The sequence below is a fragment of the Ursus arctos genome, unplaced genomic scaffold (genome assembly GCF_023065955.2).
Source record: "Ursus arctos isolate Adak ecotype North America unplaced genomic scaffold, UrsArc2.0 scaffold_5, whole genome shotgun sequence".
Lineage (NCBI taxonomy): Eukaryota > Metazoa > Chordata > Mammalia > Carnivora > Ursidae > Ursus > Ursus arctos.
The window spans coordinates 3,192,154-3,336,332 of NW_026623067.1; the positions used below are offsets into that span (position 1 = coordinate 3,192,154).

General features: G+C 42.6%; 2 protein-coding genes and 1 non-coding gene across 5 annotated transcripts; 2 read left to right on the forward strand and 1 right to left on the reverse strand.

Moving 5' to 3' along the window:
* Window positions 1-16,617: 16,617 nt before the first annotated feature.
* LOC113247513 (U6 spliceosomal RNA) lies at window positions 16,618-16,724 on the forward strand. The gene has a single exon (XR_003313275.1). It is a non-coding gene; the product is annotated as a U6 spliceosomal RNA (small nuclear RNA).
* Window positions 16,725-47,208: 30,484 nt separating this feature from the next.
* NLRP3 (NLR family pyrin domain containing 3) lies at window positions 47,209-94,997 on the forward strand. 3 transcript variants are annotated; one of them, XM_026488555.4, is made up of 11 exons: window positions 47,209-48,794; window positions 48,887-48,948; window positions 49,112-49,440; window positions 52,435-52,533; window positions 53,026-54,793; window positions 56,981-57,154; window positions 59,308-59,478; window positions 60,842-61,012; window positions 90,282-90,452; window positions 90,917-91,087; window positions 94,304-94,997. In XM_026488555.4, the coding sequence occupies exons 3-11, from the start codon at window positions 49,158-49,160 to the stop codon at window positions 94,401-94,403; spliced, it is 3,108 nt and encodes a 1,035-aa protein (XP_026344340.3). In that variant the 5' UTR covers window positions 47,209-48,794; window positions 48,887-48,948; window positions 49,112-49,157; the 3' UTR covers window positions 94,404-94,997. The 3 variants fall into 3 exon arrangements, with proteins under 3 accessions (XP_026344340.3, XP_048077147.2, XP_057163281.1); XM_048221190.2 differs by having other exon boundaries at window positions 49,112-49,344; XM_057307298.1 differs by having other exon boundaries at window positions 48,792-48,948; window positions 49,112-49,344.
* A 32,131-nt stretch (window positions 94,998-127,128) lies between these two features.
* LOC123000457 (olfactory receptor 2H2-like) lies at window positions 127,129-128,058 on the reverse strand. Its single transcript, XM_044380141.3, has one exon. The coding sequence runs from the start codon at window positions 127,999-128,001 to the stop codon at window positions 127,129-127,131; it is 873 nt and encodes a 290-aa protein (XP_044236076.2). The 5' UTR covers window positions 128,002-128,058.
* Window positions 128,059-144,179: the final 16,121 nt, after the last annotated feature.

Below are 144,179 nucleotides of genomic sequence, written 5' to 3' on the forward strand. Positions count from 1 at the left end.
CGCGAGTCTTTCCCGGGAAGCCGATGGTCGGGGAGGTGGGCGCATTCCTGTAAGGTCTGCATCTCTGCCAGGCTCTCTGGGGTGACTCGGCAGCTGGCTGGACCCACCATCAGTCACGGACTTTGGTGTCGTAACTCGGCAGTAAGGGCTTGCTCGGGCTCTAGCACCGTGCGAGGGGTGGAATGGGAGTCTCGGGTAGCTCCTGCCCTCCCCCAGAAATGAGTGGCAGAGGCTTCAGGGGCGTGTGCTTACATCCAAATTGTCATGCAGATGTCTGAAATTCGAATTAACCCGAACGTCGGTCTTTGAATTGCTAGGGCGGAGGGTGGTTTAAATAAATTTCACAAGCAAATCGTGTTCCTAGGGAATCTCCTTGGGAAGAGAAGCTAGAAGGTCCCCCGCGCTCGGTTGTTCGACGCATTGTTAGCGACCGATTAAAGTTATAAGGGGCGCGGAAGGCGTGGAGCTGCGCGGGCTTCCTGCTCCCGGCAGGTGCGCGCAGAGATTCCGCACGTTGGCCAATGCAAACTCTGCTCCGGAGTTGAGAGCCCCCGCCGGAGGGGAATCGCCTGCAGCTGCGTATTTACACCCTTTTTAATTAACTACAGCTGCACCCCGGGTTCTGCTAACTGGGGGCAGTGCTGTTTCCCGCTCCTCCCTCTTCCAGAAACGTCGCCCAACGCCAAAAAGCGATCCAAATCTACATTTCAAAGAGGAGTGAGAGGAGTCTGGGCTGCTTTCAGAACAAAGAGAATGTAAGGAATTTTGTTGTGGCTTTTCAACTTTTAGATAACAAGTGACATAGTTCTGATGATAGAGGGGCTGCTTTTTCTCCTCGCTCTGTCACGGTATTGTTCCCGGAAATCTGTTCTCATTTTCTTCTTACACGCATTTTGCACACACATAAATACAGTTAAGTGAGTTTCTTTGGCTTTCAATTTAAGAAGGTGTGAAAGACAGTAGCCATATTAAACCCTGAGTTCCTAAAGAGCAGTCTGTGGGGTACCTGTATTGTACCCGAATCGTGTGTCAGGAAAATGCTGATTCCTGGCCGCCCCCTCAAACCTTCCCAGGAGGAAACACTGGGAGAGAGCATGTCAATCTCCATTTCTCGAAATGCAGTGTGCATGTACTCCCAGGACTTTCTTGGTAGCTGGAAGTTCGCACCTTTTGGCCACCTTCAACCATTTCACCCCCCCCCCCCGTATTTTAATGTGGAACAGAAGACGAGTTCCCCAGGCAGGGAGGGGCTGTAAAGCCCGAAGCGTCATTCTGTGCCCAAACTCCCTCCTTGGACTTGAGGCGCGGTGGGAGGAATACAGAGGCAAACGTGCGCGCGGTTACCCGCGGGAGTGGAGTGGGGCGTGTGGTTTATGAGCTCCCTGCACAGTGCCTGCTCTGCTTATCAGCTATCGTGCACGCTTCTAAAAATAAAGTGGCTTGCTGGAAGACTGAAAAACATTCTTAAAAAAAAAAAAAAATAGTGTATTGAGCGCCCCGCCTCCCCCGGGAGATTCCCTGGAGCCGCCTCTCAGTGCCTCCCCGACCTGTGGCCGCAGAGTGACTTCCCTGCGGTCTTGGCCAAAGGTTATCCTGAGGCGTTCAGGGCATCAGGGTGCCCCCTGCCGGGAATGCGCACTACAGGTCCTACAAGACTGGACGAAACGCGGTGTGACAAGGGCGCGATCCTCCGTGCCGCGTGGGTTCATGCTGCAGAGGGGCTCCAGGCGCGCAGGACCCGGCCTGCACAGCTGGTCAGCTGGGGCGCACGCGTGCAGTGGAATGGTGACCCGTGTAGAGCCACAGGCCCGGGACCTTCTTATTTTATTTCTTACACAAATTGCAAGGTCAACCGTTTCCCACGGGACTCCTCTGCAGTCAAACATAAATCCACCCGGTGCACCCCCAACGATAGCGGAGGTAAATTGCCCACCAGTTTTACTTGGCTGTCACCGCCAGAGGGCGGAGAAGGTGCCGGAGGGGCGTTTGGCGTTCGGGTTCAAAATTGTCCTTTCACCAGTCGGCCTGCTAGAAGGTGATTGGAGAAGTGTCACACTGGGAACCTCCGGGGCTCACTCCCTTCACAGTGCTGACACGATTCCTCACATCTGAATGGCCAGGGCGACTGTCTGGGAGACGCGCCCCAGGGTCACAGTGCCCCGGACGCACAGGCGCTCCACCGCCCACAAGCACTGGGGCCCACCCAGCTCTGAGCCCTCGATCACCTGTCCGGAGCAGCCAGCGCCCCGGCAGCGCTGGGGTGGGGCTTCTCTGTTGTCCTCGCCTCCCTCCTCCTCTTCCTCTTCCCTTCCTCCTCCCCTCTTCTCTTCCTCCCTTCTCCTCCTCCACCCTCCCTCTTCTCCCCTCCTCCTCCCTCCCCTCCTCCTTCTCCCTCTCTTCCTCTTTCTCGCTTCCTTCTCCTCCTCCCTCCTCCTCCTTCCTCCTCTTTTCCTCATCCTCCTCCCCCTCGTCCTGCCAAACACCCTGCAAATTGTCCTTTCAATGTATGCTTCCCAGACAAGGTGTAAAGCATGCCATTTGCCTACATTGTGGTCAATGGCAGAAAATACCAAACTTTTAAAGTTTTAGCAACTGGGACAGGTGAGGAGTAGGTTCTTTTTGTTATCATTTGAATTTCCTGATCTCTCTGTGGATCACCGTGTTCATGTGGATGACAGCCCACACGAAGGAAGGTGGCCCCTGTTCCGTGTCCTGCTGCTCACACCCTTTGGTCCATCCCGATGCAGCAGGGTGTGTCTGTGTGACCGTCTGCAGCACCTGGCAGAGGGGATGGTGTGTCTCCTCCAAGACGAGGTGACAGAAGGCTGTGTGTGGCTCCCTTCCTGTAGCTCTCCTGCCCACTTGCGCTCTCTCCCTCCGTCTCCCTCATCCTTGCTCGGGGGGAGGCCAGCTATATAGGCGCCGTCTTAGGGGGACGGCCTTATGGCCTGGAACCGCAGCCTCCTGCCAGCGCCGGAGAGTGGGCGTGGAAGTGGATCCTCAGACCCAGAGCCAGAACCGGTCATTCCCACATCCCACATCCCGGGCGCACAGACGCCATCTAGCCCGGTTTCCGCTTGGAAGCCGCTTGTTATACACATGGCAGCAGGCAGCTAATACGGCTTATTTGCTCGCTTATGTTTAGTAGGTTTTTACACATTTTGGATATCAATAATCTGTTGTGTAAAATGAGAATATTTTCACCAAGAATAGCCTTCATTGTTGATGTTTTAACTTTATGGCATCTTTTGTCAAATACAGGGTTTATCTAGGAACTGCGAAGCCGAGTGGGGATAGCCATTTCCAGTTGAAGTAGGGAGAGAGTACTGGAGGACCGAGTAGATTCTTGGAGGTGTGGTGAGAGCTCTGAGACCAGTTCCGTGCGGCGTCTCCCTGAGGCGGGTGTAGGGGAGTGCTGACAGCAAGTGCAGGTGAGCAGCTGGTGTGGGCTCGGTGTGGGCTCCGGCGCGTCGTTGACCTTCTCTGCGCCCAGTTTGCTCCCTTGTCAAGTGGCAGTACCACATAGGGTTCCCGTAGGAGTGCCACATCGCATCGGCGTGCTATAGGGTGCCTACGGAAACTGACGACATGCTCGAGACTGCGGCATGGTGCCTCATGCACCGGGCACAGAGGAATGTGGTCGACCGCGCGCGCGCCGGGGACCACTGCTTACACAGCACGCCGTGGTCATTCCCAGGCTTCAGCGTCCTCGTTGACAGAATGGAGGTGTTGATCTTTCATAGTTTGAGCTGCACAGGATAGCCGTGAGCGTGTGATAGTAAATTTGTTCTTTGTCCCCTTTACGGAGTTGATGGGTCAGCAGCATCTCTGTTATTCCCAACAAGCCCCTTTGAAACATAGCTGAGTTTAAGCTAATGAGGGGACTCTAGGTGGGGCCCCTGCATTGCCCTGGGTTGGGGCTGGTTAGTGGACAAACCCATCCTGTCATTAGAGTTTTGGAACCTTCAGCTGCACCCTCAGACCTCCCAGGAGGAGAGAGGGCTGGAGATTGAGTCCAATCACCAATGCCCAATGACTTAATCGTTCATGTATGTGTAATGGCACCTCCCTAAATACCCCCAAGTGAGGGGTTCGGAGAGCTTTCAGAAGGGTGAACATGGAGCCCTGGCAGGAGGGTGCCCCAACCCTCACACCTTGTCTGTGTGCGGCTTCCATTGCGCTGTTACTGTGTTGTAGCCTTTAGAAGCAACTAGCAAAGTGCTTTTCTGGGTTCTGTGAGTCATTCCAGAAGGGTTTTGAACTTGAGGTGGGGAGTGGACGCGGAAACCCTTGAATCTAGGAGCTGTCATGAGATGTCCCGGTTACAGTCTGGTGGGATTGGCGTCTGCCGTGGGGGCCGGGCCGTCTTGTGGGACGGAGCCCTGAGTCGGTGAGACTTGACACCGACTCCAGGTACTGTCAGAATCGAGTTATAGGCCCCCAGTCGAGGGTCCAGAGAATTGGGGGAATTTGTGAGTGAAAGTAAAGGGTTAAATAGGGTGATGTTAGCAAAGTGTTTTCATAGTCCTGGCACACAGTCTTCCATGATGGTCCTGAAATTACTGAGAAAGAAGAAACTGAGTCCTTTTTTTGTTTGTTTGTTTAAATCTTCTGTCTTGATTCATACCAAACCCCCTTTTTAGTTTTATGTTTTTCCCTGTCTTTTTAATTTAATTTTATTATTTATTTATTTATTTATTTATTTATTTTAAAGATTTTATTTATTTATTTGAGAGAGAGAGAGAGCGCGCACAAGCAGGGGGAGCAGCAGAGGGAGAGGGAGAAGCAGGCTCCCGCCCAGCAGGGAGCCCGATGCGGACTCGATCCCAGGACCTTGGGACTGTGACCTGAGCCAAAGGCAGAGGCTTCACTGGCTGAGCCACACAGATACCCCTCATTTTTTATTTTTTTGAAAGTTTACTCCTTTCTTTATTTTTTAGTAATCTCTACATCCAACATGGGGCTTACTCACGATTCTGAGATCAAGAGTGGCCTGCTCTTCCGAGGGAGCCACCCAGGCGCCCCAAACTTGCGTCCTTTTAAACTAATGCATGTACCTCAGTGCATGCTGACCCCGCACTTGTGTTTGCAGACCTCGGTGCTGCGTTCTGGAAGAGGCAGAGACGGCAGCAGTCGTGTGCGATGTGGATGCAGATGTGCTCTAACGGATGGGAGTAAAGGAAAGTGGAGAAACTGGGGAGACAAGACCGTCTGACCTGCTGAGATGGCAGGCTCTTCCGCGCCTGGCTGCCTCTGGGTCATTCCAGAAGAGTGGGCGGCCAGCCGCCGTGAGTGTGTTTGTGATGGAGGTGAAAGCTCTAGCGCTGCGGGGTGGGGGTGGGGGGCTTGCAGGGCTGTGGTTCCACCAGGCTGGCCGGAGCCACAGGTGAGCTTGAATCGGTGACCTTGGGCTGCTGTAGGGGCCACAGCCCTGGCAGGTTCCACAGCAGAGATTAGACGTCGTGGTTCTGGGTCTGTGATCAGGGGGCCATCGAGGTTGTTTGGTTCTGATGTCTGCCGGAGTGGGCTGTGATCCTGCGGCATGCTCCCACGGCCTCCTCTGTGCTCACGAAGACACCGGGAAAGATCTGTCTTCCTGTTCCTCTGAGGACGCTGACTCCGGCGTGAGGCTCCATGTTGTGACCTCATCTAACATGGATCATGTCCCAGAGGCACAGCTCCTAATACCCTCACACCAGATTAGAGCTCCAGCCTGTGAATTCAGTCCGTAGCAGGCTTGCACACAGCTCCTCCGAGTCTTGACCAGAAACCTTGTGATCGCCACCACACTGAGCCTGTGACACGTTCCTGGTGAGCCTCTGACATGCTGCCGGTGAGACCAGGGTGAGCCTGTGACATGCTGTCTGTGAGGCCACGCTGAGCCTGTGACACGCTTCCGTGAGGCCACGGTGAACCTGTGACACGCTGTCCATGAGGCCACGCTGAGCCTGTGACACGCTTCCGTGAGGCCACGGTGGGCCTGTGACACGCTTCCGTGAGGCCACGGTGAACCTGTGACACGCTGTCCATGAGGCCACGCTGAGCCTGTGACACGCTTCCGTGAGGCCACGCTGAGCCTGTGACACGCTTCCGTGAGGCCACGCTGAGCCTGTGACACGCTTCCGTGAGGCCACGCTGAGCCTGTGACACGCTTCTGTGAGGCCACGCTGATCCTGTGACACGCTTCCGTGAGAGCATGCTGAGCCAGTCACACGCTTCCGTGAGGCCACGCTGAGCCAGTCACACGCTGCCGGTGAGGCCACGCTGAGCCTGTGACACGCTATCCGTGAGGCCACGCTGAGCCTGTGACACGCTGTCCGTGAGGCCACGCTGAGCCTGTGACACGCTGTCCGTGAGGCCACGCTGAGCCTGTGACACGCTGTCCGTGAGGCCACGCTGAGCCTGTGACACGCTGTCCGTGAGGCCACGCTGAGCCTGTGACACGCTTCCGTGAGGCCACGCTGAGCCTGTGACACGCTTCCGTGAGGCCACGCTGAGCCTGTGACACGCTTCCGTGAGGCCACTGTGAGCCTGTGACACGCTTCCTTGAGGCCACGGTGAGCCTGTGACACGCTTCCGTGAGGCCACGCTGAGGCTGTGACACGCTTCCGTGAGGCCACAGTGAGCCTGTCACACGCTTCCGTGAGGCCACGCTGAGCCTGTGACACGCTTCCGTGAGGCCACGCTGAGCCTGTGACATGCTTCCGTGAGGCCATGCTGAGCCAGTCACACGCTGCCGGTGAGGCCACGCTGAGCCAGTCACACGCTGCCGGTGAGGCCACGGTGAGCCTGTGACATGCTATCCGTGAGGCCACGGTGAGGTCTGTCTGTGCAAGGAGGCTGTGGTGAGGCCGTGTCAGCACTTCCTGGGTTGTGCAGTGTGGGGCCTTCCGCTGGGAGTGGAGCACAACACAGGGACCTGCTTAGCTGCAGGGTAGGTCGGGCTCTCTGTTGTGAGGCACCCCACACCTTGCTCTCTGGTCAGGATATTTGGGGTGTGGGATGAGGGCCATGGGGAACTGGCGGGGCTATGATCGCATATGGGACCATCAGCGTGGCTCCTCTGTGAGCTCACCAGCCAGATCGTCAAGCCTGGCCTTGTCCTGCGTGTGCGTCCCACACGTCCACATGGGCACCCAGCATGCGTGCTAGGTGGTGGGGTGAGTGTTGCCAGCTTCCCGAGGGCTGGGCAGGGTCACCTGAGGAGCCAGGTTCTGCCTCAAGATACACATTCCTCCTGAAATGCCAGTACTATCCGCTCCTAGTGCCCTGCACCCCCATTGTGGTCACGTGGGTGGTGTGGGAAGAAGGCACAGGGGGTGGTGTGTATGAATTTGCTGGGGTGGCCGTAACATAATGATAGAAGTTTGTGTTTTCACTGTTGTGGAGGCTGAAGTCTGAGATCAGAGTCTGGGCAGGGCTTCTCCTGAGGCCTCTCTCCTTGGCTTGCTGATAACCATTTTGGGCTCACACGGCCGTCCCTCTGTATGTGTGGGTACCCTAATCTCTTCATATAAGGACGTCAATCATATTGGATCAGGGCCAATTCAAATAACCTAATTTAACTGTAATTACCTCTCCAAACACCCTATCGCCAAGGGGAACCTTCTTACACTGTTGGTCGGACTGCAAGCTGATATAGCCACTCTGGAAAACATTATGGAGGTTCCTCAAGACGTTAAAAATAGAGCTACCCTATGACCCAGCAATTGCACTACTGGGTATTTACCACAAAGATACAGATGTAGTAAAAAGAAGGGGCACACGCACCCCAATGTTCATAGCAGCTGTGTCCACAATAGCCACACTGTGGAAGGAGCCGAGATGCCCTTCAACAGATGAGTGGATGAAGATGTGGTCTATATATACAATGGAATATTACTCAGCCATCAGAAAGGATGAATACCCACCATTTGCATCGACATGGACGGGACTGGAGGATATTAGGTTAAGTGAAATAAGTCAAGCAGAGAAAGACAATTATCATATGGTTTCACTCATATTTGGAATATAAGGAATAGTGCGGAGGACCACAGGGGAAGGGAGGGAAAACCGAATGGGGTAAATCAGAGGGAGACAAACCATGAGAGACTCTGGACCCTGGGAAACAAACTGAGGATCACAGGTGGGAGGTGGGTGGGGGGACGGGTTAACCAGCTGATGGGTATTGATGAGGGCACCTGTGGTGACGAGCACTGGGTGTTATATGTAACTAATGAATCATTGAGTAGTACATCAGAAACCAATGATGTACTATATGCTAGCTAACTGAACATAATAAAAAACAATTATGATATTCCCCACACCAAAAAAACCTAAAAAACAAAAAATCAAAGACCCTATCTCCAAGTATGGTCACATTCGGAGGTCCTGGGGATTGGGACTTCAACATAGGAATTGGGAGGAAAGCGGTGGGTCCATAACACAGAGGAGGCGGTGTGAAAGCTTGTATGTTCAGACAGCTGGGGGACATCACGAAGTCTAGACCGTCTTCCGTTCCACACAGGAAGGCAGGAAATCCCAGAGAGCGGGAGTGCCTCCGCCGGGCTGGTGAAGCCGCGTACTGTGTGTGAGTGAGTTCCCACCCGAGCGCAAGCGCAGGGGTACGCACTGCCCTGACTCCTCGCCGTGGGTCCCGTTGATTTCAGGAGCTGCTAAGGCGCTCCGAGTAAGCTGTTCGTGGTCGGTAATCTCTTGACCTTCCAGGGCCTTGAGCCTTTTCTCAGGCACACACGGGCGTGTGGAGCCTTGGAGACCCCGCAGCAGATTGGTGGGTGGCCGGGATGTTCAGCACATGGAGGTGGGGGGTGCTCAGCTGGGAGGGACGTCGGTGGGCTCGGCCTTTGCAAGGCTGCAAGGGAGCTACCTGGGAGCGCAGCTTGGAGAGAGAGGGCTGTCTTCCTGTGGTCGCACAGTTATATCAGATACCGCCCTCTGGCCTCGCCGCCCGTGCCCACCCTCCCCTCGCCCGCGGAGCGCTACACGGGGGAGGAAGCGTGTGTGAGAAGAAGTGTGAGCGCTCCTTGCTCTGAAGCACCTCTGGGCACTAATAGCTAGAGATGACCACGCTGGAACCAAGGACATCGACCTCTCGCAGGAACGCCGGACACAAACAGAAGCCACATGGGGCACCCCGGCCTACGTGTGCACAAAACGCCGGGCCTGCCGAGGACAGAGACGTGCTCCTCCCACCTCCACGCCAGCTCTGCTTTGTAGAACATTGTAGCATCCAGACAGGTTAATCTTTCCTCTTGATTCTTTCTTTGCAGCGTTTTCTCGTTGCTCGTAATAACCTGTGTGGCCCCCACCTCTCCCCGCACACAACCTATTGAGTATTGACTCTGTAGACGGACTTGGGAGGAGCGGCAGCTGGAGGCTGCGGAGCCCTGCTCCCGGAGGCGCGGCTCACCTGTTCTGATGCGCCCTAGACCCCATAGCGTCTCTTCATATAGTCCTTGCGCGTTTCTTTCCTTTTTTTTCCTCTTAGCGTTATATTTAAAAAATAACATATGCTCATTTTAGACAAGTTGGAAAGTATAGAAAAGGACAAAAGAACAGAAGAAATTCGTTATTAAAAATGTATTCCCCAGAGGTCATTTTTATACAATATTGGCAAACATTCCTCTAATGTCTTGTATAGCTTTTCAAGTAGTTGAGTTTATGCTAGTTAATATAAATGCTTTCCTTAATGGTACAAAATAAGCATTTCCCTGTACACTTAGTCTGAGTTTTAAGAGCTACAAACGTTTTATAACTTAGATGTGCCATAAATTTTAGCCATTCACCTTTTATTGGAATTTTAGGGTGTGTCCAGTTCTTTTTCACCATCATAAGTAAAACTGAAATGAACATACACATGAAGATACAAAATGCTTGCACATTTCTTTTTAAAGTTTTTATTTATTTTAATCAATTTTTATTTTAATACATTTATTTATTTTAGAGAGACAGAGAGCATGCACAAGAGGAGGGGGAGGGGCAGAGGGAGAGGGAGAAGCTCAAGCGGACTCCTGGCTGACCGCGGAGACCAGAGAGGATGGGGGCTCGATCTCACCTCGCGTGAGACCACGACCTGAGCCCAAACCAGAAGTTGGCCACCTAACCGACTGAGCCACCCGGGTGCCCTGTGCACACATCTTAAGTACAATTCACTTATCTGGTATTTGTTCTTTTTGTTTGCTGTTATAAATATAATTTCTTCCTTTTTACCTTTAATTTGTTTTTATACATGAAATGTACTGATTTCTGCAGTTCTGTGTTCAGCGGCAAGTTTTAACTTTCCTAGTGTTTAACAATTTCTGAGTTAATTCTCTGGCAAGGAAGTTCGATTTCCTCAGGAAACCATCACATGGTCTGGAAAGAAGGACAGCTCGCTGTTCCTGTTTAGTCTTTATACTGCTCATTTTCTCTCTCTCTTTTTAAAAATATTTTTTATTATGTTAGTCACCATACAGTACATCCCTGGTTTTTGATGTAAAGTTCGATGATTCATTAGTTGCATATAACACCCAGTCCATCATGCAATACGTGCCCTCCTTACTACCCATCACCAGCCTATCCCATTCCCACACACCCCTCCCCTGCTCATTTTTCTCTTACCTGACTGTGCAGGTTGCTACCTCTGGAATAGGGTTAAAAATAATCACAGGTAGACTTGTCCTGCTCCCACGTGACATGAGGACCGTACTTGGGTTTTTACACTCTGCATGAGGCTGACTGTTGGGGGTAGCATTGGTTGGCTAGGACCCCCATGACAGAGCGCCACAAGCTACACGACTGAACAGCAATGTACTGTCTGTCTGTTGCGGAGGCCAGACATCGGAAATCAAGGCGTGGACACCCCGGACAGAGCCCTTCTTTGCTTCTTCTAGAGTCCGGTGCTGGCCGGCAACCCCTGGTGCCCGTGGGCCTGCAGGGGCGTCCCTCCGCTCTCTGGCTGCGTGGTCGCTTACCTCTCCACGTGTCTGGGCCCTCATGTGGTCCTCCCCCTTAGTCTAAGGACTAAGGGTCCACCCTACTCAAGTACAGCTCGTCTTAACTCACTACCTCGGCAGCCAGCGTTGTTTCTGAACAAGGTGACCTTGGCGCACGTCAGGACCGGATTGGATCAACCCCATCCATAGCAGTGGTGATAGCGAGGCTTGTCATACGGTGTGTGCTCGGTCCTGCGGCTGCTACTTTAAGGAGTGTTTAAAAATCAGCAATAGGGGCGCCTGGGTGGCTCAGTCATTAAGCATCTGCGTTCGGCTCAGGGCGTGATCCCAGCATTCTGGGATCGATCCCTAGATCAGGCTCCTCCACTGGAAGCCTGTTTCTTCCTCTCCCACTCCCCCTGCTTGTGTTCCCTCTCGCTGGCTGTCTCTCTCTGTGTCAAATAAATAAATAAAATCTTAAAAAAAAAATCAGGAATAGATCAATAAAACAGTCAAGATGCTGAATTTTGTTCAGTGTATCATGAGCGTTCACAGGCCCATGTGGTTATTTTTGTGCTTTTGTCCCATTACTGTAGTGAGCGGCAGTGACCAGTTCCTGTCCTTTCCACGGTTGCTGAGGCGTCGCTGACACACAGCCCTGTGTGAGTGTAGGGCGTGCAGCGTCATGGCTTGCAGAGCCCAAGGGACTGCCAAGATGAGGTCACTGACCATTCGTCATCGCACAGAAGTACAAAACAGAAAACACAAGGTTTTTTGTCTTTGTGATGAGAACTTTTACAATTTACTCTGTTAGCAACCACGAGCATACCATCCAGCTGTGTTAACTCTAGTCATCAGATGTACGTCCCATCACTCATACTTATTTATTGTGTAATGGGGAGCTGGACATTCGTACCTTGGCCCACCTTCTTCTGGTTCTCCCGCACCCCCAGCCCCTGCCTCTGGTAGGTACAGCTCGGATCTCCTTCTGCACGTTTTTTTTTTTAAATTTTTTTTTATTGCCCATAAAAGTGAGATTGTACAGTACTAATCTTTTTCTGCCTGACTTATTTCACTTAGTATAATGCCCTCAAGGTCCACGTTGTTGCAAATGACAGCATTTCCCTTTTTTATAATGCCTAAACATCTGTCTATCTATCTATCTATCTATCTATCTATCATCTATCTCTATAAGAGAGAGAGAAAGAGAGAGATACCACTTTATCCACTCGTCTGTTGATGGACACGTAGGTTGTTTCCACGCCCTGGCTGCCGTGAATAATGCTGCACTGAACATGGTGATACAGACATCTTCAGCATGAATTTCATTTCCTTTTGATATATACTCAGCAGTGGAATTTCTAGCTCATATGGTAGCTCTATTTTTAATTTTTTGAGGAACTTCCCTCCTGTTTTCCCTAGTGGGTGTACTAACTTACAATTCCACCAACACTGCACAAGGTTCACCAGTTTCTTAACACTGGAAAGTCTCTCTCCACTCCCCCTGCCCTTTTTTTTTTTTTTTGACTTTTGATATGCTACCAGATCCAGGGCTTTGTGGGTGCTTAGCAATTTTGTGTCTATATTCCTCATATGGGATTAAAACTGGAAGAAAAGAGCACCCTCCTCGAGTCCCGGAGCAGAGAGCTCAGGCAGGAGAATGGAGCAACGCAGAGCTGATGGAGCTGAGTCAGGGAGGGGCAGAGGGGCACAAGCAGCACCCGGACTTGCAGCGCCCCCTCTTCATTCTGTGGGTCCCCAGACGGAGGCTCTCCTCCCTGCAGCAACTTTTGTGGGCTCCCGACTAATGGAGTGAACACAAAACATCCTCCACTCCCTGGTTGGCCCCAGCTGCACGACCTGGACCACTAAGCACCGCTGAATTCGAAAGGAAGACAGCAGGAGTGTTTCTGCCCGTGGAGTGCATCACCACGGAGTTTCCGTGGGAAAGACGGTTCAGTGCCCAGAGAGCAGCTCCCACGTGCAGAGCCAAGCAGTGGGAATGTGCTCGCACTGACCATTTGTGTTCACACCACAGCAACGCTGGAGCCCGTCTTCCTAATTCTCCTTCAGTTTCTGTGAAGAGAAAGCCAGCCATCTTTTTGAGGTGACTCATGCAACTTCTCTTTTCAGTCCAGTCATCCTTAACAGATTCTCCAGATTTTTCTATAAAGCTCTAACAAAAATATTGATTTTTTTTTTAATAGGTAAGAGGTGATGTAATGCATGATAGCATCAGAGGATGTCAAGGCAGCAGACAGAGATTCAGGAGACACTCCAGATGTCTACCTGCAGTTCTTAAAATGTAGTTGGGGAACCCTGCGGAGCCCTGGCAGCCTGTCAGGGGATCGGCGAGGTTCACACTGTTTTCATCATAGTATTGAGACATCTCTTTCTCCCTCTCACAAGGCTGCAATGGAATTTCAGCAGGCTTCACGATGAGATTGCAACGGACAGAATGCAGAAGCAGTTGTGAGAATTCACTGTGTTCCACTCAGTCAGTCGTTCAGGAGATGTGCCAAACATAAGACAATCTTACTCCTCTTAGGAGACTTCTGTTTGTTTTGGGAAACAGTTATTTTTATGAAAACTGTGTTACTTAGGTTCATGTGTTTATCATTATTTAAAAACAAAACCAAATTAATAATTACTTAACATTTTTCTCCCTTTTATGACACCATAAGTATTGATAGATGTGAAGGCCCCCTGGGGTTCCCATTTTGGGGAGTCTAAAGGGTCCTTGAGACCAGATATGTGCAGAACTGGTGGTCTAGACTTTTAAACACTGAGCAAGCCAACCTCTCCAACCTTGCCGATCTCAGTTAAAGGGAGAGCATTAGATGGGATGTTTCCAATGTCTCTTCATTTCTGAACAGTTGGAGGCTTGCAGGAGCCTTTCTTGTGTCAGTGTGTCGATGATGTGGGAAGAGGAGGTGAGGGGAGGCGAGGGTGCAAGGATGGGTGGGCCCCACCCGGTTGGGGACTCTGCAGTGCGTGGCTCAGGGGTTCAGAGCCAGGAATTTGATTTGAACAGGACTCCAGATCTGGGAGCATAGAGGAGCCCAGGAAAGGGCACAAGGGGATGGTCACAGCCTGGAGAGGGTGTGGAGACGTCAGGAGCTCTGCAGGTGCTCAGGAGGGCACACACAGAGACTTTGGTCCAAGTTCCCAGCAAAGGAGGCTCTGGGCGCAGGCAGGCTCAGGGAAGGGAGCTGGGTCCAGCAGGGTCACTGGACTGGCTGCCTGGAGGAGTAGTCACATCCCTTCCCTTCTGGAAACAGGGGCGCTCTCGGGGAAGGTAGCTGGGTGGGAGACTTGGATTCAGATTTCAGGACTGGCTGCTTTTGCAACCACAGGGCGGTTTTCTCACAAAACTTCCAATAATCACTGTATGCTAGACTCACTCCCCCTTCTGTCCTCGCCCACCCCTGCAAACAGCGACGTGCACGTTCATCCAGACAAACAGTATTTTCCACTGTCACGCCGTCCTTTCTCCGTGCTGACTGCTCCAAGGCCTCGTGCGCTCTTTCCTCCATGAGGAACCTTCTCCTTTTCCAGGCCTGTGCATGCTCCCCGTCCTTGTTTTTCTTCATCTCCATTTCGGGGTGAGGGTGGGAGGACTGCCACTGACAGACGTGAGCAGTAGAGGGCAGCAGAGAGCAGCAGGCGAAGCTAGGGGGCACCCCCCCACCCCCCTAATTAAACTGGAGCAGCTGTCGGGGCTGCAGGTGGGCCACCAGCTGGGTTTGCTTAGAGTCCTGGGAGGGAGAGACAGAGGGATTCAGAGACAGATGGAAGCCAGGCCAGGCCTGCTGAGATTCCCCCAGCTAGGATGCGTCTGCGCTCAGAGTCTGGAAAGGAGAAGTGCCCGGAATGTGGGCAGGAGAAGTATTGCGACAGCAGAGTCAGGCCACTTCCACTTTTTTTTCTTTCCCCTCTTTTTGTGATTTGGGAATCCCAGTGCATTTAAAAAAGGAGAAGAAGGAGAAGAAATGACAAAGCAGAGTTACAAAAACGGGTGTGTTTTCACTGTAATGTTACCTGGAATAAACGCATTCACACTTAGTCAAGGTCCAGCGCCATGCTATTTTCTTCCTAGGCACACAAAAAGACAGTGATGGGGCTCTCCGCCCAGCACAGAATTTAAAGTCCTGTTTCTGAGCACAGTAATCTCACTCTGGGACTCTAGCTGAACTGGGGCGTTTTATACAAGTAGGAACTTGAGCAACAGTTGTTGTAAAGAAAAAAAGAATCATTCTGACACTTGTTAGAGTGGAAAGTCTTCATAGGACTATTGTTAGCAGAGGTCTTGCAGGAACACAGAGATCCCGCTCCACCTGAAATACAGTAGACACAGCTGGGGATTCACAGCCCCCATAACGGGGAGGGTGTCAGTGGCTGAGAGGTCTCCTGAAACCCACCTAACAGGATTCTTGCTAAAGGCCCAGGGGGGCTGAGCCTTCCAGGCTGGGGGCGAGAAACCTGACGGATGTCCAGGGGCTGCGGAGGCCTTGGCAGGATTCTCCCTGAAGCTGGTGAGGCCGGTGGAAGGCAGGATAAAGGCCAGTTTCGGGGTCTCCTCAAGAACGGGCTCAAAGGAACCTGAGTGAATTCTGGTCAAGGTGAGATTTCTGTCACCGTTCAACATTACCCGAAAGGCTGGTCTTTTTTTTTTTTTTTTAATCTCTTACCATACTTAGAAATACTTTCAATAATACTGTGCTTTGCACAAAGACTTGCAGAAATATGAAAAAAAATTATGAGAATGCTGTGCTGCCAGGAGTAATGATATAGAAAAGACGTTAGGGTGTGAAGCCGATGGCTGAGAAAGAATTCTTGAGGCATCTTTGGTGAAAAAGGTGATTTTATTAAAGCACTGGACTGGACCGTAGGCAGAAAGAGCTGCGCGGGGGTCATGAGGAGTGGCCCATTATGTACTTTCAAGCTGGGAGGGGGTTAGGGATAGCATCAGTCTGTAAGGAATTTTGGAAGCAAGGTTTCCAGGACCTTGAGGGGGCTAATTGTTGTTGGGAAAGGGTCATTTATTACCTTCTAATAAACCCTCAGTCACGAGACCTTTCGATGTGTATCAGTGGGCCATACGCCGGGAGATGATTGCCAACATGTATCTTGGGGGTTAGAGATAAAGGCAGTTTCCAAAGGAATCTTTATATGTTAAACTAGACTTACAGGATCCTGGGGGGTCGGGCTAAGATTGCCTTTTGCCCTCAGCAAAATATTAACACGGAGGCAGGTCAGTCCCTAGAGCAATGTCACTCTGCCTGTTTCAAGGACTTGTCAGTGGGCTGTAGGCTGTTAGGAAATTTAATAATTATTCTCCTGCCTTTGTTTCCCACATCAGTTTGGGCCTGTGCTTAAACAATTGTGTGTGTGTGTGGAGAATTATATATGTTTATATCTCCATACTTACGTGTAACACTGTGTAAGTTTAAGGAGTACCAGTGGTTGATTGGATACATTTATATGTTGCAGAATGGTGACTGCCATAGCCTTAGCTAACGCCTCCATCAGAGCACATAATTACCATCTTTTCTGGTGAGAATATTTAAGATCTGCTTTCAAATATGTAATACAGTACTGTTGACCATAATCCTTGGGTGCTGTTGGTGGAAATGTAAATTATTTCAATGACTTTGGAAAATAGAATGAAGGTTCCTCAAAAACTTAAAAATAGTATGGCCATGTGCTCGCTTCAGCAGCACATATCCTAAAATTGGAACAACGCAGAGAAGATTAGCATGGCTCCCATGCAAGGATGACACGCAAATCTGTGAAGCCGTCCATATTTTTAGAGAAATTTTCATTCCAATGAATTCATGTATTACTGGACATTTACATAATTCAGGGTTGGAATAAACTGAAGTCTGTTGGTCCATGTGGCTTAGTGTCCCAGCTCCACATTAAACATCATGGCCATCTTTTAAGCATGAAAGAAAAGAACAGAGTTACCATATCATCCTGCTATCCCACTTCTGGGTATATATCCAAAGGAAATGAAAACAGGATATCAAAGAGATATCTTAACTTCCATGCAGCATTCCTCACTTCAGCCAAGACTGGAAACAGCCCAAGTGTCCACCAACGGAGGGAGAGTGAGCTCTGGTCTAGTCTGAGGCTTCTGATGTCCTGCATCATGGAGGTGAGAATGCTTGCTTGCATCCTGCACTGGGAACAGACAGGCACCTTTCTTTCCCTCCCCATCTCTTCCATGATTATTCGCTGTGCATCCTCCTGCAGCCCTGAGGCCTCCCCTTCCCTCTCATAAAGGCTGACCATAGGCCACATGATGTTGGGGCCTTCAAGCTACTCCCTCCATCCACCCTGATTCTTTTTCTAAATACAAAACTCTGTGCTTCTTTTTACCAGCACCTGTTTATGTTATGTGCATTTGAGCCTTTGCATTTTTCACCTGGGACAAAAGGATCTGCTATCTGAAAAGACAATCCTAGACGTATGTGAGCTGACAAGCTTGGGGAAGTATAGTTTAAGGCAGGAGTCCCTCGTTAGTACCCCTGCTGTTGGAAGCAGGCCAGTTGCCCCAAAGCCAGTTCACCTAACACCAGTTTGCCCAATGCTCAATCGCATTTGTCCTAAAATTGTACAACTCAGACTTTACTTTCATGTATTTTAATAGTTTCAGCACCTTTTGTGATTTTTGTCTATTAGATGGCATTTCCTATTTGTCTGCAATTTATCATTAAAAAAAAAAAAGACCTATTCAATACCTAACCTGCTTTATTCTCAGGTTACCAATAAGAAACTCACTTTTCAATAGTTAATGTGTGGCTTACTATATTTTCCTATTTGACCCTTCTTCTTGGGGTTTTGCTCTGTTCAAAGGGCATTTATCAGTGTTCCCGGCTTACCTATTAGCATGGATTGTGGGTGCCCAGAGCTTGCCTGCATGCGGCCATGATTTTTCTCATCTAGTGGTGCTTGTCTACACCTGGGTTCATGAAACACCGGGAAAGGGCTCGGAGATTTCGCTGTTGTCCTGCTGTTACTGATTTCTAGTGTTAACCCATTATTGTAAGGGAATTTGCTCTGTGTGATTTAAATTCTTTTAAATTTACTGAGATTTTTTTTAATGGTCCAAGACAAAGTCTACTTTGATAAATGTTCCAATGTTCCATGACCCCTTGAAAAAAAATATGTGTTTTGCTGTTTTTGGGTGGAGTGTTCTATATATGTCAGTCCGAGACAGTTGGTTAATTCGGTGCTCAGTTCTTTTATGACCTTGCTGAATTGCTATCTATTCTTTGGATTACTAAGATTTGAAGTCCCAACTGCAATTGTACATCTCCATATTTCTTCTTTCAGCTTTACCCATTTTTGCATTTTCTTGTTTGGGATTTTTTAAAAAAAGTATTAATTTTTGTATACTGTATCTTCCCCCCCCCCCACTTTAGCTTTTCAACCTACCTCTCTCATTGTGTTTGGAATGACTGTAGATAGCTGTGGAATCTGAGTAGGATGGGGTGGTAGGTCGGGTGAAAGACCGACCCCCTTTTGGCCCTACTGGAACCTTGGAGTGCGGAGGGATAGGGGTGAGTGTGTTTTCTAGTGCTATTTGAGTGGGTATTGCTCTCCCAAATTTCTGTTTTTCAGTCACCCTTTTCCTGTGCTTTGACTAAGGGCAGTTTTTATTTATTTATTTATTTATTTATTTATTTATTTATTTATTCATTCATTCATTTGATAGAGAGACAGATTGAGCAGGAGCTGGGGGAATGAGTGAGAGAGAGGGGGAGAGAGAGAGAGAGAGAGAGAGAGAGAGAGAGAGAGAGAAAAGCAGGCTCCCTGCTTGGCAGGGAGCCTGATGCGGGGCTCGATCTTAGGACCCTGAGATCATGACCTAAGCCAAAGGCAGCCTCTTAACCAACTGAGTCACCCAGGTGCCCCAGGGCACAACACTGTTCTTGCAATTTTTTTTTTTTGCTTGGCTGTTGGTGGTTCTGGGTCAGAGATGTGGGGGAATCCTTTTCTCTACCCTTTTATGTTCTCAGTTGGAACCCCAGTAACAAAAGACATTAACAAGAGAAAAGCTTACAGATTTATTTAATATTAGTTTTATATGACATGGGAACCTTCATGAGGGAATAAAGATATGAAGAAGCAGTTAAGTCTGAATATTTTTATAATAGGTTTGATGAAGAGTGGGAAGTCATGGAAAGATATGATAGGACAAAAAAAGGGTATAAGATAAAACTGCCAGTTATTTTACCAGCAAAATGGATTTATTCAGGAATAGCAGAGAATTGAGGGTTTTATACATGCTTCAGGGGAAGGTCAGAAAGTCTTTCCTACACCTGCCATTTCTTAATTCCTTCATCCTGAAATATTCCATTATACCAATGTACCATATTTGGGGACAGAGCGTCCTGAACTCCATCAGAGGATTCTTTACTGCTCTATCCAGGATGTAAGGGAGGCAATAAAGAAACCCAGGGGCTTTACCGTCCCATGGTCATGATATCCCAAGGCAGTCCACCTTCTTCTTTAGAACTTTCAGAGACTTCCTATGCTTTTTTGTTATGTTGTATACAGGATTCTTCAGTTGTGCAAAGGAGGACTTGGGATGGAGTTACTTCATTTTGGTGGATCCATAGGACCCTACCTCAGATTTTAAAATAACCTGTTTATTAGAGTATAAACTACTTCATTCTTTTTAGCAGCTGTGGAGAATTCCATGGTTTGGGTATATCATGTTTTATTTAAACTGTAGAATAACATTTATTGCAAATAAACTCTATAACCCCCGTTGGGATTTCCATCACTCACTTTCCTTTAGGAATACCAACCCAAAGCAATTTACACATTCAATGCAATCCTTATCAAAATACCACCATTTTTCACAGACCTAGAACAATCCTAAAAGCAATCTTGAAAAAGAAAAGCAAAGCTGGAGGCATCACAATTCTGGACTTCAAGCTGTATTACAAAGCTGTAGTGATAAATACAGCATGGTACTGGGACAAAACCAGACACACAGATCAATGGAACAGAATAGAGAACCCAGAAAAGGACCCTCAACTCTACAGTCAACTAATCTTCAACAAATCAAAAAAGAATATCCATCCAATGGAAAAAGACAGTTTCTTTAACAAATGGTGTTGGGAAAATTGGACAGACACATGCAGAAGAATGAAACTGGACCATTTCCTCACACCATTCACAAAAATAGACTTAAAATGGATGGAAGACCTCAGTGTGAAACAGGAATCCATCAATATCCATCAAAGTAACCTCTTTGACCTTGGCCATAGCCACTTCTTGCTAGACATGTCTCCAAAGGCAAGAGAAGCAAAAGCAAAAATGAACTATTGGGACTTCATCAAGATACAAAGCTTCTGCATGGCAAAGGAAGCAGTCAACAAAACTAAAAGGAAGCCTGTGGAATGGGAGAGGATATTTGCAAAGGACTTATCAGATAAAGGGCTAGTGTCCAAAACCTATGAAGAACTTACCAAACTCAACATCATAAAACAAATAATCCAGTTAAAAAATGGACAGAAGACATGAACAGGCATTTTTCCAAAGAAGACATCCAGATGGCCAACAGACACATGAAAAGATGCTCAGCATCACCATCAGGGAAACACAAATCAAAACTACAATGAGATACAACCTCACAGCAATCAGAATGGCTAAAATCAACAAGTCAGGAAACAGCAGCTGTTGGCAAGGGGAACCTCCTCCACTGTTGGGTTTGAATGCAAACTGGTGCTGCCACTCTGGAAAACAGTGTGGGGGTTCCTCAAAAAGTTGAAAGTAGAGCTACCCTATAACCTAGCAATTGCACTATTGGGTATTTATCCTTAGGATATAAAAATACAGAATTGAAAGGGCACAAGCATCCCGAGGTTCATAACAGCATGATCAACCATATCCCAACTTTGGAGAGAGCCCAGATGTCCATCGACAGATGAAAGGATAAAGAAGATGTGGTGTACATATAATGGAATATTACTCAGCCATCAGAAAGAATGAAATCTTGCCATTTGCAAAGACTTGAATGGAACTAGAGTATTATGCTAAGTGGAGTAAGTCAGTGAGAAAAAAACAAATACCATATGATTTCAATCATATGTGGAATTTAAGAAACAAAACAGGTGAACATAGGGGAAGGGGGAAAGAAAAGAAAAAGAGAGAGGAAGGAAACCATAAGAGAGACTCTTGACTATAGAGAACAAACTGAGGGTTGATGGAGGGAGGTGGGTGGGAGGACGGGTTAGATGGGCGTTGGGGATCAAAGAGGGCACTTGTGATGAGCACCAGGTGTGGCAACTGAATTCTACTCCTGAAACTACTATTATACTATATGTTAACAACAACAACAAAACCCAAAAACAAACAAACAAAACAAACCAAAACCCAACAGATGTGCATCCATGAATTTTCAAGCTTCCCCATCCATTTTGGGGGTAACATTATTATAAAGCTTCTGATTCATATAACTGAATTTCTTTCAAAAATTTTGTTTGCCTTACACATACATTTTTTTGCAGACATTTACTGGCAAAAGATGGGTTTCTTTGGTAGTAAAAGAGAATTGCAGTCTGGGCCAAACCAGCTTCAGCAAAACTGTAGACAAGTCCAGGGAGCAAAGGAGAGGCAGGCTTTTTTAGGGAGTGAAGGGGTGCATTGGGAGGGCTGTTTGAACTAAAAGTGCACTGGAGGAAACCGTGAGTTTGATGTTTCTCATTGGCTGGGCTGCTGCCTGGTAGCGGGGGCGGTGGTTGGGGAACACACTCTCCGTCCCTCAGGGTGGTATCCATCCTTCCTCCTGTGTTATCCAGACATTTAAAATGTGTAATTTTTTTAAGCCAATTCATTGTTTCCTGTGTGTCTTCTATTACTGCTAAACTTATCCATTTTCCTCTAGAGGTAGAATGACTAATTTTTTCTTTTAGTGTTTTTCTTAAATTTTTTATTATGTTATGTTAGTCGCCATACAGTACATCATTAGTTTTTGATGTAATGTTTCATGATTCCTTGTTTGCATATAACACCCAGTGCTCCATGCAATACCCATCACCAGCCTATCTGAGTCCCCCACCCCCTCCCCTGCTGTTTCCCAGAGTCCATAGTCTCTTATGGTTCATCCCCACTTCTGTTTACCCCCCTTCATTCTTCCCTTCCTTCTCCTACCGATCTCTTTTAGTGTTTCTAATGTTTACTGTATGTAAATATTAGAAAGTTCTGCTTTTATGTGTGCATGCCTGCCCATGGTTAAATAATTAAGATGCTACAAAAGGAATACAGTGGGAAGCATTCAGATTTCTCATTTCCAAATTTCCCCTGGTTTTCTGTCCAGAGGCAAACACTGTTGACCAGTTCTTATAGCTCTTTCCAGAAATGTGTGTGATTGAATATGCCTTTCCCGAGAACAGTAATGGAAATCGACAGTCTCAAACATCCACTGGCGGTGATTTCCCCATATTCTCACCAGCACCATGTTTTACCAAATATTGTAGTCTTTTCTGAAATATAAAGAGATAATTTCTTTTTTTAATTTCTAATTCTTTGAGCATATTTAAAAATACTTTTATAAGGCATTTGTGTATTTGTCTTTCCTGTGAACTGCATGTTTAAAAACTCTTTGTTTTATTTCCTATGGGAATGTTAATTCTTATTGGGTTGATCTGAAAGAACATTTTATATATTTAAAAAGTGATTCTTGGGGCATCTGCTGGCTTAGTTGATAGAGTGATCTACTCTTGATTTCAGGGTTATAAATTCAGGCCCCACACTGGGTGTAGAGCCTTCTTAGAAAAAAAAAAGGAAAAAGTGACTGTTGCTGATAGTATTTTCTACTTTTGTCTTTTTTATTGACATGAAAACATGGTTACCAGTATTGTATGAATTTTGGGTTTGTGTTGTAATTTAAAAGTATTTACCAATCCAAGATTATGAAAATAATCCTCTTTTGTACATTCCCAGTATTTCTATTTGTTTGTTTATTTATTTATTTTAAAGATTTTATTTATTTGGCAGAGAGAGAAAGGCAGTGAGAGAGGGAACACAAGCAGGGGGAGTGGGAGAGGGAGAAGCAGCCTTCCCTGCTGAGCAGGGAGCCCAACGTGGGGCTCGATCCCAGGACCGTGGGATCATGACCTGACCCAAAGGCAGATGCTTCACTGACTAAGCCACCCAGGTGCCCCTATTTCTGTATATTTAAATTTTCACTCTGTATAACAATGTTATGGGGCAGAAGAAGCTACTACCTAGTGTGCGGAGGACACGTGTATGTGAGAAGATGGCTTCAGGAGTGTCTTGAGATAAAAGCCAAGTTGCTTATGGACTTTTATGATTCACTGGATCCAGAAAGAAGACTTCACCATCACTGTTGATCGTAAGTGGTTTGACTGCTGGCGTGCTTCTGGCCACGGCGGGAAGGAAACTCTGTAAGAACGTGGGCTTATGGAAGCATCACTGGCGGCTTGTGGGTTGGTATAAAAGGCTGCACGGGTCCTGTCTGCCGGCAGTGGGATGCAAGACATGGTTTATTACTGGCAGCCCCACCTCACATCAAATTGTTTCCTGAATTTCATGAGGAGAGTAAATAAAGCTTTGTTGACTGAACATGGGATGAAATAGAATTTCTGACTAAAGCTGACATGCACTTGGTCTTGGGCAGACATCCAGGGTTTGACAGCTGAAGAACAGTGGCTGCTGGGAAGGGAGAAACTGTTGGCATGTCCTGTGAGCGCATGTCAGCTGCAGAAGGTTATTAGGCTTGTATACTTTGTTATTGTTTGTAATTCAGATAGCTACATTCATGAAGGTCAATTTGCAGTGTATTTCCACTCCTAATTTCAATTTTTTGCAACTTGACTCATCTAAACTCTTACCACGAAAGTACTTAGTATCTTGCAGCTATGTAATAATTTGCTTTTTCCATAATTTCGCCAGTGGAATGAAAAATTATATTTAAGTATCAAGAAGGTTACAAGAAAAAGGGCAAGAAATATTCATGGGGAAGAAGTTCTGGTTAGTGCATGTTTTTACTGTATTGCATTATTAGCTAATTTTACTTTATATTTGCAGTCTTTTTAAGACTGGTATCCAAGATCTACAAAGAACTTCTGAAATTCAATACACAAGAAACAAATAAACAAATAAAAAAATGGACAGAAGATATGAACAGACACTTTTCCAATGAAGACATACAAATGGCTAACAGACACATGAAAAAATGTTCAAAATCATTAGCCATCAGGGAAATTCAAATCAAAACCACACTGGGATACCACCTTACGCCAGTTAGAATGGCAAAAATAGAGAAGGCAAGAAACAACAATTGTTGGAGAGGATGTGGAGAAAGGGGATCCCTCCTACATTGTTGGTGGGAATGCAAGTTGGTACAGCCACTCTGGAAAACAGTGTGGAGGTCCCTTAAAAAGTTAAAAATTGAGCTACACTATGATCCAGCCATTGCACTACTGGGTATTTACCCCAAAGATACAGATGTAGTGAAAAGAAGGGCCTTATGCATCCCAATGTTCATAGCAGCAATGTCCACAATAGCTAAATCGTGGAAGGAGCCGAGATGCCCTTCAACAATGACTGGATTAAGAAGTTGTGGTCCATATATACAATGGAATATTACTCAGCCATCAAAAAGAACGATTTCTCAACTTTTGCTGCAACATGGATGGGACTGGAAGAGATAATGCTAAGCGAAATAAGTCAAGCAGAGAAAGACAATTATCATATGATTTCTCTCATCTCTGGAACATAAGAACTAGGAAGATCAGTAGGAGAAGAAAGGGAAGAAGAAAGGGGGGTAATCAGAAGGGGGAATGAAGCATGAGAGACTATGGACTATGAGAAACAAACTGAGGGCTTCAGAGGGGAGGGGGTGGGGGAATGGGATAGACCGGTGATGGATATTAAGGAGGGCACATATTGCATGGTGCACTGGGTGTTACATGCAAGTAATGAATCATGGAACTTTACATCAAAAACTAGGGATGTACTGTATGGTGACTAATATAATAAAAATATTAAAAAAAATAAAATGTAAGTACAAAAAAATTTCTTTTTAAAAAGTTTGTTTGTTTATTTATTTATTTATTTACATCATCTCCACGCAGTGTGGGGTTTGAACTCAGGACCCTGAAATGAAGAATCACATGCTTTTCCGACTGAGCCAGCCAGAAGCCCCAATAATTAACATTTCTAATATTTACTGAAATAGCTTAATTTGCACACCCTGCATTGCATGCGAAAGAATAATATATAAAACATGAGGATTAAATTTAAGTTAGAATTGTGACCCTGATTCATTATAGTAGAACTTTACATTGCCGGCTTTTAAAAACAATTTCTTTTTTAAATTTAAATTCAATTAATCAACATAAAATGTATTATTTGTTTCAGGGGTACAGGTCTGTGATTCATCAGTCTTATATAACACCTAGTGCTCATAATGTCATGTGCTGTCCTTAATGCCTGTCACCCAGTTACCCTGTCCCCTCACCCCCTCCCCTCCAGCAACCCTGTTTGTTTCCTATGATTAAGAGTGTCTTATAGTTTGTCTCTTTCTGGTTTCATCTTGTTTCATTTTTCCTCTCTCCTATGATCCTCTGTTTTGTTTCTTAAATTCCACATATGAATGAGATCATATGATAATTATATTTCTTTGATTGACTTATTCACTTAGCATAAAACCTTCTAGTTCCTTCCACGTCATTGCAAATGTTAAGATTTCATTTTTGATGGTGCATAATATTCCACATATGTATATGTTCTATATATATATATTCCATATATATTCTATACACACACACACACACACACACACCACCTCTTCTTTGTCCATTCATCTGTTGATGGACATCTGGGCTCTTTCCATAGTTTGGCTATTGTGTGGACACATTGCCCAGCTTTTGGAAGACTTAAGCTCTGAGTACTTCCCAATGCCTGTGGCATCACTGTTATTTTTTATATTTAAACAATCAGTGTGAATCTGTGTATCCACAGATATTTGAGAGGATGGGAGCCTTCAAACGTCTGACTAGATTTTCTACCCTGTGCCTTTTGCCAGTTACTCTTGGGTTTAGTAAAACATTTAATTCAAAAGTCATTTTTTTATGTCATGGTGGGTGATTTCCACTGTGTTTGGATTCTTCTCCCTTAGATTACTGCCGTGTGCTGCACTCAGGGAAGATGTGTGGCCAGCAAGCGTCTGTCCTGCTGCAGAGCTTAACTCTTTCACCCGAACTCTTGTCAGCCAGCCTTGATGGCTGTGACAAAGGAATTTTGCATTTGTCTCATGTCAAGAAATTCACCTTCCTTGATTGGATTATTTGTTCCTTGGGTTTTGAGTTTGATAAGCTCTTTATAGATTTGGGCAGAAGACATGAACAGACATTTCTGCAAAGAAGACATCCAAATGGACAACAGACACATGAAAAAGAGCTCAACATCCCTTGGCATCAGGGAAATACAGATCAAAATCACAATGAGATACCACCTCACACCAGCCAGAATGGCTAAAATTAACAAGTCAGGAAACAAACTGAGATGTTGGGGAGGATGTGGAGAAAGGGGAACCCTCCTACACTGTTGATGGTAATGCAAGCTGGTGCAGCCACCCTGAAAAACAGTATGGAAGTTCCTCAAAAAGTTGGAAACAGAGCTACCATATGACCCAGCGATTGCTTTTACCCCAATGATACAAATGTAGTGATCTGAAGGGGCACCTGTACCCCAATGTTTATAGCAGCAATGTCCACAATAGCCAAACTATGGAAAGAGCCCAGTTGTCCATCAACAGATGAGTGGATAAAGAAGATGTGATATATCAAAGGCTAATGATGTACTGTATGGTGACTAACATATCATAATAAAAAAAGGTGTGATACACACACACACACACACAATGGAATATTACTCAGCCATTAAAAAAATGAAATCTCACCATTTGCAACAACGTGGATGGAACTAGAGGGTGTTATGCTAAGCGAAATAAGTCAATCAGAGAAAGACAATTATCATATCATCTCACTGATATGTGGAATTTGAGAAACAAGGCAGAGGATCATAGGGGAAGAGAGGAAAAAATGAAACAAGAAGAAACCAGAGAGGGAGACAAACCATAAGAGACTCTTAATGTCAGGAAACAAACTGAGGGTTGCTGGAGTGCAGGGTGGGGGGATGGGGTGGCTGGGTGATGGACATTGCAGAGGGTGTGTGTTGTGGTGAGCGCTGTGTGTTGTGTAGACTGTTGGATCACAGACCTCTGTACCTCTGAAACAAATAATACATTATATGTTAATAATAACACTAATAATAAAAAAAGAAATTCACCTTCCTGAAGCAGGCAAAATACAGACTTAATCCATCAGGCCTGAATGAATTTGCTTAGTTCCTATTAGTTTTAATGGGCTGCATGATTAATCTGTATCACCTCAAAACAAGAGCTGTTTCAGGAACCAAATCACACAACTCAGTTTTCAGTCCTGGAATAGTAAACATAGTCTGTGGAGGAGGACCTTTTTTGATCTGCTCTATTTTATGTTTTAACTTAAACTTGGTTGCCTACGAGTCCTTTAAGATACCATTTTTGTTGTAAAATAGTATCAATGCCCCCAATGAAACGCACCAACTGAATCATGAGGAGCAAAATGAAAATTTCTGCAGACCCAGGGAGTGGGCCATGTCAGACAGCACCTTGTGGGGCTGGGTAGTACGAGCTGGTTCGTGGATGTCAGTGGGTCTACACACACACATGTTTATGTACACACATCCCACAGGATACCATTGGCCTACCATGACTGGGAGTGTGGGTAAAACATTTGAAAAGTGTTCTCATGCCAAATTCTAATTTTCTCTTACCTGTAAAGTGAAATTTAAACCAATCCCATGTCTTTATACTTTTTTAAAAAGCTTTCTTGTGAAGTCATCTCTATACCCAACATAGGGCTTGAACCTACACCCTGAAATCAAGAGTCACATGCTCCACCCACTGAGCCAGCCGGGCACCCCTATTAACGCTTTTTTTTTTTTTTTAAAGATTTTATTTATTTATTTGACAGAGACAGCCAGAGAGAGAGGGAACACAAGCAGGGGGAGTGGGAGAGGAAGAAGCAGGCTCCTAGCGGAGGACCCCGATGTGGGGCTCGATCCCAGAACGCCGGGATCACGCCCTGAGCCAAAGGCAGACGCTTAACGACTGCGCCACCCAGGCGCCCCAACGCTTTTTTTTTTTTAACAGTCCTAAAGGTAGAAGCTTTTCTAATTAGATCAACATGAGTGTAAGGTGTGTAACTTATGACTATTATGTGTATGCTCTAAATTGAAATTTTAAGAAGAAATACCACTGGAATTGTGTTGATTACAGCTGATTTTAAGAAGTCACAGTGAGCTGCCTAAGATTACTTGGAACATCATGTTTCTTATGACTATACTTATATTCTCACAAAAGTTCTATAACATTTAGTTAAAAAATTTTGTATCGAGGTATTTGGAAAATTAGAAGCTTCTTTTTAACTTGTGTTGATATGACTTGAATTATTATTTTCTGAAATTAAGAGCCCTGAATCTACCTGTAAATCTTTTCACATACTGTCCTTTAAGCCTTTGTTTTATTATTGTTGATTTACAGCTTACTTATTACTTAGGTTTTCTTTATAAGAATGCCATCAATGTCCATGCTTTTATGCTTTCTAAAAAAAAGAAAAAAAAAGGCTGTGTTTGGATGAATGTATAAGAAAAAATAAAATATTTACTGTCAAAAAAAAAATAAAAGAAAGGAAGTAAACATTACCCATAGTGTGCACAGAATGAGATGGATTAAGAACTCATGACCCTGAGATCAAGATGTGAGCTGAGATCAAGAGTCAGTCACTTAACTGACTGAGCCACCCTGGTGCCCCATGAAATAACTTACCCTTAAATTTAGAGTATCTTCAATAAAGTGGATAGTTTCATACCCAGCTCCACAAGAGAAGCTCCTCATCCCCAGTTTATAAGACTCACCCATGCCCTCAGAGCCTTACTCTATTATTTTAGTGCCTCACTGTTAAAGATAACAGATAATCAAGGATCTAGAGACATTTAAGGAAAACTTGCAAGAGAGGGGAAAAAAAGTGAGAAACCAAATGCAGAGGCAAAATCACACTGAGAGAATAAAGTTAACAATATGCCTATAGAGATAGATAAGAACTAGATGTCATGAGGTAACAGTAATCTGATAACTAGAACTTTTAGAAGTTGAAATGCTCAGAGTCAATAAGAAAATGTATGGGTTGGAAGCTAAAGGACATAGAATCCATTAGAGGATAGACATAAATGATAAACGGGTGAAAGAGTCTGGGTGAATCAACCCAGAAAGGCTTACAAAGTCAATACTTAGATTTTTAGAAAAAATAAAACAGGAAATGGGGGAGGGGGGCATAGTCAAAGAAATCAAGTAAGAGGTTTTTCCAAATACTGATGGCATTCTTTTTCAAATTAAAAGGGCTCCTTGAGTATCAATGCATAAAAGGCTCACATTGTTTTAAAATTTTAGGCCCAGGGAAGAAATGATCTCATCAGCATCCAGAGAAGAGGAGGAAATGAGCAAAGAGAAAGAAATCACATATAAAGTGACAAGAATTCGGATGTCATTGTGTTTCTCAAAAGCAACATTTGATGCTTGAAGGATTATTATCTAAATTTTTCAACCCAGATGAACTACTAATCTAGTGTGAGTACGAAGCATAAACACTGTCCAGCATGAAAGGCTCAGGATATTGACCTGATGATTCTTTTCTCAAGAAGCTAGTGGAAGAGAAGGAAGCAAATCAAGAAAGAGAAAGGTATGGGATCCTGATAATGAGGGCACTGAGTCAGGTCACTCAAGGAACTGCTCTAGACCTAGAGAGAAATCTGTCCAAGCTATGTCAGGAAGACTGAGGACCTGGAAGACACTGTCCAAGCTATGTCAGGAAAACTGAGGACCTGGAAGACACTGTCCAAGCTGTGTCAGGAAGACTGAGGACCTGGAAGACACTGTCCAAGCTATGTCAGGAAGACTGAGGACCTGGAACACACTGTCCAAGCTATGTCAGGAAGACTGAGGACCTGGAACACACTGTCCAAGCTATGTCAGGAAGACTGAGGACCTGGAAGACACTTTTTAGGAAAAAAAAGAGAGAGAGAGAGAGACTCATAGGATTGATGATTTGATAGCACATGCAATGGAATGTCCAGATACACTAACAAAACAAAACAAAACAAAACAAAACAAAACACAAAACAAAACAAAACAAAACAAAAATTATGAAATAAATGAAGGCTATTGTTAACCATGAAAGAAAAGAAAAGAAGTAGAAGCAGATAATCTTGGAGCAGTCCCTGGCTTTGCGGGAAGAGCATGAGTGAGGCCATCAATCTGTAGACATTGGATGGCCTCACTCACACTCTGATGGACTATAATTGGGGGACAGGATGGGGGCCAAGGCAAGGAGAGGTGTGAAAGATCTAAATCTGCATTGTCAAAGAAGGAAGTGGACAGTGTCTAAAACTGAAAAATTCAAGAAATAGCCTGTAAGCAAACTTAAAAGTAAAGAGAGGAAGGGAGAAGAGTGCCCACATCGGTCAGAGGAGGTGTTCCTGAGAGTGGGGTGGGATGGGATCTTCACCCAGCTGCACAGGACGAGAAGCCCACATCGCAGAGACTTAAACAAGACTTTGTTGTGGTTGTTGTTTGCTTTCTCTTTAGAAGAAGGTGACCCGGTCATGATGAGGCTGAGGCCTCAGAGTGTTTTAACTATTTATGTGCAGTCTTCCTTAGCCTGCGGTTTTTGGTTTCACAGATTCAAGACAGTGCTGGTGGCCTTGGAGTCTGCAGCTGCATTCCTGGCAGGTGCAAGAGGAAGGCACGCTCCGGCTCTCTTCCTTTTGCTTAAAATAGGAACTTTGGAAAATTAATAGTTGTACTGATACACTGTTACTCGCATACTATACAATTCAGCTATTTAATGTATGCAGTTCAAAAGTTTCTCCTGTATTCATGCCATTGTGCAAACATTGCCACCGTTAATTTTGGAACATTATCATCACCACAGATGTTCTAGTGGGGAACGTTCTGTCCCCACAAGAAATCACTCCCCATTTCCTCCCAAATCCTCAGTGCTAGGCAACCGTGAACAAACTTTCTGTCTCTGTCCACCTGCCTATGGACAGTTTATATAAATGGAATCATATGTGGCCTTCTGTGAGCAGCTTCTTTCTCGTCCTCTGTGTTTCAGAATCATGCATGTGATCGCACTGTTTCTTACTGAATAATGTCTCATGGGGTGGACACGCCACGTTGTGTTCAACCACTCGGCTGTTGCTTCCGCCTTTTGGCTATTACGGATCCTGCTGCTGAGTTCCAGCATGGACACTGTGCCCCGAGTGAGCGGGGGAAAGGTGATCGGGGCTCCCAGATGCAGCTTGCCAGCCACTTGGACTTGAGGGGAATGAGAAATCCTGAGCTGCTGTCCTTTCCTTGTCTGGTACGACCCTGCATCCCACCACGGAGGCATGAGGGGAGGGGAGGCCGTGCCTTCCTGGAGCTATCGTCCTCCCAGGGAGAGGCAGGGCAGGTGGAGGGGAACGAAGGAGCCGCTTCCCGGCTGGGGTCACAGCTTCTCCTGTTGCTAGGAAGGTTTAGGAGATTTTCTTGGGTAAACACATCGTCTTTAGCTGTCTACCTTTAGGACAATTTCCAGAAACTTTTTTTTTTAATTTTTAAAAAGTCTGTTTATTTTATGTATGTAGGTAGGTAATCTCTACACCCACTGGGGGCTCGAACCCATGACCCCAAGATCAGGAGTCATACACTGGTCTGACTGAGCCAGCCAGGTGCCCCTCCAGAAACTTTCAAATGGTTGCTGTTTTTACACATCTCACCAGTTGTGGTTGTTTTGCTTGGGAATGGGTCCACAGGCCCCTTATGCTACATTCTGAAAGTGAAATACCCTCATAACACTCATGATAGTTTATTAAACCATTTACTTTTTAATCATAATCTTGAAACTCCTTGCATCGAAAAGCAAGGTCTCAGTGTAAAGCAAGACATCATCAGCCATCATGGAAATTCAAATCAAAACCGCAATGAGATTCCACCTTACACCTGTTACAATGGCAAAAATTAATTTCTAAATATGAAAGCAAGCTCAGGTCCACATCACTTTACAGTATTTTCTCCTTTTGTTAGAGATTGGCTTAAATTTGTCCTCTAGTGGGGTTGGTTGCTTGTTTTCCTCCTTTTCCAAAAAGCAGGCATGGCAATGGTATTTTTGAGGTTCTTATCTGTTTAAAAATGGTTTTTTGACTGTTTGCTTCAATGAATTGGCTGCATCCACAATTCTTAAGCCAATCTCTGCTTTAAAATTTCAATGAAATGATGCTGAGATTTTGATTAAGTCTGGGGCAGCTTGATTGTAGTGCTTTACAGATGCCTTTATCTGCTGACTTTTGCCCATAGGATTATTTCTCAGTCTTTGAAAGATATGCCCAAATGTTGCATATCCTGAATCATTTTTCCTTGAGACACATTGCGCCTTTTCAGCTGGTAGATTCAAGCATGCCTTTATTTTAGGAAAGTTTTCGTTAAGTCTCTGATTTCATTTTTCTCTTTTCCTATTGCATTTGCTCTCGTCTTCAGGGGCAAGATTTATGTATATGTTGGATCTCCTTTTTCTCCACATCCTCGCCAACACCTGTCTCTTGTGTTGTTGATTTTATCCATTCTGACAGGTGTGAGGAGGTATCTCGTGGTTTTGATCTGTATTTCCCCGGTGATGAGTGATGTTGAGCATCTTTTCATGTGTCTGTTGGCTGTCTGGATGTCTTTGGGAGAAATGTTTATTCAGGACCTCTGCCCCCTTTTAATCAGCTTATTTTTATTTTATTTACCTTTGTCGTTGAGTTGTACAACTTCTTTATATATTTAGATATTAGCCCCTTATCTGATATGTCATTTGCAAATATCTTCCTTATTCAGTAAGTTGTCTTTTTAATTTTTGTACAAAAGCTTTTTATTTTTATTTATCTTATTTTTTTAATAATAATTTTTATTATGTTATGTTAGTCACCATACAGTACATCCTTAGTTTTTGATGTAGTGTTCCATGATTCATTGTTTGTGTACAAAAGCTTTTTAATGGCTGTGTTCCTTTCTGGAGGCTCTGGGTGGGAGTTGTTTCCCTGTCTTTTCCAGCTTCCAGCGTCCTCCTCACATGGAACCACCCTGAACTCTTCCCTCCCTCCCTTTCCCTTTCAAGGACGCCGTGATGATGCTAAACCCACCTGAATGATCCAGGGTCCTCTCCCTAACTCAGGGTCAACAACGAGCAAGCTTCATGCCCTCTGCTGCTGTAAGTGCCCTGGGCCATACACTGGAGCATGCTCACGGCTTCGGGCATTGGCGTGTGAACACGGGGTGGGAGCATGACTATGCCTACCGCCTCATCTCCACGCCATGGCATTGGAGCGTTCCTCCTTATCTTCTGTTGGCCAGATGCCTTTCCTCCCTTGTTACCCCCCTACATTATGTTTACACAGTTTTCATGATGGTTTCCTTCAAAAAAAAATCACTTTTCTCTGAAACAACGGAATTTTCCTGGAGTAGCTGGCACACATCCCCAAGGATTCTGTGGCTATGGTTCAGGGGTCTGTGAACTTGTGTGGGAGGAAGTTGAATCTCCATCTTCTCTCGGGACCGTGGACAGCACAGCCCGCTGGTATCCGTAGGTCGTCTGCGTTTGGCACCGTAGAAACTGCCGTCTCGCTCTGCTCGGTGTGAGTAACAGGAAGTCTCCATGACTCACATCACACTTGCATGACACAGGTTTGGGTGATTTCACTGGACTTCTCAGTGACCAGGGTCAGCGTGGTTTGGGTTCTTATACTTTCTCTCCATGCTGGAGACAGGTGCCTGCTGTTGAAAATGCGCGTCCCTGCTTCATCCCCAAATCCTGCCAATCCTGGTGCACATGCTTCAAGCACGTTTGGGGCTTTGCCTGTTCACCTAGACCCTCCGATCCCGAGGAGGGTGGGGCTGGAGTGGCTGCTTCCTGCCCGTGCGTGTTCCCCACCCTGGAAAGCCCTGGATTCCCTTTATTTCCTTGCAGAAGGGCTCCCTCCCTGCGTCCCTCTGACGCCAGCCCCAGGCTCCCGTGCCCGGGAGCCTCCCCTGCTTGGTGACTTCATCAGGTGGAGGTCCTTTCTCAGTCTCTGTTTCTTCTTGTCTTGGGTTGACTTCAGAGATGACACAGGGTTGGGGGCTTCTCCTCGGCCTTCTTTAACAGGAAGTCTTTTCAGCTTTTTGCACTATTATCTTTTTAAAGTTGCTGAACTTCCTTAGAACGAAGAGGCAGCACAGAGCTGTGTGACGTGGGCGTATCTTCCCGCACACAATCACCTCTCTTAGGGGTGACCCGAGAGGCAAATATGTGTGTAGTGTCTATTTCTCAATCTTTTCTCTAGGCTTATATTCAAATTTTACGTATTCAGTCCATCATCAACTTATATCGGAGTATCTGGTAAAGTGAAATATAATTGCTTCCTTTTAGCTTTATGAGCATAAAAACTAGCATTTATACTACAGCTCTTGTTTACTGTCTTCTGGGCTAAATGTTCACATTATTGTGCAGTGGTTACCGCCGTCCCTCTCAAACTGGACCTCGTACCCACTCAACGACTCCCCGTGTCCCTCCCCTTGGTCCCTGTCAACCAGAAATGCTGGGGAGCACTAATGGGGCAGCATCTAAAGGGAGATGAGGCAACGAGCCATAGTTGGAACCACATGACAAGGGTCTCCGATGCTAACACGCCCTGTAAAGAGTGATTCTACAGAAAGGCTTATGACACAGGCGAAGAAATGAGAAAAAACAGCCTCGTATAAATACGGGGCACATGATGTTTGTATGGAGGGCTAGCCTTTTATAAAGTGGGAACTGAGAACTTTTATCATGATCACCAGCCAAATCTTCTTCAATCCATATCCCCAAGAACTGGGGGCTCATACGCCCGTGGAAACCCATCTTGGCTGGGGAGGTGGTGGCTCTGGCCGTCCAGGCTCCAGAAACATGACTGTTGTCGAAATGGAGGAAGAACACAGTAGCAGCATCAGGTGCCTCGGCCATGTTCTCCCTCCAAGAACTCACAGACTCAGTCATGCAAAATCATGGCTTTCTTTCCCAAACCTGCCTTTGTCTTCATGGGGCACTGCCCCTACCAGCATATCGCCTTTCTGCCATGTGACTTGCTTCTGTCACCTGCATTTACAATGGAGTCTTTTTCAAGGAAAGCCTGGATGCTTTGGGACCCTGTGTCTCCTGTCCCTTCCCTTGTCCCTGGTACAGGGAGGACGTCCAGCTCCTGGGCTGTTCTCTGTCTTTGCTGGACCTCTCAGAGGTCTCCCTGCCTGCACCCGCCTACCAGTCTCCCTTCCAGCTGCATCTGGCACCATGTCCTCATTGGTCTTGGGCGCTCTGGGATTTCTGGTTGTCCCAGAATGCATGCTCCCTCCTTGCGTCTGGACCATGGAAGGTTTTGTGCATATATCATGACCTGGCCAGCTGACACCTCACACACCATTTCCTTATTTTTGAAGAGGGACTTCTCTTAGGGCTGTGTGCTCTTTCTGAGCTACATTTGGGATAGCGAGGCATGTTCTCTTGTATGTTCGGATCCCCTCCACCTACTAGGAGCTTCTTTAATGCCTCATCCTGGGGATTGCATCACAGCTCTGCGGTTGGGCTCTGGGTCCTTACTCAGGGACTGTATTAGTCAGGGTTCTCCGGAGAAACAGTGTCAGTAGGATGTGCACATTTGTATCTGTAGAAGCACTAGAAACTGAATGTTGGTGTCCCCCCGAAACTCATGTGTTGCAACTTAATCCCCGATGAGATGGCATGTGGAAGTGGGGTCTTTGGGGGATCTTAGGTGGCTAGAATGTAGTTAGAGCTTTTGTGTAGGATCTCAGGGCGAGCCCTCCCCCCTCCTGCCTTGTGAAGACACAGTAGACAGATGGCCTTCTATGAGCCAGAAAGCAGGCCCTCATCAGATGCTGAATCTGGACTACATGGCTTCCAGAACTGTGAAAAATAAATGCTAATTTTTTTCAGCCACCCATTTTATGGTCTGATATTTTTGTTATAGTAACCTGAACAGATGCAATATATATGTATATAATATTTATTTATGTGGATCTATATTTATTTCCCTATCTATTATCTATCATCTATCTATCTATCTATCTATCTATCTATCTATCTATCTATCATCTATCATCTATCTATCATCTATCATCTACTATCATCTAAATTACCCACTGTAGGGACTTTCCATTTCTCCAATTCAGCCTCATGTTAAAGTCTTCATGTTCTTTGAAATTGTTCTTACATCACCTCACAGTCTTCCCTGTGCTATAGTATGAGATGAAATTGATTTTCTGAATTCATGAATGCTCATGCTACTGGGAATTCAACAAAGCTTTTCTCTCTCAAAAAGCCTATATTCAAGGGCGCCTGGGTGGCACAGCGGTTGGGCGCCTGCCTTCGGCTCAGGGCGTGATCCCGGCGTTATGGGATCGAGCCCCACATCAGGCTCTTCCGCTATGAGCCTGCTTCTTCCTCTCCCACTCCCCCTGCTTGTGTTCCCTCTCTCGCTGGCTGTCTCTATCTCTGTCGAATAAATAAATAAAATCTTAAAAAAAAAAAAAGCCTATATTCAACCATACAAGTCCTTTGTTCAAGGTCATCATTCTAACTTGGAATTCAGAGCTGGCTGAAACTCCTTATTTTTGACTATGTGGCCACAGGGAAAACTACGATGAGCAAATAGTAAAGGAACGCTAGTGGCCTACAGCAGCAGGCGAGTTTTTGAGAAATGTTTCAGAGTCCTAGGGCACAGACACCCACCCGTTAACACAGGCATGTTGTCAGCAATATTACACCTGTACTAGTAAGTCTTAGCTCAGAGTCAACTCCAGGGAAGTGGAAACTCAGAAGAATAGTCAGATCTAAAAAATGGCATCTACTCTGTACGTTGCCTTTGGATCTAAGGACCAAAAAAAACCTATATGAAAGTGGCTTAAACATTGAGGCATTTTCTTGTTGGGCTGTTTGCTTCAGTGGACATGTTTCGTGCATTCCTGGCTCTGCCATCCTTCCTGTTTTGTGCTCCCTCGTAGCCACAAAATGGCCTCAGCTTCTCCAGGCAACACTACATACCCTGATGTGAGCTCCTCTATTGGTAAAGGACCAAACATTATCAATTCTTTCTTAGGAGCACAGACTTTTATGCCCCCTCTGTGAGGTCTTCACAGGACTTACTCACTGGTTCACTAAAAAGTCATTGTTAGGAGAACAGGATCCAATGATTGGCTTGTATAAACTGGAATACACCCCTGGAGTTGGAGGAAAGAGTTCACTTTTCCTGAGTCTTGTGGGGAAAAGATGGGTACTTATGTAATACTGGAGTCCTATTACCAGGGAAGAAGACAGCCAATGGCTGCTGGTCTGACCACCTAAGGGACCTGCTCCAATCCTGTGGAGTTCTACCTTCATTTTAGTGTGCAGTACGTACTTAGCCTTTTGCAGTTCAGGACTTGGCATGAAATAGAAAGCAGGAGAGAAAGCATTAACACCTGCTGTGGTAGAGAAAAAAGACTGTGATTAGATAGAGGACTGGTATAATGATGAAGGTTGGAAGAGAAGGGCAGCCCAGCTGTCCCTACCATACTATTTCGAGGTGACCAAAATTCCAACACCTTGATACATGGGTTAGGTAACAGTCTTTTTATTTTTATTCTTAAATCACTAAATTATAGGGGCATTTGGGTGGCTCAGTCAGTTAAGCATCTGCCTTCAGCTCAGGTCATGATCTCAGGGTCATGGGATTGAGCCCCATGTAGGGCTCCCTGCTCAGCGGGGAGCCTGCCCCCCTCTCTCACTCTCCTATGTGCTCTCTCTCACTCTTAAATAAATAAATAAAATCTTTAAAAAATAAATTACAATGTTACTTGTGCTTGTTGGAAAAAAAGCCAGTTAATAAAGAAATGTACAAAATAATAGCATGCTCTATTTTTAAAAAAGATATTTAACTTATTTATTTGAGAGAGAAAGCCAGAGACAGAGCTTGAGCCAAGGGGGAGTTGCAGAGGGGAAGGGGCAGAGGGAGAGGGGGAAGCAGGCTCCCCACTGAGCAGGGAGCCTGATGCAAAGCGGGACTTGATCCCAGGACCCTGGGATCATGACCTGAGCTGAGGCAGACACTTAACCAACCAAGCCATCTAGGTGCCTTGCATTCTCTATTAATGTAGAAAATAAATATCCTCTGAAGGTTTCCCTTCATATTTATAGTTTCAAATATAGTTCTTCCAGATTTGTCTATACATATACTAGTAAGTGCATATATATATTTTAAAAAATAAGTAATACCATATATACCTTCAACAAATTGTCTAGTGTCTAATAGAATAATAATTCTAATAGGAAATTTTTAAGGTTTCCAAGCAACAGAAGTTAAGCATGCAGCCTTTCCAGGTAATGAAAAGAGTCAGACCAGGGCTGACAAATAAAACTCTGCAGTTGATGCACATGTCCTATTTTGTGCTCTCCCAACATGTGGCTATGGAGCCCTGAAAATGCCACTAATGTAGCTAGAACAAAACTGTTCATTTTAATTAAATTTGAAACAACCAACACCACAGAAATACACTCATAAGAGAATATTCTGAAAAACTGTATGCTAACAAATGGGACAATTTAGAAAAATGAATAAATTCCTAGAAACATATAAACTACTGAAGCTGAAACAAGAAGAAATAGAAAAAACAGAATAGACCAATAACCAGCAAAGAAATGGAATCAGTAATCAAAAACTTCCCAAGAAACAAAAGTCCCAGGCCAGGTGGATTCACAGGGGAATTCTACCAAACATTTAAAGAAGAGTTGATACCTATTCTTCTCAAACTATTCCAAAAAATAGAAAAGGAAAGAAAACTTCCAAATACATTCTATGAAACCAGCATTACCCTGATACCTAAACCAGATAAAGACCCCACTAAAAAAACAGAAGTACACGCCAATATCCCTGATGAACGTGGATGCAAAAATTTCTAACAAAATACTAGCAAACTGAATCCAACAGTACATTAAAAGAATTATTCACCATCATCAAGAGGCATTTATTCCTGGACTGCAAGGGTGGTTCCATATTCACAAATAAATCAGTGTGATAGACCAAAGCAATAAAAGAAAGGATAAGAATTATAACATCTTGATGAAGTCCCACAAGTTCATTTTATCTTTTGTTTCTCTTGCTTTTGGAGATGTGTCATGAAAAAGGTTGCTTTGGCCGATGTCGTAGAGGTTGCTGCCTATGTTGTCCTCTAGGATTTTGATGGATTCCTGTCCCACATCGAGGTCTTTCATCCATTTGGAGTTTATCTTTGTGTACGGTGTGAGAGAGTGGTCAAGTTTCATTCTTTTGCATGTAGCTGTCCAATTTTCCCAGCACCATTTATTGAAGAGACTGTCTTTTTTCCACCGGATGTTTTTTCCTGCTTTATCAAAGTTAGTTGCTCAAAGAGCCGAGGGTCCATTTCTGGGTTCTAAACACAAGATAAAATGAACTTGTGGGACTTCATCAAGATAAAAAGCTTCTGCAAAGCCAAGGAAACAGTAAAAAAAACCCAAGAGGCAGCCCACAGAATGGGAGAATATATTTGCAAATGACACTACAGGTAAAAGACTGGTATCCAAGATCTACAAAGAACTTCTCAAACTCAATACATGAGAAACAAATAAACAAATCAAAAAATGGGCAGAAGATATGAACAGACACTTTTCCAATGAAGACATACAAATGGCTAACAGACACATGAAAAAATGTTCAAAATCATTAGTCATCAGGGAAATTCAAATCAAAACCACACTGAGATACCACCTTACGCCAGTTAGAATGGCAAAAATAGAGAAGGCAAGAAACAACAATTGTTGGAGAGGATGTGGCGAAAGGGGATCCCTCCTACATTGTTGGTGGGAATGCAAGTTGGTACAGCCACTGTGGAAAACAGTGTGGAGGTCCCTTAAAAAGTTAAAAATTGAGCTACCTTATGACCCAGCCATTGCACTACTGGGTATTTACCCCAAAGATACAGACGTAGTGAAGAGAAGGGCCATATGCACCCCAATGTTCATAGCAGCATTGTCCACAATAGCCAAAGCGTGGAAAGAGCCGAGATGCCCTTCAACAGATGACTGGATTAAGAAGTTGTGGTCCATATATACAATGGAATATTACTCAGCTATGAGAAAGAACGAATTCTTAACATTTGCTGCAACATGGACGGCACTGGAGGAGATAATGCTAAGTGAAATAAGTCAAGCAGAGAAAGACAATTATCATATGATTTCTCTCATCTACGGAACATAAGAACTAGGAAGATCAGTAGGGGAAGAAAGGGATAAAGAAAGGGGGGGTAATCAGAAGGGGGAATGAAACATTAGAGACTATGGACTATGAGAAACAAACTGAGGGCCTCAGAGAGGAGGGGGGTGGGGGAATGGGATAGACCGGTGATGGGTAGTAAGGAGGGCATGTATTGCACAGTGCACTGGGTGTTATACTCAACTAATGAATCATCGAACTTTACATCAGAAACCAGGGATGTACTGTATGGTGACTAACATAATATAATAAAAAAACATTAAAAAAGAATTATAACATCTATTCATGATAAAAACCCTCAACAAACTAGGTTTAAAGGGGATGTACTTCAACAAAGTAAAAACCACATATGAAAACCCCACAGCTAACATCAACTTCAATGGAGAATAACTGAAATCTTCTCCCCTGGGATGAGGAACATGATAGGGATGCCCATTCTCACCACTATTGTTCAACACGGTACTAGAAGTCCTAGCCTCAGCAATCAGACAACAAAAAGAAATAAAAGGCATTCAAATTGGCAATGAAGAAGTCAAACTCTCACTCTTTGAAGATGACATGATGTTCTTTCTAGAAAACCTGGAAGACTCCAGCAAAGAACTGCTAGAACTGATACACGAATTCAGTAAAGTCACAGGATACAAAATTAATGTTCAAAAATCTGCTGCATTTATACACACCAATAATGACATAGCAAAAAAAGAAATCAAGGAATCAATCCCATTTGCAATTGCACGAAAACCAATAGCATACCTTGGAATAAACCTGACCAAAGAGATAAAAGATCTGTACTCTAAAAACTATGAAACACTTATGAAAGAAATTGAAGATGAAACAAAGAAATGGGAAAATATTCAATGCTCATGGATTGGAAGGACAAAGATTGTTAAAATGTCTATACTACCCAAAGCAATCTACACATTCAAAGCAATCCCTAGCAACATACCTCCATTTTTTTCCCCCAGAGCTAGAACAAACTATCCTAAGATTTGTATGGAACCAGAAAAGACCATGAATAGCCAAAGCAATCTTGAAAAAGAAAAGCAAAGCTGGAGGCATCGCAATGCCTGACTTCAAGCTGTATTACAAATTTGTGATCATGAAGACAGCATGGTACTGGCACAAAAACAAACACATAGATCAATGGAACAGAATAGAAAATCCAGAAAAGGACCCTCAACTCTATGGTCAACTAATGTTCAACAATGCATTAAAGAATGTCCAATGGAAAAAAGACAGTCTTTTCAATAAATGGTGTTGGGAAAATTGGAAAGCCACATGCAGAAGAATGAAACTGGACCATTCTCTTACACCATACACAAAAATAGACTCAAACTGGATGAAAGACCTAAATGTGAGATGAGAATCCATCAAATCCTAGAGAAGAACATAGACAGTCACCTCTTCGACATTGGCTACAGCCATTTCTTGCTAGACATGTCTCCAAAGGCAAAGGAAACAAAAGCACAAATGAACTATTTGGACTTCATCAAGATAAAAAGCTTCTGCACGGCAAAGGAAACAGTCAACAAAACCAAAAGACAACCAATAGAACGAGAGAAGACATTTGCAAATGACATATCTGATAAAGGGGAAGTATCCAAAAGCTATAAAGAGCTTATCAAACCCAACACCCAAAACGCAAATAATCCAATTAAAGCATGGGCAGAAGACATGAACAGACAATTCTCCAAAGAAGACATCCAGATTGCCAACAACCACATGAAGAAATGCTCAACATCACTCAGCATCAGGGAAATACAGATCAAAACCATAATGATTTACCACCAGTCACACCAGTCAGAATGGCTAAAATTAACAAGACGGGACAACAGGTGTTGCAAAGATGCAGCGAAAGGGAAATCCTCTTACACTGTTGGTGGGAATGCAAACTGGTGCAGCTACTCTAGAGAACAGTATTGAGGTTCCTCAAAAAGTTAAAAATAGTTACCCTATGACCCAGCAATTGCACTACTGGGTATTTATCCAAAGGATACAAAAGTACTGATTCAAAGGGGCATGTGCACCCCAATGTTTATAGCAGCAATGTCCCCAGTAGCCAAACTGTGGAAGGAGCCAAGATGTCCATTGACAGAAGAACAGATCAAGATGTGGTTCATATGTACAATGGAATATTACTGGGCTATCAAAAAGAATGACATCTTGCCATTTGCAGTGATGTGGATGGAACTAGAGGGTATTATGCTAAGTGAAATAAGTCAGAGAAAGACAAATACCCTATGACTTCACTCATGTGTGGAATTTAAAAGCAAAACAAACAAGCAAAGGGAAAACATAAGAGAGAGAGAGAAAACAAGAAACAGATTCTTAACTGTGGAGAAAGAAGTGAAGGTTACCAGAGGGGAGATTGGTGGAGGAGGGTGGGGGAACTAGTTGTGCACCTGTTGTGAGCACTGAGTAATGTGTGGAATTGTCAAATCACTATGTTGTACACCTGAAACTAATATTTCAGTATATGTTAGCTAACTGGAATTTAAACAAAAGCTTAAATAAAAAAAAAATCCTTAGAAAAGTGGGGAAAAATAGATCTGAGTCTCAGTAGACACAGGCAGCTAGTGGCTCCTGTACTGATTGGTGGAGGGCTGACAGATGAAAAGTTGCTGCCGTCCTGGCAGACAGAGAGAATCTCTCTTCCAGGAAACCAATGTCCTTCTCGCAGCCCGTGTGGGAGAAGTGAAACTGTCTGCCTTACCCACCCAGAGGGGATGTCATGGTGTTCCCAGCGTGGGTGGAGGGAGCAGGGAGCAGGGTGAGGATTTCGGGTGTTCTGCTCTGTTATTACTACTTTGCTTGGGCTCTCCAATATGATCCTGACTTTCGGTGTTTTGGATCTTTGTCTCCAGGTCTGGTATCTGGATTTTGGGGTCAGAAAAATCAATGTGGCATTTCCTGGCTCTGCTCCCACCTGTTGAACCAGGGCTGGTCCCGGTGTTGTGGAGTGGGAGGGACATAGGGAGGGAGAAGCACTTCTGCGCTGGCCCTATTTGTTTTCCCCTCACATTTGGCAGGCTGTTGTCCCTGTGGCTTACATCAGTCATTGGTTTCCCAGAGCGGGTTTAGTTTTGTTTGCCTTTAGTTTCCTGTAGTTTGTTCAAGAGAAAGAAACAACTTTGGGTTTTCCTTCCAGTGTGAGCTTCGAGTGTTTAATGGGCTTTACTTCGGTGCACCGTGTAAAACTGTGTTCTCCACGCTGTTTTCCGAGGAGGCATGTATACAGACGAAGAAGAAATTGTTATGTTTAACTTTTGTGACTGTCCTTGCTTATTATCTGTGTTGACTTTTATATCCTGCATCTGAAAGAGAACTTGTTTCAGAATGCAGGATCACACGTGAAGCGTGGTGATTTTGTTCTTGCCTAGTTTTCATATGTGATTAGAATAGCTTTCCAAAGTTCTGGAATGAATTTTGAGCAGTGTTCTTTGAAATCCCTCTGGTATTGTGTTTTGAGCCTCACAGCCAAGAGCACGGCCAGCTGACAGGGATAGAAGGGTTGCGCATAAGGGTGGTGAAGGCTGTAGATCCCGTCTGTTCTTCCTCAGCCTCCCAGTGACTACTGTCCCTACGTAATTGCAACTAGTCAAACTGCACGGATTTGCAAATGATTTCTCCAATTTCCCTACAAACCTGTTACAATGGCTTAAACAGGGACAACACAACCGTTTCTCCCAAGTGCTAGCAAGGAGGCAGAGGGACCGGAGCCCTCACGCGTGGCTGGTGGTGGAAGCACTTTGGAAGATGGTTTGACAGTTTCTTAGAGCTTAAACGCAGACTTCTCACACAGTCCAGCCATTCCATGCCTAGATATTTATTCAAGGGAAATGAAAGCACACACGAAAATCTGTATGCGAATGTTTGTAGTGGCTTCATTAACCATTGTCAAAAACTGAACACAAGCCACATGTGCTTGTGTGGGAAACAGAAAACACACTGGTTTGTGCACACTGTGGAATCCATCCCAGCAGCGAAGGGGGACGGAGACGCAGCAGCAGGAGCAAGGGCTCATGTGCATCACAAGGACTGGAAGGACCTGGACACCAAAGGCTGCACGTCGTTGGGTTCTGTGTCCGTGACACTCTGGAAAAGGCACAGGTGTCGCTGCAGAAACCAGGCCAGTGGATGCCCAGGTGTGTGGGTGGGGACAGAGCTGGTCTAGGAAGAGGGAGGAGAAGAGGTTGGGGGATGTTGGGAGTGTTCTGAAAGTCAGTCGTGGGGTGGGTATGCGACCCTATGTGCTGGTGAGGACTCATCGACCTGGATAAGAAGAAGGCAAGAAGTCTTACTGTTTTGTTCTTTCTTTTTTTTTTTTTTTTATTTGACAGAGAGACAGCCAGTGAGAGAGGGAACACAAGCAGGGGGAGTGGCAGAGGAAGAAGCAGGCTCCCAGCGGAGCCGGGAGCCCGACGCGGGGCTCAAATCCTGAGCAGGGAGCCCGATGCGGGGCTCGAACCCTGGACCCTGGGATCACGCCCTGAGCCGAAGGCAGACGCTTAACAACTGAGCCACCCAGGCTACCCTACTGTTTTGTTCTGTTAGAAAAGTTATATATATATACATACATGGAGCCCTGGGTGTTATACGCAAACAATGAATCATGGAACTTTACATCAAAAACTAAGGATATACTGTATGGTGATGAACATAACATAATAAAAAATTATTATAAAAAAGAAAAGTTACATATATATACACACACTGACAGAAAAACATGAAAAGTACATAATTATTCAAGGAGGGAAAATTCACAATTAGTTGTTTTGATCATCCTAAAACAAAAAAGTGTATTCGTGTCCCTAGAAGTCAGAAATCTAAAGTTCAAGTATCAATCCCACCATCAACTAGTTGGCTGTATCCTTAAAAATGCCTAAATCCACCCCGTTACTATTTGCTCATTTTAAACGACATTGAACCCGCCTGCCTCCTTCTCTGGCAGGTTCTGATAATCGTTTAACTATGAAGGTTTCTTTTAGATCTACTTCGAAGAAGCGGTGTCAGTTAACTGACTAATTTATTTCTTACTCAAATGAGTGATGCCCGGTTATGGCAACAAAATAAATTTCAAGTAGCACAGAAAGATAGAAGAGAAAAAGGAAAAGCTCTTTCATCCTCAAAAAAAAAAAAATTACAATCCCTGGTTTCTGGTTCAGCCCTTCCTTTTGGGCGTGATTGTCCGTGTCTGTCCTGAGAGTCTGAAGGGCTTGCTCTCCTTGGGACGGGCAGCGCTTGGCACTCAGGTCTGCTCTCCTGCCCTTGCTACGGTGGGAGTAGGTACCTCTCTCTTCTCGCAGGGCATTCTGCACACAATTCTGTAACAACGGTCGTAGCGGGACTGAACCACTGACGCCAGCTTCTCTGAGCCAGGTTCTGCCCATTTCTTCATTTGTTCAATCCCTACAACAACCTCTGTCATCAGTGCCATCGGCACAGAGACAGAGCCATTTGCCAGCGCCCCTCCTCTGGACATGGGGTCTTACCCCTCTTGCTCCAGGGCCCCGCACTGGCCTGGGGAGCTGAGCACCTGTCCCTCACCACGCTCTGTGAAACACATGACACTATCACACCCTGGTTCTGCAGGCACCACCAGTGCTGGGAAACACCGTCTGTGTGCTTCTCCGTCGTCTAGCTCCTCCTGGGCTCAGCAAGGTGCTTCAGGCTTGTGTTCGTGCCTGGCACACACCAGGTGCTCCATAAGTGTTCATAGAACAAGTGAATCAGTGAGTCAGGGAGCAGAGTTTGTGTCTGTCCAAAGGAATTGAAATCAGGCTCTTGGAGAGATACCCACATTCCCATGTCCATTGCAGTGTTACAATAGTTAGAGATGGAAACAAGCTCAGTGTCCATAAATGGAAGAGTGGAGGAGGACGATGCGGTATATATATCTATATCACATACCATGGATATTATTCAGCCACGAGAGCAAAGGAAATCCTGGCATTTGCAACAACATGAATGGACCCTGAGGGCATGATGCAAGGTGACATAGTCAGGCAGAGAAAGACAAATGCTGTATGACATCACTCATATGTGGAATCTGAATTAGTCAAAATCGTAGAAACAGAGAGTGGAATGGCAGTGACCAGGGAATGGGGAGGTATCTGTCAGGAGCACAAAGTTTCTGTGATGCAAGACGACCAAGTCCTGGAGATATGCTGTGCAGCACAGTGTCCGGAACTGAGCATTCCATGTTGTGCACTGAATATTTACGAAAGGGTAGATCTTGTATTAAGCGTTCTGACCATACACACAAAAGAATAATGATAAAATAACAACAACAATAATAAGGGGTGGGAGGAAACTTTGGGAGGAGATCAATGTGGTCTGGTGGAGGTGATGTTTTCACAAGCGTATTCTCACTTCAATCAAGTGGTTACAGGCAGTGACCGGTGGTACGGAGAGCCTGCTGCCTACTGATGGCCTCCCTGTGATGGCTTCACGGCCGGTCGTGCTGCTGATGCTCTACTTGCCAGCCCCGGCAGGGTCCTCCACCTCACTCTGCTCTCTGCCATTACAGCTCTCCCGTGGCTGCTGCAAGACCCAGAGGGGACATGCCCACCCCAATGGCCATCGAGGACAGTGCAGACATCTCTGGCTACAACCAGAGATAAGAACACTCTTCAGCTGCTTTGGAAAATCCAGCAATATGAGTAACTGTTAGTTTCCGACTTTGTCTGTGATGCAAGCTTGTTCACTCCATGCTGAGGCCACATCCTTCCTGACCCTGCTGGGCTGTGAGCACTATAAATTCACTAAGTTTCCTCTTGGGCTGTTTCTGAGGCTGGCGTCTGGGTGAGTCCAACTCTGTGGATCAGCATGGCTGAAAGGGTCTGGGAAGAAATGAGGAGGGGATGTGGAGGGCCAGAGCTGTCTTGGTTAATGCACTAGGGATTTCTTCTGCCAGCTTCCAAGTCTGCCCTTCAACAACAATTCGGGAAAGTCCTTTTATGTTTCTCATTATTGGGCTCTGTGCATGTATGCAAGTGTGTGTGTGTAGGGGCAGGGGGGTGAGGTCAGGAATAGCAACCACAGCTTAAACCCATGACTGCAGCGGATTTGCCAAGCATCCCCCCAGGCAGTGGATGGAGGGGATGTGTATGAGGAAATAAATGTCCTGGACACCAAGGACACAGGAGGTAAAGGTTAGGATAGAGTGCACCAGGCTTAGGGACAGGGGCACAGAAGAGAGGTAGAGTCCTGGTGTGGATGGAAAGACTGATGGAGGGGGACGTGGGAAAGTCTGTAAAACTGATGGGTCTCTCTGGACATGCCTCACTTCCCTGTCAAATGCATAAGTAATGGATTTGGTGGGTGCATGGAGCCAGGAGTGAGGGCAAGATGAGGGTACAAGGAGAGGTAAGTGTGCTTCAGTTGTCCTGCACACTCATCTGTGGTCACTCTAAATTCCAACATGCGCCGTTCCACAGCTCCGCAGGCCCTCTTCCTCCTGTTAGCATCATTTATGACTTTCGGTTGATGTGCTTTCCAAAATTCAGTAATGTGAGGGGATCGATCCAAAACAAAGCCAACGTGTTCATCAGTCTAAAATCTGGGAGACATGGAAGAGAGAAAGACACAGAAGCTGACCTCTGCTCTTTGTGGAACCCTAAGTCTACGTAGGAAAATAGACCATGAACTCTGTAACAAGAGGCTGTGTGTGGTAAATGCTGGGAAACTGTTTTTTGCCTTTTAACCACCTATTTTATTGTCTTTGATCTTTTTTGTTGGTATCTGACTAAGAAACCTAGTTAACTGGTGCAAGAAAGAGTCATACACCTTTTCATGCTGTGAAAGTAGTATTTAGAGACATGAGTTCAGATATCAGTGACCCTGATCTAGATCCTAGCTTTGACCTATTTTTTTTTCTGTGAAACCCTGGGAAAGTCACTTAGTTTCTTCTAAGACTCAGTTCCTTTTCCATCAAATGGGTCTAGACATATGTGCACCTCCTAGAGCTTCTCAGGAGTTAGGTAGGAAACCCATCAGTGCAGGGTCTAGCTCACGAGAGGCTTGCAGTAACCGTGAGCTCTAATAATGACTATGGTTGTGAATGTTGCAAGAAGACCTCAAGGAGGTTTCATGTGTTTATCATTCCCCCCCATGCACCCAGAGCGTCATCTCGTTTGTTTCTATCAATAGATGGATGGATGTGCAGTTGAAGACCATCCCCTTCTCTGCGCGTGTCTGTCTTCTCCTTTCTCAGTCTCGCCATGTGCTGCTCTGTAACCACCATACTTACTCATTTCCTGGGTCAAAACAGAAACAGGAACCAGAGCCTTTCAATTGGAAGGAACTGAAAAGCCATGTTTTCCATTCTGTCATTTTATAGATGAAGAAACGGAAGCCGAGGAAGAGTTTGTCCTAGGCCCTAGCCCAGGAATCAGTGAGAACAAAGTTCTCCCCGTGGTATGTTGAGGTGGCATCGTGAAGAGGTTTGGGCATACAGTACTGTTGACATGATTGCGTCTGGGGGGTCTAACTACTGTTTCTCTCCGTAGGGACACCGTTCTTCCATGGCTCAGGACACACTCCTGAGTCCAGCCAACAGGAAAACCTTCTGGTGGGTATTTGGGTCACTTTCCAAAACTGAAGATAACAGCTCATTACATTTCAGTTATATATTTTTTCCTTTGTGTTCCGGGTTTTTCATCATTTAGTTCTTTCTAAAGAGGACAGACTTTTAAGAAGACTCTCCTTACCTCTGTGCTGTTTTCACTGTCCAGCTTCCTGGCGTGGACCTATACCCAAGGACTCTGAGAAGAGCTGCAGATGAGCATGGCAAGCGTCCGTTGCAAGCTGGCCCGTTACCTGGAGGATCTGGAGGATGCAGACTTTAAGAAGTTCAAGATGCACTTACAAGACTATCCTTCTCATAAGGGGTGCAGCCCACTTCCTCGGAGTCAGACAGAGAAAGCCGACCACATGGATCTGGCCACTCTGATGATTGCCTTCAATGGTGAGGAGAAGGCATGGGCCATGGCAGTGTGGATTTTTGCTGCAATCAACAGGAGAGACCTTTATGAGAAAGCTAAGAGGGATGAGCCAGAGTGGGGTGAGTGGAAGGAAGACAGCATTTTAAAAAAATTATGATAAAATACATATAACATAAAATTACCATTTAAGCCATTTCTAAGCATATGTTTCAGCAGCGTTAAGCACATTCATGTTGTGCAATCAATCTCCACACTTTTCTTCGTCTTGCAAAACTCTGTACCCATTAAACAACAATTCCTCATTCCCCCTCCCCTCAGCCCCTGGAACCACCGCCTTTTGTCTCTACTAATTCGACTACTCTTGGTACCTCTTTTTATAAAAAAGCATCATTAAGTCTTTGTGGCTTACTTCATGTAGCATGAAGTTATTGAGCCTCTTCTGTGTTGTCACATATGACACTACGTAGAATAATACTCTACGGTAGGTGCCTACCACGTTTTGTTCATCTATTCATCCATCAGTGGACATTCAGATTGTTTCTAGCTTATTGTGAATAATGCTGCTAGGAACATGATGGTACAAATCTCTCTGAGCCCCTGCTTTCAATTCTTTTGGGTATATGTTCATAAGTGGAATTATTGTATTATGTAACTCTAGGTTTCATTCTTTGAGGAACCACCATGATGTGTTCCACAGTGGCTGCCCCATTTTGCACTCCCATCAACAGTGTACAAAGGCTCTAATTTTTCGTCATCCCCACCAATGTTTATTTTATTTTTGTTTTGAGAGTAGTTATTCTAATGGGTGTGAGATGATCTCATTGTGGTCTTGATTTGCGTTTCCCTACTGACCACTGATACTGAATGAGTTTTCATGTGCTTTTTCACCATTTGTTTATCTTTGGAGAAATGTCTATTCAACTTTTTCCCATATTTTAATTGGGTTATTTGGTTTTTTGTTGTTGACTTGTAAGTGTTCTCTATATGTCCTGGATACTAACACTTTATCAGTTATATGATTTGCAAATATTTTCTCCCATTCCATGGATTGCCATTTCACTGTTAATGGTATCCTTTGATGCAATGAAGTTAGTATGTTTGTTTTTAATAATTCCTTTTATCATCTTGGCTTTATCTTCTGTCTTCTTCTCATGACAGTGCTATGAAAAGTTGGAGGAAAGCAGTTTGCTTTTTTCTAGCTTCTTTAAAAATGCAAATCATGGCTAATCTACCCCTAGAAAATATGGACATGTTGGGGGAAAAGTTTTTTGCTTTCTGGCTTGGTGTTCTGATCAAGGGAAGAGCACAAACAAGGACTCAGAGGAATCTAAAAAATCACAGGATGATGATGGTGCACTAGTGGGAAGGAGGAATAAAAATGAATCAGCAGATCAAGAGAGGCATGGCAAGTGGGGCAGTAATACGGGTGAAATGAGAGAGAGAAATATGACATGGGGACATGAGGCAGGGGTGCAGAGCAGCAGAGTGTTATAAAGAAATTGCATATGACAACACAATTATAATTGTGTCAGTACTTATCTACTCACTAACCAAATTCAAGTATAATAATCACAGTTACTGAAGTAGTTTTCTGAGCAGTTTTTATGGATTTTGGTCATTCTCCATAAAAACTCCATGAGGCTGGCATTTTTTTTTTTTTTGTGGGCTTTACACCCCAATGTAGGGCTTGGACTCACAACCTCTAGGTCAAGAGTTGCATACTCTACCAACTGCTCCAGCCAGGTGCCTCGAGGCTGGCGCTTTTTAATGAACTTTCAATTTCATTACTAAATGAAATACTCCAGTCACAAAAAGACAAGTGCAGTATGATTTTGTTTGTAAGAGGTACTAGAGTAGATAAATTTATAGAGATAGGAAGTGGTTGCCAGGGGCTGCAGGCAGTGGGGACTGGGCAATTTGTTGTTTAATGGCTATAGAGTTTTAGTTTTGCAAATAAAAGATAATTCTGGAGATTGACTAACAACATAAAGTGAGCCTGAAAGAGGTTCTGATTGCCTGTGGCTCTGTTTCAGTCAGAGCCAAGGCCTGGAGTCAATGCGGCGTGTGTCTCTGGCTGGGGTTTGGCTCTTAACCACTGTGCTATCTTGGCTTCTGTAAGTGGACTGTGAGGTGGAAGAATTATACCTAGGGTTAGAGGTTGGTTTGTTTTTTGCTGGGGAGGACCAGGTCGTAGGGTTAGGCTTTAGATAAGAATTAAGTCATGGTTTGGGTTTGAGTTAATGTTTAGATTTTGTTTTGTGATTGGGTTACCAATAGCATTTGCATTCAGGATGAGTAGACACCTACCAGGATTCCTTTATGTTACTCTTGTGTTCATCTCCCAAATATTTCCCCTAGTGCTTAGCACTTGTTCTGTTGTACCTAAATGAAGTGCTTCTTCACTGGGATATGCAATTTAGTGACTATTTAGCTCTATGATTCTCGACTGTGGATGCATGTTGGAGCCTTCAAAATACAGGGGTGCTGGTCCCCACCTCAGATAGATTGAAAGATAATCACTGGGGGTGGAAGTTTTTTAAAGCTTCCTACGTAAATCTCAAATCGGCCGGGGATTGTGAACCACTGAGTCAGACAAACCAACTTGGTAATTCTCGGTCTTGAAGACCCAGAATGCGGGTACGATCAATTCCAGGCATTTGAGGGCTGGGGAGGAGAATCCTGCTGGCCCACAGCTATCTTGGGGATATTCAGACATTTAGTGTGGGGAAGGCCTCAAAACCAGGGCTCCAGGGGGAGTTTGCCAAAGACAAACAAGGATGAGAGAAACCTTGCCTGTCTCATGTGTTTGCCAGTTGATTTCTGGGCCTGGGAGAGATCCCAAGACTGAATACAGTGAGGACACAATGCTAGCTGGGTGAGTGACAGTGACATCCATTGCTTTGAAATTAAGAGTGCATGAATGCCACAAACTGGATATTTACCTGTACACCTGTCATCTGCAGCTCTGACATGGAGGCATGTTTAGGAGATGTCTGGAATAGGTGACTTTGAGCTGTGCCAGGTGTTGAGCACTGGGTCTCAATTACATCACCTTAGTCAGGAGTCCTGGTTTTTAACTTTGTATTTCTTCTTCCTTCCCCCCCCCCCCCCAGATAATGCACATGTGGTATGCAGAGAAGAAAGCCTTGAAGAGGAGTGGATGGGTTTATTGGGGTACCTATCCAGAATCTCTATTTGTAAAAAAAAGAAAGGTAAACAATGGGGGTAGTTCTTTCTGTTGGGTTTGGAAACCCAGTTTTGGAGGCTGGGAAGCTTGATCATTCTATATGCTCCTGTTCCCTGGTGGGGGGGGGGAAGCCCATTTCAGGAAATCCACTATAGCTGAAGAAACAGATCAGTGTTCACATGGCTGCTTGTAGTCCCAGAACCAAGGGGAGGTGATAGAGTGTCTCAGGTTCTAAGAGGTATGGGGTGCAGATTACCAAAAGGAATAAGAGAATAAAAAGGATTTTCTGGCAGGTGACAGGGCCTATGGCACTTCTCTGTTCTTCTGCTCAACTGTGTACAGGAAGATTTTAACATCCTAGATTTTGTGGGAATACCCACATACCCACGCAGTGAAGAGAATCTGCACCTCCCTTTTCTTAGCTCTGGTCATCACTTCCCGTGGACCACAGACTCTTGTCGATAGTTCATGTATGCTTGGACTTCTCCCAAAGTCTGCCTTTCTGTCTTTGCCCCAGATTACTGTAAGAAGTACAAAAAACACGTGAGGAGCAGGTTCCAGTGTATTAAAGACAGGAATGCCCGTCTGGGTGAGAGTGTGAACCTCAACAAACGCTACACCAGGCTGCGTCTCGTCAAGGAGCACCAGAGCCAGCAGGAGAGGGAGCATGAGCTCCTGGCCATCGGCAGGACTTCAGCCAAGATGCTGGACAGCCCTGTGAGTTCTCTGAATATGGAATTGCTATTTGAGCCTGATGACCAACACTCAGAGCCTGTTCACACAGTGGTATTCCAGGGAGCGGCGGGCATTGGGAAAACGATACTGGCTAGGAAGATCATGTTGGACTGGGCATCAGAGAAAATTTACCAGGACAGGTTTGACTATTTGTTTTATATCCACTGTCGGGAGGTGAGCCTTGGGACACGAAGGAGCCTGGGGGACCTGATTGTCAGCTGCTGCCCTGACCCAAGCCCACCCATACACAAGATTGTGAGCAAGCCTTCCAGGATTCTCTTCCTCATGGATGGCTTCGATGAGCTGCAGGGTGCCTTTGATGAACGCACGGAGGCTCTCTGCACAAACTGGCAGAAGGTGGAGCGGGGAGACATTCTCCTGAGCAGCCTCATCAGAAAGAGGCTACTTCCTGAGGCCTCTTTACTCATCACAACAAGACCTGTGGCCCTGGAGAAACTGCAGCATTTGCTGGACCGTCCCCGTCATGTGGAGATCCTGGGTTTCTCAGAGGCCAAAAGAAAGGAATATTTCTTCAAGTATTTCTCAGATGAGCAACAAGCCACAGAGGCCTTCAGGCTGATTCAGGAGAATGAGATCCTCTTTACCATGTGCTTTATCCCCTTGGTCTGCTGGATTGTGTGCACTGGCTTGAAGCAGCAGATGGACAGTGGCAAGAGTCTTGCCCAGACATCTAAGACCACCACTGCAGTGTATGTTTTCTTCCTCTCCAGTTTGTTGCAGTCCTGCGGAGAGAACCAGAAGCACCAAGTCTCTGCCAACATCCGGGGTCTCTGCTCGTTGGCTGCAGATGGAATCTGGAACCAGAAAATCCTGTTTGAGGAGTGTGACCTTAGGAATCATGGCCTTCAGAGGGCTGATGTGTCTGCTTTCTTGAGGATGAACCTATTCCAAAAGGAAGTGGACTGTGAGAAATTCTACAGCTTCATCCACATGACTTTCCAGGAGTTCTTTGCTGCCATGTACTACCTGCTGGAAGAGGAGAAACAGGGAGGGATCAGGAACCTGCCACGGAGTAGTTCCAAGCTTCCCAACCGAGATGTGACCGTCCTTCTTGAAAACTATGGCAAATTTGAAAAGGGGTATCTGATTTTTGTTGTCCGTTTTCTCTTTGGCCTTGTAAACCAGGAAAGAACTTCCTACTTGGAGAAAAAACTGAGTTGCAAGATCTCACAGCAAATCAGGCTGGAGCTGCTAAAATGGATTAAAGAGAAGGCCAAGGCCAAGAATCTGCAGATCCAGCCCAGCCAGCTGGAGTTGTTCTACTGTTTGTATGAGATGCAAGAGGAGGACTTTGTGCAAAAAGCCATGGGCCATTTCCCCAAAATTGAGATCAGTCTCTCCACGAGAATGGACCATGTGGTTTCTTCCTTTTGTATTGAGAACTGTCACAGTGTGGAATCACTTTCCCTGAGGCTGCTTCATAACTCCCCAAAGGAGGAGGAGGATGAGGAGGAGGAGGAAGAAGTAGCACAACACTCTGAGGTGGATCACTGTGTCCTCCTAGATCCTGATGCTGCCTATACTCACCGGTAAGGCGATTTGGCTTCAGGTGGTAGAGTGGTAGTGCTGCCCTCTGATTTCTGGCCACCTTTCTCTGGGCACTTGCTGTCTCTGCCGGCTTCTCAACACTCTTTATTTATTTATTTATTTATTTATTTATTTATTTATTTATTTAATTATATTATGTTAGTCACCATACAGTACATCCCCGCGGCTTCTCAACACTCTTTAAATTATGGTTGCCACAGCTACTTAATAATGCCACCACCACCCATTTCTACCAGACTCCTTCAGTGGCGGAGATTGACTAGTAGAGGGAAGGGAGGTGGACACATGGGTGAGAAGAAAGCCAATGAAGAAAACAAGCAAATGTTTGGTGGATGCCAACTCCGTGCAGGGTATTATGTGAGGTAGAGAGTTGAGTAAAAATGTTGTAAACTCAAATTGCTTGCAATCTACTTGGGGCTCTAGTGCATAGTAGTCAGTTATTACCCAAGGAGAAAAACAACCCCAGTGACTGTCCCAGGAACACAGAGGACAGAGGCCTTTAGTGCTGGGCGCTGGGGGGCGGGGAGGTTTTTCAGACAAATAGGTTTGAGCCTGCCTTGAAGGGCTGGTAGGATGTGGGTGAGTGCAGGAGAAGGTAAAGGGATTTTGGCAGTAGGGTCCGGTGTCTGAGGAACAGTGTACATAGGAGACTATGCTGAGGGACATGGCTTCATTGGAACAGATATAATAAGGGGAAATTGAGGGAAATGGGGCTGGGAAGGAGAGGGTGCTTTTAAGCTCCTGCATTGTGTTTATAACCAGGAAGTCACCAACAGCACCCTCTTTGGGGTCTGGTCACCAACGTTGTAGGAGATTGTAAACCAGTTGCTCTGTCGGGACAGCAAAGCAGTTCAGTTACCTGATCCCTGAAGTCCCTGCTCGGAAACTGCCACAGCTAAGGTGGGAGGGTGGATACTCTGTGAATGCTTGGGTTTAACCTGCATAGAAAACACTTGATATGGGATAAAATTAAGGAAAAAGGGGACTGACCCTTCCACCAGGAATAATGAATTTGCAGCTCCCTCTCTCACCCTTGCCACCACTAGCAGGGTGACCTTTTTATTTATCATTTGGTCATCAAGGACCACTCTCTGGGGCTTCAGGGTGGCTAAGACCCAGGCCCTGCTCATAGCAACTTAAGGTTCAGTTGTGGGGACAACTGGGAAACAAGGACAGACAGTAGAGATGGATGGGCTATGGCAAGAACACCTATAGAAGGTACCAGAGCATATGATGGGGAGCCCTTGAACAGCTGGACTCTGAGAGATGGAGCATGAGAAACCTGAATGTGGGCAAGGGGCAGCTCAGACAGAGGGAATAGTGGGTTCAGAGGGCAAGCGCTGGGGAAGCAGCTACATCCCTATGATGGCAAATAGTTCAGACTAGCTGGAGAGGGTGAGAGAAAGGAGGTAGGGAAGGAGGTACATCTGCTCCTTAGGGCCCTAAAAACTGTGCTGAGAAGAAACCTGACCAAGATCACACAGCTGTGAAGAAGGCTTATAGAGACTTGGGCTAAAACTCCTGATGAAAAGCCTGACGCCCATCCCGTTAGATGACAGTTACCTTCTTCTGAGGGCAGGAGCTTGTTTTGTGTGCTCCAGAACCTTCTGAAGACCAGCAGCATGGGCATCCACCCCATGCTTGTTCGAAGTGCAGAACTGCAGGCCCAATCCTAGACATACACAGAGTCAGAATCTGTATTTTAACAAGTGCCGCATGTTGGAACCACATGGGAGTCTTAAAACTATTGATATACTTGGTCCCACCTCAGAGATTCTATCTTTAGTTCTAGAGTGTGGCCTGGCCTCAGGATTTTTGAGAGCATTGCTGATGCTATTACGCAGCCAATGTGAGATCTGGATCTCACAATGTGGTCTCTGGATCACTTAGCAGAGTGTCTAAGGCCATGGGCAGGACAGCTGACTGATGACAGAGGAAGGAGAAAGACATCTGAGGGAGGCGCCGGAGGGTGTGCAAAGGCAGCCAGTCACAGACTCATGCTGTTTCCATAATAAGGTGTGCAGGACAGTCTTACCAGGGCCCCCCTTTGTTATTCCTCAGTAGGCAATCTTTGGTTCTGTGAGTCAGTTCTTAACCTTGGGAGGTCTTTATCTGAACTGCTGCCAGCCACTCCTGATTTTCTGTTCTTCCTCCCCTACAATTTCTAGGTTGGTGAATTGTCATGTCACTATCAGCCTTTGGCAGGGTCTCTTCTCAGTCCTGAGCACTAACTTACTGACCCTCACTGAACTGAACCTCAGTGACAATGCTCTGGGGGACACAGGGATAAAGGTGTTATGCGAAATGCTCCAGCGTCCTGGCTGTAATATTCGGAGACTGTGGTAAGAACCTATGTGTGTGTGTGTGTATGTGTGTGTGTGTGTCTGTGAGTGACATAGAGAGAGGACTGGAGGAAGACCTCAGGGTCCAGATCAGCGCTTTACTAGTTTTCTAGGGCTGCTATAATAAAGTACCAGAGACCCGAAGCTTAAACAACAGAAATTCAAATTCTCATAATCCTGGAGGCTGGAGGTCCAAGATGAATCTGTCAGCAGGGTTGGTTTCTCCTGAGGCCTCTCTTATTGGCTTGTAGATGGTGGTCTTCTCCCTGTGTCTTCACAGGGTCTGTGTAGAGATCTCCTCAAGGACACCAGTTGTGTTGGATTGGGACCTGTCCTCATGACCCCATTTAACTCTTTAAAACCTGATCTCCAAATATAGTCACAATTCTGAAATCCTAGGGATTAAGACTTCAACATATGATTTTTTTGGAGGGGTTCAGCTGAACATAGTTCAGCCCACAACAAGTGGGAAGGTAGAGTGGATTGGAGACCAGTTGTTTGGGAAGTTTCAAATGGGGAAGAATGAAGGGGAATTGAAAGTAAGCCATTTGTTGGTGATATGACAAAAAGTGCATGACCTTCAATGTCTTCCATTTCCTCACTGGCCATTGTCATGGATGAGAATTGGAGAGTTTCACCAAATACAATGGCTACCTGGTCTGGACCCCATCAAAACTTTTTGTATAGGTTGAAAGGTCACCGGGAATCTCTTTCAGCTTTCTTAATAAAGAGCGCTTGCTTTGGACTCACACTGTGAATCAGACTCACATTCCCCAAGTGGAAACATGGGTTCTGGACCATCCCACGAACCCTCTTCCAACACACATCTGCATTTTTGATGAGCTACACAGCCAGCGCTAAAGCCCATCACTCCAAGGTGTTTTCATACATCCCTTTCTTGATCACCATACCCACCCAACACCAACCTTATCAATTTTATCTCCTATACAAACCAGTGGCCCAGGCCCAGCAACCATGACTGTTTGCCAAGATATTGCAATGGCCTTCAAGACCATCAGATTCATGGGGCAGGATTTGTGTTCTGTCTCTACAATGTCTGGACAAGTGTCTTAGCACATATTAATGCTCAAAAATACATACTGAATGAATACTGACTGTTTGGTCTCCCCACATCCACTTTCACCACCTACAAATACATTCTCCATACAGAAGTCAGAGGGTTATTTAGAAAATTCTACTTTGATTATGCCACTCTCTTGCTTAAATGCTTTCTCTTTGTTCTTTTGATAAATTACAAATCCTCTTCTTGCCTTCAAGACTCTGTCTGGTTTTGGCTCTTCACCTGCCTTTTTATCTCCAACCCATGCCAGTCTCCCCACTGCCCTGGTGGGTGCCCCTGTGTGATTCCAGAGGGTGAGACACAAACAGGGAGTCATGGGTGATGATGAGATATTTTGCAGGTAAACAGAGGTTTATTCATGCACTTACCTCTAGTTGGTGTGAAGATAGGGGTAGAAAGGAAGATTGTTTAACAGGCTCTAGGATAATGAACTATTCACCTGGAAAGGAGAATGTTGTTCTTGCTCCTCTGACGGGGATACCTAGTTGTTGTTGGTCATGATGGTGATAAGGGTGTGTGTGTGTGTATGCGTGTGTGTGTGTGTGTGTGTGGTTGTAAATCAAATCAAGAATTAGAGCTTCCTGATATTTCAATGTAGGTGGAGGGCTGGGATTTAATCATTAAACAGAACAATGGGGACAAGATTGACAAAGAGAAGTAGATGGGTAAAACCCCAGAGAGAACAGTGTCCACCTGAGGGATTTTCACAGTGAGGAACATGTGATACAGAGGTGGAAAACACAGGTTCACCACCTTTTTCATTTATAAAACATGCCTGTATACATTGGAGAGCTGACCATTATTTATGGAGGGAGTTCACTGACGCACTCAGCAGTTGTGGTCTCAGGCTGTGAGCTCATGAGCCTGGGAGCTAACTTCACAATAAGTCTTGGGCTGCGTATAGGAGTTCTGATAAGATCACACTTCCACCTGACTTTCCATAACATTTTCCCTTTGTAACATGAGACCACAAATACCCCTGTTTGGTGCTGAAAACAAGCATAGACCAAAAGGCAGTGACAGAGAAGCAGCCTGTGTTCTGATGCTTTCTGCTTCTGTACTTGGCACGAAGGTTGGGGCGGTGTTGCCTTTCCCATCAGTGCTGCTTCAACATCTCCTCGGTCCTGAGCAGCAACCAGAAGCTGGTGGAATTGGATCTGAGCCACAACACCCTGGGAGACTTTGGAATTAGACTTCTTTGTGTGGGGCTGAGGCATCTATCCTGCAATCTGAAGAAGCTTTGGTGAGTCTGAGCTATTTTCCTTCACAGAGCAGGAGCTGTGGCTTCAATGATCCATGATGGGCTACAGTTTTAGCGTGAGAATGGTCTTCACTACTCAAAAGATTTCCAGGTGTTTATCAATCAGGGAGTGTTTGTTTTGGGAAGAGCCACATACTAAGCCTTAGAAAGGAACTTAAATAATCAAGTAAATCATGCTCCCTTTTAAGGTATTTACAGCCTAGCTGAGAAAATAGAATCAGTGAAATGCATTGCTCCAGAAGGATTTTGAGACCTTATGACAAGCTCTTGGTCTCCACACCAAACAGGAAAAGAGGTGCTAACACAATGCAGACACTTGATATTTTGTGCAACCCTTCACTAAATGCTTCTGGGAGACTTGATTTTCAAATAAGAGAAAACACTTGAAAACGGTAGGGCCGATTCACACCCATTAGGATGGCTATTATAAAAAAACAAAACAAAACATAAGGGTAGGTGAGGAGAAATTGGAACCATCATAATTGCTGGTAGAAATGTAAAATGGTAAAGCTGGTGTGGAAAACAGTATGTCAGTTCCTCAAAGAAGTCAATATAGAATTACTGTATGACCCAGCAATTTCACTTCTGCGTATATATAAAAAACAGTGAAATCAGGCATCCAGACATGTATTTGTACACCTATGTCCATAGCAGCATTATTCACAATAGCCAGAAAGTAGAAACAACTCAAATACCCATGAATGAATGAATGGATTAAAAATGTGGTATGGGGGTGGAGTTGGGGGGGATGTGGTATATACATGCATCCAGCCTTCACGGGATTTCAGACACATGCTGCAACATGGATGAATCTTGAAGACATTATACTAATTAAAATAAGCGAAGGGACAAATATGTATGATTCCACTTATAAGAATGACCTAAAATAGTCAAATTCACAGAGACAAGAAGTAGAATAGTGGACCCCAGGGACTGGGGGAGAGAGGAGTGAGGAGTTAGTCTTCAGTGGGCACCAAGTTTCAGTTTGGAAAGATGAAAAATTCCTGGAGATGGATGGCAGTCCCAGTTACACAACAATGAGAAGGTACTTAAATGCTACTGAATTGTATGCTTAGAAAGGACTACAATGGTAAATTTTATTTTATGTATATTTTATCTCAATAAAAATAAGTGTAGGGAGCTGAAACGATGGGAGTATTGGCATGGGCTTGGAAGATGTTTACTTGCTATTATACCAAACAAAAGGAAATAAACGGTTAATATACAGTTTGAACACTCCTCCCGTGTGTGGACTGGACTAGAGGCAGCATCAGAGCAGGTGCTTCCGTGACACTCAGACAGTGAGGTGAGAGAAGTGTATGACATTCTGCCATCTCTATGGAAGGTTGGTCAGTTGCTGTCTCACATCAGCATGTTGTGAGGACCTTGCATCCGTCCTGAGCACCAGCCAGTCCCTGACCAGACTCTACTTGGGGGAAAATGCCCTGGGAGACGCAGGAGTTGGAATTCTATGTGAAAAAGCAAAGCATCCACAATGTAAGCTGCAGAAACTGGGGTAAGTCTTCATGGGTGTCTCAGCAGAAAAGCACCTTCTCTTCAGGGAGGTATTGCTTGGGAAACATGGATGGGAGCTGCTCTATAATGGGTTGATCAGACAGAGTTGAGGGTAGAGAATGGAGGAGACAGTATATGAAGTGGTTGGAAGCACTACATACTACCTTCTACTAGTAAGGTATTTATGACTGCAGAATTAGAGATTCTTAGAGTTGAAAGAAACCTTAGGGAATGTTCAGCTCAATCCCCCACTGAGGGAAACACTTGCTTCTCAGACATTCACATGGATAGTCACTGGTTTCATGTGTGGACCCTTCCAAGCACACTAGTCATTGCTGCACAATGCAGCCACTGCAGTAGGAAAGAGTTCTTATTTCTACACTGCACCTTTGGTTTCCGTGCGTTGGTCCTTGTTCTGCTCCCTAGGGCTCTGCTGAGAGGTGTTGATTTCAATTGCCCAGAGACAGCACTCACACTCTAGGCCTTCTCCTCTCTTGCCTGCACATCTCTAAATTCTCAAGAAGGATGTGGCTTCACACCTTCACCTATGTAGTCATGCCATCCTAGGTAAAGGTTGTTCTGTTCATGTCCTTATTTGAACTAAGTTGCCCAGACCTGAACCTGATACTCCTTAAGATGTACGGTAGAATTTTCACCTCCTGTGGCAGGACACTGTAACTGTCACAAGGGGAGCCTCTGACTTCCTTATGTTTCTGGCCGTCACATCAGATCACAAGTTCATATTGGAATTCTGCAGTAAATAATAATGTGAAATTCTGGCATGTTTTCTAACATTAACAGCCAAATCTCTGCAGACTCCAACTGGGTGTCTTACAAGTCAATTCAGTTTTGACACTATATTCGGAGGTAGTGCGGACCCCACAGGTTAAGGACCTAGTCCTGACGCTCCCCACACTGGCAATGTCAGATATCAATGCAAGTAGTGGGCACAGGTTACTTGCACTTCTTTCTGACTTAGCTATGAAGTGGGGGTCTCCACAACCGCCTCCTCAGGCTTGAAAATTTGCTAGAACAGCTCACAGAAATCAGGGAAACACAACTTACATTTACATTGATTATAAAAGATACTATAAAAATACGAATAAACAGCCAGATGAAGAGTCATATAGGGTGAGGTCCAGAAGGGTCTGGAGCACAAGAGCTTCTGTCCCCATGTAGTTGGGGCATTTCACCCTCTCAGCATATCTCACCAACCCAGAAGGTCTCCAGATCTCATTGTCCAAGAGATTTTATAGAGTTTGATCTCCAGCCTTCTTCCTTTCTCCTTCCTCAAGGTTAGCGGATGGGCTGAAAGTTCTCCTTCTCCAATCACTTGATCATTCTGGTGACCAGCCCCATCCTAAGGCCATCTGTGGGACCCATCTTCAGTCATCTCATTATTATGAACTCAGGTGTGATCAGAAGGGATTCCTTTGAATAGCAAGAGACTGCTCCACTTAGGACACTCCGAGGGTTTTAGAAGCTCTGTGCCAGGAACTGGGGACAAACACTAAATGTATTTCTCATTATTTTTTAAAAGATTTTATTTATTTATTTGACAGAGACAAAGACAGCTAGCGAGAGAGGGAACACAAGCAGGCGGAGTGGGAGAGGAAGAAGCAGGCCTCCAGTGGAGGAGCCTGATGTGGGGCTCAATCCCAGAATGCTGGGATCATGCCCTGAGCCGAAGGCAGATGCTTAACAACTGAGCCACCCAGGCGCCCATAAATGTATTTCTCATTATGACACAAAAGTATCTACTGATAATCATGTACTTAAACATGTACCATGGCTCTTCCATGATCTTTACGTGGATTATCTCAGCTGACCTCATAAAAATTATGCCAAGTAGATATCAGTGTATCAAACTTAAATAGGAAAAATGAGGCTGAGAGAGCTTAAGACCTTTACCCAAGACACCTGGACAGAAGGCAGTGGAACCCATGCAGACACAGCCCAGTGCAGCCCACCGCCTACTCCCTTAACTCCAGGGCAGTACTGACTCAGGATGTGTTGCTGGCGGACTTTCTAGGGGGATTCTACATCCCTCTCTCTCTGACCTGTGGGGGCTTCACATTCAGTTCTGCTAAATTTCATCTTATCTTTCTTTTGATGAGCTGTTTAGGCATTTTTGAATTGTGATTCTGTCAATGTTACCTCCACCTACAACAAGCAAACTGTAAATGTCTTCATTCACATTACTGATATAAGTAACAACCAGACCAGCACCAAGACAAGATATAGCAGGAAGGGTCTTTAATGAGTAATAATCCATTTATTCATGATTACAACCTGCATATGTTCACAACACTCTGATATCCTTCTACCTGTCCCATCAACCCAACCTCACATATCACCGTATCTCTTTCCTTGAAAAACCCTATCTTCAATGCCTCTGTATCCTCTCCTTATTACTCTACCTCGGCAATTTGGCTTCTGCTACTCCTGGTTTGTTCAACAGACATCTTTTGGACCCTTTATTTCTGGGCACTCTTGGGACTCACTGGTAGGTGATGACAATGGCAGTGAGTAAGACAGACCAAGAGTCAGTTTTCACAACCATATATAGGGGGCAACAGACACTAGACAATAAACAATATACACTACATGTAAGTGGTATAATAAAAATGAGTTGACGGTGAGGCCTGCTTTCTTGCCCAAGTGTTCAGCAAATACCTCTTGAGCGACATGGGATCAGATACTAACTGAAGTGAAAGTGTGAGCCGTGAAGGAGCCAGGGAAAAAGAAATACTCCAGGGAAAGAATAGAAGTGAAGAGACCCACTAACATAATATATATAATAAAAAAACATTAAAAAAAAAAAAGAAATGAAGAGACCCAGAGCATAGGCTCTCAGTTGGCCTTCAGTGATCCTGGTTCTGACTTACATATCCTTGCCAGTCTCTATTTTAGTTGATATCTGTTGCCTTTAATTTGCTCATCATTTTCCTGAAACTCTTCTCTTTTGTTTTTGGGACATTGCTCTGTCTTTCCTGCTAAGTTTATAGCTTCTGCTTCTCTGGGTCCTGCATTGACTTCTCTTCCTGTGGTCTGGGGATTTCACCACTGGTTTTCTTTTTTACTAATGTTTGTACACTGTCTGGGAATTTTCCTATGCCCCTAAGCTTCAAAAACAATGTGTATAGAGATGGCTCTGAAAACAGGTCTTAAACCCAGGTATCGCTCATTAGCTTTTTAAAAAATAGATTTACGCCTTAGAGCAGTTTTAGATTCACAGCAGGATTGGGAGAAAGGTACTGAGATTTCCCACATGCCCTCTGCTCCCACACATGCACAGTCTTCCCCATTGTCAGCATCACTGACCAGAGACATACATTTGTTACAATTGATGACTTAATGACATATCATAATCATGCCAAGTGCACAGTTTACATTGGAATTCACTCTTGGTTACATATATCATGTGAATTCCGGGCAAATGTATAATGACATGTGTAGTATCACAGAAAGTAGTTTCACTGCCCCCAAATCCTCTGTGCTTGGACTATTCATTCCTCCCTTTTGCTAATCCCTAGCAACCATTGTTTTTTGTTTTTTAATTGAAGTAGAATTAACATATGATGTTATATTAATTTTAGGTGTACCACAAAGTGATTTGGCATTTCTGTACATGCATGAGATAAATGTAGTTACATCTGTTAAAGATTTTATTTATGTATTTGACAGAGAGAGACAGCCAGCGAGAGAGGGAACACAAGCAGGGGGAGTGGGAGAGGAAGAAGCAGGCTCCCAGTGTAGGAGCCTGATGTGGGGCTCGATCCCAGGACCCCGGGATCACGCCCTGAGCCGAAGGCAGACACTTAATGACTGAGCCACTCAGGCTCCCCTCTATTTAATTTATTTATGTTCTACTCTTTATTATTTCCTTATTTCTACCAGCTTTTGGCTTTGTTAGTTCATCTTTTTCTTGCTTTTTCAGGTGTTAAGTTAGGTTGTTTATTTGAGATTTTTCTTGTTTCTTGAGTTAGGCTTGTATTGCTATTAAGTTTTCTCTTAGAACAGCTTTTGCTGCATTCCAAAGATTTTGGATTGTTATATTTCCATTTCCATTTGTCTCCATGTTTTTAAAAATCTCCTCTTTGATTTCTTGGTTGATCCATTCATAGTTTAGGAGAATGTTGTTTAATCTCCATGTATTGGTGTTCTTCCCAGATTTTTCTTGTAATTGATTTCTAGTTTTATACTGTTGTGGTCAGAAAAGATGCTTGATATAACTTCAAACTTCTTAAATTTATTGAGATTTGTCTTGTGGAGAATGTTTTGTATGCACTTGAAAAGAATGTGTATGCTGCTGTATCTGGGTGGAATGTTCTGTCCGTTAGGTCTGTCTGGTCCAATGCGTTGTTCAAAGCCAATGTTTTCTCATTGATTTTCTGTGTGGAGGATTTATCCATTGGTGTAATTGGAGTGTTAAAATCCCCTATTATTATTGTATAACTGTCATTTCTCCCTCTATGTCTGTTAAGAACTGCTTTACTTTTTAGGTATTCCTATGTTGGGCGCATAGATATTGACAATTGTTATATCCTTTTGTTGGATTGTTTCTTTTACCATTATATAGTGCCTTTCTTTGTTTTTTTGTTAAAATCTTTGCTTTAAAGTTTGTTTTGTCAGATACAAGTATTACTACCCTGGCTTTTTTTTTCTTTTTCTATTTGCATAGTATGTTTTTCAATCCTTTCACTTTTAGTCTGTATGTGTCTTTAGGTCTGTAGTGAGTTTCTTGCAGGCAACATGTAGATGGGTCTATTTATTTTTTTTATTCATTCAGTCAACCTATGTCTTTTGATTGGAGTACTTAGTTCATTTACGTTTTAGGTAGTTATTGATAAGCATGCATTTATTTCCATTTTGTTAATTGTTTTCTGGTTGTTTTTGTAGTTCCTTTCTTGTCTTCTTGCTCTCTTCCCTTGTGGTTTGGGGGCATTCTTTAGTGTTATGTTTAGATCAATTTCTTTTTATTTTTTTTTTGTGTATTCATTATAGGTTTTTGATTTGTAGTTACTGTGAGGCTCATATATACCATTTTTTGTGTATAGTAGTCTATATTAAGTTGATATTTGCTTGAGTTTCAACACATTCTAAAAAGCACTCAATGTTTTATGCATATGATGCCATATTTTATCTCTTTTCTTAGTTTCTGTATCTCTTGACTGATATTTGTAGATATAATTGATTTTACCACTTTCCTGTTTTAACCTTCATACTGACGTATAAGTGATTCGTCTACTATCTTTCCTGAATGCTTGCTTTTTTTTTTAAGATTTTATTTATTTATTTGACAGAGAGAGAGACAGCCAGGAAGAGAGGGAACACAAGGAGGGGGAGTGGGAGAGGACTGGATGTTTGCTTTTACCTGTGAAACTTTTTTCTTTTATAATTTTCTTACTTCTAGTTATGACTTTTTCTTTCCACTGAAAACAACCCCTTTAACATTTCTTGTAAGGTTGGTATAGTGGTGATGAACTCCTTTAACTTTTGTTCATCTGGGAAATACTGTGTCTCTCTTTCTATTCTGAATGATAATCTTGCCAGGTAGAATATTCTTGATTGCAGAGTTTTCCCTTCCAGCATTTTGAGTATCATACCACTATCTTCTGGCCTGAAATGTTTTTGCTGAAAAATTTTAAAAATTTCTTCATCATTACTTTTTTCCATTTAAATTGTTATGCATTCTTGTGTGAACCTCTTTAGGTTCATCTTGTTAGGAACTCTCTGTGCTTCCTGGACCTGGATGTCTGTTTCCTTCCCCAGATTAGAGAATTTTTCAGCAATTATTTCTTCAAATACGTTCTTGCTCTTCTCCTTCTGGGATCTCTAGAATGCGAATGTTATGCTTGATGATGTTGCTGAGTTCCTTTCGCCTATTGTAATTTTTTCTTTTTCTTTTTTCTTCTTACTGTTCAGCTTGGTTGCTCTCTATTACCTTGTCTTCCAGATTGTTGATCCATTACTCTGCATCCTTAAATCTGCTGTTGATTCATTCTGGTGTATTTTTTATTTCAGCTATTGAATTCCTTATCTCTGGCTTGTTCTTTTTATATTTTCTATCTTTTTTGTTGAGGTTCTCATGGAGTTCATCTACTCTTTTCTCAAGTCCTGTGAGCATTTTTATGAATGTTACTTTGAATTCTTTATCAGGCATATTGCTTATCTGTGTTTTATTTACCTCTTTTGCTGTAAATTTGTCTTGTTCTTTCATTTGGGACATATTCCTCTTCCTCTTCATTTGTCTGACTCTGTTTGTTTCTGTGTATTAAGGAGGTTGACTACATATCCTGGTTTGAGAGTAGTGACCTGTGTAGAAAAGATCCTGTGACTCCCTATGATGCAATGCTCCTCGTTTACAGACCAGCATTCCAGGTGTGTTCTATGTGGGCTGCATACACCTTCTTGTGCCTGCTGTGGGTGTGGTGGCTGCGGTTTGGTTCCTGCTCTGCTGAGGGGCCTTCTGAGGCTGCTGCAGGCTCATAGGTAGGTGGGGTCAACAATCAGGTTAGTTTTCTGGCCTCCCTGCCACAGATGTGGATGCATGGAAAGGCCGGGCATTCTTCCGTGCGGCCAGCTGAAAGGCTTAGCTGCTGAAACTAGCTACACTGGTGTGTGGGCTTATCTCCCTATCTCCCCAGGGCAAGAGTCATCTGGGAGTGGTGCAAGTTCCTGCTGGGGCTGCTTGCTGGTTGTGGTGGGGCAGCCACTTTGGGTGGACACTTGCCGAGGTGGGTGATTTGGCTGTGGTGGATCCGTAGGGGAGCACAGAGCAGGGCACGCGGTGTTAGCAAGATAGTGGAGTATGTTAGTCCTGGCTCCAGCTAGTATCCAGCTATCTAGGCTGCAGGAGGAAAAGAGAAATGGTGCCCACTAACACTTTCACTCTCAGAGAAATCTGAAGACCACTGCCCCTCCACACATGATCCTAGATAAGTAAATAAATCTCTTTCATGTATACCTAGGCACTTAAAAAAAAGATTTTATTTATTTATTTATTTATTCATTTATTTTAAAGGGGGAGGGGCAGAGGGTGAGGCAGAGAATCTCAAGCAGACTTCCCACTGAGTGTGACACAGATCTCAGTCTCACAACCCTGAGACCAAGACCTGAGCCAAAAAGCTACTGAACCACTCAGGCTCCCCCTCCACCACTTTTCAACTGCTGCTGCTGTACTGTTTTGGGCTAAATTATCTTTTATGATAGGCATTTTAAAAAATATTTTTAAGTTGGGGCATCAGCCTGGTAATTGTCCGACTCTTGACTTCTGCTCATGTCATGATCTCATGGGTCATGGGATTGAGCCCCGTGTTGAGCTTCCTGCTCAGCGGGGATTTTGCTTGGGGTTCTTTCTCTCCCTCTCCCTTTGCCCCTTCTCCCACTGGTGCTCTCTCTCTCAATAAACAAATAAAATCTTTAAGAAATATTTTTAAGTTTATTTATTTATTTTTTAAATCAATCTCTACACCCAACATGGGGCTCAAACTCATGGACCTATCAAGAATCACAGGCTCTTCTCACTGAGCTAGCCAGGTACCTCTATCATGCTGGTTATTTTAGGTCAAGTATTAATTTTCTGTTGTCCTCTGGCTCTCCTGAAGTTGAGTCTTCTGATTTTTAAAGTGCCCAGAGTTAAGCCCCACTGGCTTTCAAAGCCAGATGTTACGGTGACTTGTCTTCCCAGTTTGAGTCCCCCATGCTTGTGGTGTCCCTCTCATTTGTGGTTAGACTTGCCAGGCATTTGGTTCTTAACTGTGCTTCCATGCCTGCTATCTGTTTCCATGTGGTCTCCTCTCTGTGGAATGTCTTTTCCACCAGTTTTCTAATTATTTTCAGAGTTTTAGTTGTATAGATGTAGCTGTTGCTATGTCCATGGGACAATATGAACTCAGGATCCTCTTACACCATCATCTTTCTAAAAACTTTTTATTTAAATTCCAGTTAGTTAACATACAGTGCAATATTAGTTTCAGGTGTACTATATAGTGATTCAGCACCTCCATACAACGTTAGTGCTCAACACAACAAGTGCCCTCCTTAATCTCCATCACCTAACTCCATCCATGTCATTGCAAATGGCAAGAGTTCATTCATTTTTATGGTTGAATAATATTCCATTGTATATATGTGTGTGTGTGTGTGTGTATGTGTGTGTGTGTATACATACACACCAGATCTTGTTTATCCATACATCGGTCGATGGACATTTGGGCTGTTTCCATCATTTGGCTATTGTAGATAATGCTGCTATAAGCATCAGGATGCATTTGTCCCTTTAAATTAGTATTTTTGTATCCTTTGAGTAAATACCTAGTAGTGCAATTGCTGGATCGTAAAGCAGTTCTATTTTAAAATTTTGGGGGAATCTCCATACTATTTTCTAGAGTGGCTGTACCAGTTTGTATACCCATCAACGGTGTAAGAGTGTTGCCCTTTCTCCAGATTCTTGCCAACACCACGGATTCTTGGTTTGATTTGAGCCATTCTGACAGGCATGAGGTGATATTTCATTGTGGTTTTGATTTGTATTTCTCCGATGCCAAGTGGTGTTGAATATCTTTTCATGTGTCTGTTGGCCATCTGTATGTCTTCTCAGGAAAAATGTTGATTCATTCATGTCTTCTGCCCATTTTTAAATTGGATTATTATTATTTTTTTTTGGTGTTAAGTTTGAGAAGTTCTTTATAGATTTTGGATACTAACCCTTTATCAGATATGTCATTTGCAAATATCTTCTCCCATTCAGTAGGTTGCCTTTAGTTTGTTGATTGTTTCTTTTGCTGTGCAGAACTTTTTATCTTGATGAAGTCCCAATAGTTTATATTTGCTTTTTTCCCCCATGCCTCAGGAGACAAATCTAGAAAGAAGTTGCTAATGGTGACCAAAGTGGTTATTGCCAGTGCTCTCTTCTAGGATATATTATGGTTTCAGGTCTCACATTTAGGTCTTTTATCTATTTTGAATTTATTTTTGTGTATGGTGTAATAAAGGGATCCAGTTTCATTCTTCTGCATAATGTTGTCCAATTTTCCCAACACCATATGTGGAAGAGACTTTTTTCCAATGGATATTCTTTACTGCTTTGTTGAAGATTAGTTTACCATATAGTTGTAGGTTCATTTCTGGGTTTTCTATTCTGTTCCATTGATCTATGTATCTGTTTATGTGCCAGTACTGTGCTGTGTTGATTATAGCTTTGAAATATAACTCGAAATACAGAATTGTATTTCTTTGCTTTGCTTTTCTTTTTGAAGTTTGCTTTGGTTATTCAGGGTCTTCTGTTACTCCATACAAACAATTTTGTTTTGTATTTTTTGATGCCTGATTTGTTACTAATATGTGATCTATTCTGGAGAATATCCCATTTGCACTTGAAAAGCATGTGTATTGTGCTGTTTGAGGATGCATGTCTGAATATATCTGTTAAGTCCACCTGGTCCAGTGTGTCATTCAAATTGTTTCCTTGTTGATTTTCTGTTTAGATGATCTGTCCATTTCTGTGAGTGGGGTGTCAAAGTCCCATACTATTATTGTATTATTCACAATTAGTTCCTTTATGTTCATTTTAAATCGTTTTATATATTTGGGTGCTCCCATGTTGCATGCATAATATTTAAAATTGTTAGATCTTCTTGATGACTTGTCCCCTTTATTATGATATAGTGCCCTTCTCTTCTGTTGTTACAGTCTTTGTTTTAAAATCCAGATGTCCAATATAAATATTGCTACTCCAGTTTTCTTTGGCATCCATTTGGGTAGTAAATGTTTCTCCACCCCCTCACTTTCAATCGTCAGGTGTCTTTAGGTCTAAAATGTCTTTGTACTCTAGAACAAACTAAGGGTTGCTGGAGGGGTGCTGGGTTGGGGGAATGGGCTAAACTGGTGATGGGCATTAGGGAGAGCACTTGGTGGGGTGAGTATTGGGTGTTATATGTAAGTGATGAATCACTAAATTCTACGCCTGAAACCAATACTGTTACCTGAAACCAATATGTTAATACCTGAAACCAATGTTAACTAACTTGAATTCAAATAATAATAAAAAATGGAAATAAAAACTTGAAAAAATGTGTCTCTTGTAGGCAGCACATAGATGGGTCTTGTTTTTTTTTTTTTTTTTTAAATCCATTCTGGCCCCTTTGTGTTTTGGTTGGAACATTTAGTCCATTTACATTCCACGTAATTATTGATAGATATGTATTTATTGTCATTTTGTTACTGGTTTCGTTATTGTTGCTGGAGACTTTTCTCCCTGAGCCTTTCTTGTTTTTGCCACTTTTGGTATCTCCTTTGCCCTCAAAGAATCCCCTTCAATATTTCTTGCAGGGCTGATTTAGTAATCACAAACTCCTTTAGTTTTTGTTTGTCTGGAAAACTCTTTATCTCTCCTTCTAACCTGAATGATAGCTTTGCTAGATAGAATATTCTTGGTTACAGATTTTCCCCATTTATCATGTTGAATATATTATGCCACTGTCTTCTGGCCAAGTTTCTGTGGAGAGATCTGCTGCTAATCTGATGGGTTTTTCCTTGTAAGTTAAGGACTTCTTTTTTCTTGCTGCTTTTAAGATATTTTATCATTATATTTTGCAAATTTAATTACAATATATCTTGGTGTTGGCTTGCTTTTGTTGATTTTGATGGGAGTTTTCTGTGCCTGCTGGATCTGGATGTCTGTTTTTTTCCCCCAGATTAGGGTAGTTTTCAGCTGTAATTTTCTCAAATTAATTTTCTGCCCCTTTCTCTCTCTTTTTCTTCTAAGACTCCTATAATACAAATATTATTATGATTGATGGCAGCCTCGGAGTTCCCTAAGTCTATTCTCATGTTCCATAATTCTTTCTCTCTTTTGTTCAGCTTCATTGTTTTCCATTATCTTGCCTTATATGCCACTGATTCCTTCCTCTACTTCTTCCAGTCTGCCGTTCATTGCATCATGTCTGTTTCCAGTCTCATTTATTATGTTCTTCATCTCTGATTGATTCTTTTTAACTTTTATCTCTGTGGTAAGGGTCTCACTGATGTCTTCTATTCCCAAGCCCAGTCATTATCGTTATGATTGTTGCTTTAAATTCTCCACCACACATGTTACTTATATCTGTTTTGATTAGATCTCTGACCATCCTTTATCTTGTTCTTTCATTTGGGATAAATTCTTCCATCTTGGCATTTTATCTAAGACTCTGCCTTCTTCTCTGTTTTAGAAAAGCCTGTTGTGTTTTCTGTTTCTAGGAGTAATGACTTTATGAAAGGGAGGTCATGTAATGTCCAGGGCCTGGAGCTTCAGGGAGTGTCTCTGGTGTGTGCTGCATGCACTCTGGAGTTGTGTTTTGGGGGCTCTATCATTCAGACCAGGCATCTGAGGAAGCACTCCTTGCCTGCTGTGGGGAGTGTTTGGTCCCTAACTTGCATGTGGTGAGTTTAATGTGGTGTGTTCTGGTCTGCTTGTGAAATGAAACCTGACACCACTTCCATGAGATGGGGGGGCCCTGCAGAACCCTCTGGTCAGGAGATGTGGTGTGGGCAGGGGTATGTGTGGTCTTCTGGGGGAAGGGGCCCACCATACTGAGAGTGAGGCAAGCTTTACTGAGAAGGGCAGTCACTCCAGAGCACAGGGGTGTGGGACTTGGAGGAAGCAGGTTAGGCAGCCAGTGTGGGTACTGCCTTGCTTTCTGCAGGTGGTTCTGTGTCTATGTTGAGGGATGGAGGAGGGAAACGGCACTAGCCATCTCTGTGGCTCCTGGAGAGGTGTCTCCTTGAATGCTGCCTTCAGGAAAGTGCTCCAAGAAGAGGAACTAATTGCCTCACTGTGTCCCCCGGGCATTTTCAGATCACTGTTTCAATGCCATCTGCTCCTGTGTTATTTGCCTGTTTTCTCTCCAGAGTAGGATAGAACCCTCTAGGCTGTATTCCCAGGCAAGCCTGCTGACCTTCAAAACTCCAGGCTTTAAGCCCTGCTGGTTGCAAGAACTCATAAAATTCAGCCCCTCTTGTTTTCCCAGCCAATGCCTTTGGGGAATTGTTCTCCTTGTACTTTCCCCCATGTGTTCCCCTCTCTCTCACCCTTCTCTGTGACCATGGCTCCTTCCCCACCAGGCACCCATGTTCTGTTTCTCCCCCAAACCAGGTCTCCGACCTTCCAATCTTCTTCAATGTGGTCTCTTATGTCCCTTTAGTTGTATAGTGTGCTCTGTCGGTGTTCAGGTCAGTTTCTGGGGTATTTAGGATGTTTTGATAGTTATCTAATTGCGTTCATGGGAAGAGATGAGCCTGGGGTCCTCGTACTCTGCAGCCATCCTCTGAATTTCTCCTACTCCATCATCTTACTGTATCTCTTGTTTTCAAGTTTGATATTTATGAATAAATGTGGCATGCACATCTGTGTGAAGGTTTTTGCATGGAAATGAGTCTTCAGCGCCTTAGGGTAAATATCAGGAGCGATATTGCTGCATCATATAATTAAAGGATGTCTAGTTTTGTAAGAAACCGCAAACGTGCTTTCTAAAGAGGGTGCACACTTCTGTGTCCCCAGCACCATGAACGAGTGCTCGTGTGCTTCATAGCCTCACAGCATTGGCATTGTCAGCTTTCCCTGTGGCAATTGTAATATGCATGTAGTCATATTTGTTTTTGTTTTAATTTGCATTTCCTTGATGACTTACGATGTAGAATGTCTTTTCATAAACTTATTAGTCATCTGTGTGCTTTCTTTCTTTTTTAAAAAAATTTTATTTATTTATTTGACAGAGACAGACACAGCCAGTGAGAGAGGGAACACAAGCAGGGGAAGTGGGAGAGGAAGAAGCAGGCTCCCAGCAGAGGAGCCTGATGTGGGGCTCGATCCCAGGACCCTGGGATCACGCCAAGAGTTGAAGGCAGATGCTTAATGACTGCGCCACCCAGGCACCCCATCTGTGTGTTTTCTTTAGTAAGGTGTCATTTAAGGTCTTTGACCCATTTTTAAATCAGGTTGTTTATTTTCTTATTGAGTGTTAAGGGTTCTTTGTATATTCTAAATAGCAGTCCTTTATCAGATATATTGGAAATATTTTCTCCCAGTATGGCTTGTCTTTTTATTCTCTTGATGGTGTATTAATCATAGTTATTTTAAATTCCTGTGCTGATAATTTCAACATCTCCATCATGTTTGAGTTTGGTTCTGCTGTTTTCTCTGTCTCTTCAAACTATGTTTCCTGCCTTTTAAAGTGTCTCATAATTTTTTTCTTGACATTGGACGTGATAGCATACCCATTTACTGGGTTGTTGTAAATAGGCCTTTAGTAATATGACAAGTAGGTGTGGGAGAGGGAAGTCATTCTATAATTGTATAATTATATCTCAGTCTTTTAATGAGCCTATGCCTTTGAACTGTGAGTTCTCAGTGTTTTTCAAGTGCTTCTCATTACCCTCCTCCCACCCCAGGACAGGATGGCTAAATTTGGCTGGGCTTGAGTATTTTCCTTTTATAAGGTCAATTAGGCTCTGATAATATCTCAGCAGTTAGGCTTTGGTCAACTACTTTCTCTTATTAAGAATTAGCCTTATTAAGAAAAGCAGAGTACTCTGGTATATTTTAAAATGGTTTTCTCTCCCCTCCTCCTGAAACACAAAGTGATTTTTCTCTGATATTTACTGTGAGAATCTGGTTGAGACCCTAGAAATAAAAGTTACAGAAGTATGGGGATTCCCCTATGACTGGGTTCCCCTGGTGTTTTTATCTCTCAGACTTCTCTACACCCAACCTCCAGCTACTTATCAATTACAGTCAGGTTTCCCTATCTGGGTACTGGTTCCTATGTTGGTTTCAGCTTGTGGGGTTCCGATCCAGGCAGTTATGGTTCTCTGTATTGTCCTCTCTGTCTCTCCAGTTTTGGGGGCAGCAGGTTGCCCTGTGACCACACTTCTCTTGTGGACCTAAGATGAGTTGTTTTGTAGCTTGCTCAGCTTTTAATTTGTTGTTAGGATGAGTGGTGAGTTCTAAGCTTTCCACATGCTGGGCTGGAAACTGGAAGTTCTGCTCTGGGTCTTTTATTGCAAAAGTAAGACATGCTTAGTGTGAAAATATCAAATAATATAAATGCATTAAGTAAGATGCAAAAATTCTTACTCAGCCCACTTCTGAGAGAACCATTTACAAGGAGCTGATGAGTGAACTTCCAGACATTTTACTATACATGAACATTTATCTGTCTGTCTGTCCATCCACCCACCTGTCTTAATGCCCTCTGTGAATTGGCTTTCTGGGGCTGCTGGAACAACCTGCCACAAAAGGTGGCCGAAACAAGAATCATTTATTCTCCTTCCGCTTTACTGAGATACAACTGACACATAGCACTCTGTATGCTTAAGTTCTGCAGCATAAGGACGTGATGTACATACGTTGTGACTATCGCAATAAGTCTAGTTACCATACATCACCTTGTTAGTTACAGAAATATGTTTTTTTCCTTGTAATGAGAACATTTAGGGTTTACTTTCTTATCAGCTTTGACGTATACCATACAGCAGTATGAACGGTAGTCGCCCTGTTACGTTACATCTCCAGTGCTCATTCATAACTACAAGTTGGTCCCTTCGACCACCTTCACCAGTGCCCCCACCCTCTTCCCCACACCTCTCACAATCACAAATCTGATCTCTTTTTCTGTAAGTTTGGTTTGATTTTTAAATTTTTTAAAAAATTTCATGTATAAGTGAGATCATGATATTTGTCTTTCTCTGACTTGTTTCACTCAGTATAGTGTCCCCCACGGTCCATCCATCTTGTAGCAAATGGAAGAATTTATTTCTCTTTTATGGTTGAGTAGTATTCAGTTGTATACATAATCATATCTTCTTTATCCATGGATGCGTTGATGGAACTAAACCATTAGGTTGTTTCCTTATTTTGGCTATTGTGTATAATGCTGCAACAAACATGGCATGCAGATATCTCTTCGATATACTGATTTCATTTATTTTAGATAAGTACTCAGATGAGGAATTAGATCTTGTAGTTGCATTTTTAATTTTTTGCCCTCCACACTGGTTTCTACTGATCATGCCAATTTGCATTCCCATCAGCAATGCACAAGGGCTCCCTTTATTCCACATCCTCCCTGCATTTGTTATCTCTTCAGGTGGTAATCTCTTGGTATTTTTGATTAGCATTTCACTGATAATTAGTGATGTTGATATATTTAGTGGTGTTTATATACTTTGGATATTAGCCCCTTATCAGATATATCATTTGCACCCCCCCATTTTGTAGGATGCCTTTTCATTTTGTTGATCACTTCCCCTGCTGTGCAGAAGCTTTTTACTCTGATGAAATTCCCCATGTTTGTTTTTTATTTTATTGCTTGTGCTTTAGGTGTCATATTAAAAAAAAATCATTCTTAAGACTTAGTCAAAGAGCTTTTCCTCCTATATTTTCTTCTAGGAGTTTAATGGTTTCAGGTGTTACATTTAAATCATTAGTTCATTTTTGTGAATGGTGAAAGATAGGATCTGTTTTTTTTTAATTTTTATATGTGAGTATTCAGTTTTCTCAGTATCATTTACTGAAGTACACTTGTCTTTTTTTCTACGGACTAATCTTGGCTTCCTTATCAAGTATTAGCTGACCATATATGCATGGCTTTACTCCTGGGCCCTTGATTCTGTTCCATTGATCTATGTGTCTGTCTTTATGCCAGTACCATACTGTTTTGATTACTATAGCTTTATAATATAGTTTGAAGTCAGGACGTGTGATGCCTCTAGCTTTGTTCTTCTCTCTCAAGAATACTTTGGCTATTTGGGATCTTTTGTGTTCCATACAAATTTTAGGATTTTTTCCCCCACTTCTTATAAAATACCACTGGAGTCTTGATATGGATTATATTAGATCTATAGATGGCTTTAGGTAGTATGGACACTTTAACATTATTCATTATTTTTTAAATATAGTTACTTTTTAAAGATTTATTTATTTATTTATTTATTTATTTATTTATTTATTTATCTATTTCTTGAGAGAGCATGAATGGGAGGCGCTGAGGGACAGGGAGAGAGAAAGAATCTCAAGCTGACTTCACACTGAGTGTGGAGCCCAACAGAGGGCTTAACCTCAGGACGCTGAGATCATGACCTGAGCCAAAACAAAGAGTTAGACACTTAATCGACTGCACTACCCAGGTGCTCCAATAATATTAATTCTTCTAATCCATGAACAAGGATATCTTTACATTTATTTGTCTCATCTTCAATTTTGTAGTTTTCAGTGGAGAGCTATTTCTTGGTTAAATTTATTCTTGAATATTTTATTGTTTTTGATGGTATTAGAAATGAGATACTCTTTTTATTTCATTTTCAGATAATTCATTATAGAAATAGTACTAACTTTTGTATGTTAATTTTGTATTCTGCAACTTTACTGAATCCATTGCTTAGATCTAACTGTTTTTTGGTTGAGTCTTTTCGATTTTCTATATATAAAATCATGTCATTTGTAAAAGAGTCAAATTTACTTCTCTTTTCCAATTCTGATGCCTTTTATTTATTTCTTTTTGTTGCCTGCTGGCTCTGGCCAGGATTTCCAGGATTATATTGAATGGGAGTGCAGAGAATGGGTACTCTTGTTTTGTTCCTGATCACAGAGGAAAAGTCTTCAACCTTTCACCATTGACCATGATGTTAGCTGTGGGCTCGTCATATAAGCTTTTATTATGTTATGGTACATTCCTTCTATGCCTAATTTGTTAAATTTTTTAATAATGAATGGATTTTGAATTTTGTTAAGTGTTTATTCTGCTTCTATTGAGAGGATCAAATGAATTTTGTCTCATTTTATTACTGTAATTTATCACATTCATTGATTTGTGTATCTGAAACCATCCTGGCATCTCAGGGATAAATCCCACTTGACATGGTGAATAATCCTTTACATGTCCTGCCAAATTCAGTTTACTATTATTTTGTTAAGAATTTTTGCTCTATATTCATGAAGAATATTGGCCTCTGGTTTTCTTTTCTTTTTTTTTTTTTAATAATTTTTTATTATATTGTGTTAGTCACCATACAGTACATCCCCGGTTTCCGATGTAAGGCTCGATGATTCATTAGTTGCGTATAACACCCAGTGCACCATGCAATACGTGCCCTCCTTACTACCCATCACCAGTCTATCCCAATCCCCCACCCACCTCCCCTCTGAGGGCCTCAGTTTGTTTCTCATAGTCCATAGTCTCTCATGTTTCATTCCCCCCTCTAATTACCCCCCCCTTTCTTTATCCCTTTCTTCCCCTACTGATCTTCCTAGTTCTTATGTTCCATAGATGAGAGAAATCATATGATAGTTGTCTTTCTCTGCTTGACTTATTTCAATTAGATTTATCTCCTCCAGGGCCATCCATGTTGCAGCAAATGTTGAGAACTCGTTCTTTCTGATAGCTGAGTAATATTCCATTGTATATATGGGCCACAACTTCTTAATCCAGTCATCTGTTGAAGGGCATCTCGGCTCCTTCCACGATTTAGCTATTGTGGACATTGCTGCTATGGACATTGGGGTGCATATGACCCTTCTCTTCACTACGTCTGTATCTTTGGGGTAAACACCCAGTAGTGCAATGGCTGGATCATAGGGTAGCTCAATTTTTAACTTTTTAAGGGACCTCCACACTGTTTTCCAGAGTGGCTGTACCAACTTGCATTCCCACCAACAGTGTAGGAGGGATCCCCTTTCTCCACATCCTCTCCAACAATTGTTGTTTCTTGCCTTGTCTATTTTTGCCATTCTAACTGGCATAAGGTGGTATCTCAGTGTGGTTTTGATTTGAATTTCCTTGATGGCTAATGATTTTGAACATTTTTTCATGTGTCTGTTAGCCATTTGTATGTCTTCATTGAAAAAGTGTCTGTTCATATCTTCTGCCCATTTTTTGATTTGTTTATTTGTTTCTCGTGTATTGAGTTTGAGAAGGTCTTTGTAGATCTTGGATACCAGTCCTTTATCTGTAGTGTCATTTGCAAATATATTCTCCCATTCTTGGGCTGCCTCTTAGTTTTTCTGACTGTTTCCTTGGCTGTGTAGAAACTTTTAATCTTGATGAAGTCCCATAAATTCATTTTATCTTTTGTTTCTCTTGCCTTTGGGGATGTATCCTGAAAAAGGTTGCTTTGGCCGATGTCGTCGAGGTTGCTGCCTATGTTCTCCTCTAGAATTTTGATGGATTCCTGTCCCACATCGAGGTCTTTCATCCATTTGGAGTTTATTTTTGTGTATGGTGTGAGAGAGTGGTCAAGTTTCATTCTTTTGCATGTAGCTGTCCAATTTTCCCAGCACCATTTATTGAAGAGACTTTTTCCCACCGGATGTTTTTTCCTGCTTTATCAAATATTAGTTGCCCAAAGAGCCGAGGGTCCATTTCTGGGCTCTCTATTCTGTTCCATTGGTCTATGTGTCTGTTTTTGTGCCAGTACCATGCTGTCTTTGTGATCACAGCTTTGTAGTACAGCTCGAAATCCGGCATTGTGATGCCCCCAGCTTTGTTTTTCCTTTTCAACAGTTCCTTGGAGATTCGGGGCCTTTTCTGTTTCCATACAAATTTAAGGACTGTTTGTTCCAGTTCTTTGAAAAATGTCCTCGGTATTTTGATCGGGATAGCATTGAAAGTGTAGATTGCTCTGGGTAGCATGGACATTTTAACTATGTTAATTTTTCCAATCCATGAGCATGGAATATCTTTCCATCTTTTTATGTCTTCCTCAATGTCTTTCAAGAGTGATTTATACTTTCTAGAATATAGGTCCTTTACGTCTCTGGTTAAGTTAATTCCAAGGTAACGTATGGTTTTTGGTGCTATTGTAAATGGGATGGATTCCCTAATTTCTCTTTCTTCGGTCTCGTTATTCGTGTATAGAAATGCAACTGATTTCTGAGCATTGATTTTGTATCCCGCCACATTACTGAATTGCTCTATAACTTCTAATAGTTTGGGAGTGGCTTCTTTTGGGTTTTCCATATAGAGTATCATGTCATCTGTGAAGATAGACATTTTGACTTCTTCTTTGCCAATTTGAATACCTTTGATCCCTTTTTGTCATCTGATTGCTGTTGCAAGGACTTCTAGTACTATGTTGAATAATAGTGGTGAGAGTGGGCATCCTTGTCGAGTTCCTGATCTTAAGGGAAAGGCTTCCAGCTTTTCCCCATTGAGGATAATATTTGCAGTAGGCTTTTCATAGATGGCTTTTATGAGATTGAGAAATGTACCCTCTATTCCTACACTCTGAAGGGTTTTAATCAGGAAAGGATGCTGTATTTTGTCAAATGCTTTTTCAGCATCGATTGAGAGGATCATATGGTTCCTGAGTCTTTTCTTGTTGATATGATGTATCACGCTGATTGATTTGCGAATATTGAACCACGCTTGCATCCCAGGTATGAATCCCACTTGATCATGATGGATAATCCTTTTAATGTACAGTTGGATTCTATTAGCAAGTATCTTGTTGAGGATTTTGGTGTCCATATTCATTAGGGAAATCGGTCTGTAATTCTCCTTTTTGAGGGGGTCTTTGCCTGGTTTAGGGATCAAGGTAATATTGGCCTCATAGAATGAGTTTGATAGCTTTCCTTCTGTTTCTATTTTTTGAAATAGCTTTAGGAGAATAGGGATTATTTCTTCTTTGAATGTTTGGTAGAATTCCCCAGGAAAACCATCCGGGCCTGGAGTTTTGTTATTTGGAAGGTTGTTTATCACTGACTCAATTTCTTCATAATTAATTGGCCTGTTTAAGAAATCAATTTCTTCCTGTTTCAATCATGGTGGTTTATAGGTTTCCAGGAAGGATTGTGTCTTCCAGATTGCTTAGTTTATTGGCATATAGCTGTTGATAAAAATTTCTAATAATCCTTCCAATTTCAATGGTGTTCGTTGTGACCTCTCCTTTTTCATTCATAATTTTAATAATCTGGGTCCTTTCTCTTTTCTTTTGGATAAGTCTTGCCAGTGGTCTGTCAATTTTATTGATTCTCTCAAAGAACCAGTTTCTAGTCCTGTTGATCTGCTCTAATGTACTTCTTGTTTCTGATTGATTGATTTCTGCTCTAATTTTGGTCAACTGCTTCCTCGTGCGTGGATTAGGCCTGTCCCTCTGTTGCTGTTCCAGCTTCTTGAGGTGAGAATATAAAAACTGCATTTTAGATTTTTCTATTCTTTTGAGTGAGGCTTGGATGGCTATGTATTTCCCCCTTAGGACCGCCTTTGCAGTATCCCATAGGTTTTGGACTGTTGTATTTTCATTCTCATTGGTCTCCATAAATTGTTTAATTTGATTTTTGATTTCCTGGTTTATTGAGTCATTCCTGAGCAGGATAGTTCTTAGTCTCCAAGTGTTTGAGTTTCTTCTAAATTTTTCCGTATGGTTGAGTTCCAATTTCAGAGCGTTGTGGTCTGAGAATATGCAGGGGATAATTTCAATCTTTTGGTATCGGCTGAGACCTGTTTTGTGTCCCAGAACATGGTCTATTCTTGAGAATGTTCCATGGGCATTAGAATAGAATGAGTATTCTTTGGTTCTGGGGTGTAGTGTTCTATATATATCTATGAGGTCCAACTCGTCGAGTATGGCATTCAAAGCCTTTGATTCTTTGCTTAGTTTTTGCCAGGGTGTTCTGTCTATTTCTGATAGTGGAGTGTTGAGATCCCCTACTATTAATGTATTTTTATCTATATGTCTCTTTATTGTGGTTAAGAGTTGGCTTGTGTATCTTGCTGCTCCCCTGTTGGGGGCATATATATTTATAATTGTCATATCCACTTGTTGAATACCTCCTTTAAGAATAATATAGTGCCCTTCTGCATCTCTAACTATAGTCTGTATTTTAAAATCCAATTTATCTGATAGGAAAAGTGCTACCCCAGCTTTCTTTTGAGGTCCATTTGTGTGAAAGATGGTACTCCATCCCCTTACCTTCAGTCTGAATGCATATTTGGGTTCGAAATGAGTCTCTTGTAGACAGCAAATGGATGGGTCATTTCTTTTTATCCAATCTGCAACCCTGTGGTGTTTTATGGGAGTGTTCAAACCATTTACATTAGCGCTAAGAACTGAGAGATATGATTTTAATGATGCCATGTTGCCAGTAAAGTCTTTGTTTGTATTGGTTGTGACTTTCTTTTGTGTATCACTCTTGGGGCCTTTTAACCTTTATAGAACCCCCCTTAATATCTCCTGTAGGGCTGTTTTCGTGGTTACAAAATTGGTTATTGACTGGCGATTCTGAAATGTCTTTATTTCTCCATCAATTCTGAATGACAGCCTTGCTGGATAAAGGATCCTTGGCTGCATGTTTTTCTCTGAAAGAGCTTTAAAAATGCTCCCCCAACCCTTTCTCTCATTCCAGGTCTGTGTAGACAGGTCTGACGTAATTCTGATGCCTTGCCTTGGTACGTGAGAAATTTCTTTTCCCTGGCCGCTTTCAATATTGTATCCTTGGATCTAATATTTGCGAATTGCACTATGACGTGACGTGGCGTAGGTTTGTCGTGGTTGAGCTTGGGAGGGGTCCTCTCTGCCTCTTGGACACGAATGTTTGTTTCCCTCGCTAGATTAGGGAAGTTTTCAGCTACAATTTGTTCAAATATCTCTTCTAGACCTCTGTTTTTTTTATAGAATTTTCAATTTCTGTCAGATTCGCTCTCATTTCTGTCCTTAGGGATTCTATATTCTCAGTAACCTTTTCGTTAATACTTTTTTCAATTCTACTCATCATTTTGACCATCGTTACTCTGAATTCCATTTCTGATAATTTGGTTACATCCATATCCATTATTTCTGTGGCAGAGGCCACAGACTCACTGTCTTTTCTTTGCTGGGGGGGGGCTTCTCCTTCTTGTCATTCTGATGAGGAGAGGTTGCGGGGTTGTCCAGATCTCAAATTATTGACTGGGTCCCAGGCCGTGCCCCTTGTTTTATAGCAATCTTGGGGATGTGGGCTTCTTCTTTAAAGATTTTATTCATTTATTTATCTGAGAGAGAGAGACAGACAGTCAGCAAGAATGGGAACAGAAGCAGGGGTGTGGGAGAGGAAGAAGCAGGCTCCCAGTGGAGGAGCCCGATGAGGGACTCCTTTCCAGAACGCCGGGATCATGCCCTAAGCAGAACACAGGCGCTCAATGACTGCGCCACCCAGGCGCCCCAGGTTGTGGGCTTCTTGATTTTTCAGCCTGCCTTCTGTGTTCTGGGGGAGGGACCCTTCGCGCCGGTACTCTGGCAACCCTGTTTGGGTAGATTCTCCGTGTCCCCTGCGAGGGGGGATGGGGATGGGCACTCTCTTAGCCGGTATTTCCAGGCTTTTGTTCTCTGGCGGCTTTCCCTGGCGGTCTGTTATGCCTCTTCTGGGAGACAGATCAGCAGAGGCTGAATTGTCACAGAACAGAGGGATTGCGGCCCATTCTCCACTGATGTTCTGGCCACTTTAACTCTGTTACTGTTGGTGCTGCTCAACCCTGCAGCGTCCCGGGATGTGCGCCCCACACCCGGCGTCCCAGCCCTCACTTCCAGGGCCAGCGCGTCTCTGTCCTTTGTGTTTCTAACCCCGCCAGCCGCCAGCCGCCCCTGTGCGCTCCCGGATCTCTGGATCTCCGGGTCTCAGTCTATGCCTGGTGAGCACACCAGGATTCCGGAGTTCCGTGAGAAGCCTGGTGGCTCACGCACCCGGTTCAGGGTCTCAGTCTGCTGTTTCGCGGGTGCCGACCGCGAGTCCGCCCGCTCCCCCGTGCAGGTGGCCCACCAGCCGCCAGCTGCCCCGAGCACGCTCCGGGAGCTCCCGGTCTCAGTCTGGATCCAGTGAGCGCACCGGAATTCCGGTGTTCCGCGAGATGCCTGGCGGCGCGCTCCCGGCTCACCGGTCTCAGTCCGCTCTCTTGGGGGTGCCGTCTGTGAGTCCGCCCGCTCCCCCGTGCAGGTGGCTGCCGTTTCCCGGCTCCCGAACACGGCGGCTCCCTCCCCCTTCCGTTTTTCTTCCAATATCTGTGCGCGGTTTCACGGCTCCCCGCTTCGTACCTCCATACTCAGCATAGGAGATGTTCATTTGTAGAGATCCAGATGTATCTTCCTGCATCTCAGGCTGATTCCGTGGTTGTTTAGGCTGGTCTGGTACCTATCCAGCTCGACTCAGGGGACCGGCTGAAAAAGGGGTCCCCTACTCCTCCGCCATCTTAACTCCCTCCCTGGCCTTTGGTTTTCTTGTATTGTTCTATCTGGTTTGGTATCAGGGTAATGTTAGTCTTAAAAATGACTTTGGAAGTGTTCCTTTCTCTGATTTTTTGGGAAAGTTTTAAAAGGATAGCTGTTAATTCTTTAAATGTTGATATAATTCACCAATGAGGCCATCGGTTCTGAGCCTTTCTTTGTGGGGAAATTTTTGAATATTGGTTCAATCTCCTTACTAGTAGTAGGTGTGTTCAGATTATTTCTTCTTTGTTCAGTTTTGGTAGGTTATATGTTTCTAAGAATTTTTCCATTTCTTTTAGGTTGTCCAGTTTGTTGGTTATAGTTGTTTTTTTATCCAATTTTTAAATTTAAATACTTGATAGTTAACAAATAGCATAATATTGGTTTCATGAGTAGAATTCAGTGATTCATCACTTACATCAACACTCAGTGCTCATCAAAACAAGTGCTCTCCTTAATACACACCACCCATTAGCCCATCCCCAACCACCTCCCTCCATCAACCCTCAGTTTGTTTTCTATATTTAAGAATCTCTTATGCTTTGCTTCCCTCTCTCTTTTTTCCCCTCTATGTTCATCTGTTTTGTTTCTTTTTTTTAATTTAATAATTTTTATTATATTATGTTAGTCATCACACAATACGTCCCTAGTTTTTGATGTAAAGTTCCATGATTCATTACTTACGTGTAACACCCACTGCACCATGCAATACATGCCCTCCTTACTACCCATCACCAGTCTATCCCCCCACCTGAAGCCCTCAGTTTGTTTTCCAGAGTCCGTAGTCTCTCATAGTTCATTCCCCCTTCTGTTACCCCCCCTTCATTCTTCCCTTCCTTCTCCTACCAATCTCCCTGCTATTTCTTATGTTCCATAAATGAGTGAAACCATATGATAATTGTCTTTCTCTTCTTGACTTATTTCACTTAGCATAATCTCCTCCAGTCCCGCCCATGTTGCTGCAAATGTTGGGTAATTGTCCTTTTTGATAGCTGAGTAATATTCCATTGTATATATGGACCACATCTTCTTAATCCAGTCATCTGTTGAAGGGCATCTCGGCTCTTTCCACAATTTAGCTACTGTGGACAATGCTGCTATGAACATTGGGGTGCATATGGCCCTTCTCTTCACTATGTCTGAATCTTTGGGGTAAATACCCCAATTGCTGGATTATAGGATAGCTCTACTTTTAACTTTTTAAACATTTTTTTATTATAATAATATTTTTTTATTATATTATGTTAGTCACCATACAGTACATCCCTGGTTTTTGATGTAAAGTTCCATGATTCATTAGTTGTGTATAACACCCAGTGCACCATGCAATGTTGGAGAGGCTGTGGAGAAAGGGGGGTCCCTCTTACACTGTTGGTGGGAGTGCAAGTTGGTATGGCCACTTTGGAAAACAGTGTGGAGGTCCCTTAAAAGTTAAAAGTAGACCATGCAATACGTGCCCTCTACTTTTAACTTTTAAGGGATCTCCACACTGTTTTCCAAAGTGGCCATACCAACTTGCACTCCCACCAACAGTGTAAGAGGGACCCCCTTTCTCCACATCCTTGCCAACATCTGTTGATTCCTGTGTTTTTTAGCCATTCTGACAGGTGTGGTTTTGATTTGTAGTTCCCTGAAGGTAACATCGAACATCTTTTCATGTGTCTGTTGGCCATCTGGATGTCTTCTTTGGAAAAATGTCTATTCATGTCTTCTGTCCACTTTTTTAACTGGGTTATTTGTTTTTTGGGTGTCAAGTTTGATAAGTTCTTTATAGATTTTGGATACTCTTTATCAGATACGTCATTTGCAAATCTTCTCCCATACTTTAGGTTGTCTTTTAGTTTTGTAGATTGTTTCCTTCACTCTGCAGAAGATTTTTATCTTGATAAAGTTCCAATAGTTCATTTTTGCCTTGTTTTCCTTGCCTCTGGAGATAGGTCTAGTAAGAAGTTGTTGTTAGCGAGGTCAAATAAGTTGCTGCCTGTTTTCCTTTCTAGGATTTTGGTGGTTTCCTGACTCACATTTAGGTCTTTCATCCATTTTGGGTTTATCTTTGTGTATGGTGTAAGAGAATGATCCAGTTTCATTCTTCTGCATGTGGCTTTCCAATTTTCCCAGCACCATTTGTTGAAGAGACTGTCTTTTTTTCCATTGCATATTCTTTTGTGCTTTCTCAAAGATTAGTTGACCATAGAGTTGAGAGTGCATTTCTAGGTTCTCTATTCTGTTCCATGGATCTATGTGCCTGTTTTTGTGTATCATACTGTCTTGATGACTACAGCTTTATAATATATCTTGAAGTCCAGAATTGTGATGCTTCAAGCTTTGCTTTTCTTTTTCAGGATTGCTTTGGCTATTCGGGGTCTTTTCTGGTTTCATGCAAATTATCAAATTGTTCTAGTTCTCTGAAGAATGCTGGTGTTACTTTGATAGGGGTTGCTTTAAATGTGTAGAATGCTTTGCATTTTAGCAATGCTTGTTCTTTCAATTCACTAGCATGGAATTTTCCCCCCATTTCTTTGTGTCCTCTTCAATTTCTTTTGTAAGTGTTCTACAGTTTTCAGAGTGCAGATCTTTTACCTCTTTGGTTAGGTTTATTCCTAGGTATCTTATTGTTTTTGGTGCAATTATAAATGGGATCAATGCCTTGATTTCTTTTTCTGCTACTTCATTTTTGGTGTATAGAAATGCAACAGAGGTCTGTACATTGATTTTGTATACTGTGACTTTATTAAATTTATGTGTCAGTTTTAGCAGTTTTTTGTGCAGTCTTTCTTATGATTTCTTCTCAAATTTATCATGAATTTATTACCGTGCTCGTATATACAGATCTACAGATTTGGGCATAGTATTACATAGTATGCATTACAGTAATTTATTGAGGTTCTCACAGAATGATAAACCTTTGAATGAATTTCTCCTTTTTTTATTATTACAAGTAACTATGAAAAACATATTTATATATATAACTTTATTTATGTGTGGATATTTCTTTTGAGATGGATACCTATAAATGTAACCAATGAGGTAAAACTTTTAGACATTTTATATTTTGTTAAGTGTGGCCAAATGTCCTGAACTTTAGGCCTCTATTTTTGGTTGCATTTTGCACTACCCACCCCTCTGATATTATGTAATATCACCACACGGTGAGCATTTGCAAAATTCTTTAATTCTTATAACTTACTCTCCACACTCATCCTTTGTCCCCTTCTTGTCCTTTCTTTACTGCCTTGTTGAATCGTGGGACTTTCCAGGAGGCTGATTAGCCAGTAAAAAGAGGAAAATCCTAGATTGTCTTTACTTTCAGTTCCTTTTACCTCCTTTTTTCTTTTGCAAAACACCAGAAGAATTTTCTAAAATGTGGATTTGATAATATTGAGCTTTTTCTCAAAAAATTTCAAAAGTTCTTTGAAGTCAGAGTGTAGTTGCTATCTTAGCATCATACACAAAGCTGTCCCTGATCAACTCTAGATCATTTCTTCTGCCACACAGTTCATTCCATTCTGAGTCATATTGAATAAGTTTTTAGTTCTAAAAACGTGAACTCTTTTACCCTTCCTTCCCTTGCTTACCATTTTCCTTTTGCCTGGTATGAAAAAAACTCTCTTGCCCTCATAGTCCATCTAGGAAGCTCCTTCTTATTTTTCAAGTAATTTCCCTGATTCTCAGCTTTTCCATTTAAACATAAGAACAAAAATGGTACCTACATCTTGGTTTTATAGTAATTCTATGAGATAATCCTATTGTAAGTCATTATTTCCGCACATATAGTAAACACTCAATGAATATTAACTCTTCTTCCTCAATTTTCTTTGTGATACATTTTTATAACATAAGGCATATCATTAGTAAATTAAAAAAAACACATTAATGTAACAATGGAACTGAGTGGAATGGATTGGTTGAGACCAAGATATGTGATGTTGGTTACATCCCTCTAATCAAGTGGATTGGTTGGTAGAACTTGGTTGTTTGATTGCCTAAACATTTCATTATGCAATCCATGCACCCATCACTCAATCTCAATGATAATTAACATTTTGGTAATTCAGATGTGACTTATTCTTAACAAAACCACCTTGTGCCTGTAACTGTTGCCATCTCATGGTGCACTGCTACTCAAACATCTGTTCATAATCCCTTCTAGTCCTTTTCTGGAAATGATGGCAAAGCTTGCCATTTTGTAACTTACAAAATAATTTTTTTCCTTTCCTTTTGGTTGACTGTCTTCAGTCTTCTGGAATGGTCTTCATCTTTGCTGTTCTTCATCTTCATCCAGGCTGTTCAGGCTGCTGTAACAAAAATATCATTGTCTGGGTGACTCAAACAACAAACACATTTCACAGTTCTGGAGGCTGGAAGCCCAAGATCAAGGTGCCTGTAGATCATCTGGTTCTTGGCTTTCAGACAGCCACCTTCTTGTTGTGTCCTCACATGGCAGTAGGGGCAAAGGAACTCTTTGGGGTCTGTTTTATTGGGGCACTAATCCCATCATGAAGACTCCACCCTGAAGACCTAATTACCTCTTAAAGGCTGCACATCCTACCATCACAATGAGGGTTAACATTTCAACATATGATTTCAAGACGACACAAACCTTTGGTTCGTAACAGTTAATAAGCTTGCAAATACCTTCTCCATGTTAATTAAGGAATGTCTGATGAAATTATTCTCAGTTGGAAATAAAGTTCTTACTAGAAGCCTTGCCTTGTTATTTTACTCATCCATCTTGGGTTTTATTCCCCTCTTTGTCTTGCATATTCAATTTTTAAAAATTTTTTTATAATAATTTTTTATTATATTATGTCAGTCACCGTATTCAATTTTTAAAAAAAATTATGATTCATCCTTGACTGGCCAGATAGAAACCAGTAAGTAGAGAAGTACTTCTGTTTTCTTTTGATAACCTGCTGGTGCTACTTTCTATGTTTCTATTTTTCCTGATTCTAAGACATGTTGGAGCTTAAAAACATGTCATTGTTAAGGATTCTGGCAGGAAGGAATGTGATTGCATGAGATGTTGTTAATTCAAGGTTTTGTTGAAGGCCTAGCACACGTGGCTTTCAGCATACTGTATACTCCCCTCTGAGCTTCTATGCTAGAAGGATGCAGCTCCCTACCCCAGAGCCCTCATGCTCCTGTTGGGGGAGAGAATATAATCAACTTGACCAAAGTGCAGCATACCAAACATCTTAGTCCCACTGAGTGTAATACAAATCTAGAGCTCTATGCTCTGAGGGCCCCCTTCCAGTTCAAAAGGAAGAGTGATATGGATAGAAGGGCCACAGAGGAGGGATGGCCCTATAATGCTTAAGTCCAGGTCCCTCCTCAGTAAACACTTGCTCTTTGACCTTAAGAGAAACATAGGATTTGATAAACCTCAGATTTCGAATATGCAAAAGATACATAATAGTTATAGCTGCACTACCACCTTGCTCAATTAATGTGAGAATCCAGTAAGGCAAGTCTTTGCAATGTTGTCAGAATTATCAGTGAAGGATAATCTGGGATGTATTTCTGGAAGATGCAGTGGTCAGGAGCATGCATGGCAGAGGGATTATGTGTAAGAAAGAAGAAGAATGTGGAAGGAATCTGAATCAATTTGCTTTTGCTCTGTCTCTTCCGCCAATCCCAGCAAAGTATCTGCTGTGATGATTATTTGTCTCTGTTATGGGTCCAGAGACAAGGAGTCATGCTCTCCTGGATTGTGTCCAAGATGCTGGCTCCTGACCTTGAAGGAAAAGGATGCAGATTTTTTTTTAAGATTTCATTTATTTGAGAGAGAGAGAGAGAGAGAGAGCGCACAAGCTTGGGGTGGGAGGCACAGAGAGGGAGAAGCAGACTCCCCTCTAAGCCCCTAGGAAGCCCGATGTGGGGTTCTATCGCAGGACCCTGGGACCACAACCAGAGCCGAAGGCAGACACTTCAACTGAGCTACCCAAGTGCCCAAAGGATGCACTTTTTAGATAAGATGAGATTCCTGTTCTAGGATAGTTGTACAATGTTCAAGAAGGGCTGAACATTGAGACACCATTTCCTTGTTCCTTCTCCAGGTTGATGAATTCTGGCCTTACATCAGGTTGCTGTCCAGCTCTGTCCTCAGTGCTCAGCACTAACCAGAAGCTCACACACCTTTATCTTCGGGGCAATGCTCTTGGAGACACGGGGGTGAAGCTACTCTGTGAGGGTCTCTTGCACCCCAACTGCAAGCTTCAGATATTGGAGTAAGTCCCTTAGTTTAATTACAATGATGGGGATACATGGTGGCTAAGGTGAGGGGAATGATTATGGGATGATTTTTATCTGAGAAGTGATGACTTATTACAGGATCATGGGACTGGGAGGAGTTCTACCTCTTGGTGGTGTAAAGGTAAATACTAGATTTCCTTTCACCACAAAATAATAGGGTGATATAGCAATTGTGTTTTAGGGAAATTTGGAGAGAGGCATAGAATTTGGAAAAAATCAATTCACAAACTACTATTACTAATTTGATCTGCACAATCCAATAGACTAGAAAAAATATTTTCATCTGAAAAGGGGAAAAGAATAACCATGAGCACACAAAATTGTTCCAAGTTCATTAATCCTGTGCTTTTTGTGCATTTGCAACATTGCAGGCTGAGATCTGGGGGACTAGGGGGATAGTTAAGGAGGCATTTTCTTTCAATCACCCTCTTTCTTGCAGATTAGATGGCTGTAGCCTCACCTCACACTGTTGCTGGGATCTTTCCACACTTTTGACCTCCAACAAGAGTCTGCGGGAGCTGAGCCTGGGCAGTAATGACCTGGGTGATCTAGGGGTCATGCTGCTCTGTGAGGTGCTAAAACAGCAGGGCTGCCTCCTAAAAAGCCTAAAGTAAGTGTGCTCTGCTCAGATTTACGTGGTAGGGTTCAGAGTACTAAGGACAGTTTGACCAGTTATCAAAACCCAGGATGGCTTCATTTGTATTCAAACCGAGGTTGGGCCTGAGCCTGTTGTTGCAGACTTTTTTAATGAGTCACAAACCACATATTCAACTTCATCCAGACAGTTAGAACAATTAAGGTTCAGTTGGGGCTGAAAAGTTTCAGGAATATGAAAGACATGAAAGTCCCAATGAAAGTGGCCAAATAGAATTACATGGCCCCTCAAGGAACCATACGTACTTTGTAGACCTAGAGCAGTCCATGGTTCCTCTTAATTGCAAAGGTCTCTGCACAGTGGGGTATTCTTGGGATTTTTAAATAGGAAAAGAGAGTTCCAGAAACATCAAGATTAGACATTCCATAAACCAGCTTATGTGCATTGTGTTGGGTTTCATTATTAGTGATACCACTGGTATTCATTACCTCTCCAGCAAGAGCTTCCTAATGAGTCCTGTACCTTTGTCAGCCCTGACAATCACATTCTCTGTGGAAGAACTTTCCCTCACTTGGCTTTAGGGGCCACACCTTCTCCACACTGGATTTTCTTCTCCTTCATTTGCTATTTGTGCTCAGTCTCCTTTGTGGATTCTCTTTATCATCCTGACCTGCACATGGTGAATCCCCAGCACTCAATCATTCAGCTAATTCTTCTTCTCTATACTTTATCCTGTGTTGACATCATCCAGTGTTCTGGCTTTACCATATATATGCTGTGCAGCCAATTTATACCTGCATGAATTCCATGTCCAAATGCTAGTCTGACCTTTCCATTTGTATGTCTAATAAACGTGCTAAACCTTACGTGTCCAAATCCGAACCTGCCTACCTGAAACCTGCTTCTTCCTCATCTCGGTCAGTGGTTGCTTAGTGAGAATTGCTCAGGCCAAAAAACCCCACACAAAAACAAAAAAACCCCACTCTATGTCATCTTTGACACCTGCTTTTTCTTATGCACACGTCCAACTCATTGACATGTCCTGTTAGCTCTGCTTCCATAACATGCCTGCTTGCTGACCTCTTCTTGACTTCTGGCTCCATGACTCCTACCCTGGTTCAAGCCACTGTCCCCTCTTGTCTGGATTGTTCTGGTGGCATCTGCCAGGCTACTCTGCATCTATTATTATCCTGACCATGGCAGATGGAGGGTGCAGCTAAAACAGGAGCAAGCGATCATATCATTCCTACCCACATGCTCTAGTGACTTTCTATCACACTCAAAGTAAGATCCACAAACCCATGGCAGTGCCTAAGGCCTCCTGTGATCCGGCTTCTGCTGCTTCTACAAATTGATTGTCTCCTAATCCATGTTCCTTCTGCTCCACACACACTGAGCATCTTGCAGTTTTGCAAAAATACGGTCACCTCCAGAACGTAGCATTTCCTGTTCCCTCTGCCTCGACCTCTCTCCCCTTTGATACCCATGTGTCTTCGCATGTATCCTTAAATCCTCTGCTTAGAGGTCTTCTTCTGTGTGTCTGTCTCTGACCACCCTACTGAAAATAGCTGTCCAGCATATTCCCCCCCTTCTTCCTTATTTTCCTCCATAGTGTGATTACCATCATATATGCCTGCTATAACACTTTCTTGTTTATTTATTACCTATATCTTACCCAAATGATATAAAATTAGTCCTGGGGCTTCTGTTCTTGGTCATGACCTCAAGGCTGAGAACCATCTGGAATGCAGGTTCAAATAAACAGAAATTTGCATCCTTATGCAGACACAGTGGAGCATAGGTGCTTCAAGAAAAGCCAACATTCTCAGAATGAAAAGAAATAGAAGGACAAGGGAAGGGTAGGCCAAGATGAAGCTGAGACATTACTGTATGTGGAGTCCCTAACCCAGCACTGAGGGACAATCTGCAGGTGAGGTACAGGCTTCAAACAGACGGAGGAACCTCTGGATGCGATCAACCTGACTCATTAGCTCTGGGTGCCTTAAACAACAGGCGTTTATTACTCACACTTTTGAATATAGGAAGTCTAAGATCACAGTGCCAACTGAATCAAGTTCTGGTGAAAGCTTTCTTCCAGGCTTGCAGATGGCTGCCTTCTTCCCATGTCCCTCCAGGGAACAGAGAGACAGAGACAGGGACAGTGTGTGCCCTGGCATCTCTTACCAGAAGGGCACTGATCATGATGATCCACCCCCATGACCTCATCTAACCCTAATTATATCTCAAATGCCCCATTTCAAATACCATCACATGGAGGATTAGGGCTTTAATGTATGAATTTTGAAGAAACACAAATGTTCAATCCATAACACAACCAAATCAAGATTGTTAGAAATGGTGCAGGACAAATGGTATCATTTCTTAGCTAAGTTGCGAGGGAAACTTAAGAAAAAAACAAAGAGACAAGAGGGAAGAAATTATATATCAGAGAAGACCTGAGAGGCATACAAAACAGTTGCAATGGCTCCTGACTAAATGAACCTATTATAAAAAATGTATCAGCCAATTGAGGAAATTTAAACACTGACTGGACATATGTTGATATTAAGGAGTCACTGTTGACTTTCTAGGTGTGATAATGGCATTGTGGTTGTGTTTTTTAAAACCTTCATTTAGTGTCACATACTGCAATATTTATAGATGCACGCAATGCTGTGTTTGTAAAATCCATTGATGTGAGGAGTAGGTGGGCAATAGATGAAACGAGATTGGCCATGAGTTATTTTTTTAAATTTATTTTTTAAAAAATATTTTATTTATTTATTTGAGAGAGAGAGATTGAGTGAGTGAGCAAGAGTGAGAGAGCGTGAGCAGGGGAGGGGGCAGAGGGAGAGGGAGAAGCAGACTCCCCGCTGAGCAGGGAGCCCGATGACATGGCACTCGATCCCAGGACCCTGGGATCATGACCTGAGCCGAAGGCAGAAGTTAACTGACTGAGCCACATAGGCCTTCCTGGCTATGGCTTATTAATCATCAAATCTGGATAATAAGCATGGGAATTCATTACCATTCTCTCTAAATTTACATGTTTAAACATTTCCAAACTTGAAGGTTAAAAATATAACAGGAACACATTACGCATGAAGTGTAACATTGGACAGTTTAGAAGTGTGTTAGGTTAAGAGAAGTAAGGAGATGAGATTTTTAAGTCAAAAACTCTGAGACTGTTCTTTGAAGAATATAACACAAAGCTGTCAATTGCTCTTACAGGTTGTGTGGACTGTATTTCAATTATGATACAAAATGTGCATTAGAAACACTTCAAGAAGAAAAGCCTGAGTTGACCATTGTCTTTGAGCCTTTTTGGTAGTGATAGATGCCGGCTGCCAGATGCCAGCATCTTGGCTCCCTGCCATCCAGGTGTGGACAAGTGGGAGTGAACACTCCTCCATCCAGGGTGAAGACCATCACTCCAGGATTCCTCTGGTCCAGGGTGGGACAGCAAAATCTTGCTGACGGTGCCTTTATACAGAGAATGTGAGCATCTCCTTTACCTCTGGCTTGAAGACACCAGGACAATGTCATCATCCAAATGAGGTGGTTCTCATTATAGAACCTTAGTCAGAGGAAATATTCCTTTTGGTGACCTCATATAACTAACTCATTTAATAGAGAACTTCTGTATTTCTTTTTCTCTTCTTACTCTCTCTAAATCTCCTTTCCCTCATGTCTTTTTTTACCCAGATTTGTTGTTTTCTTTCGCCCATATCACCATTATCACCCACTCCTATCTTTATGACTATAACAGAACTAGTAAACTATATATTATGTTGCAGTTTTGTAGCAACAACTTATTTATTTTTAATTTTTGTAACAGTTTTATTTTCTAATAAAAGAATTCATGTTTATTATAGGTGGTTGAAAATTCAGAAAATTAAAAACATTTTGTATTTATTGATTTAAATTCTTTCTTCTTCTCAGTTTTTTTTTTTTTTAAGATTTTATTTATTTATTTGACAGAGAGACAGCCAGTGAGAGAGAGAACACAAGCTGGGGGAGTGGGAGAGGAAGAAGCAGGCTCCCAGTGGAGGAGCCCAATGTGGAGCTCGATCCCAGGACCCTGGGATCATGCCCTGAGCCGAAGGCAGACGCCCAATGACTGAGCCATCCAGGCACCCCTCTTTTCCTTAGTTTTATTTATTTTTTATGTTTTTATTTTTTGTTATCATGTTCAAATAGCCAGCATATGGTACAACATTACTTTTTGATGTCGTGTTCACTGATTCATTAGTTGCTTATAACACCCAGTGCTCATCACATCATGTGCCCTCCTTAATACCCATCACCCGGTTACCCATCCCCCTACCCACTCCCTTCTGTAACCCTCAGTTTGTTTCCCAGAGTCCAGAGTCTCTCATGGTTTGTCTCCCTTTCTGAATTCTCCCCCTTCAGTTCTCCCTCCCTTCCCCTGTGGTCCTCTGTGTTATTCCTGGTGTTCCACATATGAGTTGAAACCATATGATAATTGTCTTTCTCTGTTTGACTTATTTCACTTAGCATAATCCCCTCCAGTTCCATCCATGTCAATGCAAATGGTGGATATTCATTCTTTCAGATGGCTGAGTAATATTCCATTGTGTATATGGACCACATCCTCTTAATCCAGTCATCTGTTGAAGGGCGTCTTGGCTCCTTCCACAGTTTGGCTATTGTGGACATTACTGCTATGAACATTGGGGTGCAGGTGCTCCTTCTTTTCACTATGTCTGTATCTTTGGGGTGACTACCTGGTAGTGAAATTACTGGGTCATAGGGTAGCTCTACTTTTAACTTTTTGAGGAACCTCCATACTGTTTTCCAAAGTGGCTGTACCAGCTTGCCTTCCCATGAACTGTGGAAGAGGGTTCCCCCTTCTCCACATCCTCACCAACATCTATTGTTTCCTGACTTATTAATTTTTGCCATTCTAACTGGTATAAGGTCATATCTCATTATGGTTTTGACTTGTATTTTGCTGATGGCTAATGATGCTGAACATTTTTTCATGTATCTGTTAGCCATTTGTATGTCCTCTTTGGAGAAGTGTCTGTTCATGTCTTCTGCCCATTTCTTAACTGGATTATTATTATTTTTTGGGAGGTGTTGAGTTTAAGAAGTTCTTTATAGATGTGACTGCGCGGGTCAGGGGCAGGAGCAGGTCGTCGCTGGGCCCGATGCCAGGCATCACAGATTCAGGTGTTCCTGGTTTTCACGCCTTCTGACTGAGACTGAGATTTATACCGCTGGCCTTCCAATTCTCAGGCCTTCAGACTGAAACTTTAAACCACTGGCTTTCCTGGTTCTCCATTTGCAGATGGCAGATCATGGGACTTCTCAGTCTCCATCATCATTTTTTAGCAATTCGACTATGATGAGCTTTTGGATGTATTTTTCCTGCTTGGAGTTGACTGAGCTTCTTGGATCTGATTGAAAACAGAACTTCATGGTCTAAGAAAGATTCCTGAATGATTTCTTTCTGCTAAATCCTCTAGTACTTCACTACCTGGAAGGTCGGCAAAGAAGCTGTGTGCGTGAATGAAGTAGGAGCTTACGAACACTAATGGAGGGAGTTAGAACACTAATGGAGGGAGTTAAGATGGCGGAGGAGTAGGAGACACCTTTTTCAGCCGGTCCTCCGAGTCGAGTGGGATAGGTACCAGACCAGCCTAAACAACCACGGAACCAGCCTGAGACGCAGGAAGACGCATCTGGATCTCTACAAATGAACATCTCCAGTGCTGAGTATTGAGGTATGAAGCGGGGAGCCATGAAACTGTGCACAGATATCGGAAGATAAACGGAAGGGGGAGGGAGCCGCCGCGTTCGGGCGCCGGGAAGCGGTAGCCACTTGCACGGGAGAGCGGGCGGGGCTCGCGGACGGCACCCGCAAAACAGCAGACTGAGACCGTGAGCCGGGTGCGTGCGCCACCAGGCATCTCGCGGAACCCCGGAATCCCGGTGCGCTCACTGGATCCAGACTGAGACCGGGAGCTTCTGGAGCGCGCGCGCGGGCGGCTGGCGGCTGGCGGCATTAGAAAAACAAAGGACAGAGACGCGCCGGCCCTGGAAGTGAGGGCTGGGACGCCGGGTGTGGGGCGCACATCCCGGGACGCTGCAGGGTTGAGCAGCACCAACAGAGACAGAGTTAAAGTGGCCAGAACATTAGTAGAGAACGGGCCGCGATCCCTCTGTTCCGTGACAGAGGCTGAAATTTGGCCACTGCTGCTCTGACTCTCAGAGGAGGCACAGCAAACCGCCAGGGAAAGCCGCCAGAGAACAAAAGCCTGGAAATACCGGCTCAGAGAGTGCCCATCCCCATCCCCCCTCGCAGGGAGCACCGAGACTCTACCCAAACAGGGCTGCCTGAGTATCGGCGCGGCAGGCCCCTCCCCCAGAAGGCAGGCTGAAAAATCAAGAAGCCCACAACCCGGGCGCCGGGGTGGCGCAGTCATTGAGCGCCTGTCTCCGGCTTAGGGCGTGATCCCGGCGTTCCGGAAAGGAGTCCCTCATCGGGCTCCTCCGCTGGGAGTCTGCTTCTTCCTCTCCCACTCCCCTGCTTCTGTTCCCTCTCTCGCTGGTTGGCTGCCACATAAATAAATAAATAAATAAAATCTTTAAAGAAGAAGCCCACATCCCTAAGATCCCTATAAAACAAGGGGCACGGCCTGGGACCCAGTCAATAATTTGGGCTCTAGAAACCCCGCAACCTCTCTTCATCAGAATGACAAGAAGGAGAAGCCCCCCCCAGCAAAGAAAAGACAGTGAGACTGTGGCCTCTGCCACAGAAATAATGGATATGGATGTAACCAAATTATCAGAAATGGAATTCAGAGTAACGATGGTCAAAATGATGACTAGAATTGAAAAAAGTATAAACGAAAAGGTTACTGAGAATATAGAATCCCTAAGGACAGAAATGAGAGCGAATCTGACAGAAATTAAAAATTCTATGGGCCAAATGCAGGCAAAACTAGAGGCTCTGACAGCCAGGGTCGCAGAAGCAGAGGAAAGGGTTAGTGAATTGGAGGATGGGTTAATAGAGGAAAAAATGAAAATAGAAGATGGTCTTAAAAAAATCCACGCCCACGAATGTAGGTTACGGGAGATTACTGACTCAATGAAACGATCCAATGTTAGAATCATCGGCATCCCCGAGGGGGTGGAGAAAAACAGAGGTCTAGAAGAGATATTTGAACAAATTGTAGCTGAAAACTTCCCTAATCTAGCAAGGGAAACAAACATTCGTGTCCAAGAAGCAGAGAGGACCCCTCCCAAGCTCAACCACGACAAACCTACGCCACGTCACGTCATAGTGCAATTCGCAAATATTAGATGCAAGGATACAGTATTGAAAGCGGCCAGGGCAAAGAAATTTCTCACGTACCAAGGCAAAAGCATCAGAATTACGTCAGACCTGTCTACACAGACCTGGAATGAGAGAAAGGGTTGGGGGAGCATATTTAAAGCTCTTTCAGAGAAAAACATGCAGCCAAGGATCCTTTATCCAGCAAGGCTGTCATTCAGAATTGATGGAGAAATAAAGACATTTCAGAATCGCCAGTCACTAACCAATTTTGTAACTACGAAACCAGCCCTACAGGAGATATTACGGGGGGTTCTATAAAAGTAAAAAGGCCCCAAGAGTGATACAGAACAGAAAGTCACAGCCAATACAAACAAAGACTTTACTGGCAACATGGCAACATTAAAATCATATCTCTCAGTAATCAGTCTTAATGTAAATGGTTTGAACCATCCGATAAACGCCACAGGGTTGCAGATTGGATAAAAAGAAATGACCCATCCATTTGCTGTCTACAAGAGACTCATTTCAAACCCAAAGATGCATTCAGACTGAGAGTAAGGGGATGGAGTACCATCTTTCACGCAAATGGTCCTCAAAAGAAAGCTGGGGTAGCAATTCTCATATCAGATAAATTGGATTTTAAACTACAGACTATAGTTAGAGACGCAGAAGGGCACTATATTATTCTTAAGGGAAGTATTCAACAAGTGGATATGACAATTATAAATATATATGCCCCCAACAGGGGAGCAGCAAGATACACAAGCCAACTCTTAACCAGAATAAAGAGACATATAAATGAAAATACATTAATAGTAGGGGACCTCAACACTCCACTATCAGAAATAGACAGAACACCCTGGCAAAAACTAAGCAAAGAATCAAAGGCTTTGAATGCCATACTCGACGAGTTGGACCTCATAGATATATATAGAACACTACACCCCAGAACCAAAGAATACTCATTCTATTCTAATGCCCATGGAACATTCTCAAGAATAGACCATGTTCTGGGACACAAAACAGGTCTCAACCGATACCAAAAGATTGAAATTATCCCCTGCATATTCTCAGACCACAACGCTCTGAAATTGGAACTCAACCACAAGGAAAAATTTGGAAGAAACTCAAACACTTGGAGACTAAGAGCCATACTGCTCAGGAATGACTCGATAAACCAGGAAATCAAAAATCAAATTAAACAATTTATGGAGACCAATGAGAATGAAAATACAACAGTCCAAAACCTATGGGATACTGCAAAGGCAGTCCTAAGGGGGAAATACATAGCCATCCAAGCCTCACTCAAAAGAATAGAAAAATCTAAAATGCAGTTTTTATATTCTCACCTCAAGAAGCTGGAACAGCAACAGAGGGACAGGCCTAATCCACGCACGAGGAAGCAGTTGACCAAAATTAGAGCTGAAATCAATCAAGCAGAAACCAGAAGTACAGTAGAGCAGATCAACAGGACTAGAAGCTGGTTCTTTGAGAGAATCAATAAAATTGACAGACCACTGGCAAGACTTATCCAAAAGAAAAGAGAAAGGACCCAGATTATTAAAATTATGAATGAAAAAGGAGAGGTCACGACGAGCACCATTGAAATTGGAAGGATTATTAGAAATTTTTATCAACAGCTATATGCCAATAAACTAAGCAATCTGGAAGAGATGGAATCCTTCCTGGAAACCTATAAACTACCAAGATTGAAACCGGAAGAAATTGATTCCTTAAACAGGCCAATTAATTATGAAGAAATTGAGTCAGTGATAAACAACCTTCCAAATAACAAAACTCCAGGCCCGGACGGTTTTCCTGGGGAATTCTACCAAACATTCAAGGAAGAAATAATACCTATTCTCCTAAAGCTATTTCAAAAAATAGAAACAGAAGGAAAGCTACCAAACTCATTCTATGAGGCCAATATTACCTTGATCCCCAAACCAGGCAAAGACCCCCTCAAAAAGGAGAATTACAGACCGATTTCCCTAATGAATATGGACGCCAAAATCCTCAACAAGATACTTGCTAATAGAATCCAACAGTACATTAAAAGGATTATCCATCACGATCAAGTGGGATTCATACCTGGGATGCAAGCGTGGTTCAATATCCGCAAATCAATCAGCGTGATACATCATATCAACAAGAAAAGATTCAGGAACCATATGATCCTCTCAATCGATGCTGAAAAAGCATTTGACAAAATACAGCATCCTTTCCTGATTAAAACCCTTCAGAGTGTAGGAATAGAAAGTACATTTCTCAATCTCATAAAAGCCATCTATGAAAAGCCTACTGCAAATATTATTCTCAATGGAGAAAAGCTGGAAGCCTTTCCCTTAAGATCAGGAACTCGACAAGGATGCCCACTCTCGCCACTATTATTCAACATAGTACTAGAAGTCCTTGCAACAGCAATCAGACGACAAAAAGGGATCAAAGGTATTCAAATTGGCAAAGAAGAAGTCAAAATGTCTCTCTTTGCAGATGACATGATACTCTATATGGAAAACCCAAAAGAAGCCACTCCCAAATTATTAGAAGTTATAGAGCAATTCAGTAACGTGGCAGGATACAAAATCAATGCTCAGAAATCAGTTGCATTTCTCTACATGAATAACGAGACCGAAGAAAGAGAAATTAGGGAATCCATCCCATTTACAATAGCACCAAAAACCATACGTTACCTTGGAATTAACTTAACCAGAGACGTAAAGGACCTATATTCTAGAAAGTATAAATCACTCTTGAAAGACATTGAGGAAGACATAAAAAGATGGAAAGATATTCCATGCTCATGGATCGGAAGAATTAACATAGTTAAAATGTCCATGCTACCCAGAGCAATCTACACTTTCAATGCTATCCCGATCAAAATACCAAGGACATTTTTCAAAGAACTGGAACAAACAGTCCTTAAATTTGTATGGAAACAGAAAAGGCCCCGAATCTCCAAGGAACTGTTGAAAAGGAAAAACAAAGCTGGGGGCATCACAATGCCGGATTTCGAGCTGTACTACAAAGCTGTGATCACAAAGACAGCATGGTACTGGCACAAAAACAGACACATAGACCAATGGAACAGAATAGAGAGCCCAGAAATGGACCCTCGGCTCTTTGGGCAACTAATATTTGATAAAGCAGGAAAAAACAGCCGGTGGGAAAAAGACAGTCTCTTCAATAAATGGTGCTGGGAAAATTGGACAGCTACATGCAAAAGAATGAAACTTGACCACTCTCTCACACCATACACAAAAATAAACTCCAAATGGATGAAAGACCTCAATGTGAGACAGGAATCCATCAAAATTCTAGAGGAGAACATAGGCAACAACCTCTACGACATCGGCCAAAGCAACCTTTTTCATGACACATCCCCAAAGGCAAGAGAAACAAAAGATAAAATGAATTTATGGGACTTCATCAAGATTAAAAGTTTCTGCACATCCAAGGAAACAGTCAGAAAAACTAAGAGGCAGCCCACGGAATGGGAGAATATATTTGCAAATGACACTACAGATAAAGGACTGGTATCCAAAATCTACAAAGAACTTCTCAAACTCAATACACGAGAAACAAATAAACAAATCAAAAAATGGGAAGAAGATATGAGCAGACACTTTTCCAATGAAGACATACAAATGGCTAACAGACACATGAAAAAATGTTCAAAATCATTAGCCATCAAGGAAATTCAAATCAAAACCACACTGAGATACCACCTTACGCCAGTTAGAATGGCAAAAATAGACAAGGCAAGAAACAACAATTGTTGGAGAGGATGTGGAGAAAGGGGATCCCTCCTACATTGTTGGTGGGAATGCAAGTTGGTACAGCCACTCTGGAAAACAGTGTGGAGGTCCCTTAAAAAGTTAAAAATTGAGCTACCCTATGATCCAGCCATTGCACTACTGGGTATTTACCCCAAAGATACAGACGTAGTGAAGAGAAGGGCCATATGCACCCCAATGTTCATAGCAGCAATGTCCACAATAGCTAAATCGTGGAAGGAGCCGAGATGCCCTTCAACAGATGACTGGATTAAGAAGTTGTGGTCCATATATACAATGGAATATTACTCAGCTATCAGAAAGAATGAGTTCTCAACATTTGCTACAACATGGACGGCACTGGAGGAGATAATGCTAAGTGAAATAAGTCAAGCAGAGAAAGACAACTATCATATGATTTCTCTCATCTATGGAACATAAGAACTAGGATGATCAGTAGGGGAAGAAAGGGATAAAGAAAGGGGGGGGTAATCAGAAGGGGGAATGAAACATGAGAGACTATGGACTATGAGAAACAAACTGAGGACTTCAGAGGGGAGGGGGGTGGGGGAATGGGATAGACCGGTGATGGGTAGTAAGGAGGGCACGTATTGCATGGTGCACTGGGTGTTATACACAACTAATGAATCATCGAGCCTTACATCGGAAACCGGGGATGTACTGTATGGTGACTAACATAATATAATAAAAAATCATTAAAAAAAAAAAAGTTCTTTATAGACCTTGGATATCAGCCCTTTATCTGTAATGTCATTTGCAAATATCTTCTCCCATTCCATTGGTTGCCTTTTAGTTTTGTTGACTGTTTCCTTTGCTGTGCAAAAGCTTTTTATCTTCATGAAATCCCAAAAGTTCATTTTTGCTTTTGTTTCCCTTGTCTTTAGAGACATGTATTGAAAGAGGTCACTGTGGCCAATGTCGAAGAGGTTACTGCCTATGTTCTCTTCTACGATTTTGATGGATTACTGTTTCATATTTTGGGCTTTCATCCATTTTGAGTTTATCTTTGTATATGGTGTAAGAGAATGGTCTACTTCATTCTTCTGCATGTGATTGTCCAGTTTTCCCAGCACCATTTATTGAAGAGACTTTTTCGAATGGATGTGCTTTCTTGATTTGTCGAAGATTAGTTGACCATAGAGTTGAGGGTCCATTTCTGGGCTCTCTATTCTGTTCCACTGATCTATGTGTCTTTTTTGTGCTAGTACCATGCTGTCTTGATGATCACAACTTTGTAATATATCTTGAATTCAGGCATTGTGACACTCCCAGCTTTGGTTTTCTTTTTCAACAATCCCCTGGTAATTCAGGGTCCTTCTGGTTCCATACAAATTTTAGGATTGTTTGTTCCAGCTCTGTGAAAAATGTCCATGGTATTTTGATAGGGATTGCATTGAAAGGGTAGATTGTTCTGGGCAGGATAGATATTTTCACAATGTTTATTCTTCCAATACATGAGCATGGAATGTTTTTCCATCTCTTTGCGTCTTCCTCAATTTCTTTCAATGGTGTTCTGTAGTTTCTAGAGTATATATCCTTTACCTCTTTGGTTAGGTTTATTCCTAGGTATCTTATGGATTTTGGTGCTATTGTACATGGAATTGATTCCTTAATTTATCTTTCTTCAGTCACATTGTTAGTGTAGAGAAATGCAACTGATTTCTATGCATTGATATTGTATCCTGCTATGTTGCTGAACTGCTGTATGAGTTCTAATAACTTGGAGGTGGAGTCTTTTGAGTTTTACACATAAAGTATCATGTCATACGCAAAGAGAGAGTTTGACTTCTTCTTTGCCAATTTAATGCTTTTTATTTCTTTTTGTTGTCTTATTGCTGAGCCTAGGACTTCTAGTACTATGTTGAACAAAAGTGATGAGAGTGGGTATCTCTGTTGTGTTCCTGACCTTAAGGGAAAAGCTCTCAGTTTTTCCCCATTGAGAATGATATTCGCTGTGGGCTTTTTGTAGGTGGCTTTTGTGATATTGAGGTATGTTCCCTCTATCCCTGTACTTTGAAGAGTTTTAATCAGGAAAGGATGCTGTATTTTGTCAAATGCTTTTTCTGTATCAATTGAGAGGATCATATGCTTCTTGTCATTTCTTTTATTAATGTGTTCTATCACATTGATTGATTTGCGAATGTTGAACCACCCTTGCATCCCAGGAATAAATCCTACCTGATCGTGATGGATAATCCTTTTAATGTAGTGTTGGATGCTATTAGTTAGGAACTTGTTGAGAATTTTGGCATCTATGTTCATCAGGGATATTGGTCTGTAATTCTCTTTTTTGATGGGTTCTTTGCCTGGTTTTGGGATCGAGGTAATGCTGGCCTCATAGACAAGTTTGAAAGTTTTCCTTCTGTTTCTATTTTTTGAAACAGCTTCAGTAGGATAGGTATCATTTCTTCTTTAAACATTTGGTAGAATTCCCCTGGGAAGCCATCTGGCCCTAGACTCTTGTTTTTTTGGGGAGGTTTTTGTTGACTACTTCAATTTCCTCGCTGGTTATTGGTCTATTCAGATTGTCAATTTCTTCCTGTTTCAGTCTTGGTAGTTTATAAGTTTCCAGGAAGGCATCCATTTCTTCCAGGTTGCTTAATTTCTTGGCATATATTTGCTGATCATAATTTCTAATAATTGTTTCTATTTCCTTGGTGTTAGTCATGATCTCTTTCTTTTCATTCATGGTTTTATTGATTTGGGTCCTTTCTCTTTTCTTTTTGATAAGTCTGGCCAGAGGTTTATCGATCTTTTAATTCTTTCAAACAACCAGCTTCTGGTTTTGTCAATCTGTTCTACTGTTTTTCTGGTTTCTATTGCATTGATCTTTGCTCTAATCTTTACTATTTCTCTTCTCTTGCTTGGTGTAGATTTTATTTGCCATTCTTTCTCCAGCTCCTTTAGGTGTAAGGTTAGCTTGTGCATTTGGGATTTTTTTTTTTTTTTTACTTTTTTGAGAAAGGCTTGGATGGCTATGTATCCCATAGGTTTTGGACGGATGTTTTTCATTCTCATTCATTTCCATGAATTGTTTAAGTCTTTGATTTCCTGGTTGACCCATTCATTCTTTAGCAGGATGCTCTTTAACTTCCGAATGTTTGAATTCTTTCACAAGTTGTGATTGAGTTCCTGTTTCAAAGCATTGTGGTCTGATAACATAGAAGGAATAATCTCAGTCTTTTGGTATTGGTTGAGACCTGATTTGTGACCCAGTGTATGGTCTATTCTGGAGAAAGTTCCATGTGCATTTGAGAAGAATGAATATTCTGTTGTTTTAGGGTGGCATGTTCTGTATATATATATGAAGTCCCTCTGGTCCAGTGCTTCATTCAAAGCTCTTGTTTCTTTGTTGATATTCTGCTTAGATGATCTGTCTATTGCTGTGAGTGGAGTGTTTAGATCTCCTACTATAAATGTATACTATCCATATGTTTCTTTATTTTGTTTATTAATTGGTTTATATATTTGGTGGCTCCCATGTTGGGGGCATAGATATTTTCAATTGTTAGATCTTCTTGTTGGATAGACCCTTTAAGTATGATAGAGTGTCCATCTACATCTCTTATGACAGTCTTTGATTTGAAATCTAATTAGTCTGATATGAGAATTGCTATACCAGCCTTCTTTTGAGGTCTGTTGCCATGATAAATAGTTCTCCATCATTTCACTTTCAATCTGTATGTATCTTTTGGTTCAAAATGAGTCTCTTGTAGACAGTATGTGGATGGGTCCTATCTTTTTAACCAATCTTCAACCCTGTGCCATTTCATGGGAGCATTTAGGCTATTCACATTGAGGGTAACTATTGACAGATGTGAACTATGTGCCATCATATTGCCTATACAGTCCCTGTTTGTATAGATTGTCTCTGTAAATTTCTTGTCTATATTACTCTTGGGGTTCTTCTTCTTCTTCTTCTTCTTCTTCTTCTTCTTCTTCTTCTTCTTCTTCTTCCTTTGGGGGTTGGGTTTTCTTTACTTTTTTATTTTTTATTTTACTTATTTATTTTTATTATGGTATGTTAGTCACCATGCAGTACATCATTAGTTTTTGATGTAGTGTTCCATGATTCATTGTTTGCATATAACACCCAGGGCTCCATGCAATACATACTCTCCTTAATACCCATCACTGGGTTATCCGCCCCCTCCCCATTCCCTTCTGAAACCCTCAGTTTGTTTCCCAGAGTCCATAGTCTCTCATGGTTCATTCCCCTTTCTGTTTACCTCCCCTTCATTCTTCTCTTCTTCTCCTACTGATCACCCTGCTATTCCTTATGTTCCACAAATGAGTGAAACCATATGATAATTGTCTTTCTTTGCTTGATTTATTTCACTCAGCATAATCTCCTCCAGTCTCGTCCATGTTGCTGCAAATATTGGGTAATCATTGTTTCTGATGGCTCAGTAATATTCCATTGTATATATGGACCACATCTTCTTTATCCATTCGTTTGTTGAAGGGCATCTCAGCTACTTCCACGATTTAGCTATTGTGGACAATGCTGGCTGAACATTGGGGTGCATATGACTTTTCTCTTCACTAAGTCTGTATCTTTGGGGTAAATACCCAGTGGTGCATTTGCTGGGTCATAGGGTAGCTCTATTTTTAACTTTTTGAGGGACCTCCACACTGTTTTCCAAAGTGGCTGTGCCAATTTCCATTCCCACCAACAGTGGAACAAATAATCATTTGTTTCTCATGTATTGAGTTTGAGAAGTTCTTCATAGATCTTGGATGCCAGCCTTTTATCTATAGTGTCATTTGCAAATATCTTCTCCCATTCTGTGGGTTGTCTCTTTGTTTTGTTGACTGTTTCCTTTGCTGTGCAGGAACTTTTTATCTTGATGAAGTCCCAAAGCTTCATTTTTTCTTTTGTTTCCCTTGCCTTTGGATATGTGTCATGAAAGAAGTTGCTGTGGCCGATGTTAAAGAGGTTACAGCCTATGTTCTTCTCTATGATTTTGATGGATTCCTGTCTCACATCGAGGTCTTTCATCCATTTGGAGTTTATCTTTGTGTATGGTGTGAGAGAGTGGTCAAGTTTCATTCTTCTGTATATAGCTGTCCAATTTTCCCCACACCATTTATTGAAGAGACTGTCTTTTTCCCACTGTATGTTTTTACTTGCTTTGTCAAAGATTAGATGACTATAAAGTCGAAGGTCCATTTCTGGAGTCTCTATTCTGTCCCATTGGTCTATGTGTCTGTTTTTGTGCCAGTACCATGCTGTCTTTTTGATCACAGCTTTGTAGTATAGCTTGAAATCAGGCAACGTGATACCCCCAGCTTTGTTTTTCCTTTTCAACATTTTCTTGGTGATTCGGTGTCTTTTCTGGCCCCACACAAATTTTAGGATTGTTTTTTCCAGAGCTTTGAAAAATATCATTGGTATTTTGATCAGGATGGTGTTGAAAGTGTAGATTGCTCTGGGTAGCATAGACATTTTAACTATGTTTATTCTTCCAATCCATCAGTATGGATGTTTTTCCATCTTTGGTGTCTTCTTCAATGTCTTTCATCAGTGTTCTGTAGTTTCTAGAGTATAGACCCTTCATCTCTCTGGTTAAGTTTATTCTGAGATATCTTATGGTTTTTGGTGCTATTGTAAATGGAATGGATTCCCTAATTTCTCTTTCTTCAGTCTCATTGTTTGTGAATAGAAATGCAACTGATTTCTGTGCATTGATTTTGTATCCTGCCACATTACTGAATTGTTGTATGAGTTCTAGTAATTTGGGGGTGGAGTCTTTTGGGTTTTCCATATAAAGTATCATGTTATCTGCGAAGAGAGAGAGTCTGACTTCTTTTTTTGCCATTTTGGATACCTTTTATTCTTTTTTTTGTCTGATTGCTGTTGCTAGGACTTCTAGTACTATGTTGAACAATAATGGCGACAGTGAGCATCCTTGTCGTGTTCCTGATCTTAAGGGAAAGGCTTTCAGCTTTTCCCCATTAAGAAAGATATTCGCTGTAGGCTTTTCATAGATGGTTTTTATGAAATTGAGGAATGTACCCTCTATCCCTACACTCTGAAGTGTTTTAATCAGGAAACGATGCTGTATTTTGTCAAATGCTTTTTCTGCATCAATTGAGAGGATCATATGGTTCTTGACTCTTTTCTTGTTGATGTGATCTATCATACTGATCAATTTGTGAATGTTGAACCACCCTTGCATCCCAGGGATGAATCCCACTTTGTTGTGATGAATAATCATTTTAATGTACTGTTGGATCCTATTACTTAGGATCTTGTTGAGAATTTTGGCACCCGTATTTATCAGGGATATCAGTCTGTAATTCTCCTTTTTGATGGGGTCTTTGCCTGGTTTGGGGATCAAGGTAATACTGGCCTCATAAAATGAGTTTGGTAGTTTTCCTTCTGTTTCTATTTGTTGAAACAGCTTCAGGAGAAGAGGTATTATTTCTTCTTTGAATGTTTGGTAGAATTCCCCAGAGAATCCATCAGGCCCTGGACTCTTGTTTTTTGAGAAGTTTTTGATCAGTACTTCAATCTCTTCATGATTAATTTGTCTGTGTAGATAATCAATTTCTTCCTGTTTCAGTCTTGGTAGTTTATAGGTTTCCAGGAAGGCGTCCATTTCTTCCAGGTTGCTTAATTTATTGTCATATAGTTGTTGATAACAGTTTCTGATGATTGTTTTTATTTCCTTGGTTTGGTCGTGATCTCTCCCCTATCATTCATAACTTTATTAATTTGGGTCCTTTCTCTATTCTTTTGAAGAAGTCTGGCCAGTGTCTTATCAATCTTATTAATTCTTTCAAAGAACAAGCTTCTAGTTTTGTTGATGTGTTCTGCTGTGTTTCTGGTTTCTAATTCATTGATCTCTGCTCTAATCTTAATCAATTGTTGTTTCGTGCGTGACTTAGGCCTGTTCTTCTGTTCTAGCTCCAGCTTCTTAAGGTGAGAACATAAGGATTGAATTTTAGATTTTTCTGTTCTTTTGAGTGAAGCTTGGATGGCTATGTATTTTCCCTTTAGGACTGCCTTTGCAGTGTCCCATAGGTTTGGACCAATGTGTTCTCATTGGTTTCCATAAATTGCTTAAGTTGTTCTGTAATTTCCTGGTTTACCCAATCATTCTTAAGCAGGATGGTTCTCAGTTTCCAAGTGTTTGAGTTTCTTCCAAATTTTTTCTTGTGATTGAGTTCCAGTCTCAAAGCATTGTGGTCTGAGAATATGCAGGGAAGAATCTCAGTCTTTTGGTACCAGTTGAGACCTGTTTTGTGACCCAGTGTATGGTCTATTCTGGAGAACATTCCATGTGCATTCAAAAAGAATGAGTATTCTATTGTTCTAGGGTGTAGTCTTCTATATATATCTATGAGTTCAATCTGGTCCAGTATGTCATTCTACGTTCTTGTTTCTTTGTTGATTTTCTGCTTAGATGATCTGTCTATTGCTGAGAGTAGAGTGTTGAGGTCCCCTACTATTAACGTGTTATTATCTATATGTCTCTTTATTCTGGTTAACTGTTGGCTTATGTTGTTGGCTTCTCGCCTTTGGGGGCAAAGATATTTTTTTTTAAAGATTTTATTTATTTATGTGACAGAGAGACAGCCAGCGAGAGAGGGAACACAGCAGGGGGAGTGGGAGAGGAAGAAGCAGGCTCATAGCGGAGGAGCCTGATGTGGGACTCGATCCCAGAATGCCAGGATCACGCCCTGAGCCGAAGGCAGACGCTTTAACGACTGCGCCACCCAGGCGCCCCGGGGGCAAAGATATTTATAATTGTCATATCCACTTGTTGGATACATCCTTTAAGAATAATATAGTGTCCTTCTGTATCTCTAACTATAGTCTTTAGTTTAAAATCTAATCTGTCTGATATGAGAATTGCTACCCCAGCTTTCTTTTGAGGTCTGTTGGCATGAAAAATGGTTCTGCATCCCTTCACTTTCAGTCTGGATGTATCATTAGGTTCAAAACGAGTCTCTTGTAGACAGCAAATGGATAGGTCATGTCTTTTTATCCAATCTGGAACACTGTGGCATTTTATGGGAGCATTTAGGCCATTCACATTGAGAGTGATTATTGAGAGATATGATTTTAATGAGTCATGCTGCCTGTGAAGTCTTTGTTTCTATAGATTGTAAATTTCTGTTCTGTATCACTCTTGAGGTCTTTTTACTTTTATAGAACCCCCCCTTAATATTTCTTGTAGGGCTGGCTTGGTGGCCACATATTCTTTCAGTTTCTGCCAGTTTTGGAAGCCCCTTGTCTCTCCACCCAATCTGAATGACAGCCTTGCTGGATAAAGGATCCTTGGCTGCATGTTCTTCTCACTTAGTGCTCTGAATATGTCTTGCCAGCTTTTTCTGGCTTGCCAGGTCTCTTTAGACAGGTCTGACATTATTCTGATGTTCCCCCTTTGTACGTGAGGATTCTCTTCCCCCTGGCAGCTTTCAAGATTTTATCCTTTAATCTAATATTTGCAAATTGTACTATTATATGTTGTGGTATTGGTCTGTTGTCATTGATCTTGGGAGGGGTCCTCTCTGCCTCTTGGACACAAATGCTTGTTTCTTTCATCAGATTAGGGAAGTTCTCAGGTATAATTTTTCAAATATCTATTCTAGACTTCTCTCTTTCTCCACCCCCTTGGTGATGCCAATGATTCTGACATTGGAACGTTTCATTGACTCACTACCCTCCCATAGCCTTTTTTCTTGAAAGTGGAGTTTCTTCAGCCATTTTTCTTCTCTTCCTTCTTTTCTATCATCTCATCCTCTAATTCACTAATTTGTTCTTCTGCCTCATTTACCCTGGCCATCAGAGCATCCAGTTTAGACTGCATTTCATTCATAGCATTCTTAATTTCCTCCAGATTCATTCTCATTTCAGCCCTTAGAGATTCTATATTTTCAGTAATATTTTTTCAAGCCTACACATCTTCTTGACTATTGTTACTCTGAAATCCATTTCTGACAATTTGGTTATATCCATATCCATTAGTTCTGTGGCAGAGGCCACAGTCTCTGTTTCTTTCCTTTGTTGGGGATTCCTCCTCCTTGTTATTCTGATGAGGAGTGGTTGCGGGGATGTACAGAGTCCAAATTAGTGACCAGGACCCAAGCAAGATGTACTTGTTTTATAGGGACCTTAAGGATGTGGGCTTCTTGATTTTTCAGCCTGCCTTCTGGGGGAGGGGTCTGCTGCACTGATACTCAGGCAACTCTGTTTGGGCAGAGTTACCCTGTCCCCTCTGGGGCGGGGGTGATGGGCACAGTGAGAACTGTTTTTTCTGGGCTTTTGTTCTCTGGCTGCTTTCCCTGGTTGCTTTCTATGTCTCTTTTGAGTGTCATAGCAGCAGTGACCATATCCAAACCTCTGTCTCAGAACAGAGAGATGACAGTCTGCTCTTCATTGAGTCCTCCTGGCCACTCTAACTCCATTTCTGTTGGTGCTGCTAAAAACCTGCAGTGTCCCAGTTTGTGTGCCCCACAGCCATTCTCCCAGTCCTCGTTCCCAGGGCCACCACATCTCTGCCCTTTGTGCTTCTAAAACCTCCAGCCGCCCCGGTTTGCATGTGTGCTTCCGATCTCCCAGTTTCAGTCTGGTTTCTTGGCAGCTACCGGTCCGCGAGTCCAACCCACTCCCCAGCACAGGAGGCTTCTGTTTTCCAGCGCCTGAGCGCGGCGGCTCCCTCCCCTTTCCGTTTATCTTCTGATATCTGTGTGCAGACTCTCGCTCCCCGCTTCATACCTCAATACCCAACACTGGAGATATTTGTTTGTAGAGATCCAGATGTATCTTTTTATGTCTCAGGCTGATTTCGTGGGTGTTCAGGATGGTCTGGTAGATATCCAGCTCGATTCAGGGGACCAGCTGAAATAAGGTCCCCTACTCCTCTGCCATTCTTTGGGTTTGGTCTTTTTTCTTTTATAGCACCCCTTTAATATTTCTTGCTGGGTTGGTTTGGTGGTCCCATATTCTTTCATCTTTTGCTGGTCTTGGAAGGTTTTTGTCACTCTGTCTATTCTGAGTGACAGTCCTGCTGAATAAAATATTCTTGGTTGCGTTTTCTTCTCATTTAGTACACTGAATATGTCTTGCCAGCCCTTTCTGGCTTGCCAGGTCTCTGTGGACAGGTCTGATGTTATTCCGATGTTCCTTGCTCTATACATAAGAAATTTCTTTCCCTTCCTTAGTTGCTCTCCCGATAGCTTCCTTGACTCTAAGATCTGCAAGTTTTACTGTTATATGCAGGGGTGCTGGTCTATTTTTATTGATCTTGGGAGGGGTCCTCTCTGCCTCTGATACATGAATGCTTGTTTCCTTCTCCAGATTAGGGAAGTTCGCAGCTATGATTTACTCAAGTTTACCTGCTAGTCCTCTCTCTCTCTCCACCCCCTCAGGAATCCTAATAATTCTGATATTGGCATGTTTCATAGTGTCATTGATGTCTCCAAGTCTGTTCTCATGGGCTTCTAGGTGTTTATCCTAGGCCTCCTCAGCTTCCTTCCTTTCTATCAGCTTACCTTCTAGATCACTTATTTGCTGTTCTGCCTCATTTACCCTGGCTGTTAGAGTATCCAGTTTAGACTGCATTTCATTCATAACATTTTTAAGTTCAGCCTGATTAGATCTCATTTCTGCCCTTAGAGATTATATATTGTCAGTAATGCTTTTCTCAAGCCTAGGTGTTGACTTCATAATTGCTACCCTGAAGTCTATCTCTGACAACTTGCATATATCCATATCCATTAGCTCTTTGGCAGAGGACATTGTCTCTGGTTATTTTCTTTGTTGGGAGTTCCTCCTCCTATCATTCTGTTGAGGGATGGTTGAGGGAATGGATAGAGTCCTAAATATCAACCATGACCCAAGCAAAATGTACCTATGAAAAAATCCAAAGTAGTTGAAATCTATCACAGATATGCCATCAAAGCCAAGATGTTCCAAAACAATAGAAAAAGAAGGATAAAAGAGGGGGAAAAAAGAAGGGAGTGGGGAGAGAGATTATCATCTCTCAAGGTGGACACAGCAGGGTGATCTGCCTGTTCCTGCTTAATTTTTGGTCTTCATGTTAGAAGTTACTGTATCCCAAAATTTCAAAAAAATCAGAACTTACATATATATCAAGATAAAATTGAGTAGAGTGAAAAACAGGCTAGTATGGGGTATAAATCTACAAAACATATAAGTGAAAAAGAAAATAAAAGTTAAGAAGTGACTTAAAAACATAGGTTGGGAAATACGAATCTATTTGAAATGGGAGCATAGTTTAAAAAAAAAAAAAGAAGAGAAGAAACCAATAAAGAAATGTAAAATTTTAGCCTGAAGTAGAAGCGAGGCATGAGGGAACACCTGGAGCTTCTTATATTATTTCCCCTGGTGCACTGGAGTTTTACAGTCCTGTGGTAAATAAGCTTATCATTCACCTGTTCTTCCAGTCTGTCTTCTGGGGGAGGAGCCTGCTGCTCAGTTTCCCCAGCATCTTTGGGTGGAGTTGCCCCACAATTTGTCAGGTGGATGCACTTAATGTGAGCTGGTTGGCTGCTCAGCTTTTTTTCCTTGGCATTTTTCTACTTCTCTCTAGAGGGTCAGAGCAAACGTGGCTCTGCAGGAATCTCTGGCCCAGAGCTTCAATGTCATGATCCACCCCCCTCTTAACAAATCTTCCAGGTCAATCGTCTCCACCTCTGCCCATACCAAACTCCACAGACTTGCACATCTTCTGGGAGAGGGGCCTGTTACATTTATTCTCAAATATTTTTGCCCCTTTCAGAATTGCTCCACTTTTGCCTGGGGCCAGGCTAAGAAATCTTCTTCGGTTTGCTCTCTGTGGCTTTTGTTCCCTGAAAGTGTTCTGTGCAGGTTTAGAGGATGAGAATGAAAATGGTGGCCTCCCAATCTCTGCCCCTGGAGCCAAGAGCTCAGACCCTACTCCTCAGTGAGCCCTCAGAGAAAAGCAGTCAATCACTCCTGTCTCCCTAGTCTCTGGCCACACTCCATGCTCATTTGGCCTGTGACCAAGCATTTCTATCTCAGGCACATGACCCCGTTTGGAGTCTCCAAACCCAGCGGACTCCTGCAGTGTGCTCCCATGCCTCTCTGGGCTCTCCCCAATTCTGCCGCTTGTTGGGCCCCTGCTGGAAGAGCAGTGGCCCGACTGTGCCTCGGATCACAGCTTATGTCATCCCTGAGGTGAAAGCCCACTCCTGGACTCACTCTTTGTGGCCAGCTTCCCTGTTCTGATACCTGGGAGCTCTGCCACACTCCCGGTCTTCCTGTGACCCTGAGGATCCTGAGACCACACTGTCCCAGTGAGTACTCCACCTCCCGCATAGGTGCCTGAGTGACATTGCTCACCGGAGCAGACTTCTAAAAGTTCCGATTTGTGCTCCTCTGCTCTATCGCTTGCCGGTAGCTGGCTGACAGACACTCCCTCCCCCTGCGATCTATCTTCCCATATATCACCTCAGATTCACTTCTCAGCACCTCCTACCTTGCAAAAAGTAGTTGCTTTTCTATTCATAGAGTTGCAGCTATTCTTTTCTTCGATCTCCAGTTGAGTTGGCAGGTGTTCAGATTGGTTTGATAGCTATCTAGCTGAATTCCTGGGACAAGACGAAATGAAGGTATACTCCTCCACCATCTTGGACTCCTCTTTCCCTTAATTTTAAAAGAAGGTGACTAGAAATCTTTATACTTTAAACTACTGATGATAAATTAAATTGTTTTATGCATTTAAAAAATCTCTTTGCCAAATGATTCATTTGTAATAAATGGGGGAAAGATCATCTTACCCTAACTCTGATGGTTGGAACTTCAGCTCTGGTAGGACAGGAAGTTGAAAATCATGCAAAGGAAGGTTCTACAGTAGATGGAACCTATACTCATAAATAAAAGTATTATGCAGAAAATGCATTTTGCCTTCAATTATAAGAGCTCATCTTGGATTTATCTGATCTCAGGAGCAGTTCATCTGCCATACTTCATATTGATTAATTGCTTGTCTACACATGGGACAACTCTTGAACCACATGGGATTGTTCAGGATGGAAACACTTCTTCCTCTGTTAAATGAGCCATCCAGACTTCTGTTGCTCAAAGCATGGGCTGTGGACTGTTGATATAAGGAACTTGTGCAAGAATGTAAATCAATCACATTACTAAGTATGCTTTTTAGATAAGCTGGGTTTTTTTTCCCTTGATAAGACTATCTCAGTAAAGGAAGCAGTATGTGATTTATATTCTGTTCCAAACTTTTTTTCTTGTCTAGGATCAGCACTTGGAAGTAACTCTGATCTAGATTTTTTTCTTTTGCATCTTGGTGAAGTGAACTATTGCACACTGTCTCCCTCCTACATATCCATCAACATGCTGGGTAAAATGTAATCAAAACACAGTTAAGCTGGTAAAACTACTGGGCACCAGAAGGAACTGTTATAACTTGTGTATCACTTGTGTAAAATTCTAGCATAGAATGCATACCCAAAATCTAATCATCAGGAGACACTGGATCAACTACAAACGTGGAAGTGCTATTAGAAAGGGGAGTTCTATCTGAAGAGGGGACTGTCTTCTTCAAGAATGTCAATGGCAGTATTGAAAATGGGTTATTCTTGGGGAGTGGTTATGCGATTGCTCTATATACAATTCTTATTCTTATTTTTTTAAAGATTTATTTGTTTATATTAGAGAGAAAACTCATGAGAGTGGAGGGAGGGGCATAGAGAAAGAGAATCCCAAGCAGACTGTGTGCTGAGCACAGAGCCCTACACAGGGCTTGATCTCACAACCCTGAGATTATGACCTGTGCCAAATCAAGAGTCTGACTCTCAACTGAGTGAGCCACCCAGGCACACCTACTATTCTTGTCTCTTTTCCCTACATATGGCATTACTTCCTACTGAAAAGTTAAAGAAAAAATCAAAATGATTAACAGTATTCCTAAGAACCTACAATTTAGAATGTAATAAAATCCTATTAATTATAGCAATAAAAACTATCAGGTACCTGAAATAAATCTATCAAAAATCGTACAAAAAATATACAAAAGAGACCTAAATAAATAGAGAACTATTCATGGATGCGAAGGTTCAAAAGTTTCAATAGCATGACAAAGCAAGTTCTTCCCCTCCCACCCCCACTTTCCACCAACTAACAAAAATTCAGTGCCATTGCTATTAACATACTAACAGGGATTTTAATAGATTTGAGCAAGATGATTTTGAAAATGTATATGGAAAATAGCGAGGGACAGTATTGAGGGGAATTTTGACAAAATAGGAGGATTTACTGTACTACATATTAAGGCGCTATAATTGGTCTACGTAGTAGAGGCAAGATAGAATTCATGTGCCACCATAGGAATGCATGGAAATGTAATCTGTGACATTGAAAATGATGAAGAAAGGAAGGACTAGTCAAGGAACCTGGCTGAGACAAATAGCCATAAACATGGGAACACTACTTCTCATATACAAATAATTTCCCTATGTAATAAAGACACAGTTTATTTTTTCAATAATATTGATTTATTGATTTTATTTTATTATTTATTTCAAGTTTTTATTTAAATTCCCATCAGTTAACAAATAATGTAATATTAGTTTCAGGAGTAGAATTTAGTGATTCATTGTTTATATATAATATCCAATGTTCATCACAAGTGCCCTCCTTAATACCCATCACCCATTTATCCCATTCCCCTACCCTCCTCTCTCCATCAACCCTCAGTTTGTTCTCCATAGTTAAGAGTCTGTTTCATGGTTTGCTTCTCTCTTTCCTCTACCTATGTTCATCTGTTTCATTACTTAAATTCCACGTGAGTAAAATCATATGTTATTTGTCTTTCTTTGACTGACTCGTTTGACTCTAGCTTCATCCACATCATTGCAAATGGCAATAGTTCATCTTTTCTGATGGCTGAGTAATATTCCATTGTATGTATAACACATCTTTTTACCCATTCATTTGTCCATGGACATCTGGGCTCTTTCCACAGTTTGGCTATTGTGGACATTGCTGCTATAAACATTGGAGTGCAGGTGTCCCTTTGGATCACAATGTTTGTATCCTTTGGGTAAATATCTAGTAGTGCAATTGCTGGGTTTTAGGGTAGCTCTATTTTTAACGTCCTGAGGAACCTCCATACTGTTTTCCAGAGTGGCTGTACCAGCTTGCATTCCCACCAAGAGTGTAATAGGTTCCCCTTTCTTCACATCCTCACCAATATTTGTTGTTTCCTGACTTGTTAATTTTAGCCACTCTGACTGGCATGAGGTGGTATCTCTTTGTGGTTTTGATCTGTATTTCCCTGATGAGTGATGTTGAGCATCTTTTTATGTGTGTTAGACATTTGTATGTCTTCTTTGGAGAAATGTCTGTTCATGACTTCTGCCCATTTCTTAACTGGATTATTTTTTGGGGGGGATTAAGTTTAGTAAGTTCTTTATTTTCTAATTTTTTTAAAAGATTTTATTTATTTATTTGACAGAGAGACAGCCAGCGAGAGAGGGAACACAAGCAGGGGGAGTGGGAGAGGAAGAAGCAGGCTCCCAGGAGAGGAGCCTGATGTGGGGCTCGATCCCAGAACTCCAGGATCACGCCCTGAGCTGAAGGCAGACACTTAACGACTGAGCCACCCAGGCGCCCCAAGTTTAATAAGTTCTTTACAGATTTTGGATACTAGCCCTTTGTCTGATATGTGAGTTGAAAGTATCTTTTTCCATTCTGTAGGTTGACTTTGAGTTCTGTTGATCGTTTCCTTCACTGTGCAGAAGATTTTTATTTTGATGAATTCTTAATAGTTCATTTTTGTTTTTGTTTTTCTTGCCTTCAGTGATGTGTCTAATAAGAAGTTGCTGTGGTGGGGTCAAAGAGGTTGCTGCCTGTGTTTTCTAGGATTTTAATGGATTCCTCTAAAAGTAGAGCTAAATGTACAGTAGTCTGACTATAGTTAATTATGCTGCATTGTATTCTTTAAAATCTGCTAAGAAGGTAGATCTTTAGTGTTCTCATCACACACACACACACACACACACACACACACAATAAAAGGGTGACTGTGGAATGATGGATACATTAAACAGCTCAATGGTGGTGATAATTTCATAATGTATACTTGTTTCAAAAGATTACATTATATACCATATACAAACCTGGATAAAAAAAGACAACAAATTTCATTGCATGTCATGTAACCATATTAACATAGATCACTAAATTCACAGAACGGAATTACAATAAAAGCATATTGTTTCCATGGGGGGTGGGAGTAAAGGCATAAACCATTTAGAAGAAAATAGAGCAAAATATCTAAGACATAAATTTAATGAGTTTCTTGAAATAGACTTAAAAACACACAGTATAAAAGAAAGTTAGTAAATTCAACTACATTAAAAGTAAAATTTTTGAGTATTGTTGTAACGTTAACATTTTAGCTCCAGCTTAAGCCCTCTTGTGCTGAGTTCTGTCCACATTTTACTCCAGCCATCCCTGTGCCCACCTGTGCCATGAGCTGCATGCAGATATAATCTGACAGCAGGGCACATTAGTGGACCACATGTCTTTCTTTGCCTTTCAGCCATGGGGTTTCTGTGACACTACATAGGGCACTTGTAGAACCACCCCTTGCTGCTAAGTCTGCTAATACAACAAAGTGAATGCCTGTGGAGCTGCCCTTGACTGAGATGGGCGGGGGCCCCATGAAGATTTCCACTCCCTTTCTGAGATACATTCTACAAGTCTTTCAGAAGGCCCTGCTGGGACTGAGCCCCTGCATCTAGCTGTAGGGGCCAGTTCATTAGGCTTCCCTTGTATTTGTTTCCTTTTGTTACCAGGTGTAGTGTGTCCCCTGCACCCCTACCCCAGGCCTTTCCAATTCATATGTTAAAATCCTCATCCCCAGTACCTCAGAGTGTGACTTTGTTTGGAAATAAGGCCATTGCAGATGTAATTAGTCAAGATGAGAACACATGGAATGGGAGGAGTCCCATTTATACCTAACGCGATCTAATGTAAAAGAGTGGAATTTGAACACAGACTTGCATGCAGGGAAAGCACCATGTGAGGATGAATGAAGGCAGAGATGTACCAGCCATGCAATACTGGGGATTTCCTGCAAACCACCCGAAGCTAGGAGAGAGACATGGAACAGATTCTTCCCCATTGCCCTAAGAGGACCCAACTCTGCTGGCCTACCACTGTCAGATTCCTACACTCCAGAACTGTGGGATGATACATGTCTATTGTTTAGACCATGCTGTTTGCGGCAGCCCCAGCAAATTAGGTACAATCCATAACCGCAAAATGTACAGTTGGGCTACAATGGTACCACTCACTCTCAGAATTGAGGCATTGGATGGAAACTTTCCCAGCAACCAAACTTGAAGAGATATCTGTAGGAAAGAAGGAGATCCACCCTATGCCAGTACGTCCTCATCTTAATTAGTTACAACTGCAATGATGTTTTTCCAAATAAGATCATATTCTGAAGTTGTAGAGATTGGGACTTCAATATATGAATTCTGGGAAACACAATTCAACTCATAAATGTGCTGTCTTCTCAAATTCATCTTCTTCTCACATGTAAAATATATTCACTGTCTCCCAACATCCTCCAAAGTCTTAACCTAGTTCAGCCTCCCATTTTGTCTGAATAGCATCCAAATCAGATATAGGTGAGATCTGAGGGGTGATTCATCCTCTCCAGCTGTGAATCTGCGAAACCAGACATCGTGCCATGTGCTTCCCAAATACGATGATGGAGCAGGCATAGGATAAACACTCCCATTCCAAGGGAGAGAAATAAGAAGGGAAACAGGGGTCCTTGGTTCCAAGCAAGTATGCAACCTGGCTGGGCAGATTTCATTAGATTTGATGGCTTGAGAATAATCCTCTTTGGCTGTACTCTGCCCTCCTTGTCCACCCCCTGGGACTGAGGAAGGGACAGTCCCACCTCTGAGCCTGTACCCACTGGGTCCTTATGATGAGGGAACGAAGGCAAGCTGAAGACAAAGCAGAAGCTGACACCCTGCAACCCTCCCCGCCACCATGGGATGTATGCAACATTCCTTAGGCACTCCTGGCTGCCCTAAGGGACAAAGAAACAGTCCTTACTACCTACAGCCCATTGACAAGTCGTTGAAACAGGCACGGTGACATTCCTCTAGGAACTCAGCTGCCTTGATGTTAATACTTTGCTAAGGGCAAAAGGCAGTCCTAGCCTGACCTCCTCCCCTCCACCAAGATCCTGTAAGTCTACTTTAACATATAAAAATTCCTTTGGAAACTTCCTTTATCTCTAACCGCCCCCCCAAGATACATGTTGGCAATCATCCCCCAGGCATATGGCCCACTGATACATCTGAAGGGTCTCATGACTAGGTTTTCTTAGACGGTCATAAATGACCTTTTTTCCAACAATAACTAGCCCTCTCAAGGTCCTGGAAACCTTGCTTCCAAATTCCGTAGAGGCTTACTCTCTCCCTAACCCCCTCCCAACTTGAGGGTATGTAATGGGCCACTCCTCATGACCCCAGTGCAACTCTTCCTGCCCATAGGTCCTGTCCCCGGACTTTAATAAAATCACCTTTTTGCACCAAAGAAATCTCAGGAATTCTTTCTTGGCTTCGAACCCTAACATCCTTCACTACATCAGTTTTTGCTACTTGCAGTGGTGGTGATATTTCTGTTATGCTCCATGGTTTAATAGGAATCGACCTAATATTCACAATTCTTGTTTTTTTTTAGAATAAAAGGTATTTAGAGGTTATGATCAGGATTGTGGGTCCTGGGTTACTACTGGGTTATTTTTACAAATAAACAAATAAGTCAGTACTTGATAGTGATATTTCTCATTCTAAACTAAGATTAAAGCATTCTTACTTAACTTCCTTGACTTTATATCTTTATATAAAAAATCTTGGCTCCTAAGCACAATAACATCATTATATATCATGGTATTTTTTGTCTGTGGAGTTTCCCTCTAGGTCGTACAGTGACAGTGTGTTTTGACAGCACATTAAAGCTGTAAATCTCGGTAGAGATTGCACCATTTTATGCAGAGATTGAAGCCTGTTCTGACTCTTCTCCACTGTGGATGAATTGCTTTTCTGACTGGTTACCTTTAGATTCTACTTTTTTTTTTTTTATCTTCATCAACACTTCTCTTTCAATATCGAATGTTCTATTTCACTTTTTGCCTTTCAATATTCAGATTCAATTCTCTTTCATTTCAGGAACATCTTATGTTTCAATAATTTCCAGATCCATCTGTTTTGGTCTGTTTTCCTTAGTGATAGTAATTTTGTGTAAAAGGACAGTCATAGTCTTCTCTGCCTGTCATTGCTTTCTATCTGCATGACTCGGTTTCTTTGCTGCTTAATTTTCAGTAATTTTCTTCTATTTTCAGCAGGAGATATATTTTTTAAAGATTTTACTTATTCATTTGAGAGAGAGAGAGCGCATGAGTGCAGGGGAGGAGCAGAAAAAGAAGGAGAAGCAGACTCCCTGCTGAGCAGGGACTCTGATGAAGGGCTCGATCTCAGGACCCTGCGATCATGACCTGAGCCAAAGGCAGCTGCTTAACCAACTGAGCAGCCCAGGCACCCCTTCAACAGTAGATATTTTGCTTGTGCTTCCTCTAAAATGATTTTGTGATGTTTCTAGATTCATTGTCTAGAGACCTTTGAACTCCTGGGATCTGATCAGACCCTGTTTGCACCTTTGCTGCTCACGTCACCATGGTGCGTGTTCATGTCATGCTTCCCCCTAAGAGTCACAGGGAAGTCAGTGGGTTGAGGGCACTCCCTGCTCGCTTCCGTCCTTCCCATCTCACGTTCAGCAGAGGAATGTCTGATTCCAACCCAGTCCCACTGTGCGTGTTGCTGTAGCTGAGGACTGCACCCCACAGAGGAGCCGCAGGTCATGCGTGCTGCGTACCACACCCTCACTATGGTCATCAACACGGAGCAGCCCGGGGCCAGATCATGATCTCTGGACTGACCACACAGGCCAGTGCCCTCATCATTCATTGACTGTGTGACCCCAGGAGCTGCTTTACCTCTCTGTGTCTGTGTCCTCGTCTATAAACATGACAAAGGTCATCATATCTACCTCAATGGGTTAATGTCTGTAAAGCACTTAGAATAATGCCTGGCACCCAGGAGGTAATCTTAAGTCTCTTTCAGCTCTAAGTACATCTGAGAAAGTAGGGCCAGCAGACCACAGGGTGTCATCAAATCTCATCTCCATAACAGTGGAGCACAGTGTGACCGTGGGTGAGCAGCTGTGCATGAGAGGCGGAGCTCAGTGTGATCGGACAACCAGGCCTGTTTCCAGTCCTATGCCTTCACTTACCACTGCTTAGAACTCTCATAGTGGACGTGTGCATTCTAACCTTTCAGGAGCTATTATCTTCCCTGGTATCACCACATCCATTAATAGCTGTCTGTTCAGAATATATGCTTGAACTGTGCTGTGTTCGCTACCGCTCCGTGTTATGTACTGAATTGTATCCCCCCAACCCTAAATTCCTATGTTGAAACCCCTACCCCCGGTACCTCAGAACGTGACTGTATTTGAAGACAGAGACTTCATAAAGATAATTAAATTAAAGCACACTCGTTAGGCTAGGTTGTAATTCAATCTGATCGGTGTCCTTATAAGAAGAGAGAGTTAGGGCACATACATGAGCAGAGGGAAAATCATGTGTGCACACAAGGAGAAGAGGGTTATCCACAGGCCAAGGAAGGAGACCTCAGGAGAAACCAACCCTGCTGACATGTTTATTTCACACTTTGCAGCCTCTAAAACTGTGGCAAAATAACTTTCTGTCATTTAAGCTGCCCAGACTGTGGTATTTTTTATGGCAGCCCCAGCACACTAGTACATTCTAAACGCTCTAATGCAGAGTTAGTGCAGAAAACCCATGCTCTTTGGCACTGATAAAAAGGTCTAAATTATATATCAACAGCCAAATGGTCATGAGGTCAAGTAAATGCATTCAAAGGTCAAATAAATGGTGATATAATTTTGGCACCAAGCATATACAGGGAATAAGTGGGGTTCTAGGAATCAAGTAAAACTTGAAAGCTTTCTTCTACTTCTTCAAGGAAGACTTCACTTAGATGGGATCTAAAGTTGAACGTAAAACAGAGTTGTGTCCCTTGAGTTTGGACGGCAGAAACAAAGAAGTCATAAAAGAAATTGAGACCTGTTTAAGACAAAAGAAAGAACAAGGAAGTGGGCAGAGGAAAAAGTGGGATGAAGAATGCGAAAGGAAGGACACCAAATAGTTCTGCCTATAAAGATTATAGATCACCAGAAATGGTACCCATTCCATTAGTGCAGTGATTTGCTACTCCTCAAGCCTCCGGAGATGAACGAGCAGTTCCCGGGACTGGAGCAGACCAGGCGTAGAGACTGAAGGGAGAGGGTGATTCAGTGGGTTCTGAGGCAATGCCAAGTGTTCGCAGGACAAGTTGTAAGAGGGGGAGTCCCTGTCAGGGTGATCGTGTGTGGAGCTGTGCTTTCCAGGTTGTTCTCATATATAGCACTCAGGAACTGGGTAAAATGCGGTCTCAGGCTTGGTGGGTCTGGGTTAGAACCTGGGACTCTGCATTTCTATCGTGCTCCAGGTGATGCTGACTCTGCATATCCTACAGTGAGCAGGGAGGTTGCAGGCCCAGAGAACGTGCACTGGTCTGGGAAGCAGGGACAGGTCGGCTGTGCTGTACTCAGGCAAGGACGGGGTTCTCTTTTTCTGCTGGATAGAGGGGGCTGCATTAGCAGGGTATGCTTTTGTCGACTTCTTTTTTTATATCAACATTTAACTAAAAACAGTCCTGTGGAATGCCTTCTCTGATGATGGATGAAATTTTCCAGCTGAAACCTTGCACATTGCATATAAAACAAATATTAGGAAGCAACTGAAAGAAGAGAGAAGAGGCCAGCTGGGGGCCTCAGGACACAAAGAATGACACTGTGATGAGGTCCTTGGGTTCTCTATTTCTTTGCTTGTTTTTTATTCCTCTATCCCAGACTTGGAGCTGATGAAGCTCTTTTCAACAAATGATGCTGGAGTAATTGTATATCTGCAAGCTAAATAAGCAAATAAACCTCTGCCCAACTTTACATTTTGTGTAAAAATCAACTCAAAAGGGGATGCAGGGCTGGCTCAGTCGATGGAGCATGCACCTCTTATTCTCGGGGTTCTACGATCAAGCCCCATGTTGGATGCAGAGATTACTTAAAAATAATAACATCTTTAAAAAATGGATCATGGACTTTATGTAAAATGAAAAACCACAAAACTTAAAAAAAAACATAAGAGAAAATTTCTATAGTTTGGACCGATAGCATGGTGAGATTTTAGAGATGATACCAAATGCATGATCCATAAAAGGAAAACTTGGCAAACTGGATTTCATTAATATTTAAAATGTTTGGGGACTCCTTGGTAGCTCAGTCAGTTGGGTGCCTGACTCTTGATTTGAGCTCAAGTCGTGATCTCATGGGTTGTGTGAGATCGAGCCCTGAGTTGGGCTCCATGATCAGTGCAGAGTCTCCTTGAAGATTCTCTCCCTCTGTCCCTCTCCCCACTAGCTCTCTCTCTAGGATAAATAAATAAATAAATCTTTAAAAAAATTTAAGGGGCACCTGGGTGGCTCAATGGGTTAAGCATCTGCCTTTGGCTCAGATCATGATTTCAGGGTTCTGGGATCGAGCCCCACATTGGGCTCCCTGCTCAGTGGGGATCCTGCTTCTGCCTCTCACTTTCCCTCTGTGCTCTCTCTCTCTGAAATAAATAAATGAAATCTTAAAAAAAAATGAAAATGTTTGCTGCATGAAAGACTTTGTTAAAATGATGAAAGAAAAACAAGCTACAGATGGGGAATGGGTATTTCCAAACCATATGTCTGACAAGAAACTTCCATGTAGACTATATAAGGAAATCTCAAATTTAGCAACAGAAAACAATTAGAAAACAGACAAAAGGTAAGATTCATTGAGGAAGATGCATGAATGAAAGATGAAGAATGTTCATCATTGATAGCCGTTAGAGAAATCCAAATTAAAATCAGTGACATATCCCTAGGTGTCTATCAGAATGGGTAAAATTAAAAAAAAAAAAAGAGAGAGAAAACCAAACCAAAACAAACTAACAAACAAAAAACAACAACACTGCCAAATGCTTGCAAGGATGCAGAGAAACCGGATCGCTCATATATTGTTGGTGGGAAAGGTAAGCTGTATACCTGCCCTGGAAAGCTTATGGCAGTTTCTTACAGAATTAGACAGGTGTTTACCGTGTGACTCAGCAATTGCACACTTAGGCATTTATCCCAGAGAAACACAATTTTAATGATCACACAAAACCTGTTCATAAATGTTCATAGCAGCTTTATTCTGATAGCCTGACCAGGAGACAGCTCAGAATCTTTCAATGGGTGAATTAGATGAACTGAAACATCAATACCCTGTAATACTGTTTGGCAATAAAAAGGAAAAAAAAAACTATTGATACACACAACAACCTGTTGTTGTATTTCCAGAAAATTATGCTGAACGAAAAATGACAATCTCAAAAGGCTACTTTCTATATATTTCTATGTATATAAAATTCTGGAATTGGCCAAAATGTAGAACCACAGCATAGATGGGTTGATGCCAAGATTTAAGCAGGTGTGATGTGGCTGGGAGAGAAGCAGGTGTGGTGGTCAAAGGCAACGGCAAGGATGCTTGTGGCGAGGGGGAATACTCTGTATTTTCTGTGTATCAGTGTCTATCTTGTTATATTGTACAATTTTGCAAGATGTGGATGCTAGGGAACGGGTCTATGGGATATCTATTAATTCTTACAGCTGCATTTGCATCTACATTACCTCAAAATACAATGTTTCATTTAAAATAAATCCAGCGTAGCAGGCACAGCGAGAATGTCTTTATAGCCATAAGATTGTAACGGTTTTGAGATTATTGTTTTCTTTAGGGTATTTCAAGAATGAAAACTCCTGTACTTGCTTCTTGTCATCATTCTGGCCAGACATGGAGCTCTTGCTTAACAGAAAGTGATGTGTGGGAATTATACTGAGCATAATTTGTAAGAGGACCACAGTTGTGCCTTCTACTCTTAATTAGATTCATATTCTGGGTTGCTTTCATATGTCAAGAGTGATGAGATGTGTCATTCGTGAAGCCAGAGGCTTACGGCTCTGAACCCACACTCGTATCACTCAGCTTCACGATGAGGCTGGTGTGGGAGTGTGTATGCCATATTTCTGCTTCCCTTGCTCATTTCTTATGAGGCCTCATGCATAGGGGTTGATAGAGACAGGTGGGTGGCATACCGGCTAGTGTTGGGAAGGAGACGCGCTCTTCCCTCTTTGCTTCTTGCTTGGTTTCTCTCCTGTTCATTTAATCTCTAGGGGCCATATATTACGTAAAAGCAGTTGAATGAAGATGCTCCACTGGGTGGTGAGCAAAACTAGTGTTTCCTCAGTGACGTCAGCCCAGCCAGCAATGCTGACTCAGAAGTAGGAGGTCCGAAAATGTATGTTCCCAGGGGCCTCTTCTCTGAGCCATCAGTTTTAAGAATTACTGTTCTTTCTTTGTGTTCCCCTAGTGCTAGGGGGTGCTTCTTTTTGCCTTTTCCTTCCTTCAGTATCTAGTTAATAATTCCTTGTGACAAATGCCCTCTTTTTTTTTGTTTTTGTTTTTTTTAAATAATGAAAGCAGTGTCTGCTTCCTGATGTTAGCCCAACAGGGACCAATGCTACTCCTACATTTCTGTTTAAGGATAACATTGTCAGGTGCCTCAAATGTACTTTTCATTCGTCCACTATCTGTACAAAACAGGCTAACGTCCCCTCCACTAGAGGTGATAGTTGAGAGTTTTCATGCATGAGATACCAGACCTCTGAGGAAATGAGCTGGACTAAAGCTGACGTCCCCTGGAGTCTGAGCCCCTCCCTCACTCTTCACTGGCCATTCTGTCTTTCCATAAGAGCCTCCTGAAAGCCCCCTTTATGTCCTTGTTCCTCAAAGTGTAGATGAGAGGGTTGAGAGTGGGGGTCACCACAGTGTAGAAAAGAGTTAGGAACTTGCCTGCCTTCTGGGAAAAGCGACTCCGGGGTCGGATGTAGACGGCAGTGACACTGCAGTAGAAGAGAAAGACGACGGCCAGGTGGGACGAGCAGGTGCGGAAGGCCTTGCTCCTGCCCTCCTGGGACTGGATGGCCAGCACTGCCTGGGCGATGTGGCCGTAGGAGACAAGGATGAGCAGGAGCGGCCCCATCAGGAAGATGGCACCAATCACCGAGATCTGGAGCTCGTTGACACGTGTGTCTCCGCAGGCCAGGCGGATCAGCGCAGGGACCTCACAGACAAAGTCGTCGACCCGGTGGTGATGGCAAAAGGGGAGTTTCATGGTGGTGGGAGACTGCACCAAGGTGCCGAAAATCCCACTTGCCCAGACCAGGAACGCCAGCTTGTGACACAGGGGCGGATGCATGATCACCGCATAGTGCAAGGGTCGGCACACTGCCACGTAGCGATCGAAGGCCATGACCAGCAGCAGCACACACTCTGCAGCTCCCAGCCCCAGGAAGATGTAGAGCTGGACTGCACACCCCACGTAGCTGATGGTCTTGTCCGAGCCCCAGAAATTGACCAGCATCTGGGGGATGCAGCTGGTGGTAAAGCAGAGGTCCAGGATGGAGAGGTGGGTGAGGAAGAAGAACATGGGGGTGTGGAGGTGGGGGTCTAGGTGAGACAGCAGTATGATGGTGGTGTTGCCCACAAGGGTTACTGTGTAAAAGACAGACACAGCCACAAAGAGGGCCATTTCTAGCCTGGGGTTATTGGAGAAGCCCAAGAGGATGAAGCCATCTGGGATGGTACCATTGACCTGTCTATCCAGTGCCCACCTGGAACTGCAAGGAGCAGCACATCAGTTAGAATAGCACCTACTAGAGGTAGAGAAAAGTGATTCTCGATTTTAGAAAATTGCCCTTTCTTCATTAATATTTTCTCTAAGCCTTTACTGGCTTTTCTTTTATCTCTGTCCCTTTTTGAACATTTTCATGTTAATTTCTTTGAAATTGGACTGTTCTTGCAAACTCCTAGAACATGAGATTGTGGTATGTTATTATTTAAAAATAACCCTTGCCACTATGAACATCTTATGCCAGCAAACTGGACAACTAGATAAAATGGAGAAGAACTTTAGAAACATACAAACTACCAAAATTGAATCAGGAAGACATAAAAAATCTGAATAGATCAATTACCATTATAGAGACTGAATCAGTAATAAAAATCTCCCAACAAAGAAAAGTCTAGGACTAGATGTCTTCACTGGTGAATTTTACCAAACATTTATAAAAAAATAACACCAAACCTTCTCAAACTTTTCCAAAAAAAACGAGAGGAGGGAATATTCCCAAACTCATTTAACAGAGGCAGCATTACCTTAATACAAACTCCATGTAAGGACACTATCAGAAAAGAGAACAGACCAATATCCCTGATGAATATAGATGCAAAAATTCTCAGTAAAATCTAACACACTGAATCCAGCAGCACATTAAAAAGATCATGTCCCACAGTGAAGCAGAACTTGTCCCTGGGATGCAAGGGTGGTTTAATATATGCAAATAAATCAAAGTAATACATCACATTAATACAATGAAAGAAAAAAATTATATGATCATTTCACTGCAGGTGGAATAAATATTTGACAAAATTCAATATCTGGAAATGATGAAAACACCTTTTTTAAAATTTTGAGGATAGGTGACAATGTTACATTAGTTTCAGATGGACAACACAATCATTCAACAAGTTTATACATTATGCTGTGCTCATTGCATGGGTAGCCACCGTCTGTTCCCATACGTCACTATTACAATATCGTTGACCATATTCCCTATGCTGTGCCTTTTTTGTCCATGACTTACTCATTCCATAACAGAAAGCCTGTGTCTTCCACTCCCTTTCACCATTTTCCCCATCCCCCTACCCTCCTCCCTCTGGCAACCATCAGTTTGTTCTGTGTACTTATAGGTCCGATTCTGCTTTTTGGTTGTTTATTTATTCCTTTTTCTTCTTTAGATTCCACACAAGAGTGAAATCATATGGTATTTGTCTTTCTCAGTCTGACTTATCTCACGTAGCGTGGTACACTCTGGGTCCATCCGTGTTGTCACAAATGACGCTATCTCATCCTTTTTTATGTCTGCATAATATTCCATTGTATATATATCATGTCTTCCTTATCCATTTATCAATGGACACTGGGTTTCTTCCATATCTTGGCTAATCTAAAGAATGTTGCAATAAATATGGAAGTGCGTATATCTTTTTGAATTAGTGTTTTTGTTTTCTTTGGGTAAATAGTAACAGAATTATTGGATCATAAGGAAGCTCCATTTTTCACTTTTTGAGGAACCTCCATACTGGTTTCCCCACTGGTTGTACCAATTTACATTCCAACCAATAGTGTATGATGGTTCCTCTTTCTCCACATCCTCACCAAACTTGTTATTTCTTGTGTTTTTGATTTTAGTCATTCTGACAGGTGAGGTGATATCTCATTGTGGTTTTGATTTGCATTTCCTTGATGATTAGGGGTGTTGAGCATCTTTTCATGTGTTTGTTGGCCATTTGTATGTCTTCATTGAAAAAAAATGTCTATTCATGTTTTCTGCACATTTTTAAATCAGATTTTTTTTGTGATGACTTGCATAAGTTCTTTATATGTTTTGGATATTAATCCTTTATTGGATATACATAATGAATACTCTTGACAAATTAGGTATAGAGGGATGTGGCTTGACATAATAAAGGCTATCTATGACAAGCCCACAGCTAACACCATACTCAAGTTTGAAAGGTTGAGTTGAGAGCTTTTCCTCAAAGATCAAAAATAATAAAAGAGTGTACTCTCTCACTGCATTTATTCAATGTAGTACTGAAAATGCTAGCCAGACTGATCAGGCAAGAAAAAGAAACAAAGGCCATCAGAATTGGAAAGGAAAGAGTAAAATGTTCCTATTTGCAGACGGCATGATTTTATATAAAGATAATCATAAAACCTTGGCCAAAAAACTAACAAATTCAGTAAAGTTTCAGGGTACAAAGTTAGCAAACAAAAATCAGTAATATTTCTATACACTAGTGATTAATTATCTGGAAAAAGAATGATTCTATTTACAATGTCATCAAATAGTAAAGTACTTAAGAAAAACTTAAAGGAGGAGGTGAAAGATGTCTACTCTAAAAACTATAACACATTGATGAAAGAAATTGTGTAAGGCACAAATAAATGGAAAGGTATCTTGTGTTTGTGATTTAGAAAACCTAATAGTCTTGTAATGTCAATATTACCAAAAGCCATGTGTGAATTCAGTGCAATCCTGCAAGAATTCAATGACATTTTTATAGAAATAGAAAAATCAATTTTAAAATTTATTTGGAACCATGAATGACCCTGAATTGCCAAAACAATTTTGAAGAATCATATAAGAGTCATTACATTTCCTGACTTGAAGCTATACCATAAAGTCATAGTAATCAAAACAGCATGGTACTAACAAAAATAAAAAGAAAAACAGGTAACTATATCAATGGAATGGAATAGGGAACCCAGAAATAAATCCATGTATATGTAGTCAACTAATATTTGATGAAGGAGCCCAAAGACTAACACACAAACAACATTTCTTCAATAAATCATGCTGGAAAGATTGGATATTCACGTGTAATAGAATGAAACTAGACTCCTGTCTTGTATCACTCACAAAAGTTAACTCAAAATGGATTGGAAAATTCAATGTAAGATCTGAAACCATAAAACTACTAAAAGGAAAAAGATAAAAAAAAAAATTCCTTGACGTAGGTTTTTTTGAATAGGTTGGCAACTTTTTTTTTATTATGACACATAAAGCACAAGCAACATAATAAAAAATAAACAAGTGAGCACACATCAAACTAAAATCTTTTGCACAGTGAAAGAAATAATCAACAAAATGGAAAGGCAACTGATGAAATGAGAGAAAATATTTGCAAATCTTGCATTTGATAAGGGTTAAATATCCAGAATATAAAAATAACTCATACAACTCAACACACACACACACACACACACACAAACACACACACACACACACACTCACACACACACACACACACACACACAGAATTAACTGAAAGATGAGCAGAGGACCTGAATAGAATTTTTCCCAATAAAGATAAACAAAAGGCCAACAGGCACATGAAAAATGCTCAACCTCAGTAGTTCTTAGAGAAACATGAATCAAAACCACAATAAGAGATCACCTCATGATTGTTGAAATAATCATTATCAAAAAGAGGGGATAACAAATACTAGTGTGGACGTGAAGAAAAGGGACCCTTGTTTACTGCTGGTGAGATTGTAAACTGGTATAGCCGCTATGGAAAACTGTATAGGATCTTGAAAAAATTAAAAAAATATCCCTACTATATGATGCAGTAATTCCACTTCTGGAAATTTGTCCAAAGAAAATGAAACAGTAACTCTAGAAGTTTTTTGCACCCCCATGTTCATACTAGCACTATTTACAACAGCCAAGACACAGAAACAACCGAAGTGTCCATTGACACGACTGGATAAAGAATTTGATATATAGGCCATAATTAGATATAAGAAAATTATAAGTAAAAAGATGTGAAATATGATGCATATACTTAAAATATGGAAAGAATAAAAAAAAGAAGGAATTAAAAATGCGTTTGAACTTCAATGACCATCAAGTTAATATAGACTGCTATATACTTAAGATGTTATATATGAACCTCATGGTAACCACAAACCCAAAACCCATGCTAAATAAACAAAAAATGAAGATAAAGAGCCAAATATAACACTTCAGAAACTCATCAGTTGCAGTGAAAAAGAGCAGAAGAAGAAATGAACAGAGAAAAACTACAAAACAATGAGAAAGCAATGAACAAAATGGGAATACATACGTACCTACCTACCAATAATTACTTTAGATAAAAATAACCTAAATATTCCCATCAAAAGACACAGAGTGGTAGAATGAATTAAAAAAATCTCTATGCTGCCTTCAAGATCTTAGACCTAAAGACATATATAGAGTAAAAGTCAAGAGATGGAAAGATATTTACCATGCAAAAGGAAGCAAGACAACAGCAACAACAACAAATGGGGTAACAATGCTTATATCAGGCAAAATAGACTTTAAAACAAAGACTACGACAAGAAACAGAGAAAGGCATTACATAATGATAAAGGGATCAATCCAACAAGAGGGTATAGCAATTGTAAATATCTATGCACTCAACAAAGGAGCACCCAAATACAAAGCAAATATTAATGGAAATAAAGAGAGAAATTGATGGTAATACAATAATTGTAGGGACTTTAACATACCTCTTTCATCAATAGATAGGTCATCAATGCAGAAAATCAATAAGGAAATAGTATCTTTGGATAACATATTAGACCAGATGAACATAACAGATATGTACAGAACATTTCATCAAACAAAACAAAGCACACATCCTTTTCACATTGAACGTGCTCCAGAATAGATCACATAGTAGGCCATAAAACAAGCCTCAATAAGTTAAAGAATACTGAAATCATACCATGCATCTTTTCCGACCACAACAGTATGAAACTAGAAATAAATCACGAGGAAAAAAAAACTAGAAAAAAGGAAAAACATGTGGAGGCTAAACAACCAATGTGTCAACACAGGAATCAAAGAAGAAATTTTAAAAATACCCAGAGACAAATGAAAATAAAAACACAATGGCCCAAACTCTTCAGAACAGAGAGAAAGCAGTTCTAAGAAGGAAATATATCGTGGTCTAGGCCTACCTCAAGAAACAAGAAAAAGCTCAAATAAGCAATCTCAAACCCTACAGCTAAAGGAGCTAGAAAAAGAAGAACAAGTAAAGCCCAAGGTGAGGAGAAGGAAGGAGATGATAAAGATTAGAGCAGAAATAAATGACATAGGGACAAAAAACAATAGAAAAAAATCAATGAAACCAAAAGCTGGTTCTTTGAAAGGATCAACAAAGTCGACAAACCTTTAGCCAGACTCATCAAAGAAGAAAGAAAGAAGAAAGGAAGGAAGGACGGAGAGAGAGAAAGGACTCAAATAAACAAAAGCAGAAATGAAGGAGGAGAAATAACAACTGACACCAGAAAAAGACAAAGAATTATAAAAGAATACCATGAAAAACACTATGCCAACAAATTGGACAACCTAGAAAAAATGGATAAATCCTAGAAACTTGCAATCATCCAAAACTGAATCAGGAAGAAATAAAAAATCTGAACAAAATAATGACTAGTAACAGAATAGGATTGGTAATCAAAAAACTACCAAAAAAATAAAAGTCCAAAACCAGATGGATTCACAGGTGAATTTTACCAAAAATTTAAAGAAGAGTTAATACCTATTCTTCTCAAATTATTCCAAAAATGTAGAAGAGGAAGGAAAGCTTCCATATTCATTCTAGGAGTTCAGCATAACCCTGATACCAAAATCAGACAGACTCCACAAAGAAAACTACAGGCCAATATCCTTGATGAACATAGATGTAAAAATCCTCAACAAATATTATTAGCAAACCAAATGAAACAATACATTAGAAGGATCATTCACCATGATCAAGTGGGATTTATATCAGGGATGCAAGAATAGTTCAATATTCACAGATGAATCAGTGTCATACATCACATCAACAGAACAAAGGAGGAAAATCATATGATCATCTCAATAGATGCAGAGAAAGTATTTATAAAATCCAACATCCATTCGCAATGAAAACTCTCAACAAAGTGGGTTTAGAGGGAACATAGCTTAATATAATTACTGCCATATATGAAAAACCTATAGCTAACATCATGGTGGTGAAAAACTAACAGCTTTTCCCCTAAGGTCAAGTACAAAACAAGGATGCTCTTTTTCACCACTTTTATTCAACATTGTACTGGAAATCCTGCCACGGGATTCATAAAAGAAAAAGACATAAGAGGCATCCATGTTGGTAAAGAAGGAGTTAAGCAATCATTATTTGCAGATGACATAATACTACACATAGAAAACCCTAAAGACTCCACCAAAAAGTACTAGCAGTAATAAACGAATTCAGTAAAGTTGTAGGATATAAAATTAACATAAAGAAACAGGTTGCATTTCTATACACTAATAATGAAGTCACAGAAACAGAAATTAAGAAAACATTTCCATTTATGATTGCACCAAAAATAATAACATACCTAGGAATAAACGTAACCAAGGAGGTGAAAGACTGTACTCTCAAACTATAAAAAATTGACAAAAAGAATTGAAGATGGCACAAATAGAAAGATATTCCATGCTCATGACTATGAAGAATTAATATTGTTAAAACGAACAATATTACTCAAAGCAATCTACACATTTAATGCACTCCCTATCAAAAGACCAATAGCATTTTTCACAAACCTAGAACAAATATTCCTAAAATTTGTATGGAACCACAAGTGACCCTGTATAGTGAAAGCAATCTTGAGAAGGAAAAAAAAAAACACCTGGAGATATCACAATTCCAGATTTCAAGACATAATTTAAGGCTGTGATAATAAAAACAGTGTTAAACTGGCACAAAATGATTCATAGATCAATGGAACGGAATAGAAAGCCCAGAAATAAACATAAACTTTTATAATCGATTAATCTATGACAAAGGAGGCAAGAATATTCAAAGTCAGCCTCGTAACAAATGGTGTTGGGATGAGATAGCCACATGCAAAGCAATGGAACTGGATCATTTCTTATACCATACACAAAAATAAACTCAAATTGCATTGAAGATCTAAAAGTAACACCTGAAACCATACAAATCCTAGAGGAGAGCACAGGCAGTCATGTCTCTGACATTGGACACAGCAACATTTTCTAGATATGTCTCCTGAGGCAAGGGACACAAAAGCACAAATAAACTCTTGGGACTTCCTCAAAATAAAAAGTTTCTGCACAGCGAGGGAAACAATCAACAAAACTAAAAGGCAACCTACTAAGTGGGGGAATATATTTGCAAGTGATATATTCAATAAAGAGTTAATATCCGAAATATTTAAAGAATTTATATCATTCAACATCAAAAAGACCAAACAATTCAATACAACTAAAAAAGGGGCAGAAAAAGTGAATGGACATTTTCCTAAGAAAGACATATAAATGGACAACGGACACATGAGAAGATGCTCAAAATCACTCATCATCAGGGAAATGCAGATTCAAACCACAATGAGATATCATTTTACACCTGTCAGAATGGCTAAAATCAACAACACAAGAAATCACAAGTGTTGGCAAGGGCGTGGAGAAAAAGGAAACCTTCTCGTACAGTGTTGGTGGAAATGTAAATTTGTACAACCACTGCTGAAAACAGGAAGGAGTTTCCTCAAAAAGTTAAAAATAGAAATACCAATGATCCAATAATTCCACTTCTGAGTATTTATCCAAAAAATCCAAAGACACTAATTTGAAAAGATGCATGCATCCCCATATTTACTGTGACATTATTTACGATAGCCAAGATATGGAAACGATCTGTGTCCATTGATAGACGAATGGGTAAGGAAGATGTGGTGTGTGTGCATGTGTGCATAATGGAATATTACACAGACATGAAAAAAAGACTGTGCCACTTGCAACAACGTGGATGGACCTAAGCAGTATTACGCTAAGTGAAATAAGTCAAACTGAGAAAGACAAATATCATATGATTTTACTCACTTGAGGAAATTAAGAAAAACCGAATAAACAAACACACAATAGCAGAATCAGATCTATAAATACAGAGAACACCCTGATGGCTGCCAGAGGGATGGGGGGTGGGGGTGTTCAAAATGGGTGGAGGGGAGTGGGTGGTACAGGCTTCCCGTTATGGATGAATAAGTCACGGGGATGAAAGATACAGCTGAAGGGAATATAGTCAGTGGTATTGTAATAGGGTCATGGTGGCAGATGGTAGGTACACATAACACAGAAACTTGTCAAATCACCAAGTTGTACACCTGAAACTAATGTAACATTGTGTGTCAACTATACTCAAGTAAAAAAATTAAAAAATTTAATTTATTTTATACATATATATATATATACACACACACACACATTATGGAATGTTATTCAGCCATAAAAGGAAGAAATCTTGTCAATTATATCAATACTGATGGACCTTGAAGACCTTTTATTAAGTGAAATTGGAGTAAGACAAGTACTGTTGATCTCACTTATATGTGGAACATAAAAAAAAGAAAAAACCCCGGAAAACCACAAACTCCAAGAGAAAGAGATGCGATTTGTGGTTACCCGAGATTTGTGGTTGGTGGTAAGGGGAGTTGCAGGAAGGTGGTCCAGTAATATAGTAAGTAAGCACTGAGGATGAAATGTATAAATGATGTCTCACGCTGCTGTAGGCTGCATAGGAAATTTGCTGAGAGAGTAGATCCTAAGAGTTCTCATCACAAGGAGAAATTTTTTCTCTCTCTTTTTTTTGCTTTTTATTTTTGTATCTCTATGAGAAATGGGTGTGATCATTTCATAATATACGTGAGTCAAACCATGATGCTGTAACTTATACCGTGATGCAAATCAATTACATCTTAATAAGCTGGACAGCAACCCAGCTGCCCTTGTCATCCTTTTGGAAATAGCATCATTTGATTCTTCTACCCTTTTCTTCAGAATCAAGACTACCCTTTTGTTTCTGCTTAAGTTATTTTAGGTTGAAATTTGTGTTTTCTATCTGGAAAAAAAAATCCCAAACAAATCCACCCTATCTTTTTCCTAATGAGCAGAAGTTGACACCTCGTGTGTCCCTCAGAGGTACTGCCATTGATCATTGGTGAAGCCACCATGGTTTTGAGAACTAATGATGTATTTTATGACAGCGCATGCTCTGTGCTCGCCTATTAGAAGTTGTGACAGAGGTTGGCAGCTAACACCACGTAGCTGCTCTCCTCCCGTGTCTGGAAGAGCCTAGGCCAGTGGATCTTAGAGCATATTAACTTACTAGAGGGTCCCACTTGACCCTCACTCCATGGAACTGGCTGTATTTTTTCCTGATATACACGTCTGCAAGTCTCAACTTTTTATGCTATTGAATATCAAAATGGTCCCAGGGACACGTTCAAGCAGCTGACGGTGCCACTCCCTTTGCTGAGGATCTCTGCAGGTATGAGGAGTTATTACTATGGCAGTGTCTTTCCTGATGGTCTTGCTTGTGCAAGCTGCGTTAGAGTAGGGCTAAGGACACCTCAGTCCATTCACTGCAAGTCATTCCTGTGCAACCAGCGCTGGGTGGTCCCAAACTCTGCTAATACCCCAAGGCAATGGTTTGTGGTCCCTCCTCGGAAAGTTGGTCCCTACACTTGCCTTTCCTGCCCTGTCTTTCTACCTGTCCAGTCTTGGTAATTCATGTAAAACCCCAGTTGTAGTTATAGATGGTGGTGAGCAGTAGAGAATCTGTGCCTACCTTTGGGCAGGCCGGCAAACCTAAAACAGAGCAGAGTCACAACAAAAGGGGTACCCCCTGAGGAAAGAGCACTGTCTCATCGAGACTTTGTGCACATCTCGGGGGACTAAGAAGAGTTTCTGTGGTGCCTATCATGGACCTCATGATAGAATTCGGTCCCCCAATGCACCCTGCACACCGATCTTCTGATAAATCCCCCACCATGCCATATGCACCTTCCCCCCAATGCCCTCCAGCAACTCTGATGATGAGGCCATCATGGCTTCCGCTACCTGTAAGTACTTACAGAAATTAGTTTTACAACAGCTATTTGGAATTCAGCGAAATATTCTCTTGGTTGCTACCTAATGACTTAATATACTCACATTTCTCTCCCCATCTGCATCTAAATACTTGAATTGCCAAAAATTTTCAGTTTGTACTGTCGATGCATACCTATTGTGGGTTTTGTTATTAATATTAAAGATTATTAATATATTAATTAATTTAGCATATTAATCAAATTAATACTAAATATTAACGACAAAATAAATGCATCTTACTTTTACTCATGTAATTTCATGCCCGACCTCATTTTCATTCTTCTGTGGCCGTTGGCTATGTCCTCTTACAGATTGCTAAGCTACAGTCTACACACTGTGGCAAGTGCCTGGCATCGGATGCTTGGAGCAAATACCAGATTGCTTTGCCCTTAACTGTAGATACCGATTTCTGAAGTTTCTGAGAATGCAGAGAACTGTTGAGCAGGGAAGACACACACACTAATCTCAATCCCTTTTGAGTATGTGCCTGGAATATGTTCCTTTCCCCTTCCACCTCAGCCTATCAAATCACTGCCATTCCCAAAGACATCATTTAGGTACCCACATCCCTCTCACAGGATTTTAGGGTATTTATTTCAGCCCAGGTTTGGTCGCCATGTGAGCAGCGGGGTAAATGACTTACCTCCAGAACACCATAGTTGTTGAAGGGGGACTGGGATTACAGACCTGTTTTTATTAGCATCTTGGTGCCCAGAATCAGGGAGAGATAACAGCTCTGGAAATTTCCTGCCTATCCCAGAAAGACTGCACTTGCTGATGAGGCCACCGGGACCTCTTCCCAGATGAAAATTAGCCTTTCATCTGAATGTCTTCTGTGGCAGGCTCTCTGTCACCTCGGTGTTTATCTGAGCCTGCTCTGAGCAATCAGGGATGGGGACCCTTGGGGGTACACCATGAAGGACTTCCCTCCTGTCTTCAAAGCTGCTTAAATCAGACTCTTTTGTTCATAAAGCAATTCTGTCAATAGAAGGCTCAATAAATCCTATTGGTCTTTGGAGTCTTGTCCTCAGCCTGGCTCCCATCCTCATGGCTTCCTCTGGCTAGTTGTCTGTGTTGAGAATGTAGTGCTTTCTTCCTCATGGACAAAAGACTAAGATGCTCAGAAGAGACACTGAGATCCAGGGGGAAGGATTTCTTATATGTTTTATGTGTGCTTGTAGAAGAACTTACATAATACTAAATTCTATATACCCTGTGTCCCCACCGTAGTCACTGCCATGGTTTTATGCGTGTTCATGAGGTCACACGCAAACTTAACTATATATGCTAATTTTTTCCCCTAAAGGTGGAGAGAAAATGATAGACTCGAAATCATCAAGGGGCAAATCAGTCCTTGGGTTTTCACTTTTTTCTTCTAGTTACCATCACAAAGACAAAAAAGTACAAAAAACAAAAACCACATTATGCTACAGGATCAACACTGTGTCTTTAAAAAGCACAACAACATTTTATAAGTTTTTACTAACTAGCTGTCGAAGATTGAGAACATGATTTTGCTTTTTAGGTACTCGGTTTTCTTTTCCTTAACCCTCTGAGTTTGGGTTAGAGGATTACCTGTCTGCCCATTTCCACCTGAGATCTTGCCGTGGTTACTGTGTCAGGTGGATTGCTAATAACAACTTAATGCTTAATGTCTAAGGTGAGAACGTATCTGGTCGTCTTTGCCTTATTCATTGTGCACTCAACTGCCAGGGCCCCCAAGGAAACATCAGCCATAAGGAGACTGTATTTGGGGGCCTGAGAAGAGAAGGTAAGAGATGAAAACACTCTTGGAGGGAATGAGGGGGAGCAGGACTCTATGGGAAGGGTCCTGACATGGGAGAGGACAGGATGGAAAGTGGACATTTTGATGGGTTTTTGGAGTAGTGGTGATGGGGTCCAGAGGCATTGGCCAAGATATAATTCTTGAGATGGCTTTGGCGCAAAATGGTGTTTTTTTTTTTTTTAAGATTTTATTTATTTATTTGATAGAGGTAGAGACAGCCAGCGAGAGAGGGAACACAAGCAGGGGGAGTGGGAGAGGAAGAAGCAGGATCTTAGAGGAGGAGCCTGATGTGGGGCTCGATCCCATAACGCCGGGATCACGCCCTGAGCCGAAGGCAGCCACTTAACCTCTGTGCCACCCAGGCGCCCCGCAAAATGGTGGTTTTATTAAAGCACGGGGACAGGACCCATGGCAGAAAGAGCTGCTGCCCCAGGATTGTGAGGGGCACCGAATATATACCTTGGGGTTGGGGGGAGTAAAGGAGAGGGAAGTTCCAAAAGGACTTTCATCTGCTGAAGACTCACGGGATCCTGGAGGCCTGGCTGTGGTCAAGCTGAGGTGGTTCTTCCCTCCAGGAGGCACTAACATTAACATAGTCGGGAGCTTCCTGGAGGAACGTGATAGCCCGCCTCAAGTACTTGTCAATGCACTGCAGGTTAGAAGGACATTTAATTTTATCTGCATTTCCTTCTGCCTTAGTTTCCCACATCAATTACCTGTTGGGTTTTGTTTTCTGCTTCTGGAGTCCTAGGTTTGTACAGTTTGAACAGGTGTGCTTTCTCTAGTAGCCGTCATGGAGGACCACAGCAAGTCAGGACCCTGAGTCAGGACAGATATGGCCAGCTGACCCTCGCTGAGGGAGGGACCCCTCAGACGCCAGCTTCAGAGCCAGGCCCTGTAGTCTACCTACATCCCCGACAACAAAAAATTGTGAACACATACTCTGTGTAGGTGCTTAGAAATAACTATCAGGGTAGAGAATGGTTTATTCACACCACGAACGAACAGAAGCTTCAACCTCAGTGGGGAAGCTCCAGGGGTGGGAGAAATCACCGGAATAAAAAAAATCACAGAATATTGCAGAAAAGTCGTAAACAGGGAATCTACAGACGCAGAAAGTAGCTGATTGGTTAGGGCTGGGTGTGTGTGTGTGTGTGTGGGTGGAGGTTTGGGGGTGACTCCCAGGGCTGGGTGTGTGTGTGTGTGTGTGTGTGTGTGTGAGGGTGGCGGTTTGGGGGTGACGCCCAGGGCTGGGTGTGTGTGTGTGTGGAGGTTTGGGGGTGACCCCCAGGGCTGGGTGTGTGTGTGTGTGTGTGGTTGGTGGAGGTTATGGGGTGACGCCCAGGGCTGGGTGTGTGTGTGTGTGTGTGTGTGTGTGTGTGAGGGTGGAGGTTTGGGGGTGACGCCCAGGGCTCGGTGTGTGTGTGTGGTGGGTGGAGGTTTGGGGGTGACTCCCAGGGCTGGGTGTGTGTGTGTGTGTGTGTGTGTGTGTGTGTGTGTGTGTGGAGGTTTGGGGGTGATGCCCAGGGCTGGGTGTGTGTATGTGTGTGTGGGTGGAGGTTTGGGGGTGACCCCCAGGGCTGGGTGTGTGTGTGTGTGTGTGGTTGGTGGAGGTTATGGGGTGACGCCCAGGGCTGGGGGTGTGTGTAGTGGGTGGAGGTTTGGGGGTGACCCCCAGGGCTGGGTGTGTGTGTGTGTGTGGTTGGTGGAGGTTATGGGGTGACGCCCAGGGCTTGGGGGTGTGTGTAGTGGGTGGAGGTTTGGGGCCATGCCTGAGTGGGGGTGGATTTTCTTAAAGGTAAAAAATTCTGAAATTGTAGTGATGGATTTCTAAGTATGTGGCTATAGTAAAAGCCATGGAATTCTACATTTTACATGAGCAGACTACATGGTGTCTGCTCACACCTCAGTAAGTCTGTGGTTTTACACCTTATGTATAGCTATAGCTATATCAGATAGTTATCTCAGTACACCTTTCTGCCTCAAAATTTAGTCCTGGATTTTTTTTATGTAGTTTTTAATCCCCTTTTTTTGATTGGACGTGACATGGTAGCTCAGTTGTGATGTGTTTGCAGCAGTAGAAAGGCTTCTTCAGGCCACTGCCTTTCCCTGATGCGGGTCAGGACACTTAGGGCCGGGACGGCTCACAGAGCAGGGGAGAGGGTGACTGTGGTTTGTGTCATGGAGATTTGGGCAGTGATGGGGCAGATGCATTAACAAGGATGTTTTAGTTCTTTCTGTCCAACCTTGACATGTTATGAAGTCTACACTCCCCTGGCATTGGCCCCACTTTCCTCCCATGCTTCTGATTCCCCGTGCTGTGCTGTCTTTGCCCCCCTCGCTTGCTCCTGCTGCAGCCCCGGGTAACCAGCACTGGTTCCCCATGGGCAGGAAGACTCAGTTCAGCAGAGCCCTGGTGGGTCTGCTGCTCTGGCATTGACCTAGGAGGCAACATTTTAAATGGGAACTTCAAGTGATTCTGAAGAAAGGAGACCGTTGTCCTCCTTTGAGAAAACTAGCTCGGTGGGAGCAGCGGACACATTCCCGGGGAGTCGCTTGCTTGCATTGCAATTTTGACTAATGCAACCTCTCTAAATCACACCCTCTCATTGTGTAAAATGGAGATACAAAAATTTGTATTCTTTAGTGATTTTTTTAAAGATGTTTGTAAAGCTCCAGCCCTAAGCAGCAACACAGGAGGTGTTCAATAACTGGTTTCCTTCCTGATTTCAGCTTCCATGGGCTTCACACTTACTTCCTTTTCTTCTTGTGTTGTATACAATGTGGAAGTACTGTGTTAAGTACAGGATCCAGGATCAGACTGTGAGGTGGCTCTGGATTAGCCTGCAGGTGGCTGTCATCTCTGGCATGAATCAGGATTAGCCTGCAGGTGGCTGTCATCTCTGGCATGAATCAGGATTAGCCTGCAGGTGGCTGTCATCTCTGGCATGAATCAGGATTAGCCTGCAGGTGGCTGTCATTTCCAGCATGAATCAGGATTAGCCTGCAGGTGGCTGTCATCTCCAGCATGAATCAGGATTAGCCTGTAGGTGGCTATCATCGCCTGCATGAATCAGGATTAGCCTGCAGGTGGCTATCATCGCCTGCATGAATCAGGATTAGCCTGCAGGTGGCTATCATCGCCTGCATGAATCAGGATTAGCCTGCAGGTGGCTATCATCTCCAGCATGAATCAGGATTAGCCTTCAGGTGGCTGTCATCTCCAGCATGAATCAGGATTAGCCTGCGGGTGGCTATCATCGCCTGCATGAATCAGGATTAGCCTGCGGGTGGCTATCATCGCCTGCATGAATCAGGATTAGCCTGTGGGTGGCTATCATCGCCTGCATGAATCAGGATTAGCCTGCAGGTGGCTGTCATCTCCAGCATGAATCAGGATTAGCCTGCAGGTGGTTATCATCACCTGCATGAATCAGGATTAGCCTGTAGGTGGCTGTCATTTCCAGCATGAATCAGGATTAGCCTGCAGGTGGCTGTCATCTCCAGCATGAATCAGGATTAGCCTGTAGGTGGCTATCATCACCTGCATGAATCAGGATTAGCCTGCGGGTGGCTATCATCGCCTGCATGAATCAGGATTAGCCTGCGGGTGGCTATCATCGCCTGCATGAATCAGGATTAGCCTGCAGGTGGCTATCATCGCCTGCATGAATCAGGATTAGCCTGCAGGTGGCTGTCATCTCCAGCATGAATCAGGATTAGCCTGCAGGTGGTTATCATCACCTGCATGAATCAGGATTAGCCTGCAGGTGGCTGTCATCTCCAGCATGAATCAGGATTAGCCTGCAGGTGGTTATCATCACCTGCATGAATCAGGATTAGCCTGTAGGTGGCTGTCATCGCCTGCACGTTTCACAAATGGGAAACCATGAACTGAGCCCTAGTTGGCAATGTCTTCAATCCTGCTGCGGGAACATGACCGGCCAGACTCTTCATTCACTCATTCAGGTGACAAGACTTTGTACGTGCAGGGCACTGCTCTAAATGCAGCAGGACGAAAACAACGTCTCTACTGTCACAGAACTTTCTGTGGGAGGAACAGACACTAGGAATAATTGGAAGGAAAACCAATCAAAGGTGGTCAAAGACATGGTGGGAGAAGAAGGTGTGGACCCTCTCCCCCCTGCTTTACTGAGGAATGATCGACAAACGCTGTGCGTGTTTATGGTGTACGACCTGATGTTCTCACATATGTGTGTGCCGTGAAGTAATTCAGGTGGACACACTTTTAAAGGAGAATAATGAGCCAGCAGACTTTCCTCACCAGATGTTACAGCTTCCGTCATGCCGCAGCCGCTGAAAGCTGGTGACGGCGGGTGCGAGCTTCCAGGGATGGATCGTAAGCAGCGTGGATGTAGTGTGCAG

Bases quoted from the DNA above. Each gene is read 5' to 3' on its own strand.
- NLRP3 (XM_026488555.4), top strand. From the start codon at position 49,158: ATGAGCATGGCAAGCGTCCGTTGCAAGCTGGCCCGTTACCTGGAGGAT. The intron at 57,155-59,307 runs GTAAGAACCTAT...CTTGGCACGAAG, and splicing joins TGTAATATTCGGAGACTGTG to GTTGGGGCGGTGTTGCCTTT. The intron at 61,013-90,281 runs GTAAGTCTTCAT...TTCCTTCTCCAG, and splicing joins TGTAAGCTGCAGAAACTGGG to GTTGATGAATTCTGGCCTTA.
- LOC123000457 (XM_044380141.3), bottom strand. From the start codon at position 128,001: ATGGCCCTCTTTGTGGCTGTGTCTGTCTTTTACACAGTAACCCTTGTG.